Below are 144179 nucleotides of genomic sequence, written 5' to 3'. Positions count from 1 at the left end.
ACAACATGAAGAGAGAGAAATGTGTTCTCTCTCAATCAAGGCATCAACCATGAGAGCCACCAACTATGTATTGTGACCTGGCAAGAGCTTGACAACCTCCAGGTTTGTCTAGTCCCAGACAGGCAAGCAAAAGATCGATAAAGCAGAGGTCTTTTAAAGCCCCTGCTTGGTCAGTAGTATAAGTGGCTGGTGGGCAGCATTTGGCTTGGCGAGTCACAAGTTTGCAGACATATTGCAAACAGCCATAACTGACTTCATACTGGCCCATCCAGTAATCTAACCAAAACTTGCAGAATTTCTTCCATATTGTATCAGCAGCAGCAGCAGCAGTAGTATACAGTCATTGAGACTTCCATGATAGGTTGTATAAACTATAACTACTTCCAGAAGAATAGCCATTGTTGCAGCAAAAAAACCACAGTCTTGTGGCACCTGAATGAATGAATCTTTATTTCGGTCATCAACCAGGATAGGGTGGCACCTTGAAAATGAACACATTTATTGTACGAATACGAATACTATGAGTATTTATATACTGCTTTTCAACCAAAGTTCCCAAAGCGGTTTACATACAGAAATAAATAAATAAATTAAATGGCTGCCTATCCCCAAAGGAGACAGTCTAGAAAAAACAGTCTAGAAAAAAAGCATAAGAAAGCCACCAACAACAGTCACCGGAGGGATGCTGTGCGGGGGTTGGATAGGGCAGGATAGGGCTCTCCCCCTGCTATTGGAGCATAAATATTGGTGGACTACAGGCCTCTATATTTATCGCTCTGTCTCTCACTTTATAGGAAGAGCCATATGTAAATGTAATAAATATCTATCTGTCTAAGGACAAAGGAAAGAAAAGGGAAAGGGAGCAAGAATGGGGGCGGGGGCAGGAGCGGGGCAAGGGGCAGGGAAGAGCATCATAACCTACAATGACCTGATATAAGGCTCCGGAGTCTGAAGGAACAAGAATTTCTTCCTAGTATTTCAAGGTATTAACTGTGGTTTCTAACTTCTTTAGGTGTGTTTTTATTTTATTTTTTTCATTCTAGCTTGTGCACAGGAAGATGAAGTCAGAGAAACAGGGAAAATAATTACTATTCACGACTCTTGAGATGAATAATATTTTTCACTGAATTCAGCTGTGGTCTGTCAAGATGCATTTGTCAGCACAATACAGTGTGAGTAGGTAACCTCAGCACGGGCTTGTCAGAAGTTAAGTCCAGAAGCTCACTAGATTCATTCTCATGTTATTCATCCAGTGAGGCACTTACAGTTTTCCTCTCATACAAATGGTATAGAACTAAGCCTGAATTATATAAACTAATTATAGTACAATAGGGCAGTTGTGGTAAACATTCTTTTCCTGACATTTACTATTCTCTGTATTCTAATAGCGCCAATGCCACATTTATCATCCTATAGATATTTTCTCTCTGTGACTCTTTCTTCCTGTTGTGCATGCTCCCCACTTCCCTGAGTGGTGAGAAGTTCCAGTGGTGCAGTTCTTCCCAGATCCTGGGTCAATTTAGAGGAAAGATTACTAGAGACTTATAAAGTCTTTGTGATACTTGATTTATTTATTCATATACAAGTTGAGCAGTAGATAGAGTTCAAATAGCAGAGCAATTCTACAAGCAGCAACAGGTTTGATTAGATCCTCAGAGAGAAGAAATGCTGCCTTTTGGCGATTGGGCCACATTCCCTTTGCATGTGATGTCACATGCAACAGGGGCTCCAGCGGCCCTTTTCATTGGTGGCCTGGGTTCTTTGAACCCGTTCGCTCAATGGTAGCTCCACCCCTGTCACAAGCTAATTGGCATCCCCCATCCAGAACATTTCAGGGCCATTAACCCCAGCCTCCAGGATATTCCAAGATGATCTCTCAGTCATCATCTCACTTTAAGAAACATCAACTGGCCTTCTGAAGAATCTGCTTAACAAAAGAGTAGGCCACCTATAATCCATAATCCTAAATACAAACTCGCTACAACATCCCCGTCTCAAAAGAAGGGGCCTGTCTTTTTTTTAAAAAAGGACTAACAACTACTCCTGTAAAAGAAAACAAATGAACAGGTAAACATCAGGACATGCAAAGTTAGCTAACCACAGATTACAAATAAATAGACTGATAGTGATAGTTCTTATCACTAGAACCAGGGGTTACCCCATGAAATTGAAGGTTGGGAAATTTAGGACCAACAAGTGGAAGTACTTTTTCATACAGCGCATAATTAATCTGTGGAATTCTTTGCCATGGGATGGCCACCAGCTTGGATGGCTTTAAAAGGGGCTTAGAAAGATTCATGGTGGACAGGCCTATCAATGGCTACTAGTCTGGTGGCTGTGTGCCATTTCTAGCCTAGGGGAGCAACAACATGAGAGAGGGCATGCACAAACCTTTTGCCTGAGGGCTCCCCAGAGGCATCTGGTGGGCCACTGTGTGAAACAGGAAACTGGACTAGATGGGGCTTGTGCCTGATCCAGCAGGGCTGTTCTTAAAGCAATTTCCATACCACCAGTACAAATTCCCTGTATAGGCAAGGTTAAACTATCCGCTCCTTTTCAATCTCTCTTCACACTATCAGAATTTAGCAAATAAGTTCAAGGTTTCTGTATGCATCACAATATTTCAGGTTGGTAAGATTCTTTCTTGCTGCTCACAAGACCAAAGTAAAAAATTTCCTCAGTCTTAGTCTTCTGATACAGTCCCCCACTTAACAAGTTTCTAAGATTTTATAAGGTGCACAATTGGGAATTTACATCAAGCACAAGGAGATTGAGATTGTTCGAACTAAATTTTTGAGGGCAATCCTTGGCACACCTAGATGCGCGTCCAACACAAGCGTGAGGTTGGAGACAGGAACAGAGTTGAGTCAAGGGCACAGTGGCTGATGGGCAACTATTGGCTGAAGCTGAATTTGTGTTCTGTGGGTCTGGCCGCTCTGGTCCTGGCTGATAACTATAGCTCAGGATGGGAGACAGTACTCAGGGAGAAACCCCTGTCTTATAGACTGTCCCAAGAATACCTGCTGACCTTAGACCTAGACCAAGCCAAGAGGGTATTCACACAGAGAATAGAGGATATAGAATGCTAAAATGATGTCAGCATGATCTCTGATCTCAGTTGAGAGTATTACTTAGGTATCAGCTGTTCTCCAGTGAAACATCTATCGGCACTTACCTTTTCTAAGTTACGAAAAGCATTCTTTAAAACCAGAATTGATGTTCTCCTCTTGGTAGTACTCTTTGGTAAGTACAATAAAATGCCCATGCAAACAGGACCTGTCCTTGTGGAGATGGAATGCCTGAGACAATACAGCATGTTCTTTTATAAAGCTCCTTTTATATAGATTCAACTGAATAGGCCAGGTAGGGGTGTGTTTTACTTTACATGGTTTCTTCTCTCTGATAATGGTGTAGATACTACCCAAAAGGTGGCTAATTTTTGTTTGGCAGCCATTAAAATCAGACAACAAAGGACCACCAATGAGATGTAACTTGATTTTGTATGTGAGGTGTCATTATATTTAATTTTATCTGTTGTACTCAATGTATTGTATAATGTTATCGGGGGTGTTCTGGGAAAGGTTAAAAATGTGTTTAAAATCACCTGCTTGCCCATATCTTTTGTGGGTTGGGTGGTAGGTAGCACCCATCATGCCCTACCACACAACCCACATTGGTGTCCCTAGGAGCTAGCCATGGGGAACAATGAAGTGTTTCGAGTTCCTCCATTGTTCCCTATGGCCGAAACACTTGAAACATTTCCATTTTGTTTTGTCGAAACAGCTGGTTCAACTGTGGTTTCAACAAAACATTTCAGCCATTTTGCATTTCATTTCAAGCTCGAAATGAAATGCAAAATCCATTTCGTGCACATACCTAAAATACCACCCTTTTTGGTGAAGACACATTTTCTCACTACTGAGTATCTGTGGTTGTCCTCTTATACAAGGATGTACCATAGGAAGTATTCTTCTTTGCAAAATGCATAATCCAGTGGGTGTTCCCATCAACCCTAAGTGCAGCTCCCAGACTAATTGTCTATGAGGCCTGTGCAAAGCTTTGCCAAAGTCCTTCTCAACATCTTCCCCATAGAGCTCTGTGGGGAAAGCTCTGGGGAAATGACACTTCCCAGGGTTTTGTGCACATCTTTCAAGATGGCTCTGGGGCTCAACAGGACTTCATTTCTCTCCAAGCCCCACCCACCCCAATGCTGGGGAAAGCACAGCATTACACAGAGCTCAGTGTGGTGAGTAACAGCTCCCATGTTGAAAGTTTTTTTTGTCAAAGTGGCCCCCACTTTTTTAAAAAAACAGTGAAGATCACTCCTCTTGGATGTAACTAAGGTGGAGGTGAGTACTATGAAGAAGGTAATGAATTTGGAGCTATGATCATGCTAGATTATTTACTCTCTTATTAGACAGATCATTGGTTAATATGACCGATCATTAGTTAATACTACTACTACACTATATATCACTATATATCACTTTCTAAATGTAAAAAACAATAGTTCATACTCAGGCACCTGTTTTGGATTGAGGCTAGCTTGAATACTTGGAAGGGGCAGGCCTCCTCACCACCATATAATCCTACTATTTGGAGCTCGCCTTTGCTGGATCAACAGCTCCTTAACCAAGTTGTTTCCTTGTTGGGCCCAGGCACAGAATGTCGGATAGGGTGCTTAACCTCCCACTTGCCAATTCTTTCCTAAAAACCCTCTCTCCCCCATCAGGATTCTTCCAGTTTTTCCTCAGCCAGCTGAGTATACTCTGCCTTTTGTTTCAATGGAAACCCAAGGAGGCTTACAACAGGAAAAGGTGGGGTTTGGGTTTTTTTTAAAAAAATTCAACATACCAATAACACATCATTTAAAAAGCAATTTAAAAAGTGCTGGACAAAATAAAAGGAGGGAGAACAAGAGCAGATATTAAACAAAAATGGGAAAAGCTAACCCAAAAATGGTTTTGGTCATCTGCTGAAATATCCCGAAAGAGCAGGGCAGATTCCCAGGCAGTGAGTTCCTGAGGGCAGTGGCAACCACAGAAAAGGCCTTCTCACACATGGCCACCGAGTGCACCCCTGAGGCACATGCAAAAGAACTTCTTGAGATGTTGTTACAGGGCAGGCTAATTCCTACAAGAGAAGGCAGTCTTTCAAGTACCTCTGTCCAGTGTTCCCCATAAGATGGAATCCTAGATATTGTTGAATACAACTCCCAGCATTCCCAGCCAAAGGCCATTGCAGCTGAGGATCCTGGGACTTGTAGTCAACAACATCTGCGATTTCCTGTTACAGGGAACACTTCCTCTGTCCCAAGCAGTTTGGGGCTTTAAAGGGTAAAACCACCAGTCCCTTTAATAGAGGCTGGAAACAAATGGCAACACAGTGAAGCGATCCTCACGGTTGCTGCAGGATGCTACTGCCTTTTGCAGAGAGGAAGCCCGAAAGCGCTTACCTCCCCGCAGACAATCACTGCCTTCTCTCTGAGTGGCTGGATCAGCCTCCCACATGGCTGCTGGCTCTGTCACGGAGCAGGTGGGGGCTGTGGGGATTGGGGGCCATGTGGCCCTCAGAAGTTCCAGGATGCCCCATGCAAGCATGGGGGCATCCTGGAGAGACGCCCAAGCCCGGGAGGCTGCTTGCAGCCTCCCGGTTGGGGGTCTACTTGTGTGTCACCATGTGCTGCGGCGACTCATGAGCAAAAAAACAAAACAAGGTTAATGGAGTGATCACTCCATTAACCCTGTTTAAGGGGAGGGGATTTAATGAGGCTACCTGTTGGGAGCCACGTGGCTCCCGTTGTAGCACACAATTGCCCAAAAGTGGGCTGGGCTCCCTTAGCCCACTTTTGGGCGATCATGGGAATAGCATCAGTGTCTCCTAACCTCATCCTTGCAAGGTGATCCAGTTCAATGGTCCTGAAAGCAACAGAAAGGTCCAGCAGAACTTATATGGACACAATCCCCTGTCCAGGTCTTCGCATACATCATCCACTAATGTAACCAAGACAGTTTTGATTCCAAAACCAGGATGGAAACCAGATTCAAAGGTATCAAGATTATGATAGTCAGTTTCATCCAGGAACCCTTGACGCTGAATCCCTACAACATGCTCCAAAAATGGCAATCTAGAAACTGATAGTTTACCAAAATCTGGTGCTTGGGCAGCGAAGGACGCCTACTGCGTCCTTTACATCCATAGCGGCAGTTTGGGCAGTGGCTTAGCACAGAGAGGAGCTCTATTCGCGAGCTCCTCTCTTCACCTTTGCAAAACATGCTTTCATTTCGCTCGGCTGTTGCGGGCTGACTCGGGTGAGGAGGGCTCGGGCAGCTGGGAGGGCGGGAGGGCGGTTATCGGCTGCGGCGGCGGCCGCAGAGGCCCTAAATCCTTTGGGGGGGGTGTGGGGAAGGGGAAGTCGGGCAGCTGGGAGGGCGGGAAGGCGATCGCTGGGGAACATTTTGGCCCAGGGCAAGGGCAATTTTGGGACTGATAAGGAGGGCTCGGACAGCTGGGAGATAAAAGAAAGGAAAGGAGGGTGAGAGAGAGGGAGAAGGAATAAAGGAAACAAAAAAAAAAAGGTACTAGCGCCCGTTATTTTAACGGGCTTAAAAATACTAGTAGTCACAATAATGGGCTTTAGTCCGTGTTTAGTTGAATTCATCATGGGTTTTCCTCCATCATCACTCCTGTTGTCTTCCCACACGCTTCATCACCAGTACCTCCAGAGTAAACCATGGAACTTTCCAAGCTCTTCAGCTGGGAAGAGGGCATTTGAGAGCAATCACATTGATAGCCCTGGTGATTTCTTCATTCCAGAGCTCAACTAGGCAGCAGTTCTGCCAACAGGAAATTAGTTTGCAGATCAGACGACCAGCACACAAGACGTAAGCTTATATAGCTATATTGATAGTGACAAAGAGATTTAGATGAATCATGTGATGTAAACCTGTCCTATTACAATCTACAGTAAGCCACCTTGAGCACCTTTTGATCAAAAGGCAGAGTATAAATCTAATTATATATTTAAACTACACTATATCTCTATGGCTTTTCAATAGCAAGTGAAACTGCCTATGGTTTCTTTTTAATATTCTAGTGAATTTCTTTGGGGTGGTTCTCCTGAGTTGTCGTTTAATGTAAACAACCAATCCTTTTCTTTCCCCAAAATAATCCCTTTCTGTTTTGCTGTTAGCTTTCTTTAATCTCTTTGCACAACTGGAAATATAGATTACATGCCCAAGAGGACCCTTGTGCTTTATTAATTGATGTCATTTTAATTTTAATCTATCAATCCAAGTACTCGCTGAAGGTCCTCTTAGCGCACTACAGTCAACTCCATATCGTTCCTATATATATAAAAGTAATTAAAGCTGTGATTACTATTATGTTATGAAGATAATAAATATACAATTAAGGGTTTATTTCTTAGCAGCACCCACAATGTTAAATGCCATCAAATGAACATTGGGAAGAAATGATCACGAAAAAGGCAATTAGACTTCCAAGCAAGAGGCACATGTAATTAGTATTACACATATGCCTATAGAAAATCTGATGACCTGCTAGTGTGCTCAGAGAGCTATCTGAATACAAGTAGGGGTGTAGTCACTACTGGGCAACCGGATTCAAAGAACCCAGGCCACCGCCCCTCAGGGGCCACGCCTCACGGCCCCAACACACACACCCCCCACATCTGACATCAGATGCGGGGGTGCTGGTTTAGCTCCTGAGTGGGGCCACGGGGCCCCATGCCAGGCAGCCCCATTTGAGAGTTAAACGCCTGGCGCTGCATCCACAGTGTGGCCAGGAGCAGCTCTTCCCTGCCTTAAAGGCAGTCAGAGCCATTTCTGGCTGCGCTGCTAATGCAGCGCTGGCCCAGATCTAGCTCCCAAGCGGGGCCGTGCAGCCCCATTTGGGAGCCAGACCCCTGCATCTGACATCAGATGTAGGGGGCGGGGTGAGCGGGGCCGTGGTGGCGGCCAGACATGGGTTGCCCCTGGCCTGGCTTCGCTAGTGAATACATGTGTTATTCTGCTGCTCATGTTAGGTGGGTCTGGACTGGTCACTATAAACAATGCCTCAATGGTCCACTGCTGGGCAAACCAAATGCCCTGTTCACATGTTATATTCAAACTCTTACAACGAGTGTACAATGCACACAGGTGCAGTCATTCACACATTGAACACAGGCACAGCAGTACACTTCCTATCTGTACCATGCATTTGGAAGGCCTGTACCAAAGTTCACCTTTAAAATGAGACAGCTTGCATACTCCCAAGGGTAGGAACCTTCTGTGAGCTGTTCCCTGTGGCCTAGCTCAAGGATGTATAGTTTCCTGGAACCTTAAAAATTAGCCTTTCCGGGCTTTTGTTTAGTTCAGTGCAGTGGCACTCTTACCCCTGGACCTTGTGGCTGAAGTCCAGGGCCTCCTCACCCCCTGGGGTCCCCCAAATCCTCTTTAGTCTGTCCTGGGTGGTGTGGTCACTGCTGGCCCACACTACGCTTGGTGGTTGAGTGTGATTGTGACCTGTGCCGGGTGCTTTAGAGACAGAGGGGGGAGTGGAGAAAGAAATATGTGGGATGGGAATATGTTGAGTTATGTGTTGAAATGTTTCTTCTAATGCATTTTTGCATAAATATACCTGTTTTATATTACATTCTTGTGAGTACAGTTGATGTTTGTGCCCAATGTTTGTGTGTGTGGTATGTGTAGGAGATGAAGCTTAATTTGCAGTGGGGGGCCTCCAGCTGGGGTGTGGAGCCTCCAAAGGCCTTTAGGTCCAGGCTCCAAAATTACCTAGGTGCACCTCTGGCTCAGTGCTCAGGACATGGGTGGAAAGCACTTTTATATGTGGTTTTTCTCAGCTGTTAGATAAGCTATCCCTCATTCATATTAATGTAAATTTTGACACGAAAACTGACAAGCATTTAAAAGATACTGACAAAAACATTCAAGTTGCTTAGCTGGGTGTCTAGTCACATTTGTTTGTAGCAATTAATAGGAGTTTTATTAGGAGTAGGTGGTTAGCATTAAATAACTCTTGTGCATCTACCTACGATGCAGGCAGCCAACTGAAGAAACTTGTTTTACATTCTGAGCCACTTTGGGGGGGAAATTATGCTTGATTTACATAGGAAGTTGCCATATACTGAGTCAGACCACTGGTTTATCTAGCTCAGTATTGTCTACACAGACTGGCAGCGGCTTTTCCAAGGTTGCAGGCAGGAATCTCTCTCGGCCGTGTCTTGGAGAAGCCAGGGAGGGAACTTGGAACCTAGATGCTCTTCCCAGAGTGGCTTCATCCCCTGAGGGGGATATCTTACAGTGCTCACACTTCTAGTCTCCCATTCATATGCAACCAGGCAGGAGCATATCTATGGTGGGGCAGGCAGGGCACGTGCCCCGTGCACCACTTGAAGGGGGGTGCCATTTTTAAAATTTAAATTTTTTTTAAAATGGCCACCAAAAATAAAATGGCCACTGCACATGCTCAAATGGCCTCTGTGAGGCCCTAGGCCATGCCAGGCCTTGCAGAGGCCATTTGAGCATGCGTGGTGACCATTTTGTTTACAGTGGCCTTTAAATTTTTTTTTTTTTTAAGACCACTGCACATTCTCAAATGGTCCCTGCGAGGCCCTTAGAGGCCAGCGGGGGGAAGGGGACCCTTTGCAGACCCCCTCACAGCCTTTCAGAAGCCCCGCAAAGGGGCTACAGGTTAAAAAAATTAAAAAATAATATAAGTCACTGTACACATATTCAGATTGGCACTATGAACAGAGAATCAGGGCTTGTGAATATTGAGCTGAAACTTATGAGCTAGGATTGTATTCATTTGCTCTTACTTTGCTTCTTGTGATAAGTGAGTTAAATGTGATGTCTTAATAATATGGCTATTAATGGTGAGTTTGTCTTTGAATCAGTGTGAAATCCTTAGTATTAAGGCCCACTGGGAGTTTCTTGCTCTCTTTCTCTCATTTTAACTGCCTTTCTGAAATACTAGAATATATTCCAAGCAATGACACAGTTTACTCTGCATATCCTTTAATTATTTTCAGAGTATCTGGGAAAAGTCAAATTTTCCATTTATTTTTAAAACTTATGTAACAGTAATTCTACAATGTAAAGTAGAGAATTAGACAGGCACTTCTGTTTAGTTTTCCAAGTACACCTCCCCATAGTATTTGGGTATTTCATGAGCCCCGGCATACTGAAATTTGTAGTTTTCCAGCATTTTCTGGTCTGGCTCCATCCACTGCTAAATAGTTTTTGAAATATTAAAAGATTAGCGAGCTTGACTTATATTTTTGAGCTGATATTATGGTAAAGTTATCTGAAAGATGGATGTCAGATGTTTGGACAGGGGGCGCAATTTCAGTGCTTGCCCTAGGTGCTATTTTCCCTAGATACGCCTCTGCAACCAGGGCAGACCCTGCTTAGCTAAGGGTACACACCATGCTTGTTACTACAAGACCAGCTCTCCTCCTATTATAATTTATACTACATGCAAGTTGGACAAATTCATACTCAGAACTAGGTACTAATGAACTGGAGAAATATTGCTAATAACAATGTAAGAAAAATCTAAGAAGAACAAAATTCTTGAAGAATTTTTTGAAGAAGCACAGATTGCATTTGTTCTCCCTTGCCCATGATACTTTCATTGGGATCACCCAATGAAACTGAAATTTGTCCAAACATGTATTTGTTCACATACCACATAAGTAATTTATAGAATTTACTGCTATGAGATGTGGTGATGGTCACTAGCTTAGACAACTTTAAAATAGCATTAGAAAAAATAATGGATAGGCCTAACAACAGCTGTTATCCATGATAGCTAAAAGGAATCTCCATGTTCAGAAGCACTATGCCATTGGATACTAGTTACCAGCGGGAAGGGAGCGCAGTTTAGCGGGGCTATTCCATCATGCATCTGAGTCATCTGGCTGGCTACTATGAGAAACACGATGCTGAACTAGATGAAGGAATAGTTCCAGAATGAGGTTCAGTGGGACCACTGGCCCACAGAATTCCATCTTATGCCTGATGTTGTTTAATAGCTATATAAAGCTGCTGAAAGAGGTTCTGCAGGGTTTCTTGCTTTGATGTCATCAGCATACAGATGACTTCCAACTCTATTTCTCCCTTTCATTACACTCCAGAGAATCTCTTAAGGTTCTGAAACTGCGTCTGAGGTTAGTAATTGACTGGGATGAGGGAAAATAAACTAAAGTCTAAGCCTGACAAGCTCTATTGCTTGCCTGCTCTAAGAACTAGAGTACAGCCTGCCTTGAATAGGGTCCCAAGCAATTTTAAAGGGGGTCCCAAACAACTCAGGATGGCAGGGGCCTTGCCTGACATATCCAAGGTGTGGGAGGCAGATGGAGACAGAAGCCAACAGCTACATGGATCATCACCACTCACAAACAGGGGTGTGCACAGACCATGGTTTGTGCACTGGTCCAATTTCGGACTGGTCCACAGTCTGGCACCCCAGTTCCGCCAAACACCATGCTGGCCACCCAAATGGCCTCCGTACATGTGTGGAGGCCAGTTGAGTGCCAGCACCACACGTGGCTGTCAAGAGAAGTGCTACTGCTGCAGGAAGCTGCTTGGAGTGGTGGTCTGTTTGGTAAGGCCTTCCATCTTTAGGATGGTAAGGCCTTCCATCTTAAGGAGCCAGCATGGTGTGGTGGTTGGAGTGCTGGACTAGGACCGGGAAGACCTGAGTTCAAATCCCCATTCAGCCATGAAACTAGCTGGGTGATTCTGGACCAGTCACTTCTCTCTTAGCCTAACCTACTTCACAGGGCTGTTGTGAAAGAGAAACTCAAGTATGTAGTACACCGCTCTGGGCTCCTTGGAGGAAGAGCGGGATATAAATGTAAAAATGATAATATAATAATAATCTTTACTGTTAAAGGTGATGCCCACCCCCACCCACCCTGTTGCCGCCTTGAACTGCAAGACCAATTAGAGGTTCAGCTGAACTGGGCCAAACTGGTCCTCCAGACTGCAGAACGGTCTGAATTCAGACTGGTGCACAGACCACAGTCCAGGCACACTCCTACTCACAAAGCAAAGGGCAGGCACAGCGATGGCACTTCTTTGGCTGACGGGTCAGAAGAAGAGTTTCCTCTTGGGAGACACTTGCTAGAGCTCTTCTAGTGAGTGGCCGCAGAAGTGCCATTGCTGTGCTGCCCTTGGCTTTGTGGTTTTCATCTCCTGTCCCCTTGTCCACCTCTCCATGTCTCGGAGAAGCTGGAGCAGCTCTTTGCTTTGTGTTCTCGGTAGCATCTCTTCCTGATTTTTGGATTAGTGTGCAAGTAGAGTACAAAGAATTAAGTGAGAACGCCATGAAAATACTGACTCCCTTCTTTGCTCGATTCCTACTTGCTTGTATGAACCAGAGTTTCCAGCAGTTGCTGCTATAATGAGCAAATATCTAGTGAAAATAATGTGGAGACTGAAAGTTTGAAAAGCTAAGCAAGAGCAAGCAAACTCTTTAAAAGGTACCTGTGCTTTATTTATCTCTACCTAATCAAATCAGTGACTGACATCCTGTGTGCTCCTGACATCAATGAAGCACTAGCTCCTGTGCTGGACGGCCATGCTTCCCAAACGTGGGCACTCTTCCACTCTAATGCAAGAGCACAAATACTCTTCAGTTTGTCTGTGTCCCATGCACACTCCAGGAGCGCTCTGCTAGACTGGAAACACGTTACCTCAGCAACATGTTTCTGATCTGCACATAATTAGTCAGGATGTCAGCCAGCAACTTTAAACAAGCGGATTGTAGCTTTATATATTATTTTAGGGGGAAGGGTCCCAGCATCAAAACATTTGAGAACCCCTGCCTTAGTCACATCCCATTTGGATCACTGCAATGCACATTATATGGGGTGTGGGGTTACCTTTGAAGAGTATTCAGAAACTGTACTTGGTTCAGAATGCTGCAGCTAAACTACAAACTGGAGTTAAGTATAAGGAACAGGTAGCTTCCTTCCTAAAACTGCATCACTGGCATCAAGTCTGTTTCTTGGTCCAATTCAAAGTGGTGTTTTTGGCCTTTAAAGCTCTAAATGGCCTGGGGCTAGGATACCTGAAAGACTGTTTTCTCTCATATGAACCAGGCCAACATTAAACTTTGCTAGAGAGGTTCCCCTCTGTGTTCACCAACATCTGATGTGCATTTCCTGGTTGGGGCTTGGGATTAAAATAGGCAAAAACATGCCTTCGGACCAAACATGGGACACACCTCCTGGCTGCAGGGGATAGAATCTGTGATTAACAAAAGAGTACATGTTGTGGGATTCAATCACAAATGTGTGCAATCTTGAGGAACAATAAAGTAGAAGGATTTGAAAAACCTGTATGGGATAGGGTAAATTGGCAGGCTCAAAACTTAGCTTGAGGGTCAGGAAGACTTTCCAGGTGGAAAGATTGGAATGTTTAGGAGCCTCTTCCTCTGATCCATGCCATACCATTAATCAGGGGCATATCTAGGGTGGGGCAGGCAGGGCACGTGCCCCAGGCGCCACTTGACGGGGGACGCCATTTCTTAAAATTAAAAAAAAATATTAAATGGCCACCAAAAACAAAATGGCCACTATGCATGCTCAAATGGCCTCTGTGAGGCCCTAGGCCATGCCAGGCTTATGAGCGAGGATTGAATTCATTTGCTCTTACTTTGCTTCTTGTGATAAGTGAGTTAAATGTGATGTCTTAATAATATGGCTATTAATGGTGAGTTTGTCTTTCAATCAGTGTGAAATTTTTAGTATGAAGGCCCACTGGGAGTTTCTTGCTCTCTTTCTCTCATTTTAACTGTCTTTCTGAAATACTAGAACATATTCCAAGCAGTGACACAGTTTACTCTGCATATCCTTTAATTATTTTCAGAGTATCTGGGAAAAGTCAAATTCTCCATTTATTTTTAAAACTTATGTAATAGTGATGCTACAATGCATAGTAGAGAATTAGACAGGCACTTCTGTTTAGTTTTCCAAGTAGACCTCCACATAGTATTTCATGAGCCCCAGCATACTGAAATTTGTAGTTTCCCAGCATTTTTTGGTCTGGCTACGTCCACTGCTAAATAGTTTTTGAAATATTAAAAGATTAATGAGCTTAACTTGTATTTTTCAGCTGATATTATGGCAAAGTTATCTGAAAGATGGATGTCAGATGTTTGGACAGGGGGCGCAATTTCAGTGCTTGCCCTAGGTGCTATTTTCCCTAGATACGCCTCTGCCATTAATGCTTTGATAGTGAGGTGAGAATGAGTTCCTGTTGAGGTGATTAGTAAGACTAATCCTTTGTGCCAACAAAAAGAGGAGTTTTACTATTCTCTTGAGAAATAGTTATCTTTAACTTGCATCTGCTCAGCCAGAGCCCTTCTCTGTGGTAGAGAGGGAATTACCTTGCAGTCACGTGTCATACCTGACCTGGGGTTCTCTGCCCCATGCGGCTTGTGCTAAGCAGCTTACTTGAGAGTTTACCAAATGTGGACATGTGGAAGGATTGCGATCCCGCAAGTCCAGGTAGCCAAGATGGAGACTGCAAGCCTATAGTTCCAAATCATATAAAGGGGTGTTGCTTGTAGCCCCCAAACAGGCTGTTCTCATAACAGGGCCTGCTCTGTGGACCCACCTCCCAGGGAAGATACTCCATGCCCTCTCTTTGGCTGTATTTCATCAGCATATTGAGACCATTTCCCATCAGGCTTTTAGTATATCTGCTGTTTGTTGACCAGTGAGTTTTAATGTTGCTGAGGTGATTATGTTTTATCCTGACTGATTCTGTGAATTTACTATTACTTGTGATAAGTTTTAATTGAAAGCCAGGGATATAAATATTTATAACAGATAGACAGGCCTGATCCAACATCTCTCTTCTTACTTTTCTAAGAAATAATAAAATCCTTCTGTCAGGCACCCTTTGTAGCCTGTGTTGTTCACAATGGCTTAGGCTCCAGCCTCAGAGTTTGGGTCCTTGAGCTTGCCTCCTCACAGATGCCTGTTTGCACCACAGGCCACCTATTACACCCTTGGGTCTTGGAGCTCCCACTTGCTGGGCAACTCTCACCAGACTGGCCCCTCATCATCAGCCAGCTAGTCTTGCAAAAGTTCCCGGTCTCGCCGGAACTCTCACAAGATCTCCAGGCCTCACGAGATCTTGGTGTGAGATATCACGAGCCTGATCCTAGGTCTCGTGAGAGTTCACCATTTGAGCCCAACGCTTTGTCAGGCTCAGACGCGGGCCAGGAGGTCCGTCACAGTGTCCGGGGGTAACGGAGCAGCCTCCGGATGCCAAAGGCAGCCTCCGGATGTCCGTCGTCACCCATCGCCTTGGGCGGGAAGGCCACAGCGAGGGGACCCTGACACCTTCCTTTCCCCTGCAACAAAAGTTTCATGTTCTTTGCTGTGCTGGAGGTATTAAAATAGGACAAGATAAATTGTGTCTGCAAGCTCATAATCTGACAAAAAGTGCTAAGAATCAATGTCAGAACTTTAGAAATAAATTTCATAACACCCTAACCCCTGATCAATCCTGAAAGGACAGGACATTTAAGTCACCTACTGTACTGTGCATGTTTCTCTTTATCTGCTATTATCGCAGACAACAGTTGTTGCTTGTTTCTCAAAACCTTCTAGAGAAGATTCCTCAATTTCCGTAGGCAACTTGTTTTCATTGCTCAACTGTTTTTGGAATTAGGAAATTGTTTTTCATATTCAGCTTGAATCTTCTTTCCTGCAGACTGGGGTCCATTTCCTCAGTGGCAAAGCAAGAGCAATTACTTCCTACCTTCTTCTGAAGATGGTTAACCTGTCTCCGAAAAGCATGCTCTTCTCTAGGTTAAGCATGATCAGTTCTTCAATCTCTCCTCATGTGTTGCATTTCTCAAAATGTGTATTTCTCGCCTATGAACATTCTCCAACTTCCTATAATGTAACCAGAAGTACACTCCCTTTCACAATTCTGCAGTTTTCCTCAGAAGATCCCAAATTGCTTTATCACCAATGACTACGCACATTTCATAACATTTGGAGTGTCACTCTACTCCTTATCACAGTAGAGTTTAGGACCTCTGTTCATCTCAGAGGGCCCCAATGATTTACCTTTGTTTACCTCTGAGAGTCCTAAAGGGCTTTTCTGTACCTCCTCGTACCAGAGGCTACATTTAAGTTTTCTGTTGGGGCAGGCAAGTAACTTGGACAAACAGTTATGCAGCTTATTGGCAAACATTTATTGGCAGCAGGCAGGCCAAATACTGAAAGTCTGACAGAGCAGAGGGAGAATCTGGTGGCCTCCTTCAGAGACAAATTGCAGGGACTGAAGAAAGACAGCAGATTTGAGATGTCTGTATCAAGTAGTGGCAAGGAATTTTCCCTTGGGGGGTCACCTGATTACCCAGGCCAGGAGGATTTTAAAGTATTGAATCAATGGGCCAGGTCCTCTGGCAGCATCTTTGGGGCTGCAGGGACCATGATGTCAGTGTCTGATCAGCAGGGTAATTGGTTCCAGCCTCACAGCATCTGATATCACTGTTCTCTCCCCCTTCCTTCTCCAGGTGGAAATCCTATTCCAGGGCGTTTTCCGGATTATGAGCTTTGCACTGGTAAGAGTGTTGCAGAGTGTGACTGTCTTGAAACCACAGGTATAGTGTTTTTCCATTCATCGTGACAGGGGTGTGGCCGTTCATATTGCCCACCACTGCAGTGGGTTTTCCAGGCAGGGGATGTCCATATTCCACCTGAATCACATTCACTACCCGCCCCCCTCCATTTTAGGCCAGTGCAGTTGCAGAGGGGGTGGGGAATTGCTGAAATGATGAACTCTTTACTCGGAAATTAAATTTTTATTGATTTTGACAATATTCTTATTAACATGCACAACAAATAAACAAATATGGACTTCCCGCTCACACCTCTTCATGAATCATCAATTATAAAATTTACCTTTGCTATAATAATAATTCAAAACATAGATTTAAACCTTACAAACACAATTTTAATCTACCCAACCTGCTATTATTACTAAATTTCAAACCCTGCTGTAAAATCCATAGTAGGAAAATAGTTCTTTAGATACAACAAGAATGGTTTCCAATCTTCTTTAAAGCATTCTAAGTTTTGATCTCTTATCAATACTGTAAGTTTTGCCATCTAAAATGATGAACTCTTTAAAAAGAATTATTAGTGCCTTTGTGTAAACAAAATCGAGCAGAGATTTCACCCTTGCACAGGAAAAAGGGCAGTAATATATTGCTTTAAAAAACATATGCAGCTTTACATACCAAATTGCAGAGACATATGTGACCAAAAACCAGGGCCGAAAGCTGAAATGGAATCAAGAGGAGACCACCCTTGCACATGAAATTGAACAATTATCTATTTTAAAATATACATGTGGCTTTGCTATCAACAGCCTTAATCTGTCAAATGAGCCAGCCAATCCCCAGCGTACTAGAACGCAGAAACATAAATGTGCCCCCAAAATAAGTCTGATAAAAGCCAAAAGCAGATGCGACCAAAATCAAAAGCCAAAAGCAGATGAAAACTGGGTTGCACCTTTGTGCAATAACTTGAGTGGAAAATCTTTTTTTTTTTTAATCATTTCATGAACGGGACAGAAAAACTATTTCATCAACGGGAGGGAAAGAGGCTTATAAAGGCAACAAATTGTTGCACTGCAATTTGAACTGTCCACACCACACTGCAACGCATAAACATGGAAAAATACAGCTACTTTCCTGCAATGCATACACAATGTTATAGGACTACAACGCAGCAATAAAACCCGAAACAAGGCATTGGAAATATCAATGGCACTTTCCTGACAGCGCAGCGACCACGATGTCGAAACACGGGCAATACTAGCGGACACATTGCAAAACAGTTGCAGCATGTAATCTGGAAAACACCTAGATCCTGGAGCACGCAGTTTCCACCAGGCTTCCATTCTATGCTTCCAGTGAAATTGCCTTTTCCTTAGTCACATGAGCCTCCCAAAACACCACCACATGTAAATACAAAAATTATTATACACCTCCAATTAACAGTAGGCACATTTGCTTTCTAACTAATTTGAACTTGCTCTGAAGCATACTCTATATACAAATAAATGCACTGCGCGCGCACACACGCGCACACACACACACGCACACACACACACACCATGCAATCAAGCACTTATTCCTTCTCTTCATATGCATTGGTTGATGTAAAGTGCCAAGGACTTCTAATCAGGGATTCTGGAAGAGAGACCAAGGTGTCTTGTGGACAAACCAGGCAGGAGACGCATGAACACAGGAGACATTCAAGCAATCAGTTAGGTTTTTTGTTTTTACTGAAAAGAAGCCTTGAAGGTTGTGATTGGGAACAGAAAGGTACGAGAAGAAGAGATCATTTAGCTGAGGCGAGTCTCATGATCAGTGAGACCCACCAAAAGGGGTTCTGCGGGGAAAGCGGGCTTAGCCCACTCTCCCCGCAGATGATCAAGGCTTCAGCCCTGGGCGGCCGAATTGGCTGCCCACACAACTGCCAGCTCTGTCACGGAGCCAGCAGGGGTTGTGGGGATCGGGGGCCGTGTGGCACCTCGGAAGTTCCATGCTGGAGAGACCCCTGAGCCTGTGAGGCTGTTTGCAGCCTCCCAATGAGGGTGTCCTTGTGTGTTGCTGTGGTGTGGCAATACACGATCGGAAAACGCGGGTTAGCGGAGCACTCACTCCGCTAACCTGGGCTAAGGGGAGGGGTGTTTAAACAGGCTACCCACTTTGGAGAAATGGGGCTCACCTGCTAGCCCAGCGGTTCCCATGGTCCGTGGAAAGCGGACTAAGCTCCCTTGGCCCACTTTCCACTGATCATGAAAATCGCCTTTGTCTGCTCAAAATCCTACTCACCCCAAGTTCCTTTCTCTCCCACAGGAGAAAAGATCTTGTTGCTCAGCACAGCCTCAGCTCTCAGAATGCCTGCTTTCTGACTGCTAGCACTGCAAGGTGAATATACAAAACTTCCATATAGTCCAGGTTTTACTTCCTAATTGCCTCAGCTTGCTACTCTCCTTCTGCCTGTTGGTTTATATACCTTTCTTCACCAACCTGCTTATGATAAGAAGCTGGCTAGTGCTGCCACAGAAATGTTGCCTAAAGTCAGTGGCATAGCTAGGGGAGAGGGGGCCTGAGTTCGCTTCTCTCCCTGGCAGCCCCTTGCAGTGAGGGAGATAATGAAGAAAATGGCTGGGGGGTCCAGGTTCTTTGCTCAGTTATAGCTACACATATACTACGTATATGAGGAATGTCAAAGGAAAGCAAAAAGTTTCAACAAGAGTAGCAAAAATTCTTAGGAAGATTTCACAGACCACATATCCTTAGATTGTCACTGAATTCAAACTATCATCAAATTCCAAGCAAATCTGCAAATATTTCCTTAAGTGAAATAGCTGAACAATTTCAAGATATCATAAAAGCTTCTCACAGTTGTTGCTGTTGTACATCCCTAAAGCTGGCAGGGCCTGTTCAGCATATAAAGCACAGCTGAACTGGGGCACATCCATGCAGCCTTTACTTCCCATAGGCTTGCAGGTGCTTCCAGACCGGGGATGTTAGGGGCATTAGGCACAATGATTCAGCGTGCTTGACACCCACAAACCTCATGGGGATAATGCAGATTACAACCAGTCCAAACCGTAGACTAAGGTTTGTCTTCAGTATGATCAGTCCCAATAAAGAATTGTGCATATTAATATTTTTGCAGCACTAGTTCTCAATAAAGTAATTGTTGTATTCTATTTAGTAATCCGTTATGCTTTGTCATTGAGAAGTTTGTCCCAGTGGGGATCCTGTAGATAATGTGTGGGTGGGTGGGTGGGGGAGTCAGAAAGAGAGGGAAAGGAGAAGGTGAAACTGGAATCATTCTGAATGAAATCCTAGCTAATTCTACCTAAGATTTACCTTGCATTTATGAGGAAAGCAGTTGTAAAGCATATGGCGCCGAGATTTTGAATGAGCTATGTGTGTGAGCCTGCAAAGCTTGTGAATGTTCCTGCATCAGTGAACCAGAGAACCATAAACCTGTCTGCTTTATTTACTACTCGGGGATCAAGTCAGGTGACCACAAGAATAGCCAAATGGATCACCAGACATATGGACTTAGGTTTTCAGGTGGAATATCTTCCAGGTCTTCAGAATACAGCTGCAGATTGTTTATATCAACTTTTACTTCAAGGCCAAGAGGAGATCACAGAAGAGGAGGATGAAGGGATTGTAATTGCACAAATAGCTTCAACCACTCATGGAGTGATCATGTCTTCTGAATGGAAAGTGTCCCTCAGTGCCGATCCAGTGCTTACTGAACTTAAACCTTACGTAACTAATCAATGGCCATGCAGAAACAAGGTACATGAACATCTTCAATCATACATGCACACAGCGAGTCAGCTTTCCTTTCTCAATGAGCTGGGGCTGAAGACTGATCATTTGGTGGTGCCAATCTCCTTACAAGCAAAAGTGATCAAAATTGCCCATGAAGGTCACCTGGGCATGAACTTGACTAAAAGGCAAACCAGAGAAAGTTTTTGGTGGCCAGGTATCAACAGACACATTGAAAATGTAAACAGGCTTGTGCTGTAGCTCACAAATCATAAAGACCTTTACCACCCCCCTGACTTCAGTAGAGTATCCCAGTGGTCCCTGGGGAAAATTTGATCTGGATATAATGGGACCTTTTGAGAACTAACACACAAAACAAAGGTTTGTTATAGTGATGGTAGATTGCTATTCCAGGTGGCCAGAAGTTTCATTTGTTGACAACATTACTACAAACAAGGTGATCCAGCTCATAGCTGCAGTTTTTGTGAGAGAAGGCCTTCCTAAAGAACTAGTGCCTGACAATGGGACACAGCTCACCTCATTTGAAATGGAGCAATATAGGTGGACCTCTATATTCGTGGAGATTCCGTTCCAGGCTGAAGCCGTGGACATGGAAACTACAGAGCCATTTTATGGCTCCATCAAAGAAAATGGCAGCCAGAAATGACCTCCACAGTCATTTCTGGTCACCTCTGATCCGTGGATATGCGATGATGGCGTGTTGGTGTCCCCGCCCCCCGCCCCCCGCCCCCCGTGCGTATGCTGAGGTCAGGTTTTTGATTGACTTTTTCCCAACCGCGGATATTCAAATCTGCAAATATGGAATTCATGGATAACAAGGTCCACCTGTAACCATAGGAAAAAACACAAGGTTATTTCCTCGTACCATCCTCAAGAGAATGGCTTAGTGGAAAGAATGAACAGAAAATTTACAACTGGCTACTACGCAACAATCTTGGAAAAAGGCAATCTATGATCTATTTGCTTATTGAACTACTCCTCATTCTACTATAGGATAATCACCATTTGAACTGCTGAGAGGATGTAAAGCTACCAGACTTACCAAATGGCAGCAACTGATGGGGCTTTCCATGGCATCTCACCCTAAGGATGTAGAGATTCATGATCAGGTAAGGGAGAAGCAACATAAATATGAATGATATATGGATCAGAAATGGGGTGCAAATCAGAAAACATTTCAGGTGGGGGACATTGTTTGAGTATGGTTGCCTTATAAAATGAGAAAGGGATGTTCCCAATATTCTGGACCAAAACAAATAATTGAAACCTAAGGAGATTCTGTCATATTGGATGATGGAAGGAAATGGAATAGTTTAAGACTTTCCAGAATGCATACTATGAGAAAAGAGGGAAGGAAGTCTGATCTCAAAAGAGGAACAGTACAGGAATTTGATCTTGCTTCCAGTTTTGACCTCACAGATGAGGCTGATGAAAATGATGGACAATCCTCGGTACCAGAAGAATCACAAACAGTTCCTGTGCCAGAGAACCAAAGAATGAGGAAAAGTGTGTGGACTTTGTCACTGAATTTTGACTCAGTTCAATTTTGGGTGTTGTAAAGTGGATGTATGTGTTATATTCTATTTAGTAATCCTTTATATTTTGTCATTAAGTAGTTTGTCTCAGTGGGGATCCTGTAGAGAGTGGGGGAGGAATGGAGTCAGTGCGAAAGGAAAAGGATTTGTTCTGAATAAAATCCTAGTTAAATCTCCCTAAGATATGATGAGGCCATTCGCATAATCAAAAACTGCGTTCTACCCAGGTTTGGGAGCTGTGTGTGCTCCCAGTTTTCAGTTGTGTGAAAGCAAAGTAAGAGGAAAACCTGGGTAGAAATGAGAGAGTGACTGGAAGCAAGGTAGGAGGAAAAGCTACCCAGGTTTTCCTCCTACCTTGCCTCCACACAACTGAAAATCGGGAGCACACACAGCTCCCAAACCCAGGTACAATACAATTTTTGATTGTGTGAATGACCTCAATAATGCAAACAAGATGGCATTGAGCTTTGGGTAAATGTAGTGTGTTGGTACTGTTGCTTTAAGACCAACTCCTAGGGACCTCTACAACAAGAAGGCTGACTATTTATGTTTATGCCCCACCCATCCAGTACACCACTGCTAGGGGTGGCTCACATTAATAAAATAGATACAATGTAAAATAAAAGAGTAATAAAGTTAAACAAGTAAGACCAGGCTAAAACCACACTTAAAATTACAATTTTTAAAAAGCTTCAAATTAAAAGCTATTAATAAATAACTAATAAAAGCAAAACTGAGAACTATAAAAACTAAAGAACCTAACAGATATAAATAGCAGTTAACATGTTTTAAAGCCTCTTTTAAAAGAGGTGTTTTTAATTGTTTTTTGAAAATACTGAGGGAGGGAGCATGGCGAAGCTCTTCAGGGAGGGCATTCCAAAGCTGAGGGGCTACAACCAAAAAGGCTCTTGTCCCCACGAACTGGATCTCTGTTATTGGTGGGGCTATGAGCAGGTCATGTGATGTGGAGAGCTCTGGTGTGTTCATATGGGAGAATATGGTCCTACAGGTACCCTGGCTCCAAGCCGTGTAGAGCTCTAAAGGTCAAGACCAGCATCTTGAATCTAGCCCAGAAGCAGACTGGTAACCAATGAAGCTGCTGTGGGATGGGTGTGACACTCATGAAGCGCCTTGCGCTCACGAGCATCTTTGCAGCAGCATTCTGGACCAGCTGAAGGTTTTGAACTGTCTTCAAGGGCTGCCTCACATAGAGCGCATTGCAGTAATCCAATCAGGATGTTACCAAAGCATGAGTGACTGAGGTCAGGTCTGACTCCTCCAAGTAGGATCGCAGTTGTCGTAACAGCCATAGCTGGTAAAAAGTACCTCTCTGCACACCACCGCCACCACTGCTTCCAAGGACTGTGTCGGGTCCAGAAATACCCACAAGCTGCAAACTCTGTTTTTCAGAGTCTTTCATTCACAAACCCAAAAAATGGAGAGGAGAACTGGTCTTGTGGTAGCAAGCATGACTTGTCCCCTTAGCTAAGCAGGGTCTGCCCTGGTTGCAAATGAAAGGGAGACTTGATGTGTGAGCACTGTAAGTTATTCCCCTCAGGGGATGGAGCCGCTCTGGGAAGAGCATCTAGGTTCCAAGTTCCTTCCCTGGCATCTCCAAGACAGGGCTGAGAGAGATTCCTGCCTGCAACCTTGGAGAAGCCGCTGCCAGTCTGTGCGGACAATACTGAACTAGATGGGCCTATGGCAGGCCTGCTCAACTTAGGCCCCCCAGCTGTTTTTGGACTACAACGCCCATAATTCTCAGCAACAGCAGCCAATAGCCAGAGATTATGGGAATTGTAGGCCAACATCGGCAGGAGGGCCGAAGTTGAGCAGGCCTGACCTATGGTCTGACTCAGTATATGGCAGCTTCCTATGTTCCAGAGGGAGTGTGACCCCATCCAAGACCAGATTTACCTCACTGTTCGGATGATCAGTTTTACCAACCCAGAGCACTTCCATCTTATCTGGATTACGTTTCAGCTGGTTTGTCCGCATCCAGTCCAGAAGCCTCCAAGCCCAGGTTCAGAGCATCCACTGCAGTGCCTCCCTGATGTCTGCTGACTTAAAAGATAGGTAGAGCTGGGTGTCAGCATACTGATGGTACTGCAGCCCACACCCATGGATGAGCTCTCCCAGAGGTTTCGTGTAGATATTAAACAGCATAGAGGACAGAAGAGATCCCTGTGGCACCGCATTTGCCAAAGGCCAAGGGGTGGAGCAGGCATTCCCCAGCATCATCTTCTGAGCACTCTAGGTAGGAGCAGAGCTACCGTATAACTGTGCCTCCAAGACCCAACCCAAAGAGATGACCCAGAAGGATACTATGGTTGATGGAATCAAAAGCTGCTGAGAGGTCCAGGAGAATCAACAGAGTAACACTCCCTCTGTCTATCTCCTGACATAGGTCATCCACCAGGGCAGCCATGGCAGTTTCCATCCCGTATCCAGGTCAGAAACCAGACTGGAAAGGATCTAAGTAATCAGGTTAATCCACAACTGCCTGGAGCAGGTCTGCCACCACACTCTCCAAAACCTTGCCCAAGAAGGGAGCTTAGAAACCTCCCTTACAGAATAAAATGACAAGAAAGCAATGTAGTCTTAACTGGGCTGAGATGTTTTGTACAGGCTGTGTTTGTAGACTGGGGAAATATATCTTGGCATAGGGATGTTTTGTCAGAAGGAGAGATAAAGGGGTTTAAGAAAACTCCTCTTAAAAAAGAGGGAAATTTCTTAGGAAGCTAAGCAGGTAGCAATATAATTTTGTCAGTTTCATATTAGCTGCACTTCCTGTTTCCGTATCTTATAGTGGCTCCAGAAAATGTATTTGAGTAAAGGCAACTTTTCTAGCTTCACTGCATTATACTTCTCTTCTCTCTCACTTGCTCAAACTTATGTACCATCGGAGATGTACCTAGGTGATTTTGGAACCTGGCCCCAAAGGCTTTTGGAGTGCTCCCCACCCCCTTAACTGCAGGTTAAGCATCATCCCTCTACACACACACACACTGTTACACACTGTCAGACTCCCAGAGGATGAGGTGGGCTCTGAGCCCTTCTTGAACTCCAGAATGACTGGAGCACCCCCAAAAAGGTCAGCCTCAGGAACAGCCAGGGGAGGAGGTGGTGAGCTTGTCACCTGAGTTCTCCTCCTGGCTTGCTACATTCAGCAAGTTCCGTCTCCTGGAGAACTCCTGGCTCCCATACTCAGAAGCAGCCCCTCATCATCAGCTGCCTTGTCTTTAAATACCCCAGTGCAGAGCTGACAGGGCTTAAAGCCTACTAAGTGTGCAACCTGCTAAGATATACTTCCTAGTGATAAAACCTCAGCAATGAATTAGTCTGCTTTGGGGTGAAGGATCTCCATCCTTGGAGGTGTCTAAAAAAAGTTGGGACATACCTGGTTGGGATGTCTAAAAAAAGTTGGGACATACCTGGTTGGGATGCCTGAACTGAAAAGTTGGACACATACCTGGTTGGGATAGTACAGAATGGCCTGTTTTACAGCAGGGAGTTGGCTTAGTTTACTATAACTCTGTGTAAGACTGCTCTTGAAAGTGTTTAAAAACTTTAACCAGTGCAGAACCTGCTGCCAGACTGTCGTGAGGATTGGGTTTACAGAACATATCGCTCCAAACCTGCTCAATCTGCACTGGCTCCCAATTTATTTCTGGACACAATTCAAAGTGCTGGTTTTGACTTTTAAAGCCCAAAATGGTTTGGGTCCAGGACATGTGAAGGACTGCCTTATATACAAATCTGTCCATCTGCTGAGGTCTTCAGGAAAGGTTGTGGTTCAGGATCCTTGCTGGTCAAAATGAGGCTGGTCAGGATTTGAGACAGGGCTTTCCCTATGTTGTCGAACTCCCTCTCTTGAGAGGCCTGCCTGGCCCCTTCAGTTCCACTTTTAGGTGTTTGGTCAATGCCATTGTTTTGCTGGGCCTGGAGTGAGATTGTTGTGTCTGTGTGTGTGTGTGTGTGTGTGTGTGTGTGTGTGTGTGTGTGTGTCCCCTGTAGGACATGTTTGTGGTTTGCAGTATTCTCTTCTGTTTTGTTGTTTTAAATTGTTTTGAGGGTGCTATAATTTTGAATATCTTGGCCAACATCCAGAGCAAGGAACCACATGTGGAATGAACACTATTGCACTAGTGATGTACATATCAGGTGGTATATAAATGCATATCAGGCAGTATAAAAATATGACAGATAGATAGGTAGATAGATAGATAGATAGATAGATAGATAGATAGATAGATAGATAAAGTGCAAGAGGATGACTTAGTTATGCAAAAAACAGGGATTGCACAAGAGTACAATTGCATTATGGCACTCTTGTGCAAAAGTTCCCATTGAAATAAAGGAGGCATGCTGCTGTTACACAACTGGTAGTGCTACACTAGTCTGGATCGAATGCTCCAGACATAGCGCTACTAGCTAGCATAACGGTTTTGCGCTAGCATAACGTCCTTCCACCAGTGGTTCATTGTTCTGGATGTCAGCCATTAATTTTAATATTATTGTATATTGCCTTGCATACATACTTCTTGTAGAAAGGCGGTTTATAAATTTTATAATAAATAAAATATAAAGATTAGGATTACCAACTTCTGCACTTTATTCTCCAGACCTTGGTCTTGGGGCCAGAAGTGTATACTGACATATCATCTTATGCCCTCATAGATGGTCAGTCTCTCTAATAAAATCACATTTTAAAAACCCCAACAATATAGCTTACTTTCAAGTATGTTGTCTCAAAAGTCCTATGCACAGTTACCTGGGAGGGAGTTTCAATGAGAAAGATAAGACTTAGGACCTCTGTACTCAAAAGTCCTACAAGGAAGGCACTTCCATGAAGCAATTAGCATGAATGTCATGAAATTTAAACTTTATCTTAGGTGTGTGGGAGCTGCTTTTCCATGAGTGCCTGCTACACAGTTCGGGTGACACTGAAATGATCCAATCATATGGACAATGGCAAAAAGCTGGTCTTGTGGTAGCAAGCATGCATTATCCACTTTGCTAAGCAGGCTCTGCCTTGGTTTGCATTTGAATGGAAGACTGCATGTGAGCACTGTAAGATATTCCCCTTAAGGGAAGGGGCCCATAGTTCAGTGGAAAAGCATCTGAGGTCCCAGAGTGATGCCATGACATTTCCAGGTAGGGCTGGGAGAGAGACTCCTGCCGGTAACCCTGGAGAGCTGCTGCCAGTCGGTGTAGACCAGGCCTGCTGAACTTAACCCCCCAGCTGTTTTGGGACCACAACTCCCATAATCCTTAGCTACAGTGGCCAATAGCCAGGGATTATGGGAACTGTAGGCCAACATTTGAAGGAGGGCCAAAGTTGAGCAGCCCTGGTATAGATAATACTGAACTAGATGGACCAATGGTCTGACTCAGTATGAGGCAGCTTCCTGTGCTCCTGTGATGGGGTCAACTGCACAGGCCCTGACCACAGACTTCATATCCTGTTGGGAAGGCAAGTGCCAGGTCCATAGAAAAGACCCACATATTTGGCCATCCACGTGGTTGGGTAATTTAAACATTATCCCAGCCATGAAAAGATAGCTCTCACACAGCTAGGAATGGGCCCCTTCACCAGAACATCACACCTGGGCAGTCTGTTACATAAATGTTTTTCACTGCATATACATGCGAAGAATTCACATCAGTGAACCACAGAAATTGCAGCTTCCCACTATGTGTAAAATCAAGTAAAATTGCCAGGTCTCCAAATGGATTTCATAACACTTAACAGAGAAGTGCCATATAGGCATTCTGTAATGTGGGGAGCAGCCTATAGGTTGCAGCACTAAGCTCATATTCAGAAATACATCCAGCTGAGATCAAAGGGACTTCTTCTTCCCAATGAGCCACAGCAAACTGCAGTTTCCCACATCTCATTCATGTTGCGAAGTAAACCACTTTGAGAACTTTTTGCTGAAAAGCGGTATATTAATCAACAACAACAACATCATCATTTGGGGTATTTCTTCCAAGTAATGGTGGGTAGGATCAAGAAGCAAGGATAAAGCCCCAGTGAATGAGTCTGTAGATATGCCCAGCAGGGTTAGAACAAAAGTTTATCTAATCTAGTGTTAGGTTTGGAAAGGTGCTTTGGGATGCGTACTAGCAGGACATGAAGGCAATAGTCATTCCCTTCGTTGGTTTGTTTATCCCTAGCATTTGGTACTCCAAGACACACTGCTTCTGGACGGAGAGGCTTCATTTAGTGATCCTGGTTAATAACTCTTGATAGACTTATCCTCCTTCATGAATGTCTCTTTCTTAAATAGAACAAACAAACAAGACCCAAACATGCCCATGGCATCATCTGCAGCACACCCTCCATCCTTCAGGCCAGAAGGAGAAAGGTAACTCTTTGCAAGTGCGCCCCGGCGGCGGCCCTGCCTAGGAGGGGTTGCTAACGGTAAAAGGGGGTGTTGCCTTCATCATCTGACAGCCTCGGCGAGTCTCCCGCGCGCTCTCTGCCTCCTGCCCACAAATGAAAAAGCTTCGCGCACCAAGGCGCCGGGGCGAGATGCCCGCTGGAGTCGCCAGCTGCCTGCAGAGATGTTGCACTGGAATGAGGAAGTGGAGTGGAGAGGGGAGGGACTGAGAGCGGAGCTGCCTCCTGCCGCCGCTGTCGCTCTGCTTGGGCGAGGAGCGGCAGCAGCGGCAGCAGCACATGGAGCTGGGGAGATCTGGGCGAGTTCTCTGCATCCCGCTCCGGCCAGAGCAGGTACCGTATTCCCGTGCCACGGCGCGCACGCCAAATGTTGATCTCTTTTATTTGGGCTGGTTGCGGCATCTTTCTTTCTCTTTGGGGCGTTGACACCTGTTTGAGCTCTTTGCTCTGCTGCTGCAAACTTTTTCGAGAGGGTAGACAGAAGTTTGGGCGAGGAGGGAGGGAGAATGAAACGGAGAGGAGGTTGCAGTGAAGTGCTGGTGTTTGGAACAAGTGGCGAGGAGGAGTTTTCCCTCCAGTGCAGAGGTTCTCTTCTATCACCTCTCTCAGACTCCTCTCCAATAAATACCGTACTTAACTTATTGTAATTTATAATCTGGAACGATATAATAGTTTGCAGAGAAAAGGGGGAGAGTGTGCAAGTTTTAAAGGAGCGGAGCTGACTAAACTTTCCTGAGATGCTTGCGATGTTTGGTTTTCTGCTTTGAAGCGAGTTGAGTTTGTGTTTTTATTTTCACAGTAAATGAATCGATTGTGATTTGGCAAAGGATTATTTCCAAAGTCGAGTTCTGAAAGAGATAATTTATTGAAAGGAACTGTCCCTGTGAGTGTGCAAATTAAACTTAAAGGAAAAACTACTCCAAAGGCAGTACATTTCAGAAAGTTTTTAAAGAAAAGAGGAATATCCTCTTCTGGTTTTGAACCAATGCAGTGTCACAAGAATTTCATTGTTATTCTGGGGAAATAGTGTTTTTGTTTTTTAAGTTCGGCTGCACACACACACACACACACACACACACACACACACACCCCACACACACTAAAGATAAAAGAGCCTGAGATAAATTATGGTATGAATTTCATTGCAGAAAAGAAAAAATGGTAGAGTTTTTATAAGGGAGACCTGTTCATTAAAATATCCAAAGAAGGATACCAAGTGATGATTAATCCTGAAGAACACATAAAAGCCTAAATTCCAAAAGAGTAGCTGCATTAGGCATTTGGAGCAGAACCAGCAAAGTGTCCTGTGGAACCCTAAAGACTAGTAACAAGTTTACTGTGGCATGAGCCTTTGTAAATAGAAGTATGTTGTAGCAGATGGAACTGAGCCTATCAAAGTTCCTTTCACAATAAACAAAAACCTACTTCCTTCTGTGTCCCCAAATAATGTCCAGAGACCATCTCTACTCAGAATCCATGTTTATGCAGTTTAAACTCTGTTAATTCAAGAGTGCTGCCAAAGTAGTTACAAACATGATCCAAGAATTAACAAAACCGAGCAGCGCACCGGTATTAGGTTAGATGACCAGAACTAGAAAACTTGACATGCCTAAGAAGTTAGATTTGAAATTTTTTTTACTAAGAGCTAGCAGGTGTTTAAGGGTGAGCTGTCTTTACACTCATGACTAACATACTAAAAACAAAAAAACCATTTACACATACATCTTCAGAGAGCATTGTTATCGGATTGTAAGAAACAGTCCATTTTGCCTGTTCCTGAATACATCTTTGAAAGGTAAACCAAGACTAATATCATTAGAGAAAGCGATGTTTCTTTGGGGTTTCCAGAAAGTCCATAGCTTATTAGCATTATATTATCCATTTACAAGTACATTCTTTTTTGTTATAGACTCAATGCTATTTATAAGGTCAGGCGTGGGCTATGAAATTGCATTTTAAATTTTTAATAAACCACTGAACTAAACAGAATATTGGTTGAGATCAAACTTAGCTGAAATTTTTAAAAGTAATCTTATTGTACCAAGTCTATGTGCTACACAGTCTATGTGCTACACAGTCTATGTGCTACACAGTATAAGGACACAGTATAAGGAAAAAGGAGAATGAGGAAATCCAATGTACTCATCTACAAGACAAATGTTACAAATGTTTCTTTCATAGGCAAAAGCTCTCTCAAGCTTAACTTTAGAAAACGAATAGCAGGGAAATATATTTTATCAATCAAAAATTAAGGCCAAATTCCAGCCAAGTTAGACATTTTTTCTTTGAGTGACTTAAACTGGATCATGTCCTACATTTCTTCAAATATTTCAGGTTTCTTCTGTTTACAAAGCTGTGTGTTTCTCTCAGAACACAAACAGGAAATATTTGGAGTTGCACGATTTAATTCATTCTTAAAATTTTATATTCCATGCTAAACTTTCGATAAATTAAGCACGGAATTTTATGCATGCCTGCTTTGGAATATGTCCCACTGAATTCAATGGGACTTACTTTAAAAAACAAACTGGACTGGACTACATGATTAAGGTCCTGCCAACAGTCACATCATTTTAAAGTCAATGATGGGCTAACCACATTGATTAGGATGCTCTCTGGGATATCTGTGTCTTTGGTCGTTGTCCCCCGCCACTTTAATATGAGCAATCCAGACAAAGTCAAGCACTTTTATGTGCAAGCAAGATGTGTTGTTTAACTCTCTTCTTGAAATCAACTGCATGTAAGGATGCCATCCTGAGTGAATATATTTGGAAGTGAATCCCACTGAAATGAACATGTCTGGATTAACTTTTGATTTAAACAAGCATAGGACCAGGCTGTGTTAAGTTTTAAAATAAATTCCACAAATAGTCAAGAAGTGTTGGCTGGTCTCGGTTGAAATTAAAAAAAGGAAGTTATAGAAATAATTTGCCCCTGTCTTCAGTTTAGCAGCAGTAGTACAGAGGTTCACTCTTTGTGAAGAAAGATAATTCCTTATGCAAAGCACTGTGACCCACGGCTGAGGTGACTGATTGAACTTGATTTTCTTAGTTGCTGTCACCAGACAAGTACATTTGTTCCTTATAATATTTTTATAATATAATAATTAAGCAAAATTTTAAATAAATGATCTACTAGACTGAAAAAGATTCCCCCCCACCCCCCACCCCCGGATAGTCTATTTTTGTTTCCTGGGCCCAAAAAACTTTGCTTCGTAAAGAGCAAAGCTTCTTAACATAGCATAAAATGTTTCAGGACCTTCGTACTTTTAGGATCAGCTACCTTCGTTAATAAGAGAAAAACTGTGCTTTATATCAAAGTCCTTTTAAAAATGAAACTGTAGGCACAAATGAATCTATAGTTATACAAATAATTTCCAAAGAATCATCCTGCCCCTTTCAATATGTGTAAATGTTAGAAATGTGTGTGAAAATGCATCTCAATAGGATAATATTTTTTGTTTCAGAAGCTACAATCCACATTAGCATAATACTTTATGGGAAGACTTAGGAATCTTGGCAGTTATTTCTTCCTTCTTTACATGTATTGTAATAATGCATATTTCTAGCGGCATTAGTTATATAGGCAGCTCCAAATATTTAAAATGTGCTAAATAGTAACTCCTGATGAAGCTTGAAACCCTGGCAATTTTAATTTTGACAGAAAGCTAAGTTTAATCCAAATATTTCAAATTCAGTATTATGATATCAAAGCTTGATTGACATGTAAAGGTTTTAATTTAGTTGTAAGCCCCCAAATTAGAAAGAGACATCACACCTACATTTGTGGGGGGGAGTGACCCATGCAAATGAATTGGGTTTTAAGTTTTTGTAATTGTGTACAAGTCTTGAGCCAGTTTAGCAACCTCAACTTCCACCATACAAGATTTTATTTTTGTCACTGGTACATCTAGATATCCATGCATCAGTTTACGTGGTGAGTTGATTCTACTGCTGTTGCATCAATGTAGTCGATGCGTCAACTGACACAGTTAAAATATTTAGGGAGGTCGGCTGATTAAATCATATTCAGTTGACTAACCACCTTCTTAAGTCAATCAGTTATATTTACATAAATCTGCATATTGCCCAAACCTCAATATATCAGTAGATTTTTTTAGATATTAAAAGAACTATGGGAACTTGCAAACAAATTTTGCAAGCAAATCTACCACTGAGTAGTTCATCTTTAATATTAACCAGAAGCACAATACCTTCAAAAATAAACAAATGTACCCTTGCATCTCAGTCCTACTGATTAAAATTGGCCTCCATGTTTGATTAATCTACCAAGTTAAATGTATCAAAGCTTACAACTCTATAGATTTATTCTTCATGCAAATTAATACCAGGACAACCTGTTGAAATACATCAATTTTACCCTGAGTAGTGCAGATATGTTTGCTGGAGTATCTCACAAAAAGGTTGTCTGATAAAGCTGTTTGATAAGAGCCACTGTGGAAAATCTGCAAATACTGTATAAAAAAACAAATACTAAATTGCTGTTTAGCTATTTCATGAGTTGAGAGAAAAACTGAACTTCTAAGCATGCTTCTTTAGAAATTAATTCCTTTTGAAATGGACCATGACTGTCTTCCAGGGATATATGCTTAGGATTGGGGAGTTGGTCTCTCCAAAAGTTGCTGTGCACCAAAGTTGCTGTGGGACAAAGTTAGGGATGACATCTGCCACCTCCCATTGGAAACTGGCTTTGATGACTGGAATGCTGCAGAATACCAGCATGTGCTTGAAAGGTTATGTGTAGGCATCCAAATAAGAACATATACCAACCTCTTTCCTTTCTAAGATTTTTTTTAAGCTAGCTGAAATCATTTTAACTCCAGGAACAATGAATAGCTGTCCTAAAATTTGACGTGATAGAATCAGATTTGTAATCGTGTTTGAAAATGGCTTTGATCCATTTCTACAAACAACCCAAAACTTCAGGTATCTTTGTATTTGGTGGGAGAGACAAGCTACTTAAACACACACAACCAGGGGTTCTCAAACATGGCTCCCCAGATATTGTTGGACTGCAATTCCTCTCATTCCCAGCCATGATCGCAAGCCATTAATTAATTAATTCCAAATTTTGTACCGTGCATTATTCTAAATTGAAGAGTTGCAGTCCAACAACGTGTGGGGACACAAGTTTGAGAAGCTCTGATCTAAAGCATGGTTGGCCAACTTTTTCAGCCTGGGAAAATGGACCTTCTGAAGGGCAGGAAATTGAGCAAACTTCCCTTTTACATTATTATGTGGAGATCAAACTACTTATTCTTCTCTTGCTAGTATTTTATTTATCAGTTCATGATATTGACATTCAACCCATACTCCAAGACATTTAGAATAATATTTTAGCTTCACAGCAACCCTGTGAGGTATTTTAAGGCGGATGGGTGCGGGGACTGACCCAAGGTCACTCATGAAAACAGCCCTACTGGATCAGACAGGAGTCATAGGAACATAGGAAGCTGCCATATACTGAGTCAGACCATTGGTCTATCTAGCTCAGTATTGTCTTCACAGACTGGCAGCGGCTTCTCCAAGGTTGCAGGCAGGAATCTCTCTCAGCCCTATCTTGGAGAAGCCAGGGAGGGAACTTGAAACCTTCTGCTTTTCCCAGAGCAGCTTCATCCCCTGAGGGGAATATCTTGCAGTGCTCACACTTCTAGTTTCCCATTCAGATACAACCAGGGCAGACCCTGCTTAGCTATGGGGACAAGTCATGCTTGCTACCACAAGACCAGCTCTCCTCACCATCTCGGCCAGCATTTTGTTTCCAACAGTGACTACCCAGATGCCTCCAAGAAGCACATAAAGAAAATTCATTCAGCAATAGTGTAGGAGGGCTAGGTGCAAAGGAATCCCATGCTTTCCTTCTGCTTCATGCTTTCATTTTGTGCCTTCTGTTGCTATACTAACAAAAATGAGGTTCATTGTGGAAATTATGAGCATAATCCATCATGGTATTATTTTCTACATCTCCCTCTGATTGCAATAGGGCTTGTAGGCAAATCCCCATAGCATTTGTTATCTTTGGTTTTCATCAGGTTATAAAGGTAAAGTGTGCCGTCGAGTCAATGTCGACTCCTGGTGACCTCAGAGCCCTGTGGTTTTTGTTTGGTAGAATTCAGGAGGGGTTTACCATTGCCATCTCCCATGCAGTATGAGATGATGCCTTTCAGCATCTTCCTATATCGCTGCTACCCGGGATAGGTAAATGGTGGCCCAGGGACTCATTTGGCTCCCAAGTACTTCCTGCCCAGTCCTCTGCATTGTTCTTGATTCCAGGGAATCCATTACTATGCACCTAAGCTGCATTATTTGAAGCGTAGAGTCACAGGTAGTGGGCTTTAGCCTACCGACCACTACCAACCACTGCCCAGATGGAAACAGCAACAGAAGCTTTGGCAGAGTTATGCCCCTAGGCTGCTCATCCTTGAGCACAGACACAAGTAAATGGATGTGAGTGGCTGAGATGCTTCTGACAAGAGCTCCTGCTGTTTTTATTTGGAGGAGGAGTTACTTTTGAGCTCTTTGCCTGTGTTGGAGTGAGTCAGTGTACAGATCCAATATTTTCTTGCTGTCAACATTTGCTCAATTCAAAATATCGCACACGGTTTTATGTACCATAGGACATTTTCCACTAGAGTAAGGGACAATGAGTGACTCTGCACAATGTCCCGCACCTTCCCAAAGAGTAAAATCAGACGTATGATAATACTTGAGGAGACTTGAGGATAATACTAGAGGAGAGCTTGTCTTCTGGTAGCAAACTTGACTTGTCTCCTTAGCTAAGCAGGGTCCACCCTGGTTGCATTTGAATGGGAGACGACATGTGAGCACTGCAAAATATTCCCCTTAGGGGATGGAACTTAGATCTTCCCAGAGCAGCTCCAAGTTCCCTCTCTGGCATCTCCAAGATAGGGCTGAGAGGGATTCCTGCCTTCAACCTTGGAAAAGCCACTGCCAATCTGGGTAGACAATACTGAGCTAGATGGACCAATGGTCTAACTCAGTATATGGCAGCTTCCTGTGTTCCTATGTAATTGGCGTTTCAATTACCGTAACAATAAAGATTTGATTTGAATTGGTGTTTCAGGTATTCAAAGCGTTTTATAATAAAGCAAAGCATATATAGCAAAGCAAAGTGTTTTATAATAAGCTTGTAATCTTAAGAACATAGGAGCAGCTCTGCTGGATCAGGCCCAAATCCCATCTAGTTCAGCATCATGTCTCTCACAGTGGCCCACCAGATGCCTCTGGAAAGCCCACAGGCAAAAGCTGAGGGCATACCTTCTCTCCTGCTGTTGATCCCGTCCAACTGGTATTTAGAGGCATCTTGCCTCTTAGGATGGAAATGGTCTATAGCCCTCAGACTAGTAGCCATTGAAACTTGTCATCCATGAATTTATCTAAGCTCTCCTAAAGCCATCCAGGTTGGTGGCTGTCACCACATCTTGTGCCAGGGAATTCCATAGGTTAATTATGTCTTGTGTGAAAACGTACTTCCTCTTGTCAGTCCTAAACTTCTTGACAATCAGTTTCATCAGATGACCCCAGGTTCTAAGGTGATGAGAGAGGGAGAAAAAATCCTCTCAATCCACACTCTCCACACCATGTATTATATAGACCTATATCATGGTACCCCTCAGTCATCTTTTTTTAAAAACTAAAAAGTCCCAGATGTTGTAGCCTTACCTTGTAAGGAAAGTGCTCTAGGCCCTTGATCATCTTGGTTGCCCTCTTCTGCACCTTCCCTAGTTTTATATTGTCCTTTTTGAGGTATGATGACCAGAACAGTACACAGTAGAACAAATGTGGCCACAACATAGATTTGTATAAGGGCATGATGATATCAGCAGTTTTATTTCCAACCCCCTTCCTTAGGATTCCAAGCATAGAATTGGCCTTTTTCACAGATGCTGCACATTGTGTCGACACTTTCAACGAGCTGTCCACCACAACCACCACGACTCCAAGATCTCGCTTCTAGTCAGTCACCGACAGTTCAGGCCCCATCAGAGTATATATGAAGTTGGGGTGGGGGTGGTTTGCCCCAATATGTATCACTTTACACTTGCTAACACTGAACCACATCTGCCATTTTGTTGCCCACTCCCCCAGTTTGGATCTTTTTGGAGCTCCTCACAATCTCTTTTGGATTTCACTACCCGAAATAGTTTGTTGTGATTTGCAGATTTGGCCACCTTGCTGCTTATCCCAACTTTTAGATAATATATGAATAAATTTAAAAAACACTGATCCTAGTATAGATCCCTTGGGCACTCCACTTCTTACTTCCCTCCATTTAGAGAACTGTCCGTTTGTCCTATCCTCTGTTTCCTGTCCTTCTGCCAGTTACAAATCCACACACGAACCTGTCCCCTTATCCCATGACTGCTAGAGTTTCTCAACAGTCTTTAATGAATTGTCAAGAGCTTTTCCAAAGTCCAAGAATACAATGTCAACTGGATCACGTTTATCCACATGCCTGTTGACACTCTCAAAGAACTCCAAAAGGTTGGTGAGGCAATATTTCTGTTTGCAAAAGCCATGCTGGTTCTCCTTCAGCAGAACCTTCAGCTTCTATATGCTTAACCATCTTAACTTTGAGAATGCTTTCTCAAAGATAAGATGAGAAAGATGATTTGCCCAGCACAGAGTTAAGCTAACTGGCTTGTAATTTCCTGCAACGCCCCCCCCCCCGCCCCGGGCCGGATCCCTTTTTGAAAATCAGTGTTATGTTGGCTACTTTCCAGTCCTCTGGTACAGAACCTGATTGTAGGGATAAGTTGCATATTTTTGCAAGGAGGTTGGCTATTTCACATTTGAGTTCTTTAAGGACTCTCAGGTGGTTGCCATCTGGTCCTGGTGATTGGTTAATTTTTAATTTTTCCTGGTAGAACATCTGTGCAGAACATTCCAAGCTCAGATTGTTCCAACTTGAAATGGGCTATTTTGAGGGTTCCAAGCTTGAAACAGAACACCCTTCAAATGACTGGCCTGTTTCGAGCCCAGAATGGAACAACCCTGTTCTGAGTTGGAACGTTCCAAGCACCATTTTGGAGGCATGTTTTTCCCTTGCTGACTGGTTTTTGCAATGTTTTCCAATTGGCTTGCAAATATCTTACAAATCAAGTTGATTTATCAAATATGTATGATATTTGTATGATAGCAAGCCAACCAAGAAGCACGGAGATTGCAAACCATTCAAAAGCCAGTACAAAAACCAGTCAGCAAGAGAAAAACACGCCTCCAAAATGGCGCTCGGAACACTCAAAATGTTCCAAGCTCATTCCGTTGGAACAACTGGCTTGCCCGGTTGTTCCGATGGAACGTTCCAGGGATTTGCGTTCCGTTCTGAGCTTAGAACGGAACGCAAATCCCATTCCGTGCACATCCCTACCAGACAGTTTAGAATGTTATCTCTCATCACTTCTATCTGCCTCAGAAATATACAGTCTTGTATACAAGTATCTTGTATAAGATAAGTAAGTATTTTTTATTCCATACTGCAGCTCAGATTGAGAGGGAGTGGCTTGCTTAAGGCCCCTCATGAGTGAGTCCATGAAACTGGAATTGGAGAAGTCCTAATAGCTCAGTCTCTTAGCCACTATACTACACAGAGTAATTTTGATTTAATAACATTTTGGTACAAATTCTCAGAAGAATTTGTGAAAATATTTAAATCTGTAATCATATAAAATTATCATTCCTATTAATTAAGGAGTTACTTTAAGCATGGAGCATTACAAACACCTGAATATTTCTGGGCAGGTTCTGCTCTGGGAAACATGTTAAAAATACCTGAAGCTTGTTGCCACTGGTGCCAAGGCAAAAACACTTGGGGCATGATCTAGTCAAAACTGTTTTCCTGAGCACCAAGCCTGGTCTTCTCAGACATGAATGATTTAGCAGTCTCCACAGAAAAGCAGAAATCCCATTAGCGACAGGCAAGCCAGCCCAATTTCCGGGTTAATAGAAGACAAGGAGTAGCAAAGGGTAGCAGGTGCTCCCCCAAAATATTTCCCGCTCCCTCTTTTGCTCCCCTGTCTACAGCAAAGAGTCAGACAATACAGTTAGAGTATATTATAGTCCTATCGCTTGAATTAATTATTTTAGAAGGCCTCCATTGTTTAAATAAGCTTCTGTCACTCACTTCTTTTCTACCCCAGAACTTGGGGGCGGGGGTGGGGGGCAGAAGCCAGTGCAGCCAGGTAAGTAGAAGTCTCCTTAATCCTGCCATGAGCCAGACCAACCCCTTAGCTTCCTTCCTGGCCAGGAACTGGGCTGGGTGAAACCATGTGTGCAGGGTGTGTGTGTGTGCAGAATAATCTCCCCTGCAGATTTCAGCTGACCTGTTACTGAACTTGTTCCCCATCCCAGTCTTGCTTGATAATCCTCCGCATTTCTATAACACTTTTAAGTATTCAAAGCACTTTACACAGATTATCTTGTAATCTTCACAACAATCCTATACAGGAGTGTCGTTATCCCCATTTTGCAGATGAGGGCTCAGGGCAGAGTGGCTTGCTTAGAACCACCTGCAGGCCTGCTCAACTCCAGCCCTCCTGCAGATGTTGCCCTACAACTCCCATAATCCCTGGCTATTGGCCACTGTTCCTGGGGATTATGGGAGCTGTTGTCCAAAAACAGCTGGAGGGCCAAAGTTGAACGGGCCTGAGAGCGTTCGTGGCAGAGGTGATATTCAAAGTGATTTGAAGTTTATTCTTAGCCATTACACAGTGCTAGCAATATGAGTGCCAACAATATGTTTCTTCTCATTCATTCAGTTACCCCAGCATTCACGCTATATGGCCATGGTAGGCAACCTTGGCTTTCCAGCTGTTATAGATGATGGGAACTGTAAGAGCTGGAGAGTCAAGGCTGCCTACCCCTGCTGTATGGTGAAGTTGGTCAGCTGGACCTAGGCTGTAGTTGGTGCTATATGAAAGCAATCTTTTGAAAAATGGATGGTGGTTTCCAGAGGATGGACTGTACAGGAACATACAACTTTGCCCAGAGCAAAGAAATCTGCAAAAATTACTAGTTCCCCCACAAAAGTACTAGCCTGCCCACCCACTAGGCTGGTCTGTCTGTCTGTCTGCAGATATGTATTTATTTATTTAAAATATTTATACCCCACCCCTCCAGTACATTACTGCTTGGTGTGGCAGAAAGAAATAAGGATCAATATTCCTAATTACCTGGAGGAATTTTTTCTCACCACAGGTGCCCAGGTGAGTGGCTATTTGCAAGTGTGCATTTGACAGTCTGAAAACAAGTTTAAAAATGTATCTGTTGGACACTGGTTCACTAGCATTTTACTAACAGAATAATTTTGACTGTATGCATCTGAATTGTCCTCAGCATCTGAAATATCAGTCCTGATAGAGTCAACTCCCATAAGCCACATGTTGGGACTCCTGACCCAAAATTTAAAAATTACTGGAATAACCAGACCTGCAAATAAGTCAACAGAAGTTACTCACCCATTAATTGTCAGGAGCCTGCCTGTCTATAACTTATCTGTGCTAGATATCTGTGATAACAACAGCAACATGGAAGGAGAAACCTTTTCTAGTTTAAAAAAGCTTCCCTGCCTGGTCATCTGGAGGAGATTTATACTTGCCATGAGTGATCAGGCAGGTGCTTACTTACAACTTTTAAATTTGATTCACTTAAATATTTCAGATGGGATGGAAGTAATGTGTGCAGCATCTGTGCAAGATCAGTCCGTTGGCTTGAGGTTGGTTTCTCATCTAACAACAACAGCTACTTACAAACTTTGCACCTTGCATTTTTCTAAACAGAAGCAGAGGACAGTTGAAGTGAAACAAGGTTAAGCACTATATGAATAGCAAGAGCAAGCCTAAGTTTCGGTGGCTTGAGAAAAAAATGGATAAAAACAAAGATAGCTTTTCTCTTATTATATCAATTCTGAATTCCTTCTCAGCTGAGAAGGAAACAAACTGGCTAATTGAACTACTGAAAAGGACTGATTGTAACACCAGGTCAGAGGACAACTGCATTAATCATTTTAATCCACCCCATTGAAATTAATAGGATGTCACTCGTTTAAAACTGGAGTCGGCAGGCACAGAAGTGCTGTCAGATACTCAAGTAAGCAAACTGAAACAAGCTGAAGAGGCAAGCGATATGTTGATTGGAGTTCTCTTAGGAATCCTTTTACCTATTTGAGGCACAAATGTGTCCAGCATTTCAAGCTGACGGTTTCCTTTTTCACTGAATGCCTTGAACTGTCAAAAAGAAATTAGGAAGCAATGTCAGAATTTTCTGAATCTAAGTTCCTAAAACCTTGATATTAAACAAATCCTATGGACTGAAGACTCTTGTTCTTACTTCACTATTTTATTTTATTTTATGGCTTGGGTTATTTTTCAAGTTCCATAAAATATGGAGGGTCTCCCCCACCATCATATTGTCCACTGGTAGAGCAAAAGGTGGTTAATTTGTGTAAGCAAACTCTGTTCAGATAAGTTTGGTGTTCAACCTCTGATAGCATTTTACTTTTCTTGATCAAAATATGGAAGCACTGTATAAGGTGACCATAAAGCAGGACAGGTCTCTGCACCTCTAAATAGGTGTATAGTAGAGGGAATTTTGGCAGGTGTAGCTTGTCATACAGGGTGAGAAGCTGCACCTGCCAGAATTCCTTCTTTCGTGCAGCTATCCAAGGTACAGGATCTTTCCCTTCTGATAGCCTGCTTTTATGTGATTCTGATTCTGTTTTTCTTTACCTCTTCAAATTAAATGGAACACAGGTACCCCATAGCCTTAATAATGTTGCAGATGTGCCTAACTCTCCAAAGGATCAGGCTGTATGTCTGGTTTTTATGTAATTTTGCATTGGCATTTGTGATAAAATGGAAGGTCCTTTTTTTTTTTTTTGGCCTTATTTGGAATATAAATATGGAAATAAAGGAGGGGAGGTTTAAAAACAAAAAAAGCCTTCTAGCCTACTAGTTGCTACATCTGATATAAATTGGGCTGAATAGAAGGAAACCTAATCTAGGAAATATTCTTGCTAGAATTCAGAGTGCAGTGGCAAAAAATGACTGTAGTACAAATAATTATATATTTGTAAATAACATTTTTGTATGCATCTGATATCTAAAATTTTGAGTAATTTTGTATTTTTACCCAGCATGGAAATGTTTCAAAATTTCAGCCCAGCCTTCTATATATTTACTTGGAAGTAAGCCCAATTGAGTTCATTTGAGCTTCCTTGCGTCGTGCTGTGCATCGTAGACTTGCTACCTCAGTCCCATTGCAGGGCTAAAGATGCAAGGAGCTACCTTTACCTAGTAGGCTGATGCCCTTCACTGAATTTTGATGGTCTTCCATGAATTGTATTGTCAATTCCTTCCCATAACAAGGTAGGGTAGGGACACTGACTAAATAGCTCCCTATTTTCTATAGAAACGTTCCATATAGATGTGCTAACAGAGAAGAGGAGGAAATTAATTGATCTTAATTATAAACTTTGTTTCTTACGCATCTTGGTAGTCTGGGGCGGCGGGGGGGGGGGGGGACCTACTTAATGGAAATGAGAAAGAGCCTGGTATGTTTCTCAGTTTTTGTTTCTAGAATGGACTTTTTTGTTGGTTATTATTTGTAGTGGGCTGGAGAGGAAATTAAAAATAGAATTAAAATGGTTCTAAAGTACAGTCTTTCATAGGGATTGAGAGGTCTACTTTATTAAATTCCAATAATAAAGTTAATTATCAGCTGCTGGTGGAGATATTGAACACTTTTAATTAAAACTGGTTTGCAATTTTGGACTAGGATTTCCAGTACATCCATCCAGAAGAAACTACATTTTCCGCTTAGGGAAAATTGTGTTTGTTTTTTAAAAGTACAGAATAGCCATGTTGCATGAGACCAACTGGTCATCTAATCCAGCATTCAGTTTTCAGCAGTGGATTAAGGCAATAACAACTCCTGTTCTCTGGCCCCAGTATCTGATGTTCACAGATATATTGCCTCTGAACATGGAGGCTCTGTTTAGCTATTATGGCTAACAGATGTATGCCCCCCATGCCAGGAATTTGTCAAACTCTTCTTGGAACACTTCTAAGCTTGTGGTGATCACCAAATCTTGTATATATTAATTATGCAATGTGTGAAATAATATTACTTGTCCATCCTGAATCTAATGTTAATCTATTTAATTGGGTGACTTTGAGTTCCAGCATTTACATTTATTTATTTTTTATTTACATTTTATATCCCACTCTTCCTTCAAGGAGCCCAGAGCGGTGCACAGCATACTTAAGTTTCTCCTCACAACAATCCATTTGCTTCAGCCCCCTGATTGCTGAGGCTACCTACCCTTTAAAACTTCATCTTTTTTTAAAGGGGTGGTGGTGGGGAAAAGGTGAATAAACTGGTGGTAATAAACCTGTTCATTTGCCTTGATTCTTGTAACAATCCGATAAAAGGAAATCAAAATAATATCCAAAATAATAAAAATGGAAAGTAGGATAATAGCAGGATATTTACAGTTTGAGGCTTATGGCTATTCATCAATAGCTATGTGAGGTAAAGTTTGCTGAGTAGATGCAGGAGAACCCCATCATTCATGGGGGTTCCTTTCTGTGGTGAGGGGGCAAGGATAGTGAATCCGTGAATAACGGGGCATTAGGACTATGGGAATCAGGGGAGTTAGGTTCCTGGACTACTCAAAATGACCCAAAATTGGCCAAAAATTGTGGCTTTTGCCCTGGTTCCCACCCCCCCACCCCCAATTACCCCCCAAAGTTCCCTATCATGGAACGAAAGCAAAGTGGTCCGGGGCATCCAGGGCCCCCCCCAAACATCCAGAAATCACCATTTTGTCCAAATTTTTTTAGATATATGAGCCATAAAATGGCTCCCAAACACAAAATGGAAGCTGGAAAAGACTTCCGAGACATTTCCAGCCACCCCTGACCGTGAATATGTGGGTTTAACCCTTTCCTCCCTGTTTTTTTCCACATATACTGAGGTTGGGTGCTAATTACCCGACTGCAGGTACACAAAACCGTGAGTGCTGGACCTTAATGAGGTCCTCCTGTATTATTACAGAGAAAGCTGCAATTTTCCAGATATGTGTCAACTTCAAACTTTTACTTTCTGAGAGTTTGTTATACTTGCTGTTCTCTGACAAATCATATTAACATGTCCTGTTGGGCCACCTTATACCGATGATAGACTGCATTCAGCTGGGTTGGCAGCCAGGCCTAGCTTAACTGGTGCTGAAAAGGGCCAGGTCAGCTATGTGCAGTGCACTCTAAGTTATGCATGGTCCATGCCTGCCTATATTTCTAGCAGGCAAAGCTGTCACTTAATAACAACAACAAAAAGGTAGAAAATAATATTGTTTATTAGCAATAATTTAAGGTCAAATTCTCTCATCTTTTCTCATTTGAATCCTCCTGATTTTTGCCGTTACCTGCAAGTAAATTCCACTGAATAAAATGAGAATTCAGAGTAAACATGGCATGGGATTGGGCTGCATGAGCCTTAGTGGGATAAATCTAAGCAATGCAATGACATGCTGCACAATCTTCCACATGAGTTTTAATGAAACATGCGCACAGAAGGCTCTTGTGTAAACACAAATAATGTGCAAACACAGTTGTGCTATAGATGGCCATTATTTCCAATGGCTGTCCATCGTGCAACTCCAGTTGTGCAATTTATTGCATTTTTGCAAGAGCGCTCTTGCTCAGCTGCAAACACATTTTGTTAAAACACACACGGAACATTGTGCAGTGCATCATCCCCAGTCTTTAAATGTGCTCACAGTGCAAGGAAAGCATTGTTGATGTAGGAGTGGCTTCTTAGAGCCATTTTACACAGTGAAGCTATTCTCACGAGCAGCAAAAACCGGGCTAAGGAAGCCCAGCCCATTTTTTGCTGCTCATGAGAACTGCCGGGAACTGTGTGGCTCCTGGTGGCATCAGCGGGCCCTCTTATGTAGCCCACCACTTAACCCAGGTTTTGGGCGTAAGTGTGCCCAAACACCGGGTTAATTGATCGTGTGCTTGCAGCCATGGCGGACACACTCCCTTGGGGAGGGGGAAATCCCAGAAATGCACCACACACTCACGAAGAGCATTACTGGCACTCCGGGGCGGGCCTGAGCCCAACCCCCGAAGCCGCTGAGCGAGGGGCGTTCGGCCCACAGAAGCCCACCCAGGGACGGAACACCGATCATCTGAGGGGAGGGGGGGAAGTAAACCATCCTTCCCTGCAGTTAGTCCAGAAGCTCTTCTCACTGATCATGAGAAGTGCTTCATTATGTAGCAGTAGATCTGGGGAGATGCAGCCAATTCCAGCTCCATATGACTATCTCTAGAATATAGTGTACCTTTGCAAACATTTGCATGTTACATTAGCGAATTTCAGTTTTTAGGTGCACTAGTGCTGTTCACCTTAAAAATGGTTTGTGTCAATGTGTCCGAAGGTGGATCTTAAAAGGCTTTCCCCTCATAGCACAAAACATAAGACTATAAAGTTGTGCACATATCTGTGATCGTTGGCAGTCAGGGAGGGCTGGCAGGGAGGAAGGCTCCTGCCTGCCTCTCTGCACAAGATCACTGTCCCCAATTCACTCTGCCACTCGCTGTGGCACACAAGCAGCGCCACTGCGAGAGGCAGAACAGGGAGCTGGAGGAGGAAGTCCTCCGGCATCCCTCAGTGCACCGTGCCAGGCCCGCAGTACATTGAAGGATCCTCCCTCAGCCAGGCGCTCTTGCCACCCAGCTCTTTATATTGCTTGCAGCCCGAGCATACGCACAACCCTAGTGCCAGGGTAAAAGGTGCGCTTGCATCCTTAACCCTGGCTAAAGGCTGAAATAAAAAGTCAGGTTGGGTGGGAGGGCAGTGCCAGGATCGGGCTCGATTCCAGCATTGCACATGAGCAGCCCAGCCCTAGCCTGAATAGGCTTTATGTATTTTTTTTCTTGTGGGGCAGGAGCTATTTGTGACTAGAGTCCACCTTACCAGATGGAAAACAAAAGCAGAGCAATGAAGAACTACGCTCTTAAGTCCCATGATGTCTGTGAGAAAGTTAAGCATGTGCTTAAATGTCTTCCATTGGCTGTCATACTGCACAGTTTCCCCACAGGCATTGTGGGCACCACAGGAACTGCTGCATGCTTGTAATGCAGCATGGATGCAGTTGCACAAGAGCACTCTTGCATGAAGGCTGGAAATTGTACAAACGTAGTTGCACAATGGGCAGCCTTTGGAAACTAGTGGCTGTTTATTGCGCGACTGCATTCACACGAATTCCTACATTTGCACGCCTGCTTCCACAAGTGTTACAAGCACACAGCACTTCCAGTGGTGCCCACAATGCCCACAGGATGCTGTGCAGTATGTCAGCCATTGAAATCAATAGACTTTAAAAAGTGCTTAACTTCATGACTGTGCCCTGAACAGAATGCATTTGCTTTAAGGAGTCAGGTTTCCCCTCCCATCAGATACAACCTATTTCCTACTGGCTGGTTATCTGTAGTAACCTGGGGTGTGGGGATAATGTTATAGGAAGAATATGCACCATTTTATCCCAGGCACTCAGCTGCTGGGCACTGTCTTTCCCAGCTTGCTCACTTTCATTGCCACTAGTGCCTCTACCACCTCTTCCTCCTCCTCCCAACATCTGAGTGTCTGAGATAGAAGCAGCACAACACCCTCCTGTTTCAGACAACTGGCTGTGGAGTGCTTCATTCCTCAACAGGAGGAGGAGGAGACAACAATCAGGCCAGCCAACATGGAGGAAGGCTTTGAGCTCTTGTTTTATTTCAGCTGTATGCACTTCAAACCATGAGACCTGGCAACCCTTGATTGATCAGTATATAACTGATGCACTGAGGCTGAAGACAGTGTATCAGTCACTTCTAGAACAGATACAAAATTGCAAGCGAGAATAAAGCTTGGGTTCAAACAGTTTGCAGGAAAAGCCAACCAGGCAGAATTCTGGTTGGCTACACTTTGTAGCAGTCATAAATCTACTTCCTCTCCCATCCCGAGGTGTTTGTTTTGTAACGTATTTTTAAAAGTATATTTTTTATGGATTGGCTTTAAAAATAAAAAAGGCACTAAATGTAAATAAATGTTTAGTGGCTAAACATGTCAAACACCTGAAAAATGGTAAGAAAGAAAAGAAGTCAACAGCCTGCCTGGAATTGGGTAGTAGGTGGGTAGGATTCATGATGGAGTTGAAGGCACGTGTGCATGTCAGTAACAAAGCACAGGCAGAAGAGGAAAATCCACAGGGTGGGGGGGGGTGGGGTGTGTGTGGACAGACCGACTCTTGAAGGAAGGTCCATTTCTCAGGCCTGCACTATTTAATTATCACATTAAAACCTTTTCAAAGGAGCTTAGAGATACGACTTAGCTCTGTAATAACTAGCATGTGAGGTCAAGTCAGGTCAAGAGATGATGAGTTGACCTGTGAGTATTGTAAGTAAGCAGAGATTGAATCTGGGTTCCCCATGTCCAAATCCAGCACTCTAGGCCAGGTCTGCATAACGTGGAACCACCAAGCCAGACACAGCACACTAGTCATGTTTTGTGGCCTGTCAGGTGCTTGATAGATTTACTCATTTTACAGTCCTAGGATAGCAGCAGACACTTGGTTTATTGAGCCTCTGGTAGGTTGTCCAATGTGGATGTGTTTGGCTTAGTGCACTACCATGCACTGAGCATTAATAAATGTTATATTGGGAAATATTCTGTATGCTGGCCCATCAAATCCCCCTGTATCCTGCTCCTTTGTGAAGATTGACCTATGACTGTGGCATCTTTAGAAATTCCAGAAAGTTATTTAAACTGCTGGAGGAGATGCCTTAATCATAAAGACAGCATAAAGACTCTGTAGCCAGAAAAGGTTGGCAGATTACGGAACTTAGGCTGAGCTCTATTTCCTGAAGAGAGGTTACCTAAGTTGCCAACACTGATCTGAGAGTTCAGTGTCGGGTTGTGATGAGAATACCTGCCTTAGCAAGGCATTTATTATCCAAAGAGCCACCAGATGTCCACCCCAGGCTCTTGAGACATCAGACCTGTAGTCTTGCGCACCAAGCAAAGACTTGGACTTTTATTTCTACCCCACTAACCCCAGGCATGCTTCTCCCTGGTGTTTGTGGTCAGTTTGCAACTTTATTCTTTGGAACATTATGTGTTGCAACAGAAGGGCAAGCAGCTTCCCAGTATTTGTTACAAATCTGTGGAGTCAAGCCATCTGTCAGCAAAACAGGAAGGCCTGGGTTCCCTTTCTCTCCAGGGCTCAGTTTGCTATTTTGGGGAGTGCCTCTTCTCCCTATCTAGAAGAAAGCTGGTGTGGTTTGAAGCAAAGGACTCTCGAGCAAGAGAGGGCCAAAAGACTGAAGCTGCTGTTTTGCCCATCTGCCACTGCTTGAGGTGTATTCATTATTAATGGAGGTAGTGGCGGTTGCTGTTCAGATATGCAGGCCTGCCTGGGTAAATGAGACATTCTTCAGCAAATTGCTTCGTTTTTTGATTGCTGATTGTACGCGTGTCACCAAGCTGACTCAAGGTTCATCGATGCATGCTCAGTAAATTAGAAAGAACATAACTATGGATCAGCCAAGAGAATGAATTCTTTGCCTACAATGACCCAGGGCCATTTAATTTTCTGCTTAATTTTGTTGCAGTCAGTTTGCATTTTGGGTTATTATGCAGTAGGAAATTAACAATAAATAACAAATTTGGTCCTCCTGTGCTTGTAATGATATTTTTATAAATCTTTGTAATGCTCTTTTTAAAAGGATCAAGGTCTGTGCCAGTCTGATACCCCCACAAGTCTGCAGGATGGGAAAGAAAGAGACAGAAAATACATTAGTCCTGCCAGATAATCTCATAGTTAAATAGCAAAGTTTTTTTCCCCTTTCTCCCTCTCTTCTTTCAATCTCTCTCTCTCTCTCTCTCTCTCTCTCTCTCTCTCTCTCTCTCTCTCTCTCTCTCTCTCTCTGTGATTTTTCATTTCACATTAAACTTAAGGCTTTCCCCCCTCTTTCTTTCAGATAACTCGAGGAAAATGGAAACAGATGAAGCTCAAGACATGTCCCACGTTTCAGGTGAGATAATAGACCCATAGAGCTGGAGGGGTCTTGTAGTTCATCCGGTCCGGCCCCCTGCTTGGTGCAGGAAATCTATAACTAGGACATCTCCAAGAGAGGGCTTTCCAGCCTCTGCTTGAAGATTTCCATCAAAGGAGAGCATATCTCACCCCATAGGTAATTGGTTCCATTGTAATACTGCTCTTTTAGTTAAGAGATTTATTCTAATGTTTAACCGAAATCTGCTCTCTTATAACTCTGATTTGCTCTCTGGGGCATCAGAGAACAAGTCAATGTCATCTCCTGTGTGACAGCCCTTCAGACATTTGAAGAGTGCTTCCATATACCCATTAGGTGTTCTCTTCTCCAGGCTAAATATACCCAGTTCCTCCCAGGACCTTATAGAGGTTATTTTCCAGACCCCTGGCCATCTTCTCTGCCCCCCACCCAGCCCATTCCAGTTTGTCTGCATCCTTTTTAAGCTGCAACACCTAAAAAATTAAATCATTAGATGGTAGGGAGAAAACCCAACTTGAAATCCATTTGATTTTCTACCAAGACGCAGTATGATTATGACTGTGATTGTCAGTGCAATTGCTTTCAGTCTTTTATACTGCCAGAGTGGAAAGCGGGATATAGTGAATGTTTATCACTTCATGTTAAACGCAATAGTGCTTGGATTTTTTTTAAAGTGGTGTTAAATAAACATAAATAAAATATAAAAGGATTAAAGGAGGAGGGAGGGAGGGAGCAGTCACTTTAGATTAAGGCCCCAATCCAGTTCTCGTCATGAGTAGTTAGGCAGGTGAAACAACTGGTACTACTGGGCAGCCATCCACATCCACAGCAAAAGACACATCCAGTCAGTGAAATGAGGTCTTGGAGGAGTGTAACTGAGGAATGCACCTCTGCATCGGTTATATCTCTGGGAGCCTGAACTGAAGCATCAGTTTGTGGGATACATTGTGGATTAATGAACAGATTTTGATCTATATCATCCTTTCTTGCATACTAGCATTATGAACACAAGGAAATATAAACTGGGCTTGGAGGAGGGATTTGTTTTTTAAATATGTTTTACCTCACAAATTATTGGTATTTCTCTACTGGTATTTCTCCTGTGACTTTAATTTTAGGATAAAAACTAATATGTACTCACCATATTTCCATGTCATGGGTTCATCTATAGCAGGGGTTCTCAACGTTGGGTCTCCAGATGTTATTGGACTTCAACTCCCATAATCCCCAGCCCCAGTGGCCTTTGGTTGGGGATTATGAGAGTTGAAGTCCAATAATGTTGAGAATCCCTGATCTATAGTATACATTCAGGTTTTCACCCTTTTTTTTCTTGACAGCATATACCAGCATGGCTCAGAAAATAGCTTGGAAGCAGCTACAAAACCTAAGTAATGAGCCATGTGTAGATTGCTTGATCATATGCATTTCTGTGTAAGGCAGAACATGGTGGTTGAGGATGTACTGATGCTTTGAACAACTTCATAAGTAGGTTGCTGAGACCTGGAAGCCCTGTTGCATCCTTGGTGCACTGTATATGCTTTTGAGGGCTGTATAAAATGTTTGGAGAGCTGGCATTGCAAAGCACACCAGCTTAAGTGATGCCATATGGCCAGATGCCAAGAGTGAGGTCTTTGCCCTCAAGTAAAGACCCCAGGCTCCTCTGCTGACTGGGCAAAGAGGCACCTTTTAAATGTGGTGATTCTCTTTATTTAGCAGGGGGAGAGTAACTGGCCCTATCCACTCCCAGCACAGTACTTCCAGTGACTGTTGCTAGTGTTTATCTTATGTTTATTTTTAGATTGTGAGCCCTTTGGGGACAGGGATCCATCTTATTTATTTATTATTTCTCCATGTCAACTGCTTTGGAAACATTTGTTGAAAAGTAGTATATAAATATTTGTTGTTGTTGTTTACCATACCTTCAAATCCTGAGTAATACCGTGTATCGGCAGTTTGGCTTGTAAGAGAAAGTAAAAGGTTCAGCAACTAGATTTAAATTTTGGAAGTACCAGCAGAAGTGGATGGATTTCCAGAGGAGTTCTTTGAGTGATCCACTTCAGAATCTGGACAGAGCAAACTGTTGAGAGACTTCTTGAGTGCTCGTAAGATGGAGCACTGGAAAAAGAAAACCATTATAAACCGCTTTGAAAACTTTTGTTGAAAAGCGGTATATAAATATTTGTTGTTGTTATACTCTGAATTGCCACCCAAATTGCGACGGATTGGAACAGGATACATATTTTCAATAAAAGGTTGTAGCACCAATTTTGTGACACAATCTAGGCTGCCTTTTCAAATGGTAAATGCAAATACAATACCTCTACTGGAAGTCACAGTTATTTATTTCACAATTTGGTTCAATCTGAATTGGATCTACAGTATATGTTTGCATGGAGAACCGACTAGAACTATGACAGCTTTGTAAAAACTTCAGTTCTTTACATGAGTCTTTCCCCATATGGGATATATTGGGTATAAAGTCATCCTCTCTAGATGCAGAAACACACACACACACACATTTATATGCTCATTATTAACTTTTTGCCCATGGATTCAAATTTGGCCCCAGAGTAACACTTCTAATTTGGCCCCACACAGCTTGTAACCACCAAGCTGAAAGTAGCTCATCAGTATATGTGGGATGACCCACTAAGGCTGATAAACCTCCTGTGCTGCTTTAGGGTAGTTGCCAAGCACCTGGCAAGCCACAGTATGTGGCTGGTGAGCTGTGTGTAGCTTATTGTATCACCCATTGTGCAGGCCTGTTTTTATTCAAAGTTTCGTGTGGATTTCAAAAGAGAGAGCAAACACTTTCAAATGAAGCTTCTGCTTGCCTGAAGGCATTTGCCTGGGTGAAGTGGCAAATCCCCTGAAAACTAAGCAGAGGAGGAGATGAAGTACCATTTTCACAGCATTTCCTCTTGTCTGTGGTTTCCTGTAGAGACACCTGCATGAGAGGGAGAGGGTGGAGATGGGGAGTGGGGTAAGAGAGACTTCAGCAGGCTGGATGTAAGGAGAGGAAGAAGAACTTTTTCAAAATAGCAGACACCCACTCCAGAACTGATTCTTAAAACTGGGTGTTTATTTATTTAAATAAACCCTTTTCTGTAAATGTTCCAAGTGATGTAAATAATTTTTAAAAAACCAAAAAACAAGAATGCATTGCTACCCTTCCGGAAGTATCCCAATGAGCCCCTATGTAACTCACATCTCCCTATAACATAAACCAGTTATAGCAATATTCTTACACTTCTGGTTAGACAAATTCATGGAGGATACGTCTATCAACAACAGTTCACCGCAATAGTTAAATGAAGCCTCTATGTACAAAGGCAGTACACCTCTGAATATCAAATGCTGGGGTTAAGCAACAGTGCTTGTTGGCTTCCCAGAGGAAGCTGGTTAGCTAGTGTTGGAAACACAGTAGTGCTAGAGCAGATAGGGCCTTTGGTCTGATTCAGCCAGTCTGTTCTTTTTGCTGCCTAGTTATTGCTAGCATCATTGCTATAGAAGTCATGGCCAAAATTCCCAATGGATTGGTGGTGCTGGTTTACTCATGAGCTGGAAGAGGCTATGCTCCTTGCTTTCTCTATGGCCTGCCTCTTTCACCAAAAGAAGTTGAATGTGGGGTTGCTTGATCTTTTTCTAAGTTAGGGAATAAATACAGTTTGAAGACTTGAATTTTTCATTCTGTGTGGCACTATCCAAAGGAACGAATTCTACTTTTCATCAGAGTGGATGTAGAAGGAAGATGCTGTTGTCAGTTACCTTCTGCAAAAATGTTGATGAATTTTAACACTTGCAAGTAGGGCTGGATGAATTCAGTTTGCTGTCAGCAGAGTTTCTTGTGTAAATGATTGATGGAACAAATAGGATTGCCAAAGGCCAGATTCAACAAGAGGAAACCTATCCAGGTCGCCAATCTGGAGGGTGAGTGATGGGAGTTGTAGGGGAGGATACATGAACCTTTCCACTAAGATTGTTCTGTCCATGTCTATTTTTAGCCTGCTACCACCAATTGATACACACGCTGTATTTTGGACCTGGAGCCCTTGATTCCTGCATTGTGTTTGGGCACAGCTAGATGCTATGAGGGAAGCACAGGGTTTCCTTTGTAAAGCTGTGTGTGTGTGTGTGTGTGTGTGTGTGTGTGTGTGTGTGTGTGTGTGTGTGTGTGGTAGGGGGGGTGCATTTGCAGTGAGGATTCTGTTGGTGGAAGGGATTGGTTTTCCCCCATCCACAGATTCTTCCTGCAAATGGCTTCTGAGCTCTTTTGGACAGATTCTTTTCCACAAGCTCTGCAATGAAGCAAACCCAGCTAATCCAAAATGGTGGGGTACTGTTTGGGATTTTCAGAGAAGAATTGGTGGGTGCAAGAGAGGTTGAGCACCCCTCAGGGACATAGCTAAGGGAGAGGGGACCTGTGTTTACCCCTCGCCGCAGCAGCTCCTCGGAGTGAGGGGTATAATGAAGAACATAGCACTATTTTCACCTCAAGTAAGCACTATTTTCACCTCAAAGTTTATAGATTTGTGGGGAAATTACCACACAGATATGAATGCAACAAGCGTTCAATAAATATTGCATTCAATAAATGCCCCCCATTATTCCTTTAAGCTGGATGTGGCAGCAAGGGGAAATGCATCAGGGAAGAGGGAAATGTCCCTTCCTTAATTTGAGGATGACAGTTTAATTTAGCTGTTCTCCATATGGTCGCCTGCTTGTAGTTCCCCATACTAGGCCTGCAGTTTCTCTGACATTGTGGCTTTGGGCTGAAAAGAATCTCTCCCTCATGTGGTATTTTTTTCTGGTGGAACATTTGTTTTAACCTCACTGTTAAACCTTGCTTTAACAGGCTCCTTATGGGGGAAAAAAGTCTTCCTACCCAACGTTTCTTTTCCATTTGTTGGGGCAGCACAACTCTTATGGCCTATCTCCATCTAAGCCTCCATGCTGAATCCTTTCTGTGAGGGAAGGATAGAGAAGGGATTGAAAATGCAATGCTTCATGAGAGACAAGGATATGAAGCTTGTGGGTCAGAGAGCTCCTTCTCTTTTTCAAATTGATTTAAACTGAGGGAGGGGAAAGCAGGGATGCCATTTTGCCTTTTAGTAGTGAGGGGTGCTTGAGAATTTGGAAGGCGGGGAGGATTCACAGCAAAGGCCCACTGTTAGGAAAATTCAAGATTAAATAGCACAACAAGCGAACTAAAGAAACCCAGTATTTTAAAAGCATCTGCTGTGATTATTTTGTCACATTTGTTTATTTTTATCCTGCTTTTAAAATATAATTTAACAAGGCAGGGTACATTTAAAGAAGGAATAACCTACTAAAATGCAATAAAATGCAACAATAAAATGCCGCCCAATGAAACAGACAGCATAAAAGTTGCAAGGCTGTAAAAACCAGTAGCACACAAATTGATTATTAAAAACCTTATAGAATAAGAATATTTTAAAGGTCCTTTTAAAATCAGAGAATATGCAGGTTTAGTGAATCTCCCCAGGAAGTGAATTGCGCAAGTGTGGCGCTGCTAGTGAAAAGGTTCTACCTCTGGTGCCCACCAGCTGAATTTGAGTTGGGGCAGGAAACCAGAGTGAAGGTTCTATGATGCTGCTCGGGTAGATTGATATGGGTTGGGTAGATTGATATGGGTTGATATGCCTCATGATAACTGCAGCAATGTCATGGGAACACGATAGTTTCCCAGTTTCCCCAACTCCTCCTTTAAAAAAAAAAAAGCATAGGGATTTCTGATTTTGACGTGCATGTCTAGTGTCCAGGTCTACTGAATTGTTTCAACAGACAAAGTAACTATTATGATAACCAGTGAGTTGGTCCAAGATATGGGTGCTCCTGAGGAATACCCATATGTGGTTTGAAGCAGAATTGCCAGAACCTAAGGGGTATTCTCGTGGGTCAAATGGGCCGTAAGCCAGAATTTGGCTTTTTAAAAGCCAAATCTGGCCACCTAGCTTTGAAGCCCAGGGGATTGAAGGGCAACTGCCCCCTCGACTAAATCATACTCCAGTTGATAGACAAAATTATTATGACAATTGCTGATAAAAGTGAATCTGTCTGGAGTGTGTGGGTAAAATGAATAAACCACTCCTGAGTTTAATTTTTTAAAAGTGGTGTAGGGGAGATGAAAGGACGGGTATTCCTGTTGATTTAGTTAACGATGTATGGTATTGGTTGACTGAAAGTGAAAGATAGTGATGTAGGGTGATCATGTGACAAGAATAGAACTATTCCAGTTTGTGATCATAACTTAAAGCAGGATCCTCTGCACCCAAAAATAGAGAATATTTTGCAAATAAATTTGGATTTTAAGGGTTATCTTTTGGGTTTATTTAATCTTAAATGCATAGTGGACATTGAAGGGAAATGGGTGGGGAAGGAGCAAGTAGGTGGAACCTGAACATATTCACAGATGGGGTGGCCCACGATATTGCAGTGCCAGGGACCAACCTCCTTTTCAAAACCAACTATTGCAATTGTTGAAAATGGTGGGAGTGGGGCAGAGGGGAAGGATGGTTGCCAGCAATCTCCTTACCTTTCCTCGTGCTTCTTGCAAGTAGTGTGTGGAGAAGCTTACTTTACAAGGCATGCAAGGGTAAGATTGGTCTGGAAGAGTTGCTCTGATAGCAGCAGCAGGAGGAGGCATTTTGAGGTCCAGCTGGTGCCACCTGAGGTGACTGCCTAACCTCAACTCATGAAAGGTTTACCCATGCCCATGAATCAAGTGGGGAAGATTCATGAGTCCATGTGATTGCCACAATTTCCCCAGTGGAATGGAATCAACTCCAGTGCCTCTGGATGTGTGTTCAAAAGGGTCTAAACTGATGATGATGATGATGATTTTACATTTATATCCCGCTCTTCCTCCAAGGAGCCCAGAGCGGTGTACTACATACTTGAGTTTCTCTTTCACAACAACCCTGTGAAGTAGGTTAGGCTGAGAGAGAAGTGACTGGCCCAGAGTCACCCAGCTAGTTTTATGGCTGAATGGGGATTTGAACTCAGGTCTCCCCGGTCCTAGTCCAGCACTCTAACCACTACACCACTCTGGGGTTCTTTTAGGAGCTACCTAGCAATGGCATTTGTTTTGCTGTACCACATGCAAGGCTTTAGTGAGTGTAGAAAACAAGCTAGCACTGCATAAAATCAATACTTATTATGAGAGCAGAATTTATCCCTGGCTTAAGGCAGATTTGGATTCGGGCTTGCTTGAGGCAGAAGTGAAACAAGCCATCAAATGTAAATGAGACCAGAATGGCATTTATGTTACATCTGTTCCCGCTTCTTGGAATGTGGCCATTTCTAGCTCCTAAAGGAACCCATAAGCTACACGATAAGCTTGGAGTTCACGCTTCTGTCCCCTTCCTGAAAGCAATATTTTATGAGACAAGCCATTACCACACTAAACTGGAGATGCAGCATTGGCATGCATGTAACTGAACAGTATATGACACCAGTGGAGGAGGAGCAGAAATGATGTTATTTGATTTGTGCAGCATTTTCCCTGCTGTTTCTTTATATTTATATATAAAATTCTGGATTGGTGCTAATCAATGTAAAAGGAATACAAAAACAGTCTGAATGCTTACCTATGCCATATTACAAAGAAAATCTGGCCCCACAGCTCTTCTTTAGTCTCTTGGAACAATATATATCAGGATAGCCAAAGTTCTAAGCATAAAAGTTAGTTCCCATTCTTTTGTCCCCATATCCTCCACCACTGCTCCTTTATCTCCACCCCATCAACTGCCTGACAGCTCCCACCACTACATAGCCTCTTGAACAGGCCATCCATAACCTTCATTTCTGTGACTTCTCCTTTCCTCTCTTCGACAGCAACAATTGCTCCATTACTTGAGTTCTGCAGCATATACAGATGCAACCAGTTGCATCTCCATTCAATTCCCCATCTATATCTGTGGCCCATCTTGAGGTTCTGTGGTGCTCAGATTGCCACTACTGCTGCCCCCAAGGCCACATTCTTCTCCTACAACCGAATCTGAAATGTGTGTATTTGGAAGCAAGTCCTACTAAATTTGCAGGACTTCCTTTCTTTTGATAATGCTTATGATTGCAGCCTTTGGACTTTGGAATGCAATCTCTTCTCTCTTCGTCCCATTGTGTGGCTGGCAGAGAGAAACAGGGAGAAGGAGCTGTATCTTTAGAGGTCTCTTTCAAAGCCTACTTAGGAGCCATAAACCACAGTTCAGAAATCTCCAATAACTATATTTTCCGCTTGACTTTGATGAACAAGTGGTTAACCTTTGTCTGATGGTTTGGCTGGTTTGGCTGCTAAATAGCTGAATGACATGGATTCATCTTTTGTTTGGGGGCATTTTCCAACACTTTAAATTGCTCTTGATTTCCATGGGAGAGATTTGAGCACGTGTTTAATTTTCACATTAGAATTAATAATGGGAGTTAAACTTGGTTAATTTTGGCTGAATGCCCACTTTATGGAATAAAATGATTATGCACAATGATAGTTTTATTCCAAGTTTCTAGGTGCCTGAATCCCAGGGGAATCCCCCCAAAGCACCATGATCATCTTGTGGTACATTTTGGGATTCCCAGAGGCTGGGACTCATTGTCCCAGCCGCCAGTGATCTGCGCTGCCATGAGCAGCATGGATCGTGTGGGTGTGAAGCACACCCAAAGGAAAATCAACCATCATCTTGGAGGGAAGGTAGGTCCATCCATGCCTTCCCTCCACCCCCACGCCTACCTGCCCTGTCGGTCGTGTGAATAAGTTATACTTCAGGATGCCCTCTGAAGCTCAGTTAGTGGGATGTGTGACTCAGCCTTCTTGATGATAGACCCCATTATCTGGAAATCTCTGCCTCCTGATCATTGGGTAGCAGCTTTCCTGGCAAATTTTAAACATAATTTGAAAATGTTTTTGTTTCAGCATGACTTCCCCAAAATATTTTGAGCTGCTCTACTGTTTGTTAATTTTATTGGGTTGTTTTGTTTTTTTTAACCCCTCTCTGTTCTTATGTAAATTTCTCTCTGTCTGAGTAAACCTAGCATTCATGGGATAAAGGGACCGGTTCAATTGTGGATTGGTAAATGGTTGAAGGACAGGAAACAGTGGGACAATTTCTGAAATGGAGGAATAAATGGACAGTTTTCACAATGGAGGGGAGGAAGAAATGGGGGCCCCCAGGGATCTGTTCTGGGACCAGTGCTCTTTAACTTATTCATAAATGATCTAGAAGCAGGTGTAAGCAGCAAAATGGCAAAATTTGCAGATGACACTAAACTATTTAGGATAGTAAAATCCAAAACAGATTGTGAGGAGCTCCCAAAGGAACTCTCCAAACTGGGGGATGGGCAACAAAATGGTAGATGTGGTTCAATGTAAGTAAGTGTAAAGTGATGAATATTGGGGCAAAAGACCCCAACTTCACATATACACTGATGGGGTATGAGCTGTCAGTGACTGGCCAGGAAAGAGATCTTGGGGTCATGGGGGACAGCACTGAGTGTCAACTCAATGTGCAGCAGTTATGAAAAAGGCCAATTCCATGGTAGGGATCATTAGGAAGGGGATTGAAAATAAACCTGCTAATATTATAATGCCCTTATACAAATTTATGGTGTGGCCACATTTGGAGTACTGTGTACAGTTCTGGTCACTGTATCTTAAGAAGGACATTGTAGAATTGGAAAAGGTACAGAAGAGGGCAACCAAGGTGATCATTGGGCTCAGGCACCTTCCTTATGAGGCAAGGCTACAGCATCTGGGGCTTTTTATTCAGGAAAAGAGGTGACTATGGGGAGATATAATAGATCTGTTTAAAATTATGCATGGGGTAGAGAGAGTGGCCAGAGATAATTTTTCTCCCTCTCACAACCCTAGAATCAGGGGTCATCCCACTATAAAACTGAAGGTTGGGAAATTTAGGACCGACAAAAGGAAGTAGTTTTTCACACAGCACATAATTAATCTATAGAATTCTTTGCCATGGGATATGGTGATGGCCACTAGCTTGGATGGCTTTAAAAGGAGTGTGGACAAATTAATGGAGGACAGGTCTATTAATGGCTACTAGTTTGGTGGCTATAGGTTACCTCCAGCCTCAGATGCCTCTAAATACCAGTTGCAGGGAGCAACAGCAGGAGAGAGGGCATGCCTTCACCTCTTGCCTGTGGGCTTCTCAGAGGCATCTGTTGGCCCACTGTGGGAAACAGGATGCTAGACTAGCTAGGCCTTGGGCCTGATCCAGCAGGGCTGTTCTTATGTTCTGTGTTCTTATGATATTTTATTGCTGCTAGCACTACTATGTCTGTGATACTATATTTTTATTATTACTGGGCTACATTCTGTGTAGCCTTTCATTGAGTTAAGGGATCCGCTGAAGCTAGCAGGTAGCTTCAGGCAACTGTGCAGTGCTCCGGATAGGAGTACTGCGCTGATGCCAAGAAGCCTCTTAAAGTCTTTCCACAGCCACCTTGTCTATTGGGGCTGCCTTTAGAGTTGCACAGCAGCCATTGTGGGTCCCTTACTGCAAGAGAAGGCTGCAAAGAATGTAGCCCTTTGTATCTTCTATACATATAATTCTCCTGGGTGTGCCTTTCAAACGTGCGTCCCGGCAGCCCAGCTGATTGGCTGGGCTGCGGGGGCGCCTTATTGGCTAAGGTGCACCCAGGAGAACTCAACCAGCGGCGGGCCAGGCTGTGGGCAGCCATGGTGGCCGCAGGCCCGTCCGCGGAGCCGAGGCAGCGGGCCCGGGCAGGCAAGGCGGCAGCGGGCGAGGCGGTGGTGGTGGGCCCGGGCAGAGCAGCGGGCCCCGGCCGGTGGCGGGCCCAGGCAGAGTAGCTGGCCCCGGCCGGCGGCAGGCCCAGGCGGAGCAGTGGGCCTCGGCCGGTGGCGGGCCCGGGCGGAGCAGCCCAGCTGCAGATGTGAGGCGGCAGCGGCGGGGGCGGCCCGGCCCAGCAGCGCGGTCGTGACGGCGGCGGCGGGCCTGGCCTGGCCCGGCCGCGGATACAAGGCGGTGACGGCGGGCCTGGCCATCCACTTGGCCTGGCCTGAGACTGGGGCAGGAGTGGGTAGGGGAGAGGTAGCCAGCCCCAAAGAGTGAACAGATGCTCTGTGCGGGGTCAGCTTGTTTTAATTGTTTTGTGTTAGCCACCATGTCATACATACATACATACATACATACATACATACATACATACATAGCTACTGCTACTGTGGCTGGCAGTGGATTCTGGGTCAGTAAACCCTTTTCCTTTTTTTTTTGGTCATTTGGACTGTGTTTGAAGTGTGTACTGTGTTGGTAGGGGATAGATTCCCTTTTACTGTGTGCTTCTGAAATGTTTTTCAAGGCAGGGTTGCAAAAAAATGCATTGCAAATTGCAGTGCAAAACTTGTGTGTACACCCTGAGTGCAGCTTGGGAACAATGGGACAACTCGAAATAACCCATTGTTCCCCACGGGTAGCTCCTAGGGACACGAAAGTGAGTTGTGAGGTAGAGCGTGATGGGTGCTACCTAGCACCCAACCCACAAGAAATGGGCATGTGGGCGCTTTTAAACAAATTTTTAACTTTTTCCTAAACCTCCCATAGGATCCCAGCAGCAGTAACATCATTGGCACAAATTGCTCGCTCACACAAAATTATGACTCCTTACATTCCTAGCATTGTAAAAGCTGCCACAACAGCACCCTTAGCAGCAAGGATAGCCATAAATTCAAATAGAGCAACTTCAGCCAGATTTTGACTGAATACACCTTGCAATGGAGATTGCAGAGCAAAGAAGCAGTGAGCGAAGCACAAGTTATTCTCAAGGCCAGACATACAGCTCATCACAGCAATCACTAAGAAATATTACACACACATGCAGAACTGCCACTGTCCACTTCTCGCCACAACACTATCTCACAAACAAAACAAACCACAACTCAAGGAAGGAAGGCACCCAAGTCCTACCTTTGTCAATTCGAGATCAGGCAAAACCAGATAGTTATAGCAGCAATAGCAAAGCATATTATACTCAGTGCTGAGAAAAGAAAACCACAAAATCAAACTTTTCTTCCTCCTCTCCTAGTGTACCCTCTTCTTCAAGAGAGGCCCACTATAAGGGCTCTCTCTGACTTCCAGTCCCTTTGAATACATTTTGAAATTCCCTCCTTTTGGGCTCCCCACTCCCTCCTCCTCTCCCCACAGCCAATGGGGGCACAGTTGCCCTGACAAACACAGTTGCCCTGACAACATGATTTGTATGATTACAGGCCATCCAAGAAGCAAGGAGATCGCATGCCAATTGAAAGCCAGTGCCAGAAAACCAATCAGCAAGGGAAATGCAGGCCTCCAAAATGGTGCTCGAATTGTCGAAATGTTTCAATCAAGATGGGATTTTTCTGCTCTGAGCTCAAAACCAGCCCTTTATTTAAAGACAGTTCTGTTTTGAGTTTGAAATACTCCAAATGGCTCATTTCGAGCCGAAATATCTTGATGTCGAAACATTCTGTACATTCCTAGGCACTACCATTCCATCACATGCCAACTGATTACATAGTTAAGGTGAAATTGGTGGGAAAACAATATTTTTACATTCAGTTTGTCATAAAGTGCAAACTATTCATCCAAACCAAACAGCCTAAAATGTGACAATGGAGTTACTAAGTATCAAGTTCTACCATCTGTTGGTAGAATACTAGGTTGTTATAAGGATTGTTGAGATATTGTATGTGAAGCATCTTGGATATTCTCAAAATGCTACTTAAGTACTATAACAGATTGATATGAATATACCTATCTAAGATCCTAGGTTATCTCCTCTTATTTGAATCCATTGTGGCCCTGATCCAACTAATGTTTGTTGTACTAAGTTCCATTGCCAGTGGATCAAGTTAGTGATGACTAATTTTAATTTAGATTGGGACCTATTTGTTGTCTGAACTCCATGTCCTTTGATGTCTCCTTGTCACCAGATCAGTCTACTAGTGTTTTGCAATCGAATCTTCAACTTCCACTGTGTTAACAGCTTCCTGTAGGTACTTCTGTAGACCAGACCCATAGCTAGGGTAAGGTGTGACTTCTAAGAGTAAGGCAGCAGCTTAGACTGTAGTTTTCTCTCTTGGGTAGCAAGGCTTAGGCATCCTAAACCACCCCTTCTAATGTAGTGGGGTGCAAGCAAATGTTTTGTTTCATTATTTGTTGGTTTCAGTATTAAAAGTCTCATTTGTTTAATTATCCACTTATTGCATTCATTTTGGTTATTATTTCAGTTGTTTTCATTATTCCCATTCATTGTCATTTTTCTCACCATGGCCATCTTTTTCTCTCTCTCAGAATGTTCTGGAAGTTTTGTTATTCTGGGGCATTAAGGGAAAAATGGCAATCACTGCAGCATTCAGGTGCATTCAGGTGCCACTAGTAACAGGAAAGCTTTCCCAAAAGAGTTCCAAATAGTTCAGAATGAGACAAATGATGCTTGCCTCATCCAGAAGTGTTTGGCACCTCTGACATTCATGTCATGTTTCATAAAGAATAAAATGAATTGGTCCCATTGGCTTATTTTTTCATTAATTACAAGGCAAATGCACACTCCTACTATTAAGTAGGTTGGAATAATTATGGCAAAGACTAGAAAAAGGCATTCCCAACTAAAAGTTGATTTTAAAAAAAAAATCCTTTCAGGATTTTGAAAAGAGCTGGATCCTGTGTCTGCTTTATGGCAGGCATAGGATCCAACTCTCCCTCAAATCTTGATTTGTACACAAAAAGGTGTGTTAATCATCACAAAATTAATATGCAGATATTGTTTAAAATGCCTGTTTTGTGTTAAGTCTTTCTCAAGCAGCAAAAGAATGAGTTTGAGACTCTAAATTAAATGACATTATAATATTTTGACCCAATATTTGCTTCTTGCTTTGCAATTGCATACATAGTCCCAATTAATATTCTGGACATGCCTTCTAGAAATTAAATGGAGAATGGCTATTTTCCCCCATCTTTCCACTTTGAAAGTCATCTGCTAGAAAATGTTAGTGTGATTACATATCTATAAAATTGCCATGCAGTAGTGAACTTATCAGGGTATAAATGTAGATGCAGTTAAGGCATGAAATAATATGAAATACCATGCTTTTGCGTCCAAGAGCAGAGGAGTCCGCATGTATCACTTTGAATAAGCCTTATTTTCTCAAAAGGAAAGTTGGTTTGAAAGACAGTCAGAAAAACCAAAGTCTGTTTGACGAGCAGTGTTAAAGCAGAGCTCAGGAAACTGCCTGCCTGATATCCAAATGTACAAATAGTTGGTGCTTTCAGTTTTGAACTAATTTGTACAAGTGAAATGGATAATGTCCTGTAATGTCTGTGGTATTGTCAGTACTCTGAAGTATATGGTTCGGTACAATGTACTGTGTTTATAACTGTTGCCCCTTTCCACTAGTTAAAGACCACAGGAGTACATTTCATGAGGTGCTTCATGAAACATCACAGGATCAGGCTGGGATGTTGGCCTGGAAAAGATGGTGGGTTTGCCCTTACCATGGTGCTTTTAAACCAAGATGTTTCCTCATCCCAAATAATCATCCTTCTCCAGAATAATGGAAGGGGATCAGATATCCAGTGTAATATAGTAATTGTCTCAGAGAGGTATAATCCTGTACTTTTACAGGAAAACTGTGAACACAATGTCCACTCAATTATGGAAGGATTCCTAGGTAACTTTATGGTATGGTCTCAAGGCTGGAACAAATGCTACCTGCCCTTTGGCCATTGCTAGCTAAATTAGTTCCTCTCCTGAAGATTTTACAGATAGGGCTTTCCCCTCGAATCCGCTCCTTACTGGCATGTGCCAGTCCACATATTCGTTGGATTTAACCTGACCTCCCTGTGGGCTATCAGGGGCCAGGAGAGACAGGGCTTTGTTTTTCTCCGAAGGGAGGCTGCGAATTCTGGCTTAGCCCGAGTTATGTCCAGGGTAAAAAAAAAAATCTCTATTTCCAGCAGCTTTTTAAAAAAACTCCGGGGCTTCTGCTTTTCTGAAGGTGTTGATGGAGGTGTTTCTGCTTTCTCTGAAGGTGTTGTTGGAGGTGCTGATGGCTATGTGAATGGTCCATCTAATCCCTCAAATTAAAATGCCTTGAATCTGAAGCAGATTCACTCTTCAGGTACCCCGAGGCATAGAGCCATGTGTGAAAAACCTCCAGGGGCATTTTCAGACAGCAGGCTTTACTGCAAGTTTACTACGAGGCTTTACTGATTGTTCAAAGTTGCCCAAAAACCTGGTGCAAAAAGTGGATTTTTTTACCCCAGATATAAATCAGGCTACACTCTGCACAATGAAAAACCTGAATTGTATGTGAAGTGCTCCCCCGTCCCTGATAGCTCTCAGGGACTTCAGGGTAAATCTGGTCAAAATGTGAATGCACCCCCTCCATTTTGGAGATGCGAACTAAAAGCCCTATGTGGAAAAGTTCCAGGAATCTAACTTGACAGTTTATTATGTTTCAGTGGTTATTCACCTATTATTTGGAATATTTCACAAACAGATGTTTTTCTTAACTTACTGAGGTGACGCCCTTTATTACCAGGAAAAGAAAGCCCTCCAGTAAGTGACGTTCCAGATGATGCCGATGAGCCCATGCCTGTACCAGAAGATCTTTCAACCAGCACAGGAGGACAGCAGAATTCTAGGAATGAGAGAGTTTTGGGTAAGAGCATTGATATGGGTGCGTCTGCTACTGTCATAGACAAAGTGCTTCAGACATACTTGAAGGTCTGAAGTCTGCCCTCACTTTTGACAGAGGCTCTTTATTTTTTTTGTTGTTGCTCTTCTATCTTAAACAGAACAGACCTTTTCAGTTTTAAAGAAAAATGAAGCCAATTATCTACCATTAAAATGAGGGATCCCATTGAAGACTGCCTCATTTTCATCCTGTACTTAAATGGCTGTATGATGGGAAAGTAAATGCATGAAATCTGTGTGGTTATGGGGAAAGGGATGGAAAGACTTCTTTCCATCTTTTCCTTAGGTTTCCTGGAGCTAACCAAGGTTATTCTTTGAAAATATCTCTACTTAAAATATATCTATGGATAGAAATATCTGGAATCATTGTAGTACTAATACCATTATCCAGATCCTAGTTGTCAGTAGTTCCCAGTCATCTAAATTATTGGTTTTCAGCTGGTACCATGCAACTTGCAGTTAGTCATATTCTGCCTAAGGTGGATTATAGCAGTGCTGTTGACATAATTTTCTTTATTTGGTTGTTCACATTTTTAAAGGAAGAACGTGGAGGAATAACAAAATAGATGGGGAGAAAAGTGGAGAAAGGGTAGGGGAGACAGAAATATGATGGACATTTAAAAGCAGGGCCCATGTTAGAGTCAAACTAAATCCATACTCTAGCTTGCACCCTGTACAAAATAAAAGAGCACTTCTGTATAACAAAATGTGTCAAAAGTTGTCAAATCTTATTACAAAATGTTACAAGTTTTCTCCAGCCATTTGGATTTTGAAACACACACACACAGAGGGCATGATCCAGGTGAGGGGCGTCAAATGATATGTAGTTCCCACTGATTTTCATGGAAGAGCATTAAACTTGTGCTTGACTCTCTCCTGGTGAAATCAGTGGGCCTTAACAATACTTTGGCTTGTTTGTAAGCAAAGCACTGTAAGCACAGTACTGAAATTCTATAAATAGCACCTTTAATAGTTGTTTTTTCCCCTTTTCACCTGGTTGTTGCCTTCATTTTTAAAAAAAATATATAAAAATTAATGTGTTTGTTTTTAAAAATAAAAGTAAAAATGCGATGTATGTGTATAATGAGTGAATTCTTTAAATACTTGTTTACTGGCAAGCACTTTGGCCATACAGGCATGTATTTTTGTTAGACTTACTGTCCGTTGCTGAGTCAAAAGAAAGCTCTGGTACATCTTCAAACTCCCCTATTAGCATTATCCTGTGCTTCATTTTCCTGGCTATGTTTTAATGTTGGGTGGCTATCTAGAAAGGAGAAACATCAAGATAAATTTTATTTTTGGCAAGGTGATACTGGCAGGGGTTCCCACTTAACATGATTTTTCTAAAATAACATGCTCCTGTCCCAGGAAGAAAAGTGGAAAATTGGCCTCTTTCATTCCACAGGAGCGTATCTAGGGTATGGCAGGCAGGGCACATGCCCCTGGCGCCACTCGAAGGAGGGCGCCATTTTTTAAAATGAATTTTTTTAATGGCTGCCAAAAACATAATGGCCACCAGACATGCTCAAATGGCATCTGCAAGGCCCTAGGTTATGCCAGGCCTCGCAGAGGCCATTTGAGCATGCGTGGAGGCCATTTTGTTTTTGGTGGCTATTTTTTTTTTAAAAAAAAAATTTAAATGGCCACTGCACATGCTCAAATGGTCCCTGCGAGGCCCTAGGCATTTTCAGGCCTCACAGAGGCCATTTGAGCATGCGTGGCAGCTTCCAAAATGGCCACCACACCAATCTTTGCAGGCCCAAACAGGCCCGAAAATAAGCCTGGGCCGGGCTGTGGTGGTGAATTAAGAGGCTGGTGGGGGGAGGGGGAACCTTTTCAGACCCCACCATGGCCTTTAGGAAGCCCCCCGAAGGGGCTGTAGGTAATTTAAAAAAAATAAGTCACTGTACACATATTTAGTTTGGCACTATGTACAGAGAATCGGGGCTTGTGAATACTGAGCTGAAGCTTATCAGCTAGGATTGTATTCATTTGCTCCTACTTTGCTTCTTGTGATAAGTAAGTTAAATGTGATGTCTTAATAATATGGCTATTAATGGTGAGTTTGTCTTTGAATCCGTGTGAAATCCTTAGTTTTAAGGCCCACTGGGAGTTTCTTGCTCTCTTTCTCTCATTTTAACTGTCTGTCTGAAATACTAGAATATATTCCAAGCAGTGACACAGTTTACTCTGTATATCTTTTAATTATTTCCAGAGTATCTGGGAAAAGTCAAATTCTCCATTCATTTTAAAAACTTATGTAACAGTGATGCTACAATGCATAGTAGAGAATTAGACAGGCACTTCTGTTTAGTTTTCCAAATACACCTCCACATAGTATATGGGTATTTCATGAGCCCCAGCATACTGAAATTTGTAGTTTCCCAGCATTTTTTGGTCTGGTTACATCCACTGCTAAATAGTTTTTGAAATATTAAAAGATTAACGAGCTTGACTTGTATTTTTGAGCTGATATTATGGTAAAGTTATCTGAAAGATGGGTGTCAGATGTTTGGACAGGGGGCACAATTTCAGTGCTTGCCCTAGGCACTATTTTCCCTAGATACGCCTCTTCTGTATCACTGGACTGGTTGATACAGAATGAAATCATGTACTTGATTTCTCATATCTTGATTTCCCAGCATTTGATAACTCATAGATGGATATGTAGATGTGCTTCATTGAAATGCTTGCTGTATTTGAGGTGATCTGAAGGTGTAATGCCCTAGTCTAGGCTTTAGAATGCTGAGGAAGAATTGCTTGATTGAGAGCAGCATCTTGGGGCAGTTGGGATCTGTTAAGTTCAGTTAAGGAAAGTGGGTTAGAGCAGGGCTGGAGAGAAAGATAATGCCAGAGGTATTGAGCTTTTTCTTAGCTGTAAGTAGCACAGGGCGGGTTTGTTGCCTCTTGCCACTTGAAGCAAAGTCAACATGTCTTTCCAGTCCCCACCCAGAGCCAATAATTACTCCACTCCACCCCAACAGGTTACCACTGTGTCAACCTCACTTTCTGGGCATACTCTGCCCTCTGGTCCACGCCACTATTTTCAGATCCAACTGGCAGGTGCAGCATCCTGCTGGCCTCTCCTCATTGATGCTTCGACTGCTGCTCCAACACTGGCACTTGCTATCCCCTTTTGCTGTCCAAACTGGGTGCTGAAGAGACAGCAGAGAGACAGAGGGGAGACCAGTGAGATGCTGCAGCTTCCAGCTGCACTTTTGAAAACAGTGGCATGGACCAGAGGGCAACACATGCCCAGAAAGTGAGGTTGGCACAGAGGAAGAGGGACTGTGCCCATGTGTGGGGTGGAGCAGCATCAGCACTGGATCTGGGAGAGGGGATGAGGGCTGATGAGGGGGGAAGTCACAGGGAATATGGTGGGAGCACAGAGGGAGCACAGAGGGAGGTGACATCCGCAGCAGGGGGCAGGTTGGGGTGACCACACTCGCAATGGCGAACTCACCGCATGAGGCCTTTGCTTCTATTTGCTTCATGGGGGAGTTGCCCCTGCTTAGTAAATCTGTTAGTAATTACCAATATACTATAGAAATTAATAGTTCAGAAATAATAACATACATCCAGATTATCCCTGTACTTGTGCACTAGGGTTTTCCATTGCATTAGGGCAGGTGATCACCCCCTCTTCCCTCTGTAGCCACCAGTCCCTACAAAACTCTCTCCCTGGGTGTTGGGAGATCTTCAGGGACATAATTTCAGGAGACACAAACAGCTGCAGAAGGAGGTGGGAAGGCTCACCAAAAATCACACCCTCCCTCATGTGATGGAAAACCCTGATTGCCTGCCAGTATCTGATCACTGGTCACTTCTTAATAATTATTTCAGTGTTTTAAAAGAACATCTGTGTCTGCCTCTTCTGTGAAGTTTAAATAAGTTACTCAGCTTGTGGCAGGATATCACAAAAGCTGTGTCTGTGTGCTTGATCTGTGATGGGTCATTCACACATACAAGTCACAATGACCGCATCAATAATGAGAGATAGTCGGTGATGGAATCTGATCTCTAGGAATCCGGGAATATTCCATCCACAAGATTTCTAGACGTATTCACACAAAGATTCCATTACCACACTATTAGGGCCACATGGGGAGAAAATCTCCTGCTTATCGAGGTGTGTGAGTGTATGGGCTAATGTATTACTGTGGTCCCTTCCCACTCTGTGTTCTATTGATTCTAAGATAAGTAGCAGTGCAGACATAGCAAGGCCTTCTTATCATGGCAGCTGCAGAACAGTCATGATGAAATGCTTACATGGCAGATGGATGGAGCTCTCTCCGATTTTTTTTTTTAATCAACAGTGCCCTAGTTTCTTCCCTTCTCTCTTACCACAGGCACCACTAGAGCAAGCTAACGGGCTAGAGTAATTGACAGGCAAAGAAAAACTTCTGTAAAGCACAACTGACAAACTCCTTTTATTCCTAGGGGCACTCTTTCCATTGGAGCACTAGTAGGCTGGGCATCAGAAAAATCCGGGCCCCATAGTTCAGGTTCTATAAATAACTTTAGTATCACCAACTGTAAGAATTTATGCTCAGATGGTCCAAGGTGAGGTTACGGGCTGAGCTTGCTGTACCATTTGCAGAGTTGGGCTTTCTACCTTGGGTGATAGGCCTGGAGGTATTATTAAAGGACAACAAGTTATTATTATTTACTTTATTGTTGTGTATCTACTACCATAAAGACTGCTATGTGAGTTGCCTTGGCCACCATAATGTCTTGGACTATCTCTTGTTATTGATAGAGAGGCAGCTGAGGGTACTTCCTGAAAGGTCCCTTAAAGAGGCACATTTGCCATAATTATTTGCCTTTCCAGAAAGCGCATGAGATATGAAGACAGTGAAACATATATGGATTAATATGCATGGTCTTATGAGTTTCTGAGAAATGTAGAAGAATAAATTTTATCTTAGTTAAAATTTGGCAGTGCCACTAGGAACCATTGGTTAAAGTTGCTCTAGGGACAAGCATTGGCTTATAGGCTGCCAGTTGCCCATCTCTAAAATATTAAAATCTGGATGGTGGAGTAGATGTGATCCACAGCAATTGGCAAAATATGCCTGTGGAAGAATGTAAGTAAGTTTGAAGAAAGATAAACATCAAACAAGGGACTGACATGCATAATTGGTATATTATGAAGCACATTTAGAGGTCATTCACACAATGAAAAACTGTGCTCTGCCCGGATTAGGGAGCTGTGTATGCTCCCAATTTATGGTTATGTGGAAGCAAGGTAAGAGGAAAAGCTTCCCAGGCTTTTCTCCTAACTTGCTTTCACACAATCACTTCAACCCAGGTTTTCCTCCTATCTTGCTTCCACACAAATGGAAATTGGGAGCTCCCAAACCCAGGCAGGACATAGTTTTTGATCGTGCGAATGATCTCTTAGAATTGTTCCCTTGGAGACTCTTTAGCAATAGCACTTACATTAGCACTTACATTTATATACTGCTCTATAGCCGAAGCTCTCTAAGCGGTTTACAATGATTTAGCATATTGCCCCCAACATTCTGGGTACTCATTTTACCGACCTCGGAAGGATGAAAGGCTGAGTCAACCTTGAGCCCCTGGTCAGGATCGAACTTCTAACCTTCTGGTTACAGGGCAGCAGTTTTTACCACTGCGCCACCAGGGGCTCTTATCTGTAGCAACTCACCACACAGATAATCCTCCTATCGCCAGAGCAATGTTGGACCCAGAACAGCCTTGAAATCCTAGAATCCTTTCCACTAGAATAGCCTCCATACAGTATATCTGTAGGATCACAGCAATGGGAATTTTGATTTACAGTATCTGCTTTCAAAGCAAAACAAAAACCAGAGGGAATCTGGCCAAAGATTAGCACCAGCCAAAGAAAATCCAGTTGATTTTCAGTGAGACAGAACTAAGCACTTGCTTAGTTTTCCCATTGAAATTAGTGGGATTTAAGGGTGCTTGATTTGGTCTGGATGGTGCCCAGATTTCTTTAAAATAACGCAATTAAGGAAGTGACTGGTGTGGTTTTCTTTTGCCCAGCCCCTCCCCATCATGGAGACAGCCATGAGGATCTTGCTTTCATAGGTATAGTTCCAAACTATCTTTCTGTGCATGACTACAGTGCCAAATTGGGAATGTGGGAATCTACCATGTGAATGTGCCATAGGATAACCAGGATAGTTAAATGGAATCTCCCTGTCAGGCAGCCAGTGTAGCCACTTCCCACCCACCCACCCACCTGCATAGGACAATCATCATAGGAGGCCATCACCCATGGCTGCTAGGGAGATCCAGTGTTGAACTAGATTGCTCTTGGTTTGACCTAGCAAAGCAGTCTCTTATGTTCTTATTTCTGTTTGGTTTTCAAATGTATTCTGGGATAAGAGTAAAACCTTTATGGTAAAAGAAATTCCTTGAAGCAATGGGTGGGGGGCGGCATCTTGCAGTTGTGGGCAAGAATAAAGGAAGGTTGCCTGAAGAGAAAGGGAGCAGATATGCAGGGCTTCTAAAGGAGAAGAAAGGGGAAGTGCTCCGCCCCAGATTGCAAAACAGAATCCTCTTATTTGAGACAGGATGCTGTTGCTCTGGCTGCTTTCTTGACCATAGTAATGCATATCTGGAATTTACCAGCTAGGAGAACTACAGAGTGGGTTTTCTTATAACCAATCTGCATGTTTCCGAAAACTTTGTGGTATAGCCCTCTTAGAATTGTACCACTTCAGAATGCAGGTGAGGGTGGTACTGCATGACTGATGCCTCCCTGCATTCCAAACTCCCTGCCCACAGAATGGTAGAATGCCTGGGAGAAGTGTTCTAGCTTACCTTTCCCCTCGGTTGTGCTAGTTTTCTATGTGCAGAAAGCCTGTCTTCTTTAATGTGGGGTGGACATTAAATCCTTTGATCCTCCACTTTTATTCTGAAATTGTACAGCCCAAGGAGGGCTGTACCGTGTGGTTTCTCCAGATGTATAGTTACCAAAGCTGTCTTAAGCCTCTCAGCACTGTTTGTGCTACCTATGTCTATTTTTGAAGGTATAAAAATACGCACAGGAGGAAACACTTGAGGGGGAAAAAGAGGTTTAGGATGCTTCCCTTTCTTCCAGGTGGCAAGGATATGGGGAAGTTCATGGTGCAAAACACCATGACTCTGGAGCCCCCATTCATCGTGAACAGCAGTATTTATCCTGCAATGATATTATTATTTTTATAGGCCCATCAATGCACATGGGACATTACAGCATATTAGAAGAAGACAGATCCCCGCCCCAAAGAGCTTATTGTGTAAATTTCAATAGTGGGGGAGAAATCAAAGGGAAGGGAAGGGATGAGAGGGGAAAGGGTAATATGGGGACGATCACGAGCAAATGCAATAAGCATGTAAATAGCAAAGTTACTTTAATGTAGCATTAAACATGTTACTTGGGGTGGAGAGCCTGTCTTGCAGTTGTGAGCATGAACTGTTTTGTCTTTGCTCTGCAGGGTTTGCCTTGGTTTTCATTTGGATGGATGACTACAAATGAGCACTGTCTGCTGTAAAATAATCCCATGAGGGCAGGGGTGGGCAAACTTGGCCCTCCAGCTGTTGTTGGACTATAATTCCCATCATTCCCAGCCACAATTTATTCCTGCTGTGGATGATGGTAATTGTGGTTCAACAACATCTGGAGAGCCAAGTTTGCCCACCCCTCTCTCAGGGGATGGGGCTGTAGCTGAGTGGTAGAGCATCTGCTTGCATGCAGAAGGGCTCCGGGTCAATCCGTGGCATCACCAGGGCCATACCCAGGTGGCAGTTTTACTTTGCTTCACTATGGGTAGGGCAGGGGAGTGTTCACACATTGGATGGATTTATGTGGAAGTCCATGCAAGATATCGGGGAGCACTTCATACATGATTCAGGTTTTTCCCTGCACATTGGAGCTTAGTCCACATTATCTCTGTGCTCAAAAGTACCGATTTTTACAGCGGGCTTTTGGGATGCTTCAGTACATCTGATATATACCAATGTTTCTTCTGAGAGGTATGAAGGGGCCATGCTGATAGACCGCTTTTTCTTAAATCTCACTTTTTTCCATTTTTAAAATAATAATTATTATTTTACATTTGCTTGCTGATCTTCCGAAACATCATTCTGTGCACCTGCACAGTTCAGGTGTGGGTGCATAGAATGATGTTCTGCAAGATCACCAAGCAAATGTTGGAGGCATGGGATAGAGACAAGCAAGGCTTTATGAAAAGCATGCTTATGTTCTTATGTTCACCATAAAGTAGCACTGCCACTGAGAGTGGTACATTCCCAGTGTACCACTCTGGGAGTAGCACACCCTACACAGTCTTGCATGGTATGAATGGTGCACGGAAAAAATTTGGAAGGAATCAACAGGAATCCTATTAAAGCAGCCCCATGTGAACAACCCCCAGATTTCTTAAAATTATCTTTATTGTGTGTATATGCAGCTAATATAACTCACTCTACTTTACCCCACTTAATCCCGCAGTTAAGCCGCCCATCTGGGAAAGGCTCAGGTCTGACTAGGAAAGACTGCTACCTGAAACCTTGGAGAGAGAGCCACTGCCAATCAGTGTAGACAATATTGATCTAGATAGACCAATATTGAGTGTAGACAATATTGAACTAGATAGACTTGATATTCAGCAGCTTGCTGTGTTCCTGACATGTACGTGTTATTAACGTATAAGAAAGGCTTTGTGGCGTTTGAGAGTGAAGACTGTGGAGCTAAGCAAGGGCTTCACACAGATTTTGAGGAGGGTTTTTAAAACACTTCCTGGTAGGTAAGAAAATTTACAAGCAGCTTCTTGACATTTTGATCCCCTTAGTTGATTGGTTATGCAAAATACTGTGGCTTTTAAAAAATCTTGCCCCCACCCCGCCCCAGTATTTGTTAAATGTGTGGAGCTTCTGCCATCCTAGGCACTAGAAGAATGTCGAGGGCAACGGAGAGGTCTGCTGATGAATATCACTCATCTTAAGTAAAAAAGCAAACGAATTTGAGTCGTATGTGCTTGGATGGAAAAAAAGGAGGGTTTTGGCTAAACTGGAGACATGAGAGCGTGTACTTAACTGTGTGGCTTTTTCAGTTCGGATCGTAAGCCTGCTGATCTTATCTGCAGTGGGAGGAAGTCATCTTTATCTGAAAAGCACATCTCTCCCGTTCAGATAAGTCCCGCTTTAGCTGGGGAGTTAAAATTATCTTGCGGGATCTCTGGCTCAGCAGCAGCAAGGTTCAGGTATATAGGGTTTATATAGTGGAGAGACTGATTTTAGCCTGGGAGGGCCTTTCGGGTGGAAAATGAGCAGCTTGTTTAACCTTAGGTACTTTTGGGAGGGCTAGGCACATGAGAAAGCCTCTGTGTGGAAACACTGGATAGGGCCAGATCCAAGGCTTAGCTCTCTTTGACATGTGTGGATTCTTACAAAGGTGCATTTGCACCACAGTTTCCCCAAGATCTATCACCAGGAAAAGCTGGTGCCATTCACCCCCAAATCAAATTCTCAGATCAGTGGTTAGTGCTCCACTTCCAAATGTGGTGGCTGCAAAGAGTACTTTACAGAGTAGCATGGCTTTCTTGTAGTGCTTCTTCCAACCATTGCACTTAGGAGCACAGTAGCCACTCAGGCATTTGGTATTTTTTTTAAATGAAAAAACTCCCCACACATACAATTTCAGAAGTGAAAGGTTATTTTATTTATTTATTTATTTAACATATCTTTATACTGTCCAAAACTTACATCTCTGGGCAGTTTACAACAGGATTTTTTTTAAAAAAGTAAAACATTAATTAAAAACAAAAACAAGAAATTTTAAAACAAGAATTTAAAACAATTTAAAATTTTAAAACAATATTCTAAAAACAACATTAAAACAATCAAAACAATATCAGTTAAAAGCCTGGGTGAACAGATGTGTCTTTAAAGACTTTTTAAAAGTTACTTTTTTAAAAGCTGGGGAGGCTCTTATTTCACTAGGGAGCGCATTCCAAAGCCAGAGTATAACAACAACAAATATTTATATACTGCTTTTCAACAAAAGTTTTCAAAGCGGTTTATAATGGTTTTCTTTTTCCAGTGCTCCATCTTATGAGCACTCAAGGAGTCTCTCAACAGTTTGCTCTGTCCAGATTCTGAAGTGGATCACTCAAAGAACTCCTCTGGAAATCCATCCACTTCTGCTGGTACTTCCAAAATCTAAATCTAGTTGCTGAACCTTTTACTTTCTCTTAAAAGCCAAACTGCCGATACACGGTATTACTCAGGATTTGAAGGCATGGTAAACAACAACAAATATTTATATACTACTTTTCAACAAATGTTTCCAAAGCAGTTGACATGGAGAAATAATAAATAAATAAGATGGATCCCTGTCCCCAAAGGGCTCACAATCTAAAAATAAACATAAGATAAACACTAGCAACAGTCACTGGAGGTACTGTGCTGGGGGTGGATAGGGCCAGTTACTCTCCCCGTGCTAAATAAAGAGAATCACCACGTTAAAAGGTGCCTATTTGCCAAGTTAGCAGGTTTCACCACTTCACACCACACACTACCCTGTGTTAGTGTGTTAATTCATCCTTTTATTAGGCATAATAACACGTAAGTGATGTCAGGTGAAGAAAAGAGGTGCTATGAGTGGGTTTGATGAAATTTTCAACTTATGTTACAATATACTCGAGAGGAAATATTCATGCACTCCTCTTTCATCATTTAAATGCATCCTGAATTGGCAACATTTCCATTTTTTATGGATATGAACTTATTGCATGCCTTCTTACATGCATTTTGAAAAGGGGCAATGTTCACGTGGCAGCGAATCTTGAGTAAAATTAATAAATAAATTGGAGCTTTGTACATTTTCAACTTCCTAAGAATTGGGACTGGACAGTCTTTAGAACGGGAAAACTTCATTAAGATAAGACCCTTCTGAAATAACATTGAGCATTGCTCATTCTGCCCCCACAGGAGGGACACATGTATGGCAGAGTGTTTTGGTAGGTGGAGGTTTTTCCCTTCTTGGGCCAGGCTAGATGTGATTAGGAGATCAGTCAGCTGGATCTCCTACTGGACATGTTTTTTTCCTCATTTAAAAGCAGTTACAGGAAGGGGGGTTGGAGTGGGACTGTGGTGTTGCAGAAGACTGGTTTAACTTTTCTACTATGCCATTTCCTGACTGAAATCTCACCTCCTACGCCTGAAGCTCCTGTTTGCTTTAATAGAAGAAATCATGCCTTCTTAATTGTATGGGCTAGTGGCATTGTAAGGTTAGTGCTGCCCAAAAAGTTGTGTCAGTTTTCCTCCCATTCAAATATAAAAGGGCTGCTGAAAATAATAGCATTTTACACATGAAGGCACTTAGGATGCAAAGACACAGGGTGGGGAGCCATGGCTGTTGATCTCTGCAGGGTCATCTCCTTCTACTTATGTAGCCCAGAGATCAGGATTAGTGCTCTTTCTTTTAGCCCACCTCAGCAAATTCCTGCTTCTCCCCTTCTTCTCTGAGATTCTCCTCATGCCATCACTATGGAGAAGCATTAGGCCTGATAAAGAAGAATTTGACTTTTTCCTCTTATAATATATGTACCCTAGCTATCTGTGGTTTCATCAACTGCAGGCAGGTCTTAGGGACGCCTTTCCTTATCTGCATTTTTTAAAAGGTGAAATTTTTTTAAAAGGTGAAATTAAAAGGTGAAATTTTTTAAAAGGTGAAATTTGCCTATTCAGTTCCTGTGGCCAAAAGTGACCCAGAAATGACTTCTGGTGTCATTTCTGACTGCCATTTTACAGCACGGAGCCATTTAGTGGCTCTCTTATTTTTTTAAAAATGGTGAATATTCACCCAAAATTTGACTGATTGGGGGGTTTCGGGGGATGTTTCTGGAGACTTTGAGACAGCGTTCTCTCTAATTTTTTTGAATGGTGTGCAGAATGAATTTTGTTCTGGGTGGCAGTATCAGGGCAGTGTGTGTGCACATGCATTCAGAGTGGGGCCTGATTCAACCTGAGCAGGATCTAAAATTAAGTGTGCAGACATCAAAAACGTGTGAGCATGTGCACATGTGCACACCTTAGAGGGAATACTGCTGGAGACCTAGAGAGCAATGTACAGTGCTTTAGACCAGAACTTTGAATCAGGCCCGGAAGCAAACTGTCAATTAGTGAAACTGTCGCAGGATAGGTGTGATCCTTGAGAAGCGACTAGCACCCATAAGCAGCAGCATTCTGGACCAGCTGAAGTTCCCAAACCGTCTTCAAAGGGCATCCCCACATAGAGTGCATTGCAGTAATCTGATCTGGATGTTACCAGCAGATGAGTAACCGAGGTCACGTCCAAGTAGGGTCACATCTGGCGTACCAGCTGTAGCTGGCAAAAAGCAGTCCTGCACACCACTGCCACCTGTGTCCAAGGACAGCATCAGGTCCAGAAGCACCCCCAAGCTGCAAACTGAGTCTTTCAGGGGGAGTGTGACCCCATCTAGGACCAGATCTACTTCACCACTTGGATAATAAGTTTTACTGAAATGATAAGAGCACTTCCATCTTATCTGGATTAAGTTTCAGTTTGTTTGCCCCCATCCACTCCAGAACAGCCTGCAGACACCAGTTCAGGACATCTACTGCCTCCCTGGTGTAAACTGATTTAAATGATATGTAGAGCTGGGTATCAGCAGCATATTGATGACACTGTAGCCCATACAGTGGGATGACCATACACTGGGATGACCTCTCCCAGTCGTTTCATGTAGATGTTAAACAATAAGGGGAACAACCTAGAACTTCGCAGCATCCCATAGGCTAATGGTCAATGAGTAGAGCAGGTGTCTCCCAGCACCACCTTCTGGGTGCGACCCTCAAAGTAAGACTGGAGCCACTGTATCACAGTGCCCCCAAGTCTCAACCTGGTTTGGTGGCCCAAAAGGATACCATGGTGGAGGGTATCGAAAGCTCTTGAGAGATCCAGTCACACTCCCTCTGTCTACCTCCCAGCATAGGTCATCAAGCAGGGCAACCAAGGCAGTTTCCGTCCTGTATCCAGGTCAGAAACAAGACTGGAAAACAATCATTTCTATATCAGATATAAGCAATCAGATTCATCCAAAACTGCCTGGAGCTGAGATACCACCATGCGCTCCAATACCTTGCCCAAGAATGGAAGAAACCAGAACTAGTTTCTAAAGTTAGAAACTGGAACAACTAGAAAGTTGTTTAAGCTGGTAGGGTCCAAAGAGGACATTCTCAGCAGTGGTCTAATTACTGCATCCTTTAACATGGAGGGCACCACTCCCTTATTCAGGAAGGCATTTACCACACCTGCCACTCATGGACCCAGCCCCTCTCTGGTCCCCTTCACCATCCATGAAGGCAAAGATCAAGCACGCATGTGGTAGGTCTCAGACTTCCCAGCAGCCTGTCCACCTCCTCAGGCAACACAGTTTATTATGAAGCATACTTAGAATTGTTCCAAGGGCTTCTCCATTGATCAGTAAGATGCTGGGAGGAGAAGGAGACAAAGGAAGAGAAGCTGCTCATGAGAGCAAAGTGTTCTGAGTGAACAAACTGTTTTGCCTGCTCCCCAGAACTGCTCCCCAGAACCACAACCAATGCGAAAAACAGTGTTTGGTCCTCAAAATAGTCACATGCTCTCTATAAGGTCTCTAGTTGGCAACCCTAGTGCATAGGCCCCTGTGCAACTCAGTGGCATAGCAAGGTTGTAGTGGGCCCTGGAACAAACAGTGGTGGGCTCTTCCCTCTCACCCCCTTCTTCATTCCCCTCCCCCCATACCTTTGCTATGGAAGAGTGAGCTATCAGCCTGCTGGAGGCCCTCTTTCCTTCAGGAGCTCAGGCACATTTGCATCCCCACCTTTCAATTATAGCTATGCCACGGGTGCAGCTGCTACAATCAATGCATAGAGGGCAGAGCCAATAGGCACGTTCCTGATCCATGCCCTGCCTCCCTCCACACATATATTTCTAACTAGTTCAGCTATCTACCCAAAGGTTCCAATAACTGACATTCATATAATGGATACTCTGTTCTTGTAGCAAGACATATTTGCCCTTAGAAACAGTGGGGTGTGTTTTTTTTCAAGATTCTGGCCTTTTAGTATTGTATATACTTACAATTCTTTCACAGTGCTGAAGCATTATGTTTTTAAAAGTGCTGTGAATAAAATTATCAAAAAAGCAAAGAAATAGTGGCGGTTTCTGCTGCCTTTTGGCACACACAACAGTCTAGAAATGAAATTAAGAAATATGAATTCATGAGGGGAAGATTTTGTTGGCTTTGGAGGCCATGATATACAGAAAGGGTGGAATAACAATGATAATGAGGTATCATCTGAGCCTGTAACACATTTCCTTAATTTTATCTCTTGAGTTGCTAGTAGATCCTAGTGAAATTGGTATCTTGTCATGGGCTTTATGTTGATGCAAAATGGAATTTCTTATACTTCCCACACAACTGTGGGGGGTGGGGGGCGGAATTGGTATGTTACTTGTTCTTTAATTAAACCTAAAGCTTCTTTTACATGTATTGTTCTCTGCAACAACAACTATAAGTGTTGTCCATACAATCATTTTTAGAGGGTAGAGGCCATTGAGTTCCCTATTCATTTTATAAAACTGACCCATTCTTTTTCTTAATGAACACAGGGTTGTTCTCTGTGTTATTATAATATAGCATACTTTGTATACTAAGGGAACAATCCAGCCACTCTCTGGATTAATACCTTCAAGATGACAGAAGCATCCCGTCTCCCACCTCATCCAGTGTATGCAGAGCCTTGGGCAGGGAAGGAACTATATTGCTCCTTAAATGTGGTGGTATAAACTTATTTTAAAAAGTTGTGTTTTCCAGCTTGAATTGAACCAATAATATATTTATACACAATTAACTAGGAAACATTCTGGCACAAGCTGTATTGAAAAGAATAGATATTGAGCCAAAGCACTGGTGTAGTTGGTTGGCAATCACCCTCTTATGTAGGTTCCTTTCATTTGGGCTTGGCAACAGATGTCAAATCCTGAATTTAAAATCCCCCAAATTATGTGGTTTAAAATAAATTATCCTTTTTAAAAAAACAAAAACTAATTTTAAAATAAAAATAACTCAAATTAATATGCACATATTGTTCTGGTGTGGACACTCTTTTGTAGAGCCTGTAATTAGGCATTAGAGGGGGATGCTGAGTATGTATTTAGAATATGTATATACCATTTTTCAACAAAAAGATTTTTCATAGCAGATAAATGGGGAAAGGGCAGGAAATAATTGGGACACATTGGGTTGGGATAGCTATGCTGGCACAAAGAAATAGGGAATGAGAATGGGATGGGAAAACATTGGAACTTGTGCTATATTTTGCTGCCAGGGGTCTAGACCAGTGTTCCCTATAACAAGGATTCCCAGGTGTAGTGTTAGACTACAATTCCCAGAATCCCCAGCTGCAGTGGCCTTTGCTTGGGGATAATGGGAGTTGTAGTCAACAACATCTGGGAATCCTGTTAGAGGGAACACTGGTCTAGACCCACTGTCATCCACCATAACAAGTGGCATTTCTCTAAAATCTCCAATATACTTGCAACCAAGATTTCTTAAAGTTGTTTCAAGAGCTGGCTTATAAAGAAATGAGTATAAACATCCATCAGCAAATGGGACAACTTCCTGATGTCCTGTTTCAGCTTAAACTGCCACCTTTTTGTGCTGTTGACCTATGAGCATGAATTTCTAGAATCTGTAGAAGACAACAGGCCACCTCATCACCAGCCCATCACAAACAAACCAATGCAGTTGAGACCGCAATGTGCCTCAAAGCAGAGAGCAGGTGGACTGTAGGAAAAAGTACCTGTCAAGCAAACAGTTTCAGATGACGTAGGTCCTGAACTCCTTAAAAAAAAAACACACACCAAAAAACCATTCTTCCTGTGTGAACACTGGTGTTGACTGTGTGAAATACATTCTTCCTGCTCTTTTTTTTTTAACCTTCAGTGCTTAGATTCTCAGATACTTACGCACTTCCTGAGAACAGAGTGATCCACACATTTTGGGCTGTGGCTTTGCTTGAGTTGTTGTGTTTTTATGCTGAGGCGTTGGATGGGAGAGATCATCAGATAGGTTTGAGGAGAGCTCTAGCATATCGCACATTTACACATCAGTAGCAGCCGTTGCACAAGGCATACAGGGAAGGTTGCCACAGTACACTGTGATGCTAAAGAGACCCAGCACATTTGTTTCATTATATCAGTCAGCAGCTAGGCAAACAGTAAGAGAAATCCTCCTTTTCTGCCTCATTTCTTTGGATTGTCTCATTTCTCTGGATCATCACTTACTGATATATGGAGTCTTGGGTTAGATCAATGCTTTTCAGACTTCCCACTCTTAAGGAACTCTTTCCATTATGGGCCAATCCATCCACTTACCGAGTTCATATTGTGTTGGAGCAGCTGTGACATGCAACCCCGCTCCATAAGGAAACATGAAGACATGCACGTGGTATACATTTGGCTGCAGGTGGGTGGTTCTTCCCCCTAATAAAAAGGGAAAGCACTCATGGAGGATAGGTATATCATGGGCTGTTGGCTGTAATGGCTAAATGGACCCAGGCATCACAGACAGTGGGTGATGGAGGGGAGTGAGACATGCTCCCTTCACCATGCAAACAGAATCAACAGCTAGGTGAGTGTATTAACTGACTCATAGTGAATTGGCTTGATTTATGTGCTGAAGAACCCCTGTGCATCTGCCATAGCATCCCTATTTTGCTATAGAGGATTTGGGGACATGTTCCTCCCCCCCCTCCCCAGTCACAGCAGGTGCTGTCCAGCCTGTTGCAAATGTGGAAGGAGGAGACTGCTGGGGTTCCAGTACCGACAAGGAGTCATCTGAGTTTGCTGGACTTTTCCCTTCATCTGAACTAAGCCTGTTATTGTCCTCAGCTTAAAGAAACAGATACCAGATTTGTTTCTAAACCTAAGAACAATAGTATATATGGCTAGCATGGTTTGACTTGCTTGCACAAATTGGTACAATTCCTTGGTTTGTATGCCCACCATCTCCACTCCTTGCAGGATGAAGAAATCCGTGGCTTTTTGTCTGGTGGTGCCCAGAATCCTGGAGATGGCCCTGAATCTCAGCTATCAAGGCTGGGAAAGACCTCTGCCAGAGATCTTAAAGAGCTGCTTCCAGGCAGAGTAGATAATACTAGGCACAATGGAGCAATGGTTTGACACGGTATAAGGCAGCTTCTTATTGTCATTCTGCTCATTAAAATAATCATTAAAAATAATAATAAAAGTCACTAAAATAAAGGCTTTAAAAAGACCCTCCTTTCCCTCTGTGTTGGCCATGCACAAAATTTTAAAAGGCAGATCTATCGAGCCCATGTAAAAACCCCTCTGGGATAGATTTCCACACATCATAAGAACAGCCTTGCTGGATCAGGCCCAAGCCCATTTAGTCCAACATCTGGTTTCCCACAGTGACCTACCAGATGCCTCTAGAAAGATCACAGGCAAGAGCTGAAGGTGTGCCCTCTCTCCTGATGTTGCTCCCCCTGCAACTGAGGCCTTTTGCCTCTGTGGCTGGAGGTGGCCTATAGCTGCCGGCCTAATGGCCACTGATACACCTGTCCTCCATGAATTTGTCTAAACCCTTCTTAAGGTCATCCAGGCTTTTGGCCATCATCACATGTGAAACTACAAGTCACTCAGATGAAGAAAGCTGCCAAGACTGGTAATTTGGGGGGATGCAGCTGGGAGTGGTGGAGGAACCTGCTAGCCAACTGTGAAAACATGTCTGGAACTGAACCAGATGTTGCATAGTATTATAATAAAAACAGACTAGGTGATGTGAATATGAAGCTGCCTTATACCAAGCCTCAGTGGGCAGCTGTAGAGTACATGTGGCTCACCAAACTTCTCCAGCTAAGAAGTAAAACTGTTTTTGAGGTGCTTGAGTTCACACATGTATGTATAGCACCTCACTTACGTGAATAGTCAACATGGTGATGCTCAGCCAATTGAAAACTGCTGCCATTGAAAAGTACTCTGAGCCTGAAACGTCTGTCATAGCAACATAGGAAGCTGCCATATATGGAGTCAGACCATTGGTCTAGCTAGCTCAGTATTGTCTACACAGACTGGCAGTGGCTTCTCCAAGGTTGCAGGCAGGAATCTCTCAGCCCTATCTTGGACAAGCCATGGAGGGAACTTGAAACCTTCTGCTCTTCCCAGAACAGCTCCATCCCCTAAGGGGAATATTTTACAGTGCTCACATGTGGTCTCCTATTCAAATGCAACCAGGGTGGACCCTGCTTAGCTAATGGGACAAGTCATGCTTGCTACCACAAGAACAGCTCTTCTCTCAGCATTAATAAACTTGTGATGGCTGATTCATATATTCTACAGGCAGCAAGTGATCAGAAGGCATGTGTGAACTGGATCTAAGGCAAAGTAAAGTGGATTAAATAACCAGGACTCACTTTATTAAAATTTCCAAGGTGGAGTAGCAATGAAAGTTTGCAATAAAAACCCAATCTTGTAAAATCTGCTATTCCAAAACTGCATGTTTGTGGAATGTGCAAAACTATATATCCCTAAGCATTGACAGGTACATTGTGTCCTTTTCTAGTTTCGTATCCTGTACCACATGAGGACTAGAAACAAAGCTAAAATTATCACGGGACATCTGCTACTGTGTCCTCCCTCCTTTTACAGTTAATCAGTTTTAAGCAACATCTGTGGCCTGTTCATTCCTCACAATATATATAATTAAGCATGGAGCAGTCATATGGAAATTGCTTTGTAAACCTATAGATAAACTCTAGAAGTGAAGAGAGGCTCCTAACCCATAGAATATCTTATACTAGAACTCTTGTTTGTTCTATCATTTCATCTAGTACTTTGTGCCAGCCTGATTGGAGGCAAGTGGGGCCCTTTTCAACAAAGTCCACCCTGATGCCTCTATTTATCTATAACTCTTTCATATGGTTAGACACAACCAAATTGAAAACCTAATAGCGATCCCATGGATCAACTCTTTCAAACAACTACCTGGAATCAGTTCAATTCCATCAAAGAGTTGATTTGGATGAGTGTCCAGTGGCTTACGTGATCAGAGCAGGGATACACCTGAAAAGGCACCTGCCCTGACATCACTAAAGGACATCCCAACTCGCTCTCAGGAAGCCCTTGAATCGCATGGAGGAGTGATCATCTGAATCACCCTTATACACACACTACAAAACCCTGTTTAAATGCTTATTGGCTCTAAATTAATTTGTGTTCCCAAGTATACTCAGAACTTCAACTGTCACACTGCTCTCTGTAGAAGAAAGTAGAACATTCATGAGTTAATAATAGTGACCTTAATAGAATCTCATCCCTGAGGTTCTCCTCAAACATTTGAAATTGTTACAAAAGACAATTCCATAGAGAATTCTGTGGAAATTTCTTCATGGGATTTCTTTGTTTCATTAGTCATGGGCCACCAACACAAATATATTTATTGATTGATTGATTTGTTTTGATTTGATTTGATTTGTACACCACCCTTCCAAAATGGCTCAGGGCGGTTTACAATTAAAACACACCACTAAAACAGTAAAGAGCTAAAACAAATTAAAACACAATATAACAATTAACAATTTGAAAACATTTTATAACAACAATTAAACAATTACAATGATTAAAAACCCCAAAATCAGGTTTTGAATTTTAAAATAAACCAGAAATTAAACCCCCCACAATTTAGGAAGCTGAGAAAGCTTGGGTGAAAAGATGGGTTTTCAGGTGTTTTTTGAAAATTGCCAGAGATGGGGAGGATCATATCTCAGCAGGGAGCACATTCCACAATCTCGGGGCAGCGACCAAGAAGGCCCCTCTCTGTGTAGTCACCAAACAAGTTGGCGGTAACTGGAGACAGACCTCCTCAGATGACCTCAATGGACGGTGGGGCTCATAACGAAGAAGACGCTCTCTTAGGTACCCTGGGCCTAAGCCATTTAGGGCTTTGTAAGTTATAACTAGCACTTTGTATTTTGTCTGGAAACCTGTTGACAGCCAGTGTAACTCCATCAGTAAAGGAGTTACATGGTCTCTCCGAGATGACCCAGAGACCAACCTGGCTGCCGCGTTCAGAACCAACTGAAGTTTCCGGACTATGGAAACACATTCAATATGGTCCGATACCCTGACAGGGACCCTGGTAAGGGAGATGTTATTCTTATAGACCACAGCCACTCCACATCCCCGCCCACGTCCCCTCACCTGCTCCTCTACAGAATATCCTGGCGGGAGAAGCTGGGACCAAACTGGACCACTAGCCTCCCCCAACCAAGTCTTGGTAATACATACGAGGTCAGCCCCTTCATCCATGATCAAATCATGGATGAGTTCAGATTTATTTTGGACTGACCTGGCATTACAGAGGAGCAGGGAAAAGCTATGTGGGTTGTTGGCAGTGCTTCCCGAGGTCAAAGAGCTGGCAGGACAGCCGGAAGGGGAGTCCGCTATTAAATTTCTGACTACCCTTCCCCTGGAACGGCCTGCTAACCAGCCAACATTACTTCCTCTATTCCCCACCACCACCGGGATGGCTGCCCCATAGTCAATAAAGGCACCCCCTGTCCCCACATCTTCAGATGAACCCAAACACATTACAGCAATTTAAAACCAAGTTTAAAACAGCTTAAAACTAATTAAACAGAAGCCCTCTAGCACTCGCCCTTGTGCTCCCCCGAAGGGGCAACTCCCTTTGGTGTTGTCCCTTTGGTGGCGACCCCACCAGTGGTGGGCCTGCCGCCACAAGGAGCCTTCCTATAAAGCCCAAAACTGAGCAGGTGACCTGAGGAACAGCTGAGTCACTCAGGGGCTGGTCCCAGTCCTGCCCACACTTCCCACAGATGTTAACCTGAGGCTGCAGCCCCACAGGGGAAGCAAAAGCAGGCAGGCAACAGCAGAAAGAACCCCAGCACCCACCTAGTCTCTCACTCCAGGCAGCACTGGGTGGGAGCTAGATGGACTCTCCCTTTCTCTCTCTGCTGGGCTTCTAAATATTGTATTACTGTTAATAAATGTTCCTTTAGAACCCTCTTAAAAGTAACCTCTTAAGGCCAGGCTTAATTGTCAGGGTTTGTTTTGCTTTTGTGCATTAAAATGTGTTAAAATGAAGAAAGGGTTTCAATTTGGCCCAAAGGACAATTTTATTCCAGTTCGTCTCCCTTCCTGTGCTGGAAAAAAGAGAAGAGAAAATGCTTAGCAAGTATCTTCACACCCTTCCTGCTGCATGGAAGTTTCATTCTGAGTTAATAGGATGCGGTATGTTACACTCTGTTTGGAAACACTTTCTTCATTATCTGCCTCCATCCATTTGCACTAATGCTGGATTGCCACTTATGATCATCCTCTTTTGGGATGCAGTCAGATGTTACATTTTGAAGCAACAATGCAACAAGATATCAAGTGTGTGTTCATATGTGCTACATTTTGTAAATAACTCCACAGTTGTCTGTAGTAGTTCACCCTGGCTGGAATGTCATAACCAATACTGCTTTGGGTCTTTCATTCCAAAAATATGAATGGTACTGTGGGTTTGTACAACTTTTCTGTTCATCTGTGTGTAAGAGGTGAAAGTAGTTCCCTTAATTCCCAAATGCATTGCCCTCTGTGACAAAGAATCCTATTGCCTTGCCATCTGTGGGAAATTTAGAGCAGACTTGCTGAGAGAGAGAGCAGCACCCTTTTATCTAACTTTCTTCCTTAAGTCCTTGCCCATTAAATAATCAGTCTTTTTACAACAGTTCATTACACCGGCTAGCACCTTTTCACTTCGTTAAGGTAATAGTTTTCCAACTATGTTGCTGGAAATCGCAGGCTCCCTTCAGTGATTATGGAAAAAGCTTCCCTGAGAGACAGTTAGGTAAAGGTAGAAAAGCTTCCCTGAGAGACAGTTAGGTAAAGGTAGAAAAGCTTCCCTGAGAGACAGTTTGCCCTCCATTACCAATCTTCTCCTATAATACATGTTTGATAGTTTTAAGTAAACAAAGAAGCAAGGTAAGATTGTTCTGAAGGTGCTAAACTACTTGGTGTGTTTGTCAAATAATTCCCTACATGCATCTGGGTAAATTCTAAGACATACTACTATATTAGTTCAAGTGGGGCAACAAATAGGCTCATCAAGTCTGACAAACAACCTCAATGAGATTGTGCCTTAGTGGATCAGAGCATTATCTGGGAATGCAAGGAGTTCATGGCTGATTGTCAGTGATACTTTGACAGGCAAACTGAAATGGAAGCATTCCCTGATTGCCAGGAATTTTTCAAATGTGGGGTAAGGGTGTACACAGACTTTTGTATATTGATACCTAGGGCTTTTGTAATTTGAAAGCCATTAAAAATTGGGATTGTAGCATTCAGGGCAGAAAGAGCTACATTTTCTGCTTGATTTGTTGTTGTTTTGTTTCTCAGCTAAGCCACCAAGTATAATTCCTGGCTTGGGCTTCCCTTTCTGTCACTTCTCCATAACTCTTCGCATTTCGGTTGGGCTCTTGGCTGCCTGCTGCTTCCTCTTTTTCCTGCATTCCTATATTTCATTATTTGCAGCTTCTTCCTCTTTAAGCCCCTTTTCAACAATGTGAGGAGGATGTGGAAACCCAGTTACACTATGAACAGCAACTCAAGAGACTTAAGTGAACCTCCAGAACTGTTTGCAATGGCTGATATTGAGTTTCACCTCTTGGACTGTGGAGCAGAGGGTGTGTATTTGTACGTACATAGTGGAGATCCAGTGGGAAGTTCTTGGCCTCTCAATGCTGCATGCACACAATCTGCTTGCAAGTACTCATGCATAAATCTCATTTGTGTCAATGGATCTTGCTCCAAAAAGCTCCTCTGAAGTCTAGAAAAGTTGCATTAAACTAGATCCACAGCAAGTATAAATGCTTGGGACTGAAACCACATAGTTTTGTATACCCAGAGCCTGTCAGAGGAGGAGATACCCAGGGCCTGCCACTCTAAGTGTAGTTATCTGTCTGGGCATTTTCAGCTTGGACATATTTATTTCTTTTTAAAGGGTATACCAAATTGATGACACGTGCTTTCTTTCCAAGAGCTTGAGGCAGCTTACAATAATTAAAAGAACACAATACATTTCAATGACCAAAGTCCTCACTAATGGCGCAGAGGTGCTGTGTGCAAAGCTCCTCCATGGTATGTTTAAGAACACTAAATAAGTCCCTGAGGCTTGTGTGACCCTCAGGGACATATTTATGGATGATTAAGAGTGATTCTGAGGGAAAGAGAAATCAACAAAAATCACCCACCTGCCCCCTGCTGTACAGCAGGTCTCTGGATAACTAAACACTGCAGAGGAACTTTGCACACAGCACCTCTGTGCCATTAATGTGGACGTCTACCAATAAATACAATAAAGCAGTAAAAGCCACATTAAACCAGTGTGTTTTAATGCTTGCCCATGTACAGTTAATGAAAAGAATGGCTGGAAACTAATGAAGATTGTCTTCTCCAAAGTGTAGCTTGCCCATTGCAGGATATTTCAGCTGACCTGCAGGGCTGGCCCAAGATACGTTGGTGCCTGGGGTGTTTTGTCATGAGGAAATCTGCTGTTTGAAAAGTGTTCCATCCTGCTGTTTGGAATTGAGTCCTTCCCAGGTAGCAGGTCTGCTGCAATCCTTTATTAGGGGTATCCTTTCAAAGAGCTTGAGCCTCCTTCCAACCAGCAAATGCCTGAGAGAGCACGAAGCCTGCTGTCCGTTCTCATGGTGGCTATGATGTCATTCACACAATCAAAAACTGTGTTCTGCCCAGGTTTGGCAGCTATGTGTGCTCCCAATTTTTGGTTGTGTGGAAGCAAGGCAAAAGGGAAAACTGGGTAGCTTTTCCTCCTACCTCGCTTCCACACAATCACTTCTACCCAGGTTTTCCTCCTACTTTGCTTCCATACAACCGAAAATTGGGAGCACACACAGCTCCCAAACCCAGGCAGAACACAGTTGTTGACTGTGTGAATGACCTCTGTGAGTGCTTGCTTACTTATGAGTAACAATTCTGCTGCCCTTTGTGGATGCAAACTGGATATTTGCAGAGAGCAGCAGAAGAATGTCCTGAGAGGAGGAGCGACAAGGAGGAATATCATTACTCCCCCGCCCTGCCTCCCTCTTTTAAGCAAAGAACCCCATAGTTCAGTTTGGCATCGGGCATCTGTTGCAGTCTTCAAAGGTTTGTGCTCATTAGTTTGATGAGGAAGAGAAAACTGGGAGAAAAAAAACCCTTGTGGGGAGTGGAGAAAGTCATCAAATGCCCAGAATTGCTGTGCTTGTGGATGGAGCTAGAGAGGAACAGTAGCTGGAGGTTTCCTGTTAAACCAGACAGGGGGAAGCAGTGATGTGCTGCCTCAGCGACTTTATCCCAGTTCCCTAGGGAACTTAAAAGCTTCCACCATTCCCCTCACAGCAGCTCTTTGGGCTCATCTTGCCTCACTACCAGGGGCATCATTAGGGGGGTGGCCCATGGCAAATGGGCTCCCAGTGAGCTGTTCAGAGCCCCAGATCTCATCAGCACCCCCCCTTCCATGACCTCTTCCAGAAAGGAAGTGTCACAGTGGAGCCACCTGCACAGAGCAGGGGAGACTGTTCCTAGCCTTACTCTACCTCTCTGCTACTTCCACCTACATAGGTGCTATATTTGAGACTTCAAAAACATATTATATAATTATTCATGGGGTTTTACTGAGTTTAATTATCAACAGGGAGGCTGTGGGCCCGGCTCTTTTAAGTACCGAGCAACACCCCTGCTCACTACTCAGCCTGAGTTTTTGGAAACATCCAGATCTTCGGCACAAGTTTACAGGTGAAACTCGGAAAATTAGAATATCATGCAAAAGTCCATTAATTTCCATTACATGTCTTCTTGGTTCCATGTAATATTCTAATTTTCTGGTATTGTGGATTTGGAGTTTTCATGAGCTGTACGCCATGATCATCACAATTATAACAAATTAAGGCTTGACTTATCTCGCTTTGCATGTAATGCGTCTGTCTCATATATCAGTTTCACCTTTTAATTTACATTACTGAAATTAATGGACTTTTGCACGATATTCTAATTTTCTGAGTTTCACCTGTATATTGTGCCGGAGAGGAGAGCTGGTCTTGTGGTAGCAAGCATTACTTGTCCCCTTAGCTAAGCAGGGTCTGCCCTGGTTGCATATGAATGGGAGACTAGATGTGTGAGAAGATATTCCCCTCAGGGGATGGAGCTGCTCTGGGAAGAGCAGAAAATTCCAAGTTCCCTCCCTGGCTTCTCCAAGATAGGGCTGAGAGACATTCCTGCCTGCAACCTTGTAGAAACTGCTGCCAGTCTGTGTAGACAATACTGAGCTAGATGGACCTGTGGTCTGACTCAGTATATGGCAGCTTCCTATGTTCCTATATTGGAGATGCCCAGCATCCACTCCAGAACCACACATTTTGCTAACAGCCAATTATTGTGTTTTAATATGTGGTAAGGAGGGAAATAAAATAAGCTACCCTGCAAAATGAAGGAGAAGCCCACACATTTAACATTTTTGACAGAATTGTAAAAATTCTTCCTCCTATCCTGCCCCTCCCCCGCCCAACTTTAATCCCATAAAGGCAGCCAGATTGCAGCCCAGAATACTTCCCTGTCTCTTTAAGTCTTCCATTACTTCTTCTGTTGTGCTCCTTCCCCAATCCAAGTGTGGGTGATGGGACTGAAGGAGAAGCTGGGTAGAAGAAGTCATGCAACGACCATCCTTTGTTGAACCTGAGGGATGCGTCTCTTAGTGCAGATGAGGACGTACAGTTCTGCATGGGGCCAGTACTTACCTACCATGCCTAAAGACAGAACACAGTCAGAATGCTTACAGTTGATCAACTGCATAATTTGATCCTGTTTTGATGAAAATAAAACTTAATTGTTTTATGTTTCTTGCCAGAACTGGGGGTTTTTTTGGGGGAGAGGGGGTTGTTTTTTAATGCACATCACTTTTCCCCCCATTTGTGCACCTGGTCATGTACCCCTCATTTAATGAGGCTATACCACTCACTCCTTTTGAGGGCTTATATACTGGTTATCCCCTTTCCTTTTTTTTTTTTTTTTTTTTTTTTGCACCACCTAATGGATAGTAACTTGCCTAAGGAGCAAGAAGTTGCCAGTTTGAATCCCTGCTGGTATGTTTCCCAGACCATGGGATACACCTATATCAAGCAGCAGCGATATAGGAAGATCCTGAAAGGCATCATCTCGCACTGCACAGGAGGAGGCAATGGCAAACCCCTTCTGTATTCGGTAGAATACAGCCACAGGGCTCTGTGATTGCCAGGAGTTGACACCAACTCGACGGCACAACTTAACCTATCACCTTTCCAAGACCCAGAGAAGACTGGGCATTGACGGCTGGCATGAGGGACCAGTGACCTTCAAGAAAATTTCTGCACCTTAGAATACCATTTGCTAGATTCTTTGGAGAAAACCACAAGAGTTTTCTCCAAACTGCCATAAAACCAACATAGGTTTTTTACCCTATGTCATGGGTTCTCAAACTTGAGTGCCCAGATGTTGTTGGATTACAGCTTCCATCATCTTCAGCCAAAAAAGGCATTGTGGCTGAGGATGATGGGAGTTGTAGTCCAATATCTGGGGACTCAGGTTTGAGAACTCCTGCCCTAAGTGACTTCTTTAGCAAGAACAGCTTTAGAATTGCAGCCCATGGGCACAATTCTCTGGAAAGTTCTTTTTGCCCAAGCCCCATTGAAATGAGTGGGAATTGTTCAAACACTAATATTATTCTTGCACAACTTCCACTTATTTCACTGAGGCTTGTGCAGAAGAATTCTCCAGTGAATTGTGTCTATTGCTGCTTGCTTGCATTTGGGGCACACAACTTAAAATGCCTACTCCTGAAGTTGTCATTAATGTACTCCAAAGTAAACTGCCGGTCATAATTCCAGTTTTGCCAGAAATGGTTAAATACAGACCAAAAAATGGGGGAAAGGGGCCTCAGATATCCTGTCTACTGTTTGCCTTGGTGTCTGTCGGGTGTTCTAATTCCGGTTTTTTAGTATGTACTAAGGAAGAAATCGCCAACCTCTGGTGTTGGGTGGAGCTCATTTCCCAGGTTGTTCAGTGAGAGATAACTTATCTGTGGAAGCCTGCTTTGCATTAACATTTACTTGGAAGACAAACTCCCAAGTCAGGGAAGGAATTAAGACGCAAAGCTGATTGGCTGGATCTGTAACCAATAATTGGAATTCACCCTTCTCCAGGAAGATTAACCAGAAATTGTCATTATCCCTCATAAAAAACTCCCTGCATATACAGAGTCCCCAAGCAGTAAGAACATATCTGCACCACAGACACAAACTGGTTGAAAAGCCAGTGCCTCACTCCAAGGAATGCTGAGAATTTTGAGGGGATCTAACAGAGATCTTGTCAAAGTACATTTCCTAGGGTTCATCTGGGTGATCATAATAGCAAAACTGGTATAAAAATGATTATTTTGTGCAGATAAGCACTCTAAGGGCCAAACTAGATGTATTGTTAATCATGTCATTTGGCCCAGCATGTTTCTGTATTTTTAATAGAAATAGCAGTTATGGGGCCCTGGTCTGGAATGGGGCTGCTGTGGGGGTGATGAGGAGTTTTTAGACACCTGCTGTTATCATGGTCCCAGTCTGGATTGGGGCCCCGGTGGCTGCTATTAGCTGCCATTTCTGCAATCAGGTTTAGCTTGTCCCTAAGTATTGTCCTTATATTTCACATACTGAGGCGATTCTCACGATGTGGGAGAACTGGGCTAAGGGCTCCCCCATCGTGAGAACCACTGGGCTTGCAGGCAAGCACGGTGGTTCCACAGCAGCTACCCCGCCTAAGAACCCCCTCCCCTTAAATCAGGTTTATGGAGCGAGTGCTCCCTTAACCTGATTTTCTTGGTCGTGAGACACCACAGTGTGTCTCCACACTGTGGCGACTCGCGAGGAGACCCCCAGCCAGGAAACTAAAACAAGCCTCCTGGCCTCGGGGGTCTGCCCAGAATGCCTGTGCACTTGTGTGGGGCATTCTGGGCTTTCCGGGGGCCAGGCGGCCCCATTTCCCCGCAGCCCATACCAGTTCCATAATGGAGCTGGTAATCGTGTGGGCAGCCGATCCGGCCACCCAGGGCTAAGTGCCTGCTCATCCATGGGGAGAGAAGGCTAAGCCCACTCTCCCTGCAGAAGCCCTCATGGCGCTTCACACTAATTGTGTGAAGAGCTTCACTGTGTGTTTCTTTCCCAGGAGCCCCTATATTTCAGGCTAACTCACTGGTTCTACAGACCAAGCAACAATTATAATAAACTTTTAAATATTCGTGTGTATGCATGCCAAAAGCACTGGTCATAAGAACAGAACATAAGAACAGTCATAGGAACATAGGAAACTGCCATATAATGAGTCAGACCATTGGTCTATCTAGCACAGTATTGTCTTCACAGACTTGCAGCGGCTTCTCCAAGGTTGCAGGCAGGAATACTGCTGGATCAGGCCCAAGATCCTGCTGGATCAGGCCCAAGACCTATCTAGTCCAGCATCCCCTGGCCCAGTGGCCCACCAGATTCCTCTGAAAAGCCCACAGCAGAGTTGCCAGAACCTAAGGGGTATACTCGTGGGTCAAATGGGCCGTAAGCCAGAATTTGGCTTTTTAAAAGCCAAATCTGGCCACCTAGGCCCACAGGCAAGAGGTGAGGGCATGCCTTCTCTCCTTCTGTTTCTCTACTGCAACTGGTATTTAGAGGCGCCTCTGATACTGGAGGTGGCCTATAGCCACCAGACTAGTGGACATTGATAGACCTGTTCTCCATGAATTTGCCTAAGCTTCTTTTAAAACCATCCAAAATAGTGGCAATCACAACATCCCATGGCAGAGAATTCCATAGACAGATACTTTATTTACGGCCAATGGTCAAAACAGAGAATTCCATATATTAATTATGATATATGTGAAAAAGTACTTCCTTTTGTCAGTCCTAAATTTTCCAGCCTTCAGTTTCATGGGATGACCTCTGGTTCTAGAGTTGTGAGAGAGGGAGAGAAATTTATCTCTGTCCACTTTCTCTACTCCATGCATAATTTTATACAGCTCTGCCATGTCTCCCCATAGTTAGGGATGTGCACAAAACCACCTGGCCCAGTTTGGTTCAAGTTTGAACCAAACCCAAACTGCATCAGGCCAGTTTGTTTTGGGCCCCCTTCAACTCCCCCCTGGTTTGGTTCAGTTGGGGAGGGGGGTTCATCGAACATTTGGGGGGAATTCTTTTTTTTTAATTTATTCCCACCGGGAGATTTCTCCAAGGTGGTGGGGGATGTTCACAGAGGCTGAACCCCTGAACTGGGGGGTGTTCAGTTCAGGGTCAAGCCGAACCGGGGGTGGTTCGGCTCAATCCTGAACCTTCAAACTGAACCAGTTCGATATCGAACCAGTTTGGATTCAAACCTGTTTGCACCTGTAGTCGCCTATTTTCTTGAATGAAAAGCCCCAGATGCTGTAGCCTTGACTCATAAGGAAGGTGTTCCAGGACCCTGATCATCTTGGTTGCCCTCTTCTGCACCTTTTCCAGTTCTACAATATCCTTCTTAAGATACGGTGATCAGAACTGTACGCAGTACGCCAAATGTAGCCACAGCATAGACTTGTATAAGGGCATAATAATATTAACATTCTTATTTTCAATCCCCTTACTAATGATCTCTAGCATGGAATTTGCCTTTTTCACAGCTGTCACGCACTGAGTTGACACTTTCAACAAGCTCTCCACCATAACCCCAAGGCCTCTCTCCTGGTCAGTCACTGACAGCAAAGACCCATTAGTGTACATGTGAAGTTGGGTTTTTTTGCCCCACTATTCATCATTTTACACTTGCTTAAACTGAACCACATTTGCCATTTTATTGCCCACTTAACCAGTTTGGGGAGATCCTATGGGAGCTCCTCACAATTTAGGATTTCACTACCTGAAATAGTTTATTATTATCAGCATATTTGGCCACTTGTCACCCCAACTTCTAGATCATTTATGAACAATTAAAGAGCACTGGTCCCAATGCAGATCCCAGGGGGACCCCACTTCTTATCCCCCCCGCTTGTGAAAACTGTCAATATATTCCTACCTTCTGTTTCCTGTCCTTCAACCAGTTACCAATCCACACATGAACCTGTCCCCTTATCTCATGACTGCTAAGTTGACCCAAGAGCCTTTGGTGGGGAACTTTGTCAAGAGCTTTTTGGAAGTCCAAGGATACTATGTCAACCGGATCACCTTTATCCACATGCCTATTGACACTCTCAAAGAACTCCAAAAGGTTAGTGAGGCAAGACATGCCCTTGCAGAAGCCATGCTGGTTCTCTTTCAGCAAGGCCTGTTCTTCTACATCAGGCCTGCTCAACTTAGGCCCCCCAGCTGTTTTTGGACTACAACTCACATAAGCCCCAGCCACAGGGGCCAATAGCAAGGGATTATGGGAGTTGTAGGCCAACATCTGCAGGAGGGCCGAAGTTGAGCAGGCCTGTTCTACATGTTTTACAATTTTGTCCTCAAGTATGCTTTCCATTAATTTTCCTAGGACCGAAGTCAAGCTAACCAGCCTGTAGTTTCTCGGATCCCTACAGATCCCTTTTTGAAAACTGGAGTTACATTAGCTACTTCCCAGTCCACTGGTACATAGCCTGATTGTAGTGACAAATGACATATTTTTGCTATGAGATCACCAATTTCACATTTGAGTTCCTTCAGAACTCTTGCGTGGATGCTATCTGGCCCTGGTAATTTGTTAATTCTTAGTTTTTCAAGACAGTTTAAAACATCCTCTCTCGTCACCTCAAATTGGCCCAGTTCTTCAGCCTCCAGGACTGAGAACCTCAGTTCTAGAGTGGGTATATGGTAGTATCCTCTGCCATGAGGACAGATGCAAAGAACTCATTCAGCTTCTCTGTAATCTGCTTATCCTCCTTAATAAGCTCTTTCACGCCCTCATCTTCTAAGGTTCCAGCTGCCTTCCTGGCAGATTTTCTGCTTCTGATATATTTAAAGAAGTTTTTCTTACTCCTCTTGTCTTGACACTTCTAGCTATATACTACTCAAACTCTCTTTTTGCATCCCTTATTGTGTCCTTGTATTTATTTTGCCAGTGTTTATGTTCCTTCCTGTTCTCTTTATTTTGGCAGGACGTCCATTTTCTGAAGGAATTCTACTTCACTTTTATAGATTCCCTGACTCTTTTTAGCCATGGTGGTGTCCTCCTGAACTTGGTGGTACCTTTCCTCCTTCTTGGTATACATTCCAACTTCTATTATTGTGGTTTTAATTAAGTTCCATGTTTTCTGGAGTGATTCTGCCCTTTATTTTTGAGAAGTTTCCTCATCTGAAGTCCATTGCATCTGTGTTGGACTTCCTTGGCAATGTTCCACCCGCAGATAAGCTGAATTGTGTCACACTATGGTCACTGTTCCATAGTGGTTCTGCAACTCTGACATCCTCACAGCAGGTCCTTGGCACCACTCAGGATTAGGTCCAAGGTTGCCTTCTCTCTGGTTGGTTCCGCTACCAGCTGTTCTAAAGCACAGTCATTCAGCATGTCTAAAAATCTGGCCTCTCTGTCAAAACCCACACATGAATTTTCCCAGTCTATGTGAGGGTAATTGAAGTCACCCATTATTACAGCTCTGCCTCTCTGATTTGCTTCTCCAACTCCAGGTCACTCTCAGCATTTTGATCCAGAGAGCGATAGCATGTCCCTAGTAACACATTTCCTTTCAGTCCTCATATTGTCACCCATAATGATTCTGTGGAGGACTCCAGTCCTCCTTGGTTTTCTAACTTGTTGTATCCTATCCTTTCTTTAATATACAGTGGTACTTCACCCCCAATCCACCCCTCCCTGTCCTTCCTGTCGAGTTTGTATCCATGAATAACAGTGTCCCACTGATTCTCACTGTTCCACCAGATTTCGGTTATGCCTGCTATATCAATGTTTTCATTAGCAACCAAGCACTCCAGCTCGCCCATCTCAGCTTGGAGGCTTCTAATATTAGTATATAAACACCAATGGTGGGGTGGTCCTTTTGTTTTGACTGACTTGTGCTGATAACATTGCTATCATATATATATATATATATATAGAGAGAGAGAGAGAGAGAGAGAGAGAGCTTAGGTGGTACATGGCAGGTGGTATGTGGCAAGCCCGCCCACGCAGTGCTAAACCAATTGGCACCACCGCAGTCACAACCAGTGAAAAGGTGCCCCACTGTGAATACTGGGGCTGGAGGAGAGCAGCAGAACATGAGAATGCCACTGCTTCAACCACCTTCTCTCCCTCTCTCTCACGCACACTGGCTCTGAGGAGAAGGGGTGGCTACCCTGACCTCCCCCCCCCCCAGACAGGTAAAGGCCTGTGTGAGATCCCAGGAAATACACCATATTGTGGGGTGGGGGGGGTCAATTGCTCTTTCTGTGCCTTGTGAACTTGAGAGTTAGATGGGTTGCAGGAATGGGTGGCAGTGAGGCCAGCCTAAGGGGACACCCAGGCACTGTGCACAAAGTCTTGTGAGGCAACCGCCGCACACGCTTTGCTTCTGGGATCAGAGGTGGGAGACACAAGTGTCCATGACTGCTGAGGGCAATGAAGGCGAGAGTTGTCCCTTTGGAAACACCGAAACCCTCACGTGAGAGAGAAAGAGGGATGAAAGGGGGAGGAGGGGGGGAGAAAGAGGGGAGGAGAGAGAGAGAAAGAAAGGAGAGGAAGAAAGGGGAAGCGAGATAGTGAAATAGAAAGAAACAAGGGAGAGGAGGGGAGAGAAAGAGAAAGGAGGGGAAGGGGGAGAGAGGGGGAAGGGGGGAGAGAAATAAAGCAAGCCTTCAGACTGCATGAAAGGTTGAGGACAGGGAGCGATGCTGGGGCATGTCAGGTGTCAACTTAAAGGACAGGCTTCATCACCCCACAGATTGTTTGAGACCATCTATGACTATCAACAAGTTGCGGGGACAAACTTTTGACAAAATCTGTCTTTACTTACCAAAACCAGTTTTTAGTCATGGTCAGCTTTACGTAGGTCTCTCATGAATAAAATCATTTGACACACTAACTATTGTATCAGCAAATCAAGAGATCGAAAACTGCATATATACAGAAATTTTTGACACTGAGCAATAAAGCAGGGGCTGCAGCGGGGGGCAACAAGAGCAATAAAGTACTAGTGCGCAGATGCTCTGCACGGGTAAAGCAAGTTATTGATTATGATAACAGAAACAGCCACAACCAATGCTCTTCAAAGGCATTGTTTGTTTTATTTTGCAGTTGAGTATATCCAAGCACAGGTTTTTGAATAATACTATCCTTCACCCCAAAACCTGAAACTGGCACTGCAATCATAATATTAGATACAAAGGGCAGTTGGGCCTTCTGTTGGCTTCCTTCTTTACTGTAATTTCTCTCTGTATTTTTATCTCTGTTGGTAGTGGTGCCTGTCTCTTTCATTGAAGCAATGTCTTTTATGGTTCCTTGACTTGCACTTCTGGCCACCTTACAACCTAGCATCCTGTTTGCCTTCTTTATTGCAGCTGCATATGGGGCTGAAGGCTTTAGGGATTTTCACGCCATCATCCCCAAATCCTTTTCTCGTAAGTATACCGCACATGTGTTGTCTATGTACTACAAAGCTTTTCCATCTTGCACATTTTATTTTTGCTACTCCTGTATTTCCATTTGTCTGTGTTCTGCTGTATTTGAATGGCCTTGCATTTATTTCACTTTCTGTTGTTATTTTTGTAGCTTGGAAATATTGTTAGTGTTACACATGGTTAAATCTGCTTAGGGAGGAGACTTGTATGTCACTTAGTGTTATGCAATGAGGGGGAAAGGCCTGATTCATGACTGTGTGGAAAGAGTAGTATACACTACTATACTATACACTAAACTATACACTTCTATACACTAAAAATAACAGATAACAAGACACTTGTTAACAAGACACTTGGTATTGACTCTCAAAACCATGTGCATAGTGCAACTAAAGTTAAGCACATTTACTTTCCATTGATGTAACATTGAGAATTAAGCTTGCGCTTAAATCTCTGCTTGTGACATATAGAAATGCTTAGTTGTGGCTAGATTGTGCCCTATATTTTCAGTGAAAAAGATTAGCTAGGAAAAAGCAAAGCAATCAGGTTCACTATTTTCTGATTCATTGAGGAATAGTGGTTGTTGTTGTTGTTACTGTGTCCCTATTTTAATTTTAGACTATATGGTTGGAAAATGTTTTAATCTTGTTTATAACATTTTCTGTTCCCACCTTTTTGCACGTATATTGTTATGGATGTGCAGGAAGCTGGGAGCAGCAAGTGTTATAAATTAGAAAAAAAAATATGTTCAACAATGTATTCTAAAATCAAAATAGATTTTTAGCAGAGCCTGAAGATACATATCACAGCAACCATGCTGAAGCTAAGCAGGTCTGCATCTGGTCAGTATTTGGATGGGAGACTGCCTGGAAACTCTTGTTTGTTTGTTTGTTCAGTTTATATAACACCCTTCCTAAAGTGGCTCAGGGCGGTTTCTGTTAAAATCAAAAGCACGTAATAAAACTATTTAAATCAAAAATATTTAAACCAAATTAAAATTAAAACTAGATTATCATTATCCTTAGCGTGCTCTTCCATGAAAGAAAGGCAGGATATAACTTTAATTAAAATAAATTAGATAAATTCAAGTCTCTGGGAGAGGAGGCCATTGGTCAGCGACAGAGCACATGCCTTGCATAATATATAAGGTTCTGGATTCAAGCTTCAGTTCGAGAATCCCATGAGGGCTCAGAGAAGCTTTGGAGAGCCACTGCCAATCAGCACAGGCAATACTGAAGGACCAATGGCCTGACAGCATATAACAACTTCACATGCCCATATATCCATCTTGATTGAGAACCTACTGTGCTTTCCAGTGAATGGGCTTCAGGAACAGTGTTGTGCGTGTAGAGAGAGCCTCTTTGCCTGCTAGAAGTACGGGATCAGGGTGGTGGAACATTAGATGTGTAATGTTTCCCAAAGTCCCTCTAATTTATCCTACATACAATAGAAACATACACTCATCCAGAACTGCAAACCAGTAATGACTCACATTACAGTAGTGGCTTCTCACACCACTCTGGAAATGGTCAAACCTGGGAGGGAGGGAGGGAGAGAGAGAGAGAGTGCACACGCGCACGCACACACGCACAAGGGATTACTTCCCACACCAGCACTGAGCAGTGCTATAAGTATTGGCCCAGATTAACCTGAAGCATTTCCAGACTGAGCTTTTAGCTCACTTCTCCTCTGGAATGGAGGGTGTACATTCAAATTTTGGCCAGATTTCCTCCAAAATCCCTGCAAGCTATCGGGGAGCACTCCAGACATGATTCAGGTTTTTCATTGCATGTTAGAGCTTAGCCCAATTTATGTCTGGGTGGGGGGATCCACTTTTTGCATTGGTTTGAGGGGGCAAATTTGAATTTGCAGTAAAGCCTGCTGTCTGGAAATGTTCCTGGTTATTGTAGCTGCTTGCTGTATAATTGGTATCCAGCAGTCAGTGTTTTTTTTTTTTTTTAAGCAGTTAGAACTTGTTCTGACATCAGATATATACTTTTATGCAGATGACTTACTGAAGAGACTACTTTGTTTTAAAGCCACTCATTTTACTTCATGTTAAGAATTAAAGAAAGAAACAAGCTGGAGAAATTCCAGATCTAAAAATCACAGTTGTTTTGTTTTTTGTCAAATTAGTTTTTAATGTCATATTTCAATTACAAGTTGAATTTCAGATTTATTTATTCCTTTATTATTCAAAATATCTCTGTCCCATCTTTTGGTCTCACTTAAGAGATTCCCAAGGAGGCTTACCACAAAATTTAAAAACTTTTTTAATTTACATTTTTGGAGATCTGTTTGGCCTTGATGAAATGATATAAATAATAGAATTTCAAAATGTGACCAGTTTAGGATCCCCAGATAATGAGGAGGCAGGAGGCAGTTTCATGTACTCTAGCAGAACAGAGAGAAATCACTTTAATCAAACATGTACAGCCTCAGACCCATCTTAGTTTCTGAGTTTTCATCAAGTACTGCCCATGCATTTTCTCACTTAGGCTGGGCAAACATCAGGGTGAGAAATTAGTTTTTAATACAAAGAAAGAAAGCTAGAACTCCCAAGGAGCCATTTTCTAGTTTTTGCTCTGCATTCCTAATATGAACAGTCTTGGATAGAACTTATTTTTGTTTATTATAATAGTTTGCGGAATGTCCGCAAATATATTCCCATTAACATTTGTGTTACAGGTAATGCAAGCATCTTACTTCACTTTGGAAACCATGTTGTGGGAAAGACCACTAAGGATCAAACTACACTTTACGTTAAATGTGTGCTTAACACCAATATGCTTGTTTCTTTTAAACTAATTCTTACCCCCCTCTTTTTCCCTATTTGCCAGGGGGGAAATGTTCCTAGTGGAGATTCTGGTGCCAAAACTACCCCACCCCACCCCATGGCAAATAGCAGATGAGGAGAAGGGCCAATCTAAATCAGGACCATGGTGCGGGTAGGGTTAAAGCTTCTCCTCCCCAAGCTGCAGTCTTGAGCTATGGAGTGGGGTGGAGAAGCAATTTGGCTTCTGTCTAGACTGAAAGAATAAAGCATACCAATATTAATTGTGTGCTCAGCATAACATGTAGTTTGATCCTAAGGCTGTGCTATGGGAAGAAAAAGGGCCAAGCTATATGAGCAGCAGAATGATATGGTACAGTTCTTACTGTGCAGATGGAGGACTGTGTGATTCAGTGTTCTTCCATATAAAAAACAAAGCTCTCTGAACACAGAAAAGAGGCATATCAGGAGGAAAGGGAAATATATATTCCAACATGCAGTCTCCAAGCCAGCAGTCTAATGTGGTAGAGCCCAGCAAGAGCTAAACCACATGCTTCTCCTAACTGTGTAGGTTGGTTCTGTCTAATGAGGTTATTGTAACTGAATGCAAGCCATTCACCCAATTCATTCTCCAAGTTTTTAGATCTGCAGTGCATTTGCGTAAAGATAACAATCACCTATCAGGAGCAGTTATTATATTGTATGCGACAAATCCTCTACCGCTAGTGTATTCAAATTGGCAAGAGGAAACATTTCCATTTATGTCCTTTGACTTGAAGCACCTTTTCTGCGTAAGTAATTCAAATGTCCTCACAATTACTTGTGCAATGAAAAGAGAAAGGAATAGGAAGACAAGAACTGAACAAGAACATTTTGACCGGTTTGTGTTCTTTGTGTAGAGTTAAAACACAAATCAGTTCCGTTATTCGAGGCCTACCCAACATGTGACCTACTAAGCTGAATGCAGCCCACCAGCAACCCACCAGGGCCTCAATACACCTCCTGTGTTTTGCTGTCTACCAGGGACTACAAAAACAAGGCAGGGTTCATCAAGCATTTGGCAGGCCACAAGACTTGGGCAATGGACTGTGATTGGCTTGGTGGGTAATGTGGTGCAGGTTGATTTATACCATCACAATACAGGAAAGCAAGAGTGGCTGTGCATTAGGCAGCTATATACAGTATTGTGGCCTGCCAGATGATTGAAAATGCCCTGGTTTTGCACATAATCATAATATGGGACTTGGAGATATCTGTGTAACAATAGTTGCGTAGTATTTCACATCCTTCAAAAATAATTTCATTGCACCTATAGAAATGTAAGTGCATGAGTAACTTGTCACTTAAGTGTATGATACATTCTGAGAACTGTTTTCCTTTGTGTTAATTGTTTCTTTGCCACGATATTTTTGATTGTTAAAAAAAACACTGAGTGGCATCCTTCTATTGTTTCTTTCAGCCAGTAATATTAAAATAGAGACACAGAGTGATGAAGAGAATGGGCGTGCCTGTGAAATGAATGGGGAAGAATGTGCAGAGGATTTACGAATGCTTGATGCCTCTGGAGAGAAAATGAATGGCTCACACAATGGCAGCAAAGCCATGTCAGGAGTTGGAGGCATTCGACTCCCTAACGGAAAGCTAAAGTGTGATATCTGTGGGATAATTTGCATCGGTCCCAATGTTCTTATGGTTCACAAGAGAAGCCACACTGGTAAGGCCCAGCAGAGTTTTTTTCCTTTAGTCACTGAAAAGGTTGCCACATCAGTAGCAAGAGATTTATTTATATGATTCTTGAGGGCATGTTAGTTTTTGCCTTTTAAGTTCAACTTCTAAATATTTAAACTTTCATATCCCACAAAGGAGGACTTCCTCCAATATCAAATTAATTTGATTCCATAAAGTACCAGATACCCTCTTTTAGTAATGGAGAGATATTCATGGAGGCAGGTTCTGTGCACATACATGTATAGTGGGTGGATATATTCATCTGTACTGCAATCTACATTTGGACAAGGGGTGTTCATTGTGATCTCTATTTGCATGATACAGTATATATAGAGGTGTGATCTTCCATCCACACTGCAATCCGGATGGAAACATTCTCAGGCAGTATGTGCACTGTTGCGCACAATTATGTCTGACAGTTTAAACTGTGTGTAAGCAGTTTTGTCTGAACTTGCACAACTCAGGCATTATGTCTATAATGGAAAGGCAGGATATAAATTTCCAAAATGAACAAACAACTATTGAAAGCATCCTAATGATGTATATAGAAACTTCTGTTTCAGTTTCTTCTATTTTTATTCTGCTTTTCAGCCATACTGGTACCAAAGGTATTCTAAAATTAATTGAAACCAAAGACCTTTGGGTAAAATTTGCTATTTATTTATTTATTTATTTATTTATTTATTTAAACATATTGATATTTTCATATCTTCTTTCCCCCCAAAAAGATATAACAACTGATAGGTTATTATTATTTTCAAAATTAGCACTTTTTTGTGAGTGCTGTTAATATGGGAAATTCACATTATGCAAATCATTTGACATATTTTATAGAAGAAGAATTGAAGTGGAAACTTAGTTAATCAATACAATCGATTAATCAGTGATTTAAAATGTAGATGTGTAGTCTGATTCCCTGCCCCATGTTCTCACATTACAAATTCAGTGTTGAGGGCATTGTATTATGTAATCTACTAGTAGTTAAAGCCTGCTGTTGACTGTGCAAAGACATTTGGGTAGATTACACTTCTAGAAAAGTTCAAGAAATTAAATATATGTAATAGAATACATTATTAATGTGCCTGCAAAAGAGAAGTAAAAGAATAGTTTGAAATTTGTAGGATTTCCACTTCAAACATTTTTCCTTTTATTGAATAATTATCATATCATATGGGAAATAGTAGTGCATTCAGATAATTTGAGTGGCAGGATTATTCATGCAAAATTTGGTATCTGTAGGTCATTGTGAAGTATGACTTTATTTCACACACACTCTTCAAAATATATAAAATATATAATATAATTGAATATTTGGATTCAATAATATTCTTTTAAATGGTTTTCTGAATATTAAGGGCACAATGCAATTATACCATGAGCACCCATCAGCATTATGAGTGAATTATGCCCCTACTGATTTATCTGCATTATTTGGTCAAAAGAAACTACTACCATACCTTCATTTAATAGTTTCAGCATATCTAGATTGAGATACTGAACTAGCTAATTATGTGAGAAATTGGTTAGTGTTTATATATGGGGGCGGGGGGGAGAGAGACCCCTTTTCACCAATTAGTAAATTGGTTAGTTCAGTTAATGCATGCGCATATTTAAACTATAATCAAAAAACCCTTAAACTAGTATGCTAGATAGCCTACATTGTTTCTGTTAAGACTTGTAAAAACCATTACTGTTGTTACAGAAAGAGCTTTATGATACAGTGATGAAGATAGTAAACAAAAATCCAGATTAAGCAAATTTAAATACCATTGATTTAATGCAAAAGGTTTAAGCATATGTTTGATTCTCCCATTGAAATCGGTGGGAATTAGATGTTTAACTTTGGTTGGATTGCTGTAAAATCACTCATATTTATTTGTTTCCAAATACCCATTTTGAGAGTCAGGGGATTATTCTACTTTTCTTTGAGGGTGAATTTGTCTCCTTTGGCAAATAACATAATTAGGCATTAGAAGATATTTTGTACAATCAAGGCAGTGAGACAAAGGGAGAAGTTCTTACAAGAAACATATAGTTAAAAAGGGATGTAGACATATTTTTATCTGAGGTTACCATCGTATCAATAAAAAGATTGAGACAGCAGATAAGCAAGCTAAAGACAGAACAACAAAATTCAAAAGCAAATTGGATGCTTTACAAATGGACTTACTAATTGCAGACAGTTCTAGAAGAACAATTAAGAGTTATGGGGAAGCACCTTAACTTTATTGAAAATTGGATAACTTCTTCAGATGCTTTATAATATTTGGAGGCTGAAGATAGGGATGATTCAGTTTTCAGGCTAAAACCTGGTCTCTCTCTGACAAACTTCCCAGAGCATATTTATAAAATTACTGAATAATAATTCAGAGTAGGCGATACAGTGTACTGTATAGTAGAAGTCAAAGTTGATGAGTGATTATTCTCTAACTGAGATATTGTACTATCAGAGTTATCACCTTGAACTTTAAGTGCAGGTTGTTAAAGAGGGTCACCTCTGTATTGCAAGAAGGAACAAATTAATTATCTATGGAGTTTTACCTTTAAATTGATCCCCCCCCCCGAGGTAAGACAGTATACCCAGGAAGAAGGACTTTTATTTTTGGAAATAATTAATGTTATGAAAGAGAAAGGTTAAAATAGGTATGATCTTATATACTGTTTTCTATGGTAAGTCTAAAGGGTTACTTCTGCTATTCATTATCTAGTTTCTTGGGGGTTTTGTGTGAGGTGTTGGTCCTTGTAATCAGGGGTGTAGCTAGGGAAGAGGGGGCCCTCTCTCCGGCAGCTCTTCGGAATGAAGGAGATAATGAAGAAGACAGAGGGGGTGGAGCTGGGGGCCCCTCAAGAGCTTGGGGGCCCAGGTTCTTTGAACTCATCCGCTCAATTATAGCTACACCCCTGCTTGTAATTGTGCTGGTGTTTACATTTTGGTTTAAAGGTTATTAGATGATGGTCAGTGGTATGCTGAGCTCCCTCATTTAACTGTTTTCAGGGGTGTAGCAAGGTTGGAGGGGGCCCTGGGACAAGATGTGAAGATGTCCCTTGCCTGCCTCTGCCACCCTCCTCACCGTCCACCTGCCCTTTGCTGCTACCCACCTGCCTGACTGGCTGGCTGCATTCCAGTTGAGCCAACATGGCCTGATGACATCACTGAGTCAGCATGAATGCAACTGCTCAGTAAGCAGGGCTGTCCCAATGACAGCATAAACAGACCTGACCTAACAGAGCTGCCTGTTCTAGGCTGGATTGGGGCAGCTCTGCCTCACCAAACAGCCATGACTGCGCTGACTCGGTGACATCAGAAAGTGGCCTGCCAAAAGCCTAGGGCAGGGGTTGTGGGGGAGGTGGCAGGCAGCACCCAGACACCTGTGAGCCCCAGACATCCCCCCCCACATCGATTCAGTGGTGTCTATGCCCCTGACTGCTCATGCTTTAAATTCAAAATAATAAAAATATGAATGTTAAAAGGAAATCCTAGCATGTTTTGAGTCATTTGGTTTTCTATTAGGGGAGTCCATATCAAAGAGAACACAAATGTTGCATTCAGTGTCCCGCATGTTTTGTAGCCATAGGAGGGTGGAAGAAGGGCTTCAGCCTTGCACGAAAGCTGTGGAATAGCTGTGGAGAAGGCTTCTTCCACAGCCAAGCATGCAGAGGGCAGAGAGAGTGGGTTTTGCATCTCTCCTCTCTCTCCAAAAGTCCCTTTGGCTTCCAGGAATTTGTCCCTGTCATGCAGCACTCAGGGACATATTTCTGGAAACCAAAAGGACCTTTGAAGGGAAGGGAGAGAAGCAAAAATTGCTCCTTGCTCCCCCTCTGTGTGCACTTGGCTGCAGAAGAAGCCTTCTCCAGAACTACTCTGCAGCCCTTCTTCTTCCCTCCTAAGACTATGGCGCATGTAGGCTAGTGTGACTAATTTTGCTCTTGATGTTTATTTAGTACAGACTCCCCTGATGAAGAGTCAACTGTTGGGATTTGTGTCTTGATTAGTAAACTCTTCTCCAAATACCTCTACAGATCATTTTAATAGGGGTGTGTGTGTGTGTGTGTGTGTGTGTGTGTGTGTGTGTGTGTGTGTACACAAGTGAGTGTGGATACTGGAGAAGCTTCTCTAGAGCCCTGAATGGAAGCACAAGCAAGGAAGGGCCTCTTAAATAGAAGGACATGTTCCCCAGGTCTGTATGTTTAACCCCATTTTATGAAGCAGGGACACCCCTACCACAAGGCAAAGTCAAGCAGGCCCCTCGGGTGGGAGATTTTGCATGCTATTTCCAGTTTTTGTTGTTTTTGTTTTTACTGGGGAGCGAGTATCAGTTGGATTTCTCACATCATAATATCTTTGTCTGACCCGCTTGTGAAGTCATTTACATATGTGTTGTGCTGTATTTTTCAAATTTTCTGCCCTCATGGAACCTTCATAAATTTGTCTGCCTGCCAAGGAGCCCTTGAACTTTGCCGCAGGACTCCTCTATGTTCCAGAGCATTTGGGGGCATGTTTTCAGTTCGTGCCAGAACTGTGGCCCCTAGCTGTGCGGCTGCCTCCTTGTGGTGGAGGGATGGGAATTCCAAAACAGAATTCCAATGTTTTCTTAAGTGCACAGTCCTATTTCCATCTTCCTACTTTCGCTGTGTCTAGTTCAATGAACCTAGAAACACCAGCTTCAATCCTTCCCCCTGCTGTGGACTAATGTTCTTGTACTTCATTTATACAGTTAGGTTCTTTAGTCCCTCGACAGTAAATAAATAACAGGACCACACTGAGGTGGATCTTACAACCTGTTTCATGAATAAAAGTATCAATAAAATTCCATAGATGTGTTTCTTGTTTAGGAACTGGGAAGAGAGTGTAGGAATAAGCCTGACTCTTTCTAAACGGCAGGGATATAATCAGAAAGCACCGATAATTCCCACCCCCACTCATCCCCTTTTCAGCTGAGCTGTGGACATTAAAAGAGGGAAAGGGATGCATTATTAGTGACATTTCAGTGTGTGTCTGATTAAGGCATAAGGTTTGAAAAACTGCACTGCTAATGTATGTAAATCCTGCATATCACATAGACTGATGTTCTCTTAAATACATATTTGATGAATGAATAAAACTCTGGCATAGTAGGAGCCAAATGTGATGAATGGCTGACCCTAGTTTAAAGCCATAATTACATTTAATAGACACACCTGCCAACTGTAGATATGCAGAATAAGTACCTGATACTTTCTATCTATTGCTACGTTAAAAAGCAAAGTTGTAAAGCTAACTGGACTATCTGAGACTTTTTTTCTTCTCATTGCAGAATACTGTTCATAAGAGCCTGTGTAGTGTTCTGTTTTCTGTCTTTGTAATGTACTTTAGCTCACAGCAACTGACCCAAACCACACAGTGTGTAGCAAACATGGGGATGTTTAAAATTGTTTACCCAGGTCTTTTCTGGGCTAGCCACTGTACAGGTGATTCAAGATTGTGCTGAATACTGCTGCACATGGTTGACCTGCTCCCATTTGCATCTGCATGCTGTGTAAATAGCTCCCAAGCATTTGCCATGTCTGAGCTGCAAATTTGCCATATCTGAGCTGCAGGAAGTATACTTGAAATCAGAGGTGCACCTAGGTAATTTTGGAGCCTGGATCTAAAGGCCTTTGGATCCCCGCTGCAAGTTAAAAAATGATGCTTATCTTTAGCACGTAGGTACATGAAGCCACAAACCACACCACCCAGGAGAGACTAAAGATAATTTGGGGGGCCCCAGGGGGTGTAGAGGTCCGAGACTTCAGCCCTGAAGTCCAGGGGTAAGACCGCCGCTGTTTGAAATCACCCTTTCATTGAGATTTTTGAAAAGTGAAAATTATTGCAGTGGTTGCTCTTCTTTAGAGCCAAATGGGGCCAGGCCCTCCCCCAAAAAGAAAGAAATGAAATGAGATATTTAATTGCATTAAGTCTATCAAACAAAGGCTTCTGTGTGATCTTAGTGACAGATTATTTAATCCTAGTTTTCTTTTGACTTTCCCTTTGCTTCTCTCATGTCTGAGTCGAGTCTCTTGCTGGTTTTGCTTTCAGGTTTCTCTCTGGCTGGCAGGGCAGGGGCGGGGGAGATCTACAGATTACCGAATCACATGACAAAGTTTCCTTGCTTCTGCCTTCTCTTTCCTACAGGGAGGACCAAACTGGCTTATCTTGTCTTGGGCCCCTCTTGGCAGGAAAGATTCCATGGAAACTGCTGGCAAATGATCTGCCAATAGGAATTTTCAGCAAAGAGGAATTTTCAGCCAATAACATAAAGCCAGCCTAAAGCACATCAGCAGTACTCTTGGACAGGGCTGGCCCTGAGGATATCTGTTTAGATACAACTTCTCTCTGATGGGTTAACTTTCCACTGTGAGGTTGGGCCATGCACACAGAGACCAATTGGTATATTCAGAAGAAAAGGCACATTTCTAAAGAGCAGATTACAGGCATACCTTGTTACTGGCAGATGCAGCACGCGCGGTTTCTCATATCTGCCCGCAGTCAGGGAACTGAAACCTCGGCATATGCAGGGGGAAAAAGGTGGGGGTAAATGTGTGTATCAGCGAGTCAGGGATGGCCAGAAATGACCTCGGAGGTCATTTCCGGCCGCCATTTTGGCCATGGGAGCTATTTTGTGGCTCATTCCGTTTAAAAAAAATCATGGAATAATGGTAAATTTTGGACTTCTGTGGGGCATTGCTGGACTGCTGGAGGCCCGCAGAGTACGGTAGGGCACTTTACTTTGAATTTTTTGCCTGTTTTTTTCCATTTTGGGGAAGATTTTCAAGTCTAGAATAATCTAACCCCCACAATCCCATAGACTTTAATGCCTCAGTATCTGTGGTTTCCGTATCTGTATTATTATCACAGAACGGAACCCCCATGAATACCTAGGTCCATCTTTATCCCCCTCCCCACTTGCCTACCTCTTCCCAGTCACAGTGGAATGACCTGGCTCCTGTAATAGGAGTTCCAGTGGGTGGAATTCAATGTAGGCCTAGTGGACGTAGGCCTTTATGTTCAAATTTATATCCCAGTTAGGGCTGCCAGTTCCTAATGAAGCTATTCCTGGAGGATTCTGCCTTCCCCAATATTTTTTTTAAAATATTAACCCAGTGGAGGAGCCTGGCTTCTGCAATAGAGGCCCAGTAGATGGAATTTAAGGTAGGCCTAGTAAGATAAAAACCTTTCTAAGAAGCAGAATGAGCCAGGACAGACTTAATGCCCTGGCAATGTTGTCATTGGAAAAAGAATTGGTTCAGTCATAGGCAATTTTAATTTTTTTAAAAAAATACTGTAGATAGGTTTGTCCATCAGAAAGACTGCCAGGTAAAATTTCCTCAAAAAGAAAGAAAGATTGGTCTGCACAAGGGTAGCTGTGAGGGGAGGGTGGAAGATGCTACATAGTCACATCTTCAGTGACATAAAAAAACCAAATTGGCATGCACGCGTGCACACGCACGCACACACAATTTGCCCCCACCAACTTCAAACCTTACCAGTTGTCACTGTATTGTTGATATCATTTTTTATAAGGTTGCTACCTGGAGAAGTTGCATTTCCCCTTTTTCAGCTGGTTAAAAAATTTTCAGTTACATTTTTCAGCTGGGGTAAGAGATAGTTATCTCTTACCCCATACTTCCACTAGTCCCCTTTCCCACCCTCCTCTGCTGCCTTTTGTAGCAAACAGGATTTTCATTCTGCCTCACAAAGGCCATGGGAAGGTGGCTGCATCATGTCACCTGCAGCTGTGTCACATTTATAAGGAAATGCAACATCTTGAGGTTACAGAAGGCATCCCTAATTCCAAGTGAGAGCTCCTAATTTGGTGTCTGCTGCAGTGTTCTCTCTAATTTGTTTCATCACTGTGCAGAATGAGTTTTGTTCTGGGCGACAGTATCAATTTAGTGTGTGCACACGTGCATTCAGAGTGAAGCCTTCCCGTTTCAGCCTGAGTAGGATCTAAAATTAACTGAGCGGACATAAAAACAGTTGTGAGCATGCACACGTGCGCATGCCTTCGAGGGAACACTGGTCTGCTGTGTCTTTTGCTAATAACCTATTGTGAAGTCAGACTGATCACTTTTGTTCAAGATTCATGGTGAATAGCTGCCATCCAATTAGCCAGTCTGTTGATCATATCTCTACTAAGAGCACAGTCAGGTTGTTATATGAAGGTTTCAGCCACATGTCTGGAATGGCCAGAAGTGGCCCAAAATAGTGCATATGTGGAAGCTTTAGTGGCTCTTTTCTTAGCAGGCCTCCTGTTCTTTTAACAGTGACACTACAGACAAAATGCCAGCAAATTATTTGGGCCATCAAAACTCCCTGTTCATGGAAAGCTAGCATGTCAGAAAGGAATTTTCATGCATAAGCTATATAAAAGAAACAATTTAGATGTCAAGCTAACTTTTAGAGACCAAAGAAAATGTAAATCCAAAAGAATAAGCAGAACATCAAGGCAACACCACTCACACTGTCACAAAGCTTGCATAAACAGAACTATTTATTTATTTAATAGCCAAGATGTTGCCTATTAAAGATACAGCCATCACTGTATTATAATACAGCTGTTCCTACAACCTAATGCAGTAGTTTTCTGTGTTCAGGACCTTTTAACATGGGGAGCATTCAAAGACACAATCCTTTACCTGCATTGTGAAAAAGAACTGTGCCATGGGATATTTTTGCATGTATCATTTGGCTCCAATTCTCTTATCAGAAAATGTTTGCTCATTGAGGGCAAGGGCAAGACACAATTGCCCTCCCTCTGAATGAGCTTCATGACATTGTCACATAGCCAAATTTGATTAGTTACATGGCATCCTATTTAGAGTGAAGGCAAAAGCTTAGCAATGTCAGCAGATTTACAGCATGATCACCAATTAGTTGGGCTCAAAATCCTGGCTCACAACTGGGCCAGGCCAGCTGATATGGCCTTTGTAATACAATGTGTTTATCTTAACTATTGTTTGGCTGATATCAATGATGAAGTCACCAAAGTGGTAGCCAAATCTATTTATGGGGCGATGAGACAGACATCCCGCCACGGTCTTTTATAAGTTTGATCTTATGTAGTAGTAGTAAATTTATTACTGTCCTTAGACCAGCTTAAGTTTGATCTTATGGTAGTTTTAGTCTTACCTGTATGTATTGTTATATTTATTCCACTTATTGTAATTCTGAACGGCTGTGTTATTGTCACCTTTATTTTTGTTTGGCCTATGGCTACAATAAAAGAACTACTACTAATACAATGTATACTATTTATACTGCAGTAGTACAAAGGTCTACAGAAATGGCAGTTCTCTACATCAATGTTTTTAATAAATCAAATAAAAATTCATACAGTTAAAACTGCGAACTATTTTTAAGCAACTACAACAGAGTATTCTAATATTTTATCACAAATACAAATTCACATAGTTAAAGCTGTAAACAGTTTTCATGAAGGAACATATTTTTCTAAATGCATTCATCTTTTACCACTACATGACCAGCACAAATAATCTAACAAGGATAGCTTTTGGCCAGCACTGAGAGAGGAAATGTTTCTATACTGCATTTCTGCCTCTTGCATTGACATGTGAGGCCATTGTAAACTAGAAGTCTGGCCAGCCCAGAGACTGATTTGGGTCAGGACCACCAAAATATTTAAAGAGGGCCTGGCTTGGCCTGGCAAGGACACCACCTGGCTATAGGCCTGTCTGGAAGTATGTCTTGGGTGTATCTCTAGCCAGCAACATCTTCAGTTATTTCCTCAGTATTTTGTTGTGGATTTTTAAAGTACTCCATTGCCTGGACTCTCACATTTCCATTTAATGAGAACAGTGTATGCTGTACAAAAACTGGGGCCTTGACAGTGTCATTTTATGGCCATTACAGTATTGGTGTCCCAGCTTTTTTCTGATTTTTGGTATTTGGGGGGTTGGGTTTTTGGCTGTGTTTTTGGTTTGTTTGTTTGTTTGTTTGTTTCGGTACTGTTCCAAGTTTCTAGTGCATTCCTTCTATCTGCCTTTCCTGTGCAATTTGTGTTTTTGCTTTGTCAGAATGAGAGTTGCAGGTAAAAGATAGACTTCTCTTTTTAATCTGCATGCTATTCACAGTATATTTGTATCATCCTTTTCTAAGTTCCAAATGAACAATCCAAGAGGCACTTATAACTGCTTCCTCAGCATTTGTGGTCATCAGAGCTATTTTTGCAGGTGCAGGGAGATTTTGAGGTGGGGGCGGTTTCAAACATGTGACCCCACCCCCAGCCCATATCTTGAGGTACAGTTGCATGAGGGTTGTACTATGTGGCTTTGCTAAATCAAGATCAGTTTTAAGTGCAGGGTTTAAACCTGGTCTGACAGCTCAGCCAGAGATAATTCATTTCCAAGGTTTTGCTGTACCTTCTGGTTACCTGATTACAGTAGCCACCTTTTTTCTGGCCCTACTTCTACAGGTGAAACTCGGAAAATTAGAATATCGTGCAAAAGTCCATTAATTTCAGTAATGCAAATTAAAAGGTGAAACTGATATATGAGACAGACGCATTACATGCAAAGCGAGATAAGTCAAGCCTTAATTTGTTATAATTGTGATGATCATGGCGTACAGCTCATGAAAACGCCAAATCCACAATCCCAGAAAATTAGAATATTACATGGAACCAAGAAGACAAGGATTGTAGAATAGAACAATATCGGACCTCTGAGAAGTATACAGTGTACTGTGCTTGATTGGCCAGCAAACTCGCCTGACCTGACCCCATAGAGAATCTATGGGGCATTGCCAAGAGAAGGATGAGAGACATGAGACTAAACAATGCAGAAGAGCTGAAGGCCGCTAATGAACCATCCTGGTCTTCCATAATACCTCATCAGTGCCACAGGCTGATAGCATCAATGCCACGCCGCATTGAGGCAGTAATTGCTGCAAAAGGGGCCCAAACCAAGTACTGAATACATATGCATGCTTATACTTTTCAGAGGTCCGATATTGTTCTATTCTACAATCCTTGTCTTCTTGGTTCCATGTAATATTCTAATTTTCTGGGATTGTGGATTTGGCGTTTTCATGAGCTGTACGCCATGATCATCACAATTATAACAAATTAAGGCTTGACTTATCTCGGTTTGCATGTAATGCATCTGTCTCATATATCAGTTTCACCTTTTAATTTGCATTACTGAAATTAATGGACTTTTGCATGATATTCTAATTTTCCGAGTTTCACCTGTGTAACAGCCTGACACTTAGGAGTTTAGCAGGTAAAGCTTTTTCTAGCATGGAGATAAGTAGTGGGAAACTTTTCACCTGCTTAATTCTCTGCGAGTGCATCCACATTAGCATTTCCTTTTCTTTTCTTTTCAGTATTGAGACCATTTACGTGCACACTTATTCCTGAAAATCCAGAAGGTGTTCATCCCAAACTAATGCATTCCTGTGTTATCCCATTGTCATCCCATTTTTAAAAATGTTAATTATCTACCACAATTGCAGCACAAGTGGCAGTCCATAGATTTCTTTGTTGTGTAAACTGTTCCATCTTATCCATCCCTTTGCATGCATTCTGAAGATCTTCACCCTTACCTTTGTAGGAAGTAGGGGCATGGTCCAGTCTTCTGCAAGACTCTGCATCCCTGGGCAGAAGTAGGACTGGGGTACTGAGGGAGGGCTGGCTCATGACAGGAGATGCACACTCCAGCCTTCTCTTTTGCATAGCAGCTACAGTACACTATAATTTGTCCGGGGAGGGGGAGGGGAAGAGACTGATTGGGTCCCGTGGGGATCCCCTTCATGCATACAGCAGTGCATACCTAAGACGGGATCATTTATTCAGACTACAGGGTTTAATCAGTTTAATTGGTAGATTAATCAGTTAAAGCCTTGTTTAATTAGTAATCACCATTATTGAGGATATCTATATACTGCTTTAAAAGGGAAAAGTTCTCAAAGCAGTTTACACAGAAAAAATAATAATAAGATGATAATAATTCAATATATAAGAAGATAATAACTGAGGACAAATTGTTATTTGTGGCTGAGTTAATAATACAGTTTTTTGAGATTGATTTTATTAGGCTATTTTGGTTCTGCTGTGTTAATTGATAAGGAATGGAAAATAAATTATTAACCATGGCCTTTCCTTTGGACAATGCATGGTAGCTTTGGTTCATTGTAAGCTACCAGATAACTTCCTTCAGAATGTAAAAGGGCATCTATACTGATTTTTGGATAATATAAACATGTATTTACATTTCAACAATTAATTAACCTCCTAATTGGTTAAAAGGTGAATAATCAACTGAAAATACTTTAGTTGATTGACAGTGCTAGTAACAACTCATTAGTCTGGCCAAGAAAGGATTTCCTCCTCAAAAGTCACTCGTGGCAATAAAAGACATTTTTTAAAACCCCATTTATAAATCTTAGTATTGCCAATCTGACAAGATGAATGGGTGGTGATTTACACCAATAGTGTTGGACCTTTTCCTCCTCCTAAACAACAACAAAAACAAAGCACATTAGCACACCTCCTGCATTAATATGATAGTATCCTGGCTACAAGGAAGGTCAGGACTTTGGTAAGGAAGATACAGTTTCCTTTGCTCTGACTTAACTTCTCTTTTTAGGCCCCCTCCCTCACCCCCACACTTCTCTCTGTCTCTTTCCTGATTTGGCTGCTTAGGGACAGCCAGGTAATGGAGAAGAAATTGAAAGGGAAAATACAGGGAAAATGTAAATGAAAAGAAGTTATTATAACTGTTATAATGAAGTGCCTTTCATTTAAATATAAGAATGTAACGCTGAAATGAACTTGTGATCCTGAAATGCATTTTTAATGAGTTTCCTTTTTATTTTGCTGCTTCAGTGGCATATTTTAAAGACCCTTTGAAAAAAGCCACATTAAAAAACCCCACCAAATGCCACAACATGCAAAATTGGATATTGGTTTATTCCAAAACTGCTGATCAGGAAGAGTGGCTCTTCAACACAAAATGTTGCAGTCACTTTATTTAAATGAGTTTGAATTTGCATTGTGATGTGCCATTCTGATTTAGAAAAAAAAAATTAGATTTTCAGATCAAATTGACCCAGCCAGTGAAGCGTTAAGAAACTGGCAGGTTTAGTCTGAAAGGCTCATGTTATATCAAACCTGCAGCCGGTGGAAGTCATAGAGCACCAGTTGGAAAACAACTTTCTCGCTGAAATCCTCCTCCTGTTACAATGTAAGAGTTTTGTTCTCACATATTTTTCCCTCTCATTCTCCCCGTAGGCGAACGCCCCTTCCAGTGTAATCAGTGTGGGGCATCCTTTACTCAAAAAGGCAACCTTCTCCGCCACATAAAGTTACATTCCGGAGAAAAGCCATTCAAGTGCCACTTGTGTAACTACGCTTGTCGTCGTAGAGATGCTCTTACGGGCCATCTGCGGACCCATTCTGGTAGGTGTCCATGCTAGAAAATTCTAGAAAAAGTTTGCTTGCTTCCTGGCCAGCCAGAGATCAATTGCTTAAGTCTGCAACTTATTCAGCATGAAAGGTTTCCTTTACTCTTGTCTTGAAACTAAAGGAGGCTGTTCACACAATCAAAAACTGGGTAGGACAAGTGTTCTACCGAGGTTTGGGAGCTATGCGCACTCCCAGTTTTCAGTTGTGTAGGAGCAAACAACTAGGGAGGAGGAAGAAGTGATTGTGTGGGAGACTAGAGCTGGTTAGGACAGCTTTTCCTTCTTCTTTGGTCAAATGCTGGATATGAAAGCTGGTTAGGACAAGGCTTTCCTACCCAGCGCCTGTCTCCCACACAATCATGTCTCCCGCCTTCTACCTAGTTGTTTACATTCACACACACAAAATTGGAAGCGTGCACAGCTCCCAAACCTGGGTAGGAACTTGTCCTACCCAGTTTTCGTTTGTGTGAACAGCCTCAAGGTCTGCTAGCAATCTAAGGTGCATTAAGCTGTTGTGATTACTTTGTATTCTGGGTAGGTCTGCACAACTTGTGGCCCACCAAGCTGAATGCAGTCCAAATGGCCATGTATGGCCGCTCCCCAGAGGCTTGGTGAGCTGTTTTTGTTGTCTGCTTGGGATTAGGGAGCTGTCAAGCATCTGGCAGGCCATAAAACGTGGCTCATGGGCTGTTTTCTGCTTGGTGGGTCATGATTTGTGCAAGCCTGATTTAGGGCCTGTTTAGGCCCTAAATAATTTAGGACAGTAAAGTGTCGACATGATTCAGGCCCCTTCAGTGTACTCACAATCTAAGTTGCATAGGACAAAAGGAAGAGATGTTTTGAATAAAGGTTTAAAAGAAGGAAAACAATACTACTTAATGGGTGGGTTCAATCAGCCACCAGCAGCTCCATAAGATGGCAACATCTTGATAAAACATTGGTGCATGAGAGTGTGTGCTCCCATTGGGTGTAATATCTGAAACCGCTCAAGTCCAATTATCAAGATTTTCTGCCCAACATTTTACCAGTTTTCATGCTCAAGATCTGGGAGTTACATTTTACTGAGATGCTACCAGCTTACGCAGCTGCCAGTGATCATGTGAAGTCGCCCAAGATATTAATTGAAGAACTCAGGTTCTGGGGCTTCAGAAGCAGATTCCATAGTGTGCTGCTGAGAAGTGCTTGGCTGAATATTAGCACCGAAGCAGATACTTTCACTACTAGCTACGAATGTGAGCTCCCACCAGATTGTGAGTGAGTCTGGCATGTACACAGTAGCAGTGGCTCACATATAGGGCAAGCTCCTGTGTATCTTGTAACACAGCCTGCATGCAGTTGCTCAAGAGCACACTTGCACAACTGCATACACACTGTGTTACAACATACAAGGCAGCTTGCACTGAATGGGAACACAGGAGCCATAATATACTAGCAGGGGCTTCTTGCTGGTATAAACATCAATACCCCACTTCGCAGATTGTGAGTCTGGCATTTACTCAGTTTCCAAGATAAAACCCCAAAGATCTCCCTTTTCTTTGGGCAAGAAAGGCAGAATGAATAAATATCAAACAATTTAAAGAACTAACTAGGCTAAGCTGAACATCAAATTTTATTTTGATTTGTATTGAACACAAGTCTAGAGCTGAGAGAGTTGCTATTTGTTAGAAGTTGGTTCCTTGCCCTTCTTATTGGTCTGTCATTGCTGGCAACTTCTACAGGAGAAAAGAGATTAGGCTGATGTGGAATGAGTCTCTTTTTCCCCCCTTCCATCATGGCTGAAGTGCATGCATGAAGACTATAGTGAAGACTGCCCATTGAATGGGTCATTTTCTGAATGGCTCATTGACTCTAGGTGTTGGCGTCTGCTTAACTCATGTATTATCATCTAGGTTATCTTATCCAGTATTTAACTTGGCTCATACAGTCAATTCAATTCTTCCCTTGCAGTCGGCAAGCCCCACAAATGTGGATATTGTGGTCGAAGCTATAAGCAGCGCAGCTCTCTGGAAGAACATAAGGAGCGCTGCCACAATTATTTGCAGACCATGAACCTCTCAGGTGGCCTCTATCCAGGTAAGAATGCCAGGTAGAAAAGCAAAATGAAATGCTTTCTTATCATTTCTCTCACTGTAGTCATTGTCCCCAACTGCATAAGCAACCCAAGTAGCCTCCGGGGCACCATATGTTTAGGGTCACCAGTGAAGCAGCAGCAGGATTGAGATGTATGTCTCAAATTCCCTCTTAGTGTACCAGGGAACAATCTTTAAGATCATCAGTATGTTGCAAGGTGGTGAGGAACCAACAACTATTGTCTTATCTTTGGTCCTCGTGACAATTCCTTGTGACCTCAGGTGGAGGGGAGAATGTTGGCATGTTTCCTCTGTCCTACTCTCTACCTTCCTTTCAGTTCAGGATGGAGCTTCAGCAGATTCCCCCTTGGCTTTCCCCTCCCTCTGCTTTTTATCTCATCACCTCCTGAGCTGCTCTCATGTCCCCTTTCATGCTCCCTAGCTGTCTTCTTGTAAAAGTTCCCCTGCTCTCCTTATCTGCCTGGCACAAAGACTGACCTTTCATGAGCCTGTGAGTGTCCACCTTTGTCCCATCTCCTACATCAGAGCAGGGTCTGCTTGCTCCCTCCCTCCCTCCCTCCCTATCTCTTAAATGGCTTTATAAAAAGGATATCATAACCAATTCAATGGAGATGGAGGGCCACTAGTGCTGACTGAGGGGTTGTGCTGCTTGAACACAACAAGTATTCTGGGGGATCATCTGAGAGAGCAGTGCACGGGTCTCATCTGTAAGCATGGTATGCTCCATCCCTTTCCAAACTACAAAAATACAGCTATAAACAAGTGAGCAAGCCAGCGAAAGCAATATAACAAAAATAATTTGCTAATACTGGAGATTAGAAAGAAATGAGATCATTACCTAAAGCAAGTTTGAAAGGGAATGCTCCTCTAAGGTTTTGGTGCTCTCCTTTCCCTGAATCCTTTCTTTTGCTCCGCAAAATCACAAGCTGTGATCCCATGTGGCTTTAAAATGGGTGCTAAGATATACATGTGCAGGAGTCACCAGATTTACTGCAGTACTGGGAAATACTGTGTGAATGCTGCTATCCAACATGGGGAAAACCAGGCCAGCTCCTGCATGCACAGACTTTGGTGTGTGCACTGGACAGCCCTTCCCCTTTGCCGCAACCCACACAAATGTGTACACAGAAGCTGACTGATTAGGGCAATTGTGTAAATTGTAGAATTAATTAACTTGTAGGCTTACACACTGTGTAACGGGCCACATAGCCAGGAGCAGCTCGACTCCCAGCATTCCCAATGGGAGTGGAGCCCTGCTGCTCTGATGTACAGTGTCGTTCGCACGGAGCCTCCCCTGCCTTCACGAGGAGCAGTGATGGGCTGGTAAGTGCCCCACAAGCACTGAGCCTGCATACCGCATGGGTGCTCAGCTCACTGCACAGTATGTAAGCCATTCAGAATCATTACGTGCTACATATCAGTTGGGACAGTAGTACTTCAGACGCAAGAGATGGGAAGGGCTGCATGCTTCTGTGCTCCTCTGTGTAAAACGAGCACACTGGGTAGGACTACGCTATATATGGTCTTCCCAAGGTGCTGGTTTTCTGAGAGCAGGCAGGTTTGGGGTTTGTTTGTTTTAGAGTGAGAAACCTTTAAACATAAATGCCCTTGCAAAGCCATCGCACACAACTATTCTGAAAGTGCAGATCAGCTCTTTGAGATTCAGGTACATCTAAAATTGTCACCAAACACTGCACAGTATCTAACTTCCTTTCAAGCAAGGAGACAAATTGTGTGCATATAGCTGATTACCTGCAAATGAGTATGGGAGAGGGAACAGGGGTTCATACGTGCATGATGTATGTATCACTATCAATTCAGGTGGAGGCAGTAGCAGCATGTAATGGGATTTAAGGTTATAATTGGTGTGATATGCTACATTCTCTGCATACTTTTTTGATCCTGTCAGTGTACATTATATAGCTTGTCAGATGACAAAAATGGGAGGTTGCCCATAACGCAGCTGCAATGATGCCTCATTTAATCCTGCCTGCCTATTTGGACAGTGCTTGGGAAGGTGTTCTTGTGCTCAGATAATGTAGTGTTTGCATGTAATGATCGCATTGAAAAGTAGCTGGGAGGTTTCTGACAGACAAGCATGTTCAAGATGCACGACCCCTTGTTGAGCAGGTGAGGAGGGTATAAATTGGAGAAAAAGCTGAAACTGAATGGACTCACAGCTATAATATGTATTCAAGATTATAGTGGTAGACTTTAGAAGCAAATGTTTTGACTGGAGATGGAACTGCCCTTGTCTTGGGCAGTGAGAGGGGAAGGTTGAACCAAACTCTTCCCATTGACTGTCTTTTACCCTATTCCACTGATCCAGAGTGGGTTACAAGACAGGAAAAGAACCAATATAGAAATTCAAAGATGGAAGAAATCCAATGGATTGAACACATGAAATTGCCTTATCCTGTTGGACCACTGGTTGTCTAGGCCAGCATTGTCTCCTCTGCCCAGCAATGGCTCTCTAGGATTCTCAGGCAATGTGTCTTTTCCAATCCTGCAATCTGAGATCCTTTAACTGAAAAAGCCTGCAACTGAACCTAGGAACTTCTTAGTTTAAAACATGTGCCCCATCACCAGGCTAGAGCCACTACCTAATCTCACCATCATTGAAACTAGAGAAATGTGGGCTGTTCAGTTAGTGGCAAATAAAATAGAAAACAAATCATTTCTATACATTGCTTTTTGCATTTTTACAGGATTTTACAGTTCAGCGTTTTACAGTATTTAAAATATTACAGCAAAATATGTGTGAACTGCTCTGAACAGTTGGGTGGTTTGTAAATATAGTTTGGAAGGGCGGTATAGAAATCAAATGAATAACAACAACAATAACAATAACAATAATGTAGTCGAAGACTACAAGAAAGCCTTCGACTCATTGCCTCACACATGGATACTAAAATGTTTAGAAACAACTGGTGTCAGCAAAAACATTCAGATATTTATTTACAGGTTAGCATTAGAAGAGGTATTTCCCAAGGGGACTCACTATCCCCTCTGTTGTTTGTAATCGCCATGACTCCACTTTCACAAATACTAAACAAAACAGGCCTCGGATACCAAACATCTAAAACATCAAGTAAAATCAACCATCTGCTGTACATTGATGATCTGAAGTTGTATGGAAAGTACCAGTCAGAAATCGAATCACTGCTAAACACTGTCCATATATTCAGTAGTGATATGGCAATGGAGTTTGTACTAGACAAGTGTGCTGCATTAATAATGAACAGAGGAAAAATAACAAAAACAGAAGGAATAGAACTGGCCAATGGAAGCAACATCAAGAACCTGGAAGAGAGAGAACATTACAAATACTTCGGCATTCTCTAGGCTGATAACATCACACACACTGAAGTTAAAAGAAAAATTGGGAGTGAATACATCAGGAGAGTTAGAAAAATCCTCAAGTCCAAACTCAATTGCGGGAACACCATACAAGCCACAAACACCTGGGCTATACCTGTTATCAGATACAGTGCAGGAATAATAGACTGGACCCAGGCAGAGCTAGAGACGCTAGATGGTAAGACCAGGAAAATCATGACTATCAATCATGCTCTGCACCCCTGCAGTGATGTAGATAGGCTATACCTCCCTCACAGCTCAGGTAGAAGAGGAGTGCTGCAAGTCCATCAAACAGTAGAGGAGGAGGAGAAAAGAGGCCTTGAAGAATATATAAAGGACAGTGAAGAAGATGCACTTAAAATGGTCAATAACGAGAAACTATTCAAAACCAATGAAACAAAGCAGGCCTACAAGAAAGAACAAGTCAAGAACTGAGCAGAAAAATAGAAAAAGAAGCCCCTGCATGGTCAATATTTGCACAATGTAAGTGGAAAATCAGACATCACCAAGACCTGGCAATGGCTTAAGAATGGCAACTTGAAGAAAGAAACAGAGGTTTTAATACTGGCTGCACAAGAACAGGCACTAAGAACAAATGCAATAAGAGCAAAAGTCGAAAAGTCAACAACAAACAGCAAGTGCCGCCTTTGTAAAGAAGCAGATGAAACAGTGGACCACCTAATCAGCTGTTGTAAAAAGATCGCACAGACTGACTACAAACAAAGGCATGACAAGGTAGCAGGGATGATCCACTGGAACATCTGCAAAAAATACAAGCTACCTGTAGCCAAAGATTGGTGGGACCATAAAATTGAAAAAGTTGTAGAAAATGAAGATGCAAAAATATTATGGGACTTCCAACTACAAACAGACAAACATCTGCCACACAATACACCAGATATCACTGTAGTCGAGAGGAAAGAAAAACAAGTCAAAATAATCGACATAGCAATACCAGGGGATAGCAGAATCGAAGAAAAAGAAATAGAAAAAATCACCATATACAAAGATCTACAAATTGAAATTGAAAGGCTGTGGCAGAAGACCAAAATAATCCCAGTGGTAATTGGCGCCCTGGGTGCAATTCCAAAAGACCTTGAAGAGCACCTCAACACCATAGGGGCCACAGAAATCACCATCAGCCAATTACAAAAAGCAACTTTACTGGGAACAGCCTATATTCTGCGACGATATCTATAACAGCAACAACATTGACAATAAAATTCAGCCATCCCAGGTCCTTGGGAAGGACTCGATGTCTGGATAAAACAAACCAGTCAATAACACCTGTCTGTGTAAATAAATAATAATAATAATAAATGCTAGATCAGGGTGGCCATTGATGATGATTATGATAATGATAATAATTAATACTAAATGCTAGATCAGGGTGGCCAATCTGAGTCTGTCCAGCAGTTGCTGGACTACAGCTCTCATCATTCCCAGCCATTGGGGATGATGGGAGTTGTAGTCCAACAACAGCTGGAGAGCCTTAAATTGGCCACCCCGTGCTAGATACTACTGTTATTTTTAAAAGGCAGATTGTCAGCTTAGGAAATGGGACCATGCCTACATTTTGATCTCATCAAAGAGTTTAAGTATGCATATCAATTCAATCAGCACAGTCCAGCAAAAGTTTGTTACAGCTTGAGTGACTGACATCATGAGGAAAATTACCCAAAGAATTAAAAGGACAAGTTAGGCATTGCCTAATTTGCTCTTTTAATTTCAGTGGGCCTACTCTGAGTAATTGTCCTCATCATGTCTGTGACTAATTTTAATTGAACTTAGTCATGACTATTTTTTTCTTAGTGGTGCTTAGTGTTATTGGGGCAGCTTACAAAAACAGAACAATAAGATAAAACAAACAACTGAAAACACATTAAAACAAACAAAATAAAAAACCAGTATAAAATAAATTTTTTAAAAGACTACAGCATTTAAAAACCTTTTAAAAGCCTGGGTGCATAAAGAGGTCTTCTCCTGGTGTCCAAATCAGGATAATGATGGTGCCAGACAAGTCTCACTGGGGAGGCTATTCCACAAACTGGGTGCCATTGTTGAAAAGTAGGGATGTGCAAAGTGTTGCAACTCAAAACAGGCCGTTTCAAGTGTTTCAGGTTCAAAACAAAATGGCCTTTAAATAAAGAGCCTGTTTCGAGCTCTGAACAAAACAACCCCATTTCGATTGAAGTGTTTCAAAGTTTCGAGTTCCGTTTTGGAGGCCTGTTTTTCCCCTGCTGATGGTTTTTCTGGAATTGGCTTCCGATTGGGTGATCCCCTCACTTCTTGGTTGGATTGTTATCATAAAAATCAAGTGTTGTGATGGGCAACTGTACCCCCATTGGCTGGGGGAAGGAGGGGGAACAAAAGGAGGGAATTTTAAACCATATTCAAAGGAACTGGGAGGTAGAGAGAGCCCTTATAGTGTGCCTCTCTTGAAGAGGATTGATCAGGAGAGGAGGAAGGGATCAAGGAAATTTTGATTTTGTGGTTTTCTCAGCACCGAGTATAATATTCTATGCTATTGCTGCGATATCTATCTGGTTTTGCTGGATCTCATATTGACAAAGGCAGAACTTGGGTACCTTCCTTCCTTGAGTTGTGGTTTGTTTTGTTTGCGAGATAGTATTGTGGCAAGAAATGGATAGTGGCAGCTCTGTGTATATTTGTGTGTGTAATATTTATTGGTGATTCCTGTGATGAGCTCCATATCTGGCCTTGAGACTAACGTGTGCTTCACTCACTGCTCTGGTCTGCTCTGCAATCCGCATTGCAAGGTGTACTCCATCAAAAGGTGGCTTAAGTTGCTCTAGTTGAGCTTAGGGCTATGCTTGCTGCTAAGGGTGCTACTGTAGGAGCTGCAGCAATGCTAGGAATGTAAGGATTCGTAATTGTGTGAGAGAGAGCAATTTGTGCCAATGATGTCACTGCAGTGCAAGCACTGTGACTGGCAGTAGATTCTGGGGCAGTGATTATTTTTTGGCCATTTTTGAACTGTTTTTTAAAAGTGTGTTCTGTGTTGGGAGGACGGATTCCCTTTGACTGTGTGCTTCTGAAGTATTTTTTTCAAGGCAGGGTTGAAAAAATGCATTGCAAATCACAATGCAAAACTTGGTGTGCAGTGCACTCTGTGAATGCAGCTTGTTCCGGCCATAGGGAACAATGGGGAAACTTTAAACACCCCATTGTTCCCTTGGCTAGATCTTAGGGGCACCCAAGTGGGCACCCATAGGATCCTATGGGGAAAGGTTTTTAATTTATTCTAAATCATGCACTTGACCATTTCTTTTGTGGTTTGGGTGGTAGGTAGCACCCATCATGCCCTACCACACAACCCACATTGGTGTCCCTCGGAGCTAGCCATGAGGAACAATGGGGTGTTTCAAGTTTCCCCTTTATTCCCTATGGCCAAAACACTCAAAACTTTTTGAGTTTTGTTTCATTGAAACAACCAGTTTGACCACTGTTTTGGTGAAAGTTTTTTGCCATCTGTGTTTTGTTTTGAGCTTGAAACAAAACACAAAATCCCTTTTGTGTGTACATCCCTACTGAAAAGGCCTTCTACCTAGTTGAGAAAGACTCCTATGGATTCCTTTCTTCTTCTTAACAGATGAACAAACCCAAGCTATCCTCAGTAATTACTAAAGAGCAGTAAGAGGCAGCCAGCCTTGAACAAAGAAGAGCCATGGTCATGCAATAGTACTTAGTAATCTGATCTCTTTGTCTGGTATGTCTGGTGTGGCTCAAATCATAGTAGTCATAGTACAACTACCAGCTGCCAATGATAAAAACTGCTGCCTTGCCTGACTAATCTTTGGGGTTCATAAAGGTTGGAAAGGTTGTGTCGTTGAGTCGATGTTGACTCCTGAAGACCACAGAGCCCTGTGCTTTTCTTGGTAGAATACAGGAGGGGTTTACCATTGCCTCCTCCCACGCAGTATGAGATGATGCCTTTCAGCACCTTCCTATATCACTGCTGCCTGATATAGGAGTTTGTCATATTCTGGGAAACACACCAGAAGGGATTTGAACCAACAGCCTCCTGCTCTCTAGGCAGGTTGCTTCCCGATTGCGCTATTAGGTGGCTTGGGGCTCATGGGGTAGGTTTAAAAGATTGTATCTTTCCCACTAATAAACTTTTGCTGGTGGAGCAGGATGAGCATTTTTTTAAACTACAGAAAGCTTTTCATCAGACAAAAATGATCTGAGTGAAACAGATTTAATTTGTATGTAGGTACCTGGTTTAATTGTTCATTAGGACATAATTAGGTCAGTATAAGTCACCGATCTAGCAGTCATTCATCTTCCTAGGAAACTACTGTGAAAATGGGGTGGGCTAGCATAAACGTTTGCTGGTAATCATCCTTTCCAGGTTACAGTTTGCAACATTTTTTGGATGAATCCAAAATAGCTGAACTGATATAAACTATGATCTGTTTGTAATGTACATATGTGTTAAATGTCTATGAGACAATTACATCACTCCAAGTGGCGGGGAGTCATCTAAGTTTTCATTTGGCTATGTTTTTTTCTAATGGAAAAGAATCCACAGGTATAGTCACACCATAAGAACATAAGAACAGCCCTGCTGGATCAGGCCCAAGGCCCATCTAGTACAACATTCTGTCTCTCACAGTGGCCCACCAGATGCCTCTAGGAAGTCCTCAGGCAAGACCTGAGGACATGCCCTCTCTCTTGCTGTTACTCCCCTGCAACTGGTATTCAGAGGCATCCTGCCTCTGAGGCTGGAGGTGGCCTATAGCCCTCAGACTAGTAGCCATTGAATTTATCTAATCCCCTCCATGAATTTATCTAAACCCCTCTTAAACCCTGTCCTCCATGAATTTATCTAAACCCCTCTTAAAGCCATCCAGGCTGTTGGCAGTCACCACATCCTGTGGCAGAGAATTCCATAGGTTGATTATGCGTTGAGTGAAAAAGTACTTCCTTCTGTTGGTCCTAAACTTCTTGACAATCAGTTTAATGGGATGTCCCCCAACTCTAGTGTTATGCGAGATGGAGAAAAATTTCTCTCTATCAACTTTCTGCACACCATGCATGATTGTATAGACCTCTATCAGTCATCTTTTTTCTAAACTAAAAAGCCCCAGGTATTGTAGCCTTACCTCGTAAGGGAAGTGCTCTAGGCCCCTGATCATCCTGGTTGCCCTCTCCTGTACCTTCTCCAGTTCTACAATGCCCTTCTTAAGATATGGTAACCCAAACTGTCCGCAGTACTCAAAATGTGACCTCACCATAGTTTTGTATAAGGGTATTATAATACTAGCACTTTTGTTTCCAATCCCCTTCCTAATGATTCCAGGCATGGAATTGGCCTTTAGCACAGCTGCCGCACATTCAGTCAAAACTTTCAATTAGCTATCCATCACAAAACCCCAAGATCTCTCTCCTGGTCAGTCGCTGACAGCTCAAATCCCATCAGCATTTATGTGAAGTTGGGTTTTTTTGCCCCAATATGCATCACTTTACACTTGCTTAAATTGAACTGCATTTGCATTTTGTCGCCCACTCCCCCAGTTTGCAAAGATCCTTTTGGAGCTCCTCGCAATGTTTTGGATTTCACTACCCTAAGTAGCTTGGTGTCATCTGAAAATCTGGCCACCTCGCTGCTTACCCCAACTTCTAGATCATTTATGAATAAATTAAAAAGCACCAGTCCCAGTACAGATCCCTGGAGGACCCCATTTCTTACTTTCCTCTATTTAGATAACTGTCTATTTACACTTACCCTCTGTTTCCTGTCCTTCAGCCAGTTATCAATCCACACATGTACTTGTCCCCTTATCCCATGACAACTAAGTTTTCTCAAGAGTCTTTGATGAGTAACTTTGTCAAAAGCTTTTCTACTCACTATTTCTGCAATGGCACTAGATGAATAAATGCTGTTCAGGTTCAGTTGTGTAATGGTCTTAGGCAAAGATGCTCTCCAAAGTAATTTTTGGGGATGAAGGTAAATAGGAGTTAGTGCACAAGCCCCATGTATTGATCCCCATTTATAAGGAAGCTGGGATAGAAAGAAATGCAGTGAGTACACAGTGATATAGATAAAGGAGCAGAAGAGAAAAGAGGGAGTACAATGGAGTTTGTACTGGCTGGATTGCACAGTGCTTCCCTTTATTCTTCGTTAAAGAACAACAGATTGCAAAACCAAACCAGGAAATACAGGTAGTGACTGTCTGGGAGAGAGGATGTACAACATCTTCAGCTAATTGTACACCACATAAACATGTCTCCTTATGAACAAAGTATCTGTACAGAACAGATGCTACTGCAGAATTAAGCATATAGTTTTCTCATCTGGAATTGCCTGCAGTCTGCTGCATAGAGACAGCAGCTTGAAACATAAGAACAGCCCTGCTGGATCAGGCCCAAGGCCCATCTAGTCCAGCATCCTGTTTCGCACAGTGGCCCACCAGATGCCGCTGGAAGCCACAGACAGGAGTTGAGGGCATGCCCTCTCACCTGCCATTACTCCTGTAGGATGAAGTTCTAGCAGTTGGCCTGGCACAACGCATAATCAGCTTGGGGAATTCTCTGCCACAGGATGTGGTGACAGCCAACAATCTGGATGGCTTTAAGAGGGGTCTGGATAACTTCATGGAGGAGAGGTCTATCAATGGCTACTAGTCTTAGGGCTATAGGCCACCTCCAGCCTCAGAGGCAGGATGCCTCTGAGTACCAGTTGCAGGGGAGTAACATCAGGAGAGAGGGCATGCCCTTAACTCCTGCCTGTAGGCTTCCAGTGGCATCTGGTGAGCTACTGTGTGAAACAGGATGCTGGACTAGATGGGCCTTGGGCCTGATCCAGCAGGGCTGTTCTCATAGATGCTGGGATCCAACCTCTGTTTTTGCCATGGCATAGCTATACCATGTAACCAAAGGTAGCTCTATTATGGGGGCTAGACGGGGGGCTAGATGGGTGGAGCTTTGCATCTAAAATCCTGGCTGCCTATTGGCTAGATCCTGCTAGATCCTCCTCCCCTTCCCTCCTTGCAAATATTTGTCCATGTGGCTAAAAGACAAACTCACTCAGTAGCTTCTCAGTAGGGGCAGAGAGAAAGCAGGTCAGATCACCTGTGTATTGGAGCTTTATGGGCAGGGCTTGTTGCCTAGCTGCAGTTTGAAAAGAGAGGAGGCTGTCAGAATTAACACATGGTTCAGCCATACTCTCACTCCCTTCTCCAAGTCTGGATTGCATATTAGGCCTTGCCTCGGCCTGCTTGGTTTTGTTTTGGATCCTGTCTTCTTACCCTGTTACATAACGGAACTGCCAGATCCATCCCCTTTCACTTGAATGAACGTAGTGAAATCATTTTCCCTGCATGCTCCAGTGTTTCAGTACATTGGTGTCTTTTTAAACTGACACCCTGTGCCCTCAAACCTGGAAGATATTCCTCTGTATAGGGAGGATATAAATGAGCTGGGTATGATTAAACAGTGGTGAGGTACTTGGCCCAGCTCTGTCCTGAGCCATGTATTGAACATAGGTTCTAGTGCTAACTTCTGTCAAATGAAAGTGTTTGCCCATATGGCCAAAATAGTTATTTCCATTGTAGAGAGAGAAGTAGTTTGGCTTTTGAGAGACTGGTGTTTTATTTTGTTTTTAAGTAGGTCGCTGGAAGTGAATATTCCCTAACAGTTTTAATATTCCCTAACAGTTTTGCTCTTCTAGGTTTGAAGAAAGGGTGCGCAAGTTTCCCCTAAAGATATATCAAGTCAAGAACTTAAGCTATGTGTTAGGCTTAATTTCTAAATGAGAAATAAATATCAAGAAATAAATATCAAATATAAATATTTAGAAATATCAATTGATATTTCTAAATATCAAGTCAAGAATTTAAGCTATGTGTTAGGCTTAATTTTTAAATGAGAGTTAGTGAGGCTCAGCATTGTTGAGAAGGGTTGCTAATGTCCTTTCACACACGGAAGCCATTTCCTCTGTCTATAGCTGTGTAGAGAGTAATTGATATTTCTCAGTGATATTTCTCATAGCACACCTCATGTGCATAAGGGCAATAGTTTCCTTTTGTAAGTGCTGTAATGTCCTGTTGTGGTGAAGGAGGGGCTGTTAAAAATATCAGCCCCTCCTTCACCACACCAGGACATTACAGCACTTACAAAAGGAAACTATTGCCCTTATGCACATGAGGTGTGCTATGAGAAATATCACTGAGAAATATCAATTATTCTCTACACAGCTATAGACACCACCTCAAAAATTCCCCAGCCACCACTGCACCCAAGGGTTGTTGTGCTTTTCCTCATTGTATGTTATCTTATGGACGTTTCTGTTCTGTGAGAAATGAGAAATCTCTTGCAAATATATGTTGGCCGAATGACAGGGTAGAGCTGGGTGGCTACATCCTTGCAGCTAAAGCTGATCTATAGCCTCTGCCTGCCTGCCTGCCTGCCTGTGCTAGGCCCTCTATAGCCGTCTCCTTTTTATTGCAATTGGGATCTCACTTTACACAGGCTCCTAAGACTGGCCCTTTTTTTTGAACCCTAATTTTTAAAAATTGATATATTCTGCAGTTTTGTTTGCGTCTGCTAGTTCATGAGCAAAGAACTAATGGATGGGGAAACAATTAGCCCAGACTGTGCCATCCCCGGGACACCAATATTGGATACCCCAAACTGCTTCTCTTTATGGTACTTCTCCCCAGTGCCTGCCTATAGACTGTGTCTCAGCAAAGTCTAGAAGTGTGTGTGTCTCTGTTTGCCTAAGACATCTGTGTCCTCTAACTTTTAGTCATGAAAGAGGAGACCAGTCAGAGTGAAATGGCTGAAGACCTGTGCAAGATGGGGTCAGAGCGATCCCTTGTACTGGACAGACTAGCAAGTAACGTCGCCAAACGTAAGAGTTCTATGCCTCAGAAATTTGTTGGTAAGAGTTAAATGTTTGCTGCTTCCTTTACTTGGTCGCATTTTTCAGTTTTGCTTTTATTTCTTCATTGCAACCACAAGGGCAAAGTAATTAAACTATTAATTAGCTATGAAATACTGGCTCCAAGTAGCTCCTAGTTTCAGTCAAATCAGTGGCTGACATGACACACAGCGTTCCAGTGCTGGAATGATCCATGCCAGGGCTCCTGAAAACACGCAGGCAGCTCTGATGCTGTTAAGAACAAGCAATCTCTCAGGCAGCACTACAGCAGTTGCTCTTGTTCACTGCACTGGGAATAGCTGTAGTAGCACTGCTTGCGCAACTGCTCTTGCTTCACAGCATCAGGGCTGCCTACACATCCACTGCAGCCCTGGCACTGAGTGTTCTGCCACCAGAATGCTGCACATCACATTGGCCAGTAATCTGCAGAGATTCGGGGTCAGTCATTTACCTAGCACACTTACAGTACGATCTTATGCATATTTACTCAGAAGTATGTACCACCAAGTTCAATGGGAGTTACTCCCAGGTGAATGTTCATGGGATTATAGTTTCAACTTGAGATATTTTGACTGTGCTTCATTTGTTGTAACATAATTTTAAAAATAGAAATAAATGAAGGAACATGAGCAGGTCATCCTGCACTATACAGAGATCACTTTGCTGACTTGGGGCATTTTTGAGCTCCACCAGGGGTATTACAGTCTCTGAGGAGAGGCACAAAATGCTACCTTGCCCCATGTCCCTAGTGGAGGCTAGCCCCCTTTCAAAACTGACCTCTGCAAATGCATGGGGGGCAGGAAGAAGCTTGCCAGCAGTCTCCTCCTCAGTCCTCATGCTTCTCGCAAGCTTTGCAAGGAGTATGAGGAGAAGCACACCTTAAGCAAAGTTTGCAAGGATCAGATCAGTGCCAAATAGCTGCTCCAATAGTGACAACAGAAGGGGAGATCTTGCCACCCTACTGCCATCCCCGTAATCTGCCACCTGAGACAATGGTCTTACCTTGCCTCATAAAAGGGCTGCTCATGAGCACCGCCACCCTATATCCCCCTTTTTTCTTTAGGATACCCAGAGCATCTTATAGGGCGCTCCTGATAGTCTCTTAGCCAGGCATATTGATTAAGTCCACACCTGCTTAGTTTCAACAATACTACAGAACGTGTTCCCAGGCTATTCATTGGATCCACTGCCCTGCTTTTCCAGTGTCTGCTTCTGCTTCTCCTCTCACAAACATTTTACTGGCCACTGGTTCCCTTGTTTGGCTCAATGTTATCATAATCTCTGGTACACACACACACACACACACACACACACACACACCAAGAGCATGCAGCCTTTGCAGCCAGACATATAAATTAAGTGCATTACATAACTGTGTTTATTTTCATAGTGTCAATTGGGAACAGAATTAGTGGGGTCCCTCGGGACGCATGGTAGAATGTGTCTGGTATACAGAAGAGGTTGGACTTAATAATTTTTATCGTGCAGAGATGTTCACTGAGATTATTATTATCATTATCATTAATGCAATTAATTATTCAGTTCCTACCCTGCTTCCCATCAGTCCCCTCAAAGTGGTTTATAAAGCATTCCATGAACACAGTCTAAAGTATTTGAAAATAAATTCAAATATGTAACAAATCAAAGCTGCAGGGTGCAATTTCTTACTCCAGGCCTTTTTGCATGAGGGAGAAAACACTCTGAAAACAGATCGGTTTCACTTGTTTCTTAAAAGAGCAGAATGTTTTCTTCCTTAAAAGAGCAGAATGAAATGTCCAGATGAACCTCCCCAGGCATGGAGTTGCAGAGGAGGCCATTACTGCCAGGAGCACTCTAGTCCCTGTTGCCTTCTGATCAATTTAGTGGCAGAGCCTCCTCAGATTATCTTAAAGCAGGAATAAATGAAGAACTTTCTCAATGAATTTTTGCATGTTCCCTTAAAGATCCTTACATGCTTTCCCCACAAACTGCCAGGGAAGTGGCCCTGTATTCAAAGTATATTAAAATGTCTATCCTGTGAGCATACGAGGAAGAAAGGAGAATTATTAACAGTGGTTTGAGAAGAACATATTCAATTAAGGCTGTGTCCTGCTATGGGAATGGGTGCAGGCTCACACTGCACGCTCTCACTTCCTTACCCACAGGGGGAGGAACGAGAAACCTGCCAGATATGAGGACTAGAAGGGTAGCGTTTCCTGTCAGTTACTCAGAGTGTGGTGTAAGAAGATACCAGAATGACAGTACAAGTTTAGAGAGCCAGACTAAACTTCAAAAGGTGGGAGCCTTATCTGACTGGAATCAAGGTAGCCCAAATTTATTTTCCCTGCTAGCATCAATTTTGCTTTCTTCACAAAGCAGAATCTATGTGCATTTTTGGAACAATTTTGTCTTTCCCCGTTGTCTTCTAGATGGTCATGAGATGCCACACTGTACTGTAGTCAGTGCTTGATTTCTAGGAAAAGGAGATGCAGGGACTCTAGTCTTTTTGACCCCCCCTCCCCACACCCACACACATCCCCTTTCTCTGATGTATAGAGACTCTGGGGTGATTCTCACAATTGCCGAGAGCGGGTGGGGCAGGGAAGGCTCCAAAAAGCTTACCTTCTCCACAGAAAACCAAGGGATTGTTGGTAGGATGATGCTCCCACACAAGCAGCCCTGCTCCGTGAAGCACGGAGCAGGCCAGAGGGATCCAGGGCTGGAATGTTGTTCCGGCTTCCATGAATCCCACAATGCAACATGCGACATGCACGTTGCATTGTGGGATTCCCACAAGAGACAGGTATTCTTGGAGCCCATCTCTGTGTGCGGCTGGGCTGGAAGCAGCCCATGCTCGTACATGAGCAAGTAGCCAAGGATAAGGGAGTGCTCACTCCCTTAACCTCGGCTAACAGCCATGGTAAATAGGGAGGCTAGGCGGCGCTGCCCCACAAGTATCGGACCCGATCCCAGCAGTTCTCACGTGCAGCCCCTAACCCCAGTCCCTAGCCCGGGTTAGGGTGCGCATGAGAACAGCCTCTCTGGGTAGTTCCTCAATGGAGAGGGAAACTCAAGACCAAACAAGATGAGACAGTGGGTGGTATACTATCAAATCAGAGTTTTCATTGTATTTTAAATTTTTTAAATTATGTTAATGTTTTAATGGTTTTTATATTGTGAACCACCCAGGGACCTTTTTGTATGGGGCAGTATATAAATGTAATAACTAAAATTAACTAACTAACTAACTAACTAAATAAATAAATAAATAAATAAATTTCCCACTTAATAAACAAACAAATAAAGTAGGTAGGTAGCTAAAGAAAGAGGGGAGATTTAACCTTTCTCCGTTTCATTTTCTCGATTTAAATTGCCCTTCTAAAGCTAGCTGTATATGGCTGCTTCTTCTATGGAAAAGCACTTCAGGTGGAAACTGTTTTCAGTGGCAGTTCAAAAGGGACACTTAACCCTTCCCAGCATTCTTCTGCTTCCCTCCAGCTGCTTCCCCCAAAATAGGATTCCAGATGTATTTATTTTTTCCAAGCATTCATCTGGAACCTGGAGCGGTTGGCTTGTATCAGGTGTTACATCAGAAAAGCAGTGGGTTGGGGAGGTTTGGCATGGCTCCTCACATTCTGCTTGTCCACTGAAAATCACCCTGCCCCCAAAACTGAATAAGGTCAATCACGCAATCAAAAACTGTGGTCTACCCAGGTTTGAGAGCTTTGTGTGCTCCCAATTTTCAGTTGTATAGAAGCAAGCTAGGAGGAACACCTGGGTAGAAGTGATTGTGTGGAAGAAAGGTAGCAGGGAAAGCTACCCAGGTTTCCCACCTACCTTGCTTCCATACAATCACTTCTACCCAGGTGTTCCTCCTAGCTTGCTTCTACACGACTGAAAATTGGGAGCACACACAGCTCCCAAACCGGGGTAGTTTTTGATTATGTGAATGACTTCAGTGTGTAATGTGCACTCTGGCCCTAATATTAAATCCTTGTTGTTTCTCCCAACACACTTTCTCTGTTGAGACAGGACTGATTTGGGAAGAAAGATGTCGGCCTCATGTCTGAAGAATTGGGGGAGGGGATCACTTTCCTGCTTCGAGCCTTCCCCGTCTATCCCTTCACGCTGCTGTCTCAGCAGAGGCTGGACAGCCTGCTGATCTTCTACCCAGAGGGGAAGTGGGTGAAAGTGCTTTCTCAGCTTAACTGACCTTCTCTGTGCAAGGTCAACTTGCAGTACTCTCTTGATAAAGGGGCAGTGGCTTGGGTTTTCTCCCCTCCCCCTGCAACTGGTTGCCTAGCTGTAGAACTCCCTTCCTCATAGGGGCAGATTGGCAAATAAAAGGAATTCCTGCAGGGAAGGAAGGCTGGAAGTGATGGAGAACTGCCAGATACCTTCTAGAATGTGTTAGTATTGTATATGCCATACCTATACTATGAGGCCATTCACACAATCAAAAACTGTGTTCTACCCAGGTTTGGGAGCTGTGTGTGCTCCCAATTTTCAGTTGAGTGGAAGCAAGGTAGGAGGAACACCTGGGTAGCTTTTCCTCCTACCTTGCTTCCACACAATCACTTCTACCCAGGTTTTCCTCTTACCTTGCTTCCACACAACTGAAAATTGGGAGCACACGTAGCTCCCAAACCTGGGCAGAACACAGCTTTTGATTGTGTGAATGACCTCTATATTTACTTACAATTTATTCAGCTACATAAGCACATTGTCACCCATGAGGTTGCAAGCCTGAAATGACATATGAGATTTTTAAAAATGTGATTAAATGTTAACATTTAGATTGCAAAATCAGGCATCAGACTTCCAACTGGCACAGTTCTACACCATGTATCAGTTTCCACAATTAGTTTGAAATGCCAGTTTTAAAAATCCGATACAAACCTCAAGCTAGCATTTCAATCTTGATAGGAAGGTCTGATCTTGAATAGCTGCTGTAGAGAATTCCAGGAAAGATTTTGAACCTGAAATAAGCATTTATTGCTACTTAAATGATCAAAAGAGCACACAGTTTCAGGCCATTTGTTCTAGGAATGATATAACAAAAATGTAGTTGCAGGGGTTTCATTCCTCACTCACCCGAAAATTAGAAATCCCCGGGAACGGGGTTGCTTTAAGGTGTGGAGAGGATGTCCTTACCTCCCCCGCCGTGTTTCCCCCACCGGCACTACTGTCAAAATCACTGGCGTGGGGTGGCTGTATACCCTCTTGCCGCCCTGGTGAGCGTAATACCAGAAGTGTTGCACATGTTGGCCACTTCCGGTATTACACTGACTCGGGCAGCAAGAGGGTTTACAGCCGCCTGTACCAGTGATTATGACAGCAGCGCCAGCAGGGGAAAGAGGGGGTGGAGGTAAAGACACCCTCCCCGTGCCTTAAATTTAAAAAATGAATACAAATGAAGGTGTGGAATGAATCCTTATAGGGATTCATTGAGGAAAAGTTATTATACACCTAAGAATCCAAACACCTGAAAATTAGTGACCACATATTTTGCTCCATAACTCCACTTCTACCAGGGCTAGAGCTTAGCTTTTTTCTTTTTCTTTTTTTTCTTTTTTAATGAAAGCTGGGAATCTGGGGGAAATGATAGGAATCTGAATCTCAAAACTATTTGAATCAAATCTGGCACGATTTGATTTGGACCCGAATCTAGCCAATGGACCAGAGGCGATTTGTTCTGTCTCCAAATTGCCAAAATCAGCTAGATTCAGGTACAAATCTATTTGTACCCGAATCGATTTGCACATTCCTATTAAGCATGGAGCACAGCACTGTACTATGGCCACCTCAGATCTTATGCTGTCCTATTCTCTAGCTCCTCCAGTAATGCACACAGTACTGTAATCATGAGACTTTCTTACCCCACAGTTGAAGTTCAGCACTTAGCAGCACAAACTCCAGGCCTGACTGGTTGGCAAGTTAGCCAGAGAGGCATCACAGGATTGGAGCCAGTTCAAGTGAACACACACAGGAGTTCCTACACACACACACACACACACACACACACACACACCAATGTTCAAGTTCAAAGTGTCTAGTTCAGGGTCAAAGCTTTAAGTTAAGGATCAATGTGTCAAGTTCAAGGTCAAGTTCAAAACCGCAGATACATGAAACACCCCACCAAATACTCTTATTTTTAAACCATGGATACGCAAAACTGTAAATACTGAAACCATCGTTAATGAGGTCCATCTGTATTTTTAAATGTCTGTATTGCTTTTTGACCAACAATGATTCTCAGAATGGCTCACAGTAATCAGATAGGAAACATATAAGACATATTAATTGTTTAGATGTCATACATTATTATTTATTTACATTTTATATCCCGCTCTTCTTCCAAGGAGCCCAGAGCAGTGTACTACATGCTTAAGTTTCTCCTCACAACAACCCTGTGAAGTAGGTTAGGCTGAGAGAGAAGTGATTGGAGCAGAGTCACCCAGCTAGCATCATGGCTGAATGGGGATTTGAACTCGGGTCCCCCGGTCCTAGTCCAGCACTCGAACCACCAAGCTGGTCTCATAACATATGAGACATATGAACTGTTTAGAGGTCATATATCTTACAATGTTGCTGCCTGATTTTGAAACTAGGTTTAATTACCATCACACAATATTTGCATCTGTGCACATTTTATCATAATAGAATGAAGACAGCACCACTGACTGAGACATATTCATATTACAGTTGCTTTAGCTGTAGACTCATCTTATGTTCTACAGTGTCACTCTCTGTTTGGATTGGTTAATGAATTGTTTAAAGAGCAGTCCTATCCCATGCCTAACTTCTGACTATTTTGGTTGCAGGTGAGAAATGCATGTCTGATGTTCCTTATGATGCAACCACCAATTATGAGAAGGAGAATGATATGATGCAGACCCATGTCATGGACCAGGCTATTAACAATGCCATCAGCTATCTAGGGGCAGAGTCATTGCGTCCCCTGGTGCAGACTCCACCAGGTGGCTCTGAAGTAGTGCCTGTCATCAGCCCCATGTATCAGCTCCACAAACCCCTTGGGGACAACCAAGCTCGTTCCAATCACGCAGCTCAGGACAGTGCGGTGGAAAACTTGCTACTGCTTTCTAAAGCCAAATCCATCTCTTCGGAAAGGGACCCTTCACCCAGCAACAGCTGCCAAGACTCCACTGATACAGAGAGCAATAATGAAGAACGTAGTGGCTTGATTTACCTAACTAACCACATAGTGCCCCATGCACGAAATGGCCTCTCTATAAAGGAAGAACACAGGCAATATGATGTTCTAAGGGCAAGCAGTGACAGCTCCCAAGAGGCGTTCAAAGTCATCAGTGGCAATGGGGAGCAAGTGAAAGTTTATAAATGTGAACCTTGTAGAGTCCTTTTCTTAGATCATGTAATGTATACCATCCACATGGGCTGTCATGGGTTTCGTGATCCTTTTGAGTGTAACATGTGTGGCTACCGCAGCCAGGACAGGTATGAGTTCTCTTCTCACATCACTCGTGGGGAACACCGTTTTCACATGAATTAACACTCTTCTTGTATAGAAGTGGCCTGTACTACTGGAGCTCCATGAACAGCAGCAAAAACTCAGAACACAGAAACAAGACCATAAACAGCATCCAATAAAAACCAGAAGGCTAGGCTATCAGAAAGGAACTCTTTTCAATAGCATGCACACACAATTCAGTTTTTATACTATTAATAGTGATGTTTTTATTGCAAATATAGGGTCATCCAAAACTTTAGTATAGTAAATAGGAGATTTTGTAGATAGATAGAAGAAACCTTTTCTTGCTAGCAACTGTTTCCTGGGTTTTAAAAAAACATCTCCCCCTCTCTCCATCAAAGGCAGTTACCTGTGCACCATTTGTACCCTAATTTGAAAGCTGGAAAGACAGGATTAGTGTTAACCTTTTCTGTGTTGATATTTTGAAAATACACTTCTTACATCATACATATTTTTCAATTTCCTGTGATTATTTGGTACATTCACTAAGCAACAGCAATAATCCACTTTTAGAATAGGTTAAGCATCACTTAGATTTTGCTGATGGTCTGAGCACCTTTGAACCCCTCCTGGGCACAGTTTGATTAGGATCACCAAAAGAGTGGCATGGATAGTGGATACCACTATAATAGGTCACTCTGAACATACTTAAAGTGGGTATGATGAGTAGAACCTGAGACAGGGCTTGACGAATCCCAGGCACCAGGGAGCCATGGCACCTAAAAATTTAACCATGGTGCCTCAGCTAGGATATTCAGAGTTATTTAATAAAATATTTTTTGGTCCCAGGCAACTATGTTTCTGTTCTTATGCTTAGAACAGAAATAGAGCTGCCTGGGACAAATATTTTATTAAATAACTCTTCCTGAATTGCCTTGTCTAGGTGCCTTGTAAAGGGAATAAAGAGAAGCCCATTTACCCTGCCCCCAACAATGCCCATTGCCAAGTCTGATAATTTTGTCAAGTGTCTGTTGTCTGGCTCCTTAGACATGTGGATCAGTTCCTAGACCCAAAGAAAATTTGTCAAGGCCTGATCTAAGAGAGAGTTCCTCATGCAAACAGTGGAGTGTAACATAGCCACTGTTGTGTTTATTACAGATGCTATTCTCAGGGATTCAGCTGAGAAAAACCCATACTGCAGCATTTTTAGCAATTAATTTATGGGAACATGAATTGCTTTGGTCAACTTAAAATATTTTTTAAAAGGTTTACAACTCGGATGCAATGACAATTCAGTTTGAGCCTAATATAATTTAAGTCACATGAGTATCAGTGGCATCAACCTAGAGAAGTGTGAGAGAGAGCCCCTTTGTGCTCAGGGACTGTATGCATGCATTTGGACTTTAATCTACCTGTGCCACTGCCCAACAGGAGCACCCTGCACTGTATCACAAACTAGGGGTGTGCGAGCCGGCTCTGTTCAAGCCTGGCTCAATGTCGAAAAGGCTCGGCTCGAACCAGATCGGCCTTGGCCAGTCTGAGTTTGAACCAAACTAGACCCAGTTCAAACTAAGCCGGTTCGAAGCTATCCTGGTAAAGGGGAATTTGGTGAGGATTCCCCTTTACCAGTACAGGGGCAAAGGGGCTGTCCTAAGTATAGAGGGGTCAGGAGGGGAATAAATGTGTATTCACAAGTACAGGCCCTGGCTGTGGCAGTAGCCACGAGGGTGGGGCTGCATGCAGAAAGGTCTCCAAAATGGCCCCTGCATGTACACAGAATCCCAAGCTGGGCCAGAGCACAACCAGGGCAATTTTAGTGACCTCTGTGCATGCGCTCCCCCTGCAGCTGCAGCCAGGGCATGTACTTGTGAGTATAGATTTACTCCCCTTCCACCCCCTCTATACTAGGACAGCCCCACTGCCCCTGTACTGGTAAATGGGAATCCTCACCAGATTCTCCTTTACAGGTATAGCTCTGGTCAAACTGTCTGGCTCAGCTGAGCCAGGTTGGCTCGCATCTGTTTTGGATTCAAGTTTAATCGGCAAAACCAGTTTTGTGCACATCCCTATCACAAACCACTTTTTAAATTCCTCTGAGATTATAAAGCAGCTCATTATGCTGTAAGGGGGAACTGTGATTAACAAAAGTAAATAAAAATCCCACTGTCCTGTGCCATCTACTATGGGTACATAAAGAGGATCATTGGGTTAGGGCCATTTTTGTCAAAATCAATCTTTGTGGAATTCAGCTTCCACATTAGACTATAAATGATGGATTAAGTACGTATTCCAGCATGCTTTATTTTAGTCCATCTGCACTGTATCACCTGTTCCATGCACATTAACAAGAACTTGTATAGTACAAACACCTTGGCTAGGATTGCACATTTTCTATAGATGGTTTTTACAGATGGTTAATAAGTCATCAGAGCCTCAACACTCATCAGCCGCTTTTAAAATCAAAAGAAGAAACTAGAAGAAGAAAAACATTTATTTAAAAAATGAGGGAAAGTCCATAGTTGGGTTTCCCCCCTCCTCTTCTTCATCCTTTCCTTTGCAGGACTAAATGCTTCCAATCATGTGGCTAAACTGCATTTGCAAAAGTCACATTTGCCCATTTTGCATTGGAAAGTGCTTCTTTTGCTTTTACAGATAGTTCTCCCTTCTTCTCCATGTACTCTCAGATGTTTTGTAGCACATGGTTACTAAAGGCTGTTTCACACATTATACTGCAATAAATCCAGGTTTGGCATTGAGTGTACTGTCAACAGGAAGCCATAGCCAATCCTACTTCTCTGAGAAGCGTATCTGTAGGATACATCCATTATCAAACATATTATAAGGCTACATTCAAATTAAGAGTTGTATGTGACGAGAACGGAGCGGCAATTTTCAGAGATCCCCCCCTCCCTCTGCAGCCACCTGTGAGTCCCAAAAAATTGTCCCTGCAAAATTGTCCCTGAAGGTTGTAGGATACTCAGGGACATATTTTCAGGAAGCACAGGACGCTGCAGAGGGGAAGGGGATCTCCGAAATCAGCCCCTTCCCTCTATGCATGAATAGAAGCTCTCCCCACATGCAACTCTTAGGATGCTGGTCTATGTCTTCAGGTATATATGTAAAATATATGTAAAAATGTAAAGTGTGAAGAGGCCCTAATATTGGTTATTACAGAGGAAACAGAGAATTCAAAGAAACCATAATGGAATATACCCCACTCACTTCCAGCTTTGGGCAGAAATCTATTTCATAGCAGTACTCATTCTGACCTTGATAGTTGGAATGCATACGGTTTTAAAATGTTTGATTTCTGATCTGTCACATAAGTTAGTCACCACCAAAACTTTGTCACTTCTATTCAGTCATTTCTTCTGGGCACAGACACTCCAGTGCACATATAGAGCTTTCCAGTCTGCAAGGACTACTCCACCCATTTCAATGGAGGAAGCAGATCCATTTCCAGTTCTGCTCCTTTAATTAAACTAAATAGGCAAGCTGTACACACACAAGAGCTATGGACTGGATATGGGCATCCAGAGGGGAGGGCAGTGCCTCCCCCACCCCGGATTGAGCCAATATTGCCATGCTACTACTTGATTTCTATTTACATACTTTGTATGTGTATATTTTGCCCCCCTCCCCGCCCTCCAGAAAAAACTCCTGCAGACACCCATGAGACTGCAGCATCTATTTGCAGATTTGTGTAGCTTTCAACATCTACGAGATGCCCATGCATGCAAATAAAGGTCTGTGGCTATATGTATCATAGCTATAGTTAAATAGAAATCAAGTAATACATTATCAGAGTGGATATGTTTCTTTGTTCTAGAATTGTTTATTTATGTTGTAACTGAGTACATTGATATTAAACGCAAATACAGTTTAGTGGTTTAGCATATTAGTAAGCTGCACTGTATCAGAAGGCATAGCCTATGGCCCAAAATGGCTGAAATGTCACTTCTGCCCATCCCTTCCAAGTTCCCAGAACAACTCTTGTTTGGTTTGAAAATTAAATGTCCTGTTTTTTAAAAAAAAATCTATATCTATATCTATATCTGTATGGTTCTGATAAACTAGACTGAGAACCAATCCTATTATGGACTATTTATACCCTCCGAAGAGAGAACTAGATGGATTGTTTTACATTGATGTTTGTTATTATATAATGTCTCACATCTGTAAATAGGAAGATTAAGAAACGCTTTTCAGAATTCACGCCCCATTCCCACCTTGGCACTGCCTTTTTATAACTGTACTTAACACATTTTTGCTGTGGTTTTATATTGTAATCCCAATTCAGACCAATGTATTTAAAAATAATTGAAGCAAATTTCATAAAAAAAACCAATTCAGAATGCAAGAAACATTTTCTTTGAGGACAAAGACATCTTTTTGTGATGAAGGGTACTTTCAACTCTCCTCTAAGCAACTGAAAGTATGCAACATTGAACAGTTTTGGGATTGTGGTTGACTGTTCGTAGGTATTTGCAACTCTGTGTGTGTGAGGGGGGAAGAAAAGATAAAAAGAATGAATGAAAAGAAAATCATGAAATCAAAAGCTCTCTAAAGAGATATAGAGAATGACAAACTAATCCACAACTCAGTTAATTCAAAGTATTTGGATTTAAACTGATTTAGTCTCAGTAATATTTGTGGAACTTAAGCCACACCATCAGGCAAATCATGTGGTATCACAGTATGGACTGTAGGCGGGGAATGCATTCTCCCATATATAGAATTTTTCTTGCATGTAGAAAGCTAGCACCTCAGAGGGAAAGTCTTGGCTTCAATCTTTCCTCCGAATGTGATATATTTTTACATGCATTGTATATATATATTAACTTGGGAGAGTATTCAAGCCTGACCACCACCACCACCTGAAGCCTAAAGTAGTCCCAGGCTCAACCACATGATTTCAACACATTATGACTACTATGAATGTCTATATATCGCTCTTCAATCAAAGCTCTCAAAGCGGTTTACATAGAAAAATAAACAATACATAAAGATGTTCCCGTGTCCCCAAAGGCTCACAATCAAAATAGAAACATAATGCAGATACCAGCAACAACAGTCACTGGAGGGGTGCTGTGCTGGGGTTGGATAGGACCAGTTACTCCCCCCTGCTAACTATAAGAGAATCACCACTTTAAAAAGTGTCTCTCTGCTCAGATAGCAGGGGTGGTTTGGAAAGCATAGTAGATAGAAAGTAAATTCAGTTTCAAGGTACTATCTATAGATCAGAGGGTTTTATGTTCAGTGCTTCTAGAGTACAGTCCTATCTCTAATTATCCTGTTTCCAATTTGCAGAGTGAGCTGCAATAATTAGGAATGCGGACGGAGCGTTTCGTGCATATCCGATGGCGGGGGTGGGTGGGTCCGAGAGCGAGCAATTTAAAAGGAGGAAGGTAGGCCTTGCCTGCTCCTTCCTTGCTCCTCTGCTACCCCCGAGCAGTGCTGTTTGTGCGGATGCCATCTTGGCATCTGAGCATGTGCAGATGCCAACTTGTGAATACTGAAGACTCAAGATGGTGTCCATACATGCTCAGATGCCATTTCCTTCCTGATGCTGCCCAAAGGCTGTTGGGAACAGGGAATTTCCTTTTCCCAGGAGCCTGGCCGGGAGTGGGGGTGTAGGGAGGTGGAGGAGCAAGGGAGGGGGCAGGTGAGACCTGCCTTCAGGGGCGTAACTACCATTAGGCAAGGGGAGGCAGCTGCCTGGGGGCCCCCACGCCTCAAGGGGCCCCCCAGAGGCAAGTCACTTGTGGAGTGAGTGTGTGCGTATCAGCGAGGGGCCCATTTTAAAATTTTGTCTCTGGACCCACTCCAGCCTCGTTACGCCCCTGCTTGCCTTCCTCCTTTTAAAGTGCCTGCTCTCCCCACCCACCGAAATGATTCAGAAGGGACAGCTCGAAGCGTTTCAGTGCCTAAAAATAGAGGTGCTGAACTGCTTCGAACACATCCCTAGCAAAAAAAGATTTCACACTTCTGTCATGTGACTGAGTGTAAAGATGTACATGAGAGGGCATTCTGTGGCTAACCCCAGCAAATCATGTGTGTCCGTTTTCCATTGCACAGCCACCTTGTACATCTGGCCCTTGTAAATCACAGCCCTGCTGCACTTAAAGCTACTAACCATCACAGGGGTAGCCCAGCAATCCTGAGGAGAGAATCCAGAAATTTTAAAAGATGCATAAAGTTTGGCTTTGCTAGTCTATTGGCTGTAATAATAAAATTTAAGACTGTTCAAGGCATAAGGTTTGTATACCCAAGCAAAATACATTTATAGTGAATTTCTAAAAAGGAGATCTGTAAGGTCTGGAGCCTGCCTGGACATCCTTCCATCTTCTGCTTTAGAAGCCTTTACACTTAACTCCTGCAGTTGTGGGATGTTTGTGGTGACTCACTGGTTAAGAGGAAACACTTTGCACATGTTGCACATGCTCAGAATCACTCAGAACGCCGTATGCTCCAAATTTGAGCCCTAACTGAAATTGAACAATGAAATATATAGGGAAAGACCTTGTTATCTGAGTCCAGGACTGCATAGCCACTGCACCAGTAGTCCTAGCAACAGAACTTC

At 42.8% G+C, this 144179-nt stretch overlaps 1 protein-coding gene across 11 annotated transcripts; it reads left to right on the top strand.

Annotated features, from left to right (window-relative positions):
- The first annotated feature begins 28499 nt into the window (after nt 1-28499).
- On the top strand, nt 28500-138103 carry IKZF1 (IKAROS family zinc finger 1). Of its 11 annotated transcripts, XM_053266182.1 has the most exons (10): nt 37761-37831; nt 48401-48454; nt 64026-64145; nt 97808-97867; nt 102100-102354; nt 115637-115804; nt 117757-117882; nt 130033-130137; nt 132312-132470; nt 136971-138103. In XM_053266182.1, exons 2-10 carry the CDS (start codon nt 48415-48417, stop codon nt 137675-137677), a joined length of 1740 nt encoding a protein of 579 aa, XP_053122157.1. In that variant the 5' UTR covers nt 37761-37831; nt 48401-48414; the 3' UTR covers nt 137678-138103. The 11 variants fall into 11 exon arrangements, with proteins under 11 accessions (XP_053122156.1, XP_053122157.1, XP_053122158.1 ...); XM_053266181.1 differs by lacking the exons at nt 37761-37831; nt 132312-132470 and adding an exon at nt 28500-28668 and having other exon boundaries at nt 130033-130167; XM_053266183.1 differs by lacking the exon at nt 97808-97867.
- Nucleotides 138104-144179: the final 6076 nt, after the last annotated feature.

The sequence above is a fragment of the Hemicordylus capensis genome, chromosome 6 (assembly GCF_027244095.1).
Source record: "Hemicordylus capensis ecotype Gifberg chromosome 6, rHemCap1.1.pri, whole genome shotgun sequence".
NCBI lineage: Eukaryota > Metazoa > Chordata > Lepidosauria > Squamata > Cordylidae > Hemicordylus > Hemicordylus capensis.
This window is presented reverse-complemented; position numbering and strand designations above follow the sequence as displayed.

Excerpts from the sequence above, each read along its gene's own strand:
- IKZF1 (XM_053266181.1), top strand. The coding sequence starts at position 28,500 with ATGTTGCACTGGAATGAGGAAGTGGAGTGGAGAGGGGAGGGACTGAGA. Across the intron at positions 64,146-97,807 it reads TAGGAATGAGAGAGTTTTGG|CTGCATATGGGGCTGAAGGC; the intron begins GTAAGAGCATTG and ends TCTTTATTGCAG. Across the intron at positions 117,883-130,032 it reads CTCAGGTGGCCTCTATCCAG|TCATGAAAGAGGAGACCAGT; the intron begins GTAAGAATGCCA and ends TCTAACTTTTAG.